Source organism: Rattus rattus, chromosome 10 (assembly GCF_011064425.1).
Source record: "Rattus rattus isolate New Zealand chromosome 10, Rrattus_CSIRO_v1, whole genome shotgun sequence".
Lineage (NCBI taxonomy): Eukaryota > Metazoa > Chordata > Mammalia > Rodentia > Muridae > Rattus > Rattus rattus.
In genome coordinates, this window is record NC_046163.1 from 46,161,829 (window position 1) to 46,306,007 (window position 144,179).

Consider the following 144,179-nt stretch of genomic DNA (forward strand, 5'->3'; position numbering starts at 1 on the left):
TCCTGAGGGAAAAGGGGGAAGAAGAGCATTGTCTGGGCTCCATGCTTCCTGTTGGTTATTTCAGTAAATTCTTGCTTTTCAGATCAGAACAATGCCATGAGAAAATCTGCCCCTGGGATTAATTTACCCAGAACTGCAAACCACGGGTTACCATATGCCTCACACGGGAGCTCCACAAATGCTAGGGGTTATAGTGTTAATGAACATGAAAGTGAAGAAGCTATTATACACATGAAGCTAATTGTCAAATGTTTTAGAAGTCACCATTCAACCCTCTGTCAGCCAGCTTCTAAAACCCATACTGTACGCTGATGATTCTCCTCCGGGGACGTTCACTTAGGTCAGTTCAGTTTGACAATGTTTATCAACCATCTGCTCTAAAAACAACTTGAATATTATCTCCCATTTCTGAAGTTACACTGGGGAAGGCTTAATAATTTTTAAATAATAAAAAGACGATCATGTTCCGTGAGCACCAGAGGTGTGAAGGACACGTCAACTGATGTGACAGATTCCAGAAAGGCATAGAGTGAGGCCGGCTTCAGGAGCCTTACTCAGTGCTGTAACGGCTGTTGGGCTCAATCCTCTCCTCGGTGTCCTCTCTCTTCCAGTCACTGGCTCTCTCCTCCTCCTCTCCTCCCCATGACTCTATACTTGAAGTTCTCAGGCTGACTGTTATGGGAGCCCAGGCTCACATGGTAGCTCCAGGATTACCCACCTCACCCGGGTTCTCAACGAGGAATTTCTGATGGGCCATGCATCAGCCTTTCTCAGCACGGTAGCCAAAGGATGGAGGGGCTAATAATATTATTATTATATTATGATAAATTGGAGCCCTCACCCAGCCCGGTGCCTGTCACCTAATCACATGGTTGAAGCAGAGGAAGAGCAATGGTTCATTTAAGAGTTGAGTGCGAATCCTAAGAGTAATGCTGGGGACCAAGAAGCAGGCATGGCAGTGTAAAAAGTAAATCGGAACCCAGCCCCTCTCTGGGCGAACATGCAGACACTTTATAATGCCTTTTAATATTAATATAATATACTAACATGGGGAGGGGTGAGGAGGTGGTTGTTCCTCTAGAGGACTCAGGATGGATTCTCGGCACCCACCTGATTGTTTATAACCACCCGTAACTCCAATTCCAGGGTGTCTGCTCTCCTCTGCTAACCTCTGAGGGCACCAAGCATTCACATGTGCAAGAAGAACACCCAACGCATAAAATAAAATAAAAATTATAAACAAATAACATGAGAATTTTTGTTTATATTTTTAAGATTTTTATTTATTTTATATATCATACACACTATTAGCTGTCTTCAGACACACACAGAGCAAGGTATCAGATTTCTTTTACAGATGGTTGGACCTGTTGTGATTTGCTAGGATTTTGAACTCAGGACCTCTGAAGAGCAGTCCTCGCTCTTAACCACCTGAGCCCTCTCTCCAGCCCCCAGAAGATGTTATCTCCTGGTAATATTAAAAATATACAGGGCCAATTGTGTGCCTTTCAGCTGTGTAAAAGCTAGGTGTAAAATCCGGATAGCAAACTAAACTAAACTAAACTTTAAAACCTGCAAAATGTGAATGCTATTCTTAGGGTGAGGTAATTTCTGATTTTTCTCCTGTCTTCTTCCTTTGCATTATTATTGCTTTTGTTGTGGCATTTGTTTCTACCTCCCCCTCTGCTGTCTCTTCCAGAAGTCTTTTTTTAAAAGTGTTTATTTTGCAGACTTGAGAGATGATTCAGTGGTTAAGAGTACATACTGCAGAAGAACAGAATTTCCTTCCCAGCACCCACAGGGGACAGCTCATAAGTGCCTGTAATTCTAGATCCAAGAGGTCTGGTGCCCTCTTCTGGCCTCTGTGAGAGCAAAATGCACTCTACACACATATCTTGCATACACATATTTCTTATTTTTTTAATTCTAGGAGTTCATTACTTTTCTGGGGGGGTTGTTTTGTTTTTATCACAGTATACTGTACTTGACTAATGTTTTTTCTTGTGTTTGTGGTAATATAGTGTGGTTTTGATAACTTTTTCTGTTCTCTGAAGAACTATCAGTTTTCTCTAGAATTCTGTTTCTTTGTTGTTTCCCAGTACTGACTTTTTTTTTAACCTTTCCTCAAATAAAATCCAATAGTTCATCTTGTGTCCAATACTTCATCTTCTGTCCTCTAAATTCTTGACAGAAATGAACCTCAACTCTTGAGCTTCACCATAAATGCAGGTGGGGCAGACTCTTTATTGAGAACTCCCTGAATGTCAGTGTGTATTCAGGGAAGAATCCCTTGTTGTCCTTCCTGAAAGAAACAGAATGAGAAAGTTCAGAGGAGGGAGACATGATGATGGCTCCATGGGTACTCAGCTTGGTCAGTGAACTCTCTCTCTCTTTCTCTCTCTCTCTTTTCTCTCTCTCTCTCTCTCTCTCTCTCTCTCTCTCCTCACACCTTCTTTTGATTTATGAAAATTAATTAATTTCATTTTGTGCTTCCAAGTTACCACATTTAAAAATCTTAGTCACGGACTGGTAAGGTGGCTCAGTGGGTAAAGGTGCTTACCACCGTGCCTGAGTGCTTGCCACTGTGCCTGAGTTTGACCCCTGAGATCCCTGAGAAAAAGCCAATTCTTTGACTCTTACATATGTATGGCATGCACACACATTCACACACACAATTAATTAACTAATTAGCCAATTAATCGATATCTCAGTCATTTCATTTTCAAGGGCTGAAGGGAATATAAATAAGACTCAGTCGACTCACCATTCCCAATTTAAAATCTCACTTCAAATCTTTGTTTTAAGCTTCGCAAAATAAATAACGTACTGTGTTTACAATTGGGGAATACAAATTTTAAATGATTAATTAAATATTTATAAAGGAAAAACCCTTCAAATGAGATTACAAATAGTGAAAAATTAATATACTATTCACATATATACATATATAAATTTACAAGTGTCCTTAATCATGAAAATGTTAAAATTTACATATAGTAGAACTGCAGTTAAGAGTATACCTGAGCAACATTTTTCATATTTTTATTATCATATATATTTTACTAATCTATAGTTGAAGAAAAGAAGGGAGGGGGTGAGAGAGGAAGGAGAGAGCTGTTGGGTTTAGCATTATAAAAAATAAAAAATTCAACCATAAAATTCTCACTTGTAGATATTAAATTTCTGAATATTTGAGGGAAAGTATTGAATAGCAAGAAAACATCATGAAAGTAACCAACAGCTTTCTGTTCCTATTTACGTCACGCTTCACAGGATGAAACCATTATCTGGCACCATTACATGTTAAAAACATGTAGCTAGGAAGGCCATAGGACCTTGTGGAGAACTAACACTATTATTTTGCTAGGTTGACATGTATCAAACCTACCCCTAATAACTTATAGTTATACCCATGAAATAATGAGAGCTCTCCTCCCTCATCAACAGATAGTAATTAACACAGATACCTACATTGGTCAAGGCACAGAAAATAAGACTGTAGAATACTCAGCCCTAAATGGAACACATATACTGTTCCCTTTACTGTAATCTATGCGCCTTCTCCTAAGGCTCAGGGATCATTGCAGATGAGGTGCCAAAAAGAGTGTAAAAGCCAAGGAAACCCTATCTTCTAGGCACGACAGTGCAGCTGCACATAGGAACCTCCAGAAGTCACAACAGTGTGCACATCGCTTGTGCAAACTTAAGACAGACTGAATCCAAGCTGGGGAAGGGGAGTTGGGCATAAGATACCACCATTAGCCATGGAGGGACTGACAGTGTTAGCTGCTGGGAGATGGAGAATCAGTTTCCCCAGAAAGTTCAATCCTTGGTAAGGTGACCGTGCTCCCAGAGAAGGCTACCCATTCAAGAATAGTCAGGTAGCACACACTGGTCTTGATTGGTTTAAAAGAAAAGAAAAGGACACAGAGTTGGAAGGAGGAGGCGTGGATATGGAAAGAGTTGGGGTGGGGCGAGTATAATCAAGCATGAATGGAGCTCTCGAAGAACTAATGATATTTTTAGAAAAGAAAGAAAACACTAAAAGCAAAGCAAGAACGTGCAAGTTCTAAAGTTTCAGAGATGGGAGATGCTTGGATAGTGCTTTGATCTGGACCTGGGGATTATTTAAAATGAAGTATAATACAAAGCAGTGTTTAGTTAGACCATAGGAAATTGCTAGCTCAGGGGAAGTCAGTCTCAGGCAATAGCAAACCTGTCGGATGGCTGTGATGGCGAATGAAACTCTGGCTAGTGCCAGAGGCACCATTTTTGCTCATCACAGTGAAACTCCTAGGAAACCAAACAGAAGTTTAGAACTGATTATTAAAAAGCTAGATATGTTAAAGGCATTGTGTCATCTGACCTAACTCAACTTCTACCTATTTCTAGTTTGGGGAAAGGTTTCGAGGAAATAATAAGCTAATTTACCTTGACATATTATAGCTGAGTAAATCGTTTAGAAAACGAGCAGGAAAAAATCTGGAAAAGAAAAATAAAGGCCCTGCAGAGAGCCAGGAAAGTGGTCGGTGTCAGAAGAAACCATTGCCACCAATGCCGTGCGTGGCATACACTGCTGTGCCTGTTCTAATTAGGAACAGCGCCACCATACATCTTCTCTGTCCCATCAAAATAGGAACATTTACTTTTTTAATTATCAAACCCACCTAACAGTGTCGATAGCTAAGAGTGTGTTGGCTCTGGAGAGAGTTGAGCAGTTAAGAGCACTGGCTGCTCTTGCAGAGGACCTGGACTCAGTTCCTAACACCATAGAGTGGCTCATAACAATCTGGAACTCCAGTTCCAGGGGGATTGGTGCCTTCTTTTGAGCCCCATGGGCTCCAAACACATGTATGGTACACATACATATGTGCGAATAAAACACTAACACGCATTAAGAAACAAACAACTGGTCTGAGGATGAGGTTCCCATGCAAACCCCTCACTGGTTGGTTGCCTATAAGCCCAGATCCGGATTTCCTGGTTTCTTCACCTATAACATAAGTAAACCATCACAGGGATGGGGATGGCTGGGAAATGAAATAAAACAGCAAGGCAGGAGACAAGTTCACACACAGTGAGAGGTCAATAATGTAAACTTTGATGTCTCCTAAAATAAAATGTTAATAATGCTCATTACAGATTCCTCACTATGATGTGACAGGCACCCTAGTAAACACTTGGTGTTTTGTCTTCCTAACAGTTCACTAAGCTAAGTGTAATGCCCACTTGTAGACAAGAAAAACGAGGATCGAAGGAGTGAAGTCATTTGTCCTAGCTTATAAAGAAAGTAGACAAACGAGCTCTCAACCCGGCACTGTCTTATGCCTAGTCGCGAGCATACATTTTAAAGATGGAATTACCGATGCAACTGACCACAGCTGATCTCACAGAAACTTAGCATGTGACTGTGATCCAGTAATGTGTGATGGTTTGTGGAGTCGTTTTATAACGAAAGCATCGGAAGATACAGTGATGACGGCCATGAACCCGTGACCTTGATTCTGAAGCATGCAAGAGGGTTGCGGAAACAGAAACGTAAGCAGTTTTTCTTTGGATGAAGCAATATAAAAAAAAAAGTGCTAAGCAGAAGAATGAGGTGGGATGCATGAGCGCGGAGGAGGAAGCAATTAATTCTGGCAGAGTGATGGGGAAAGGCTTCGGGTAGGAGCTGTAAATGAGCTGGGCCTTGAAGGTTGCATAGATTTTGATTAGTGAGACAGGTAATGGGCATTCCGTGGTGAGCGCAGGTGAGGAGGTGGGAGCGTGCTGCATGCACAGGTGAGGAGGTGGGAACGTGCCGCCTGCCTGGGGACAGCACAAGTGATCACCGGAGAAGACTGCAGCACGCGCTAATGGCTGCAATGGAAACCGAGACTGTTAAAAAGTGGTAGGGGGTAAACGCAGATCATGAGGTCCCTGAACACTTGTTTAAAAGACTGAGCTGTATTAAGAAGTCAGCAGGGAGCCATTGGGGATTTTATGAAGACAACTCTAGCAGCTGCCTCAGAGACCACTGGGGAAGGTAGATTGACAGAGACGGGAGGTGGTAGGGGGATCGGCAGTGAAGTTCAAACAGAGAGTCCGCTTTGTCCTTCAGCGTAGCTCTGTTCTAAATATTCTAAACGCAAACCTGTGTACATTTACAAAAACGTGATCTTGTGGGATCCTGGAGTCCCAAGAATCCATGAATCCTTCAAAGCAAGATGAATCCATGGGGATTAAGGATGGTATCGGCACCCGAATCTTCTCTTCATTCTAGAGGGCATTCATCTCCTCGGACTTTGCAGGGCGTTGGCATTGTGGGGTGATTAGGGACAGGAAAGGAAACTGAACAGGGGCATTTTATTCCTGCAACCAGAGTAGATCCTAGACTAGAATCCAAGGGTGGGGTTTTAGCTGCTGTTGTTCAACAGTATTTCCTCAGCTTAGCATAGTCTCCAGCACAGTGATTGTTCTGCATTTACAGAACGAATGGATGGGAGGACAGAATTACTGCCCAGAGTTTATATGGAAAGAAAAGATTCGGCAGCAGCTCTCTGCTCCCAGAACCCGTGGGAGAGAGACCTCACCGCCTGGTCAGGTGGGCACGCCTGAGGCTGCAGAGCGGAAGAGACCACCAACACTGCCCACCCCTGCCCACATCCCTGGCCCAAGAGGAAACTGTATAAGGCCTCTGGGTGCCCGTGGGGGAGGGCCCAGGAGCGGCAGGACCCCTGCGCCTGAGACACCGCCGGAACCTGAAAGAAACAGAACGGATAAACAGTTCTCTGCACCCAAATCCCGTGGGAGGGAAAGCTAAACCTTCAGAGAGGCAGACACGCCTGGGAAACCAGAAGAGACTGCTCTCTGCACACACATCTCGGACGCCAGAGGAAAACACCAGAGGCCATCTGGAACCCTGGTGCACGGAGGCTCCCGGAAGGAACCTGACCTGCCTGGTGCACTCAAGACACAGGCCCACAGGAACAGCTGAAGACCTGTGAGGGGAAAAACTACACACGAAAGCAGAACACTCTGTCCCCATAACTGGCTGAAAGAAAACAGTAAAACAGGTCTACAGCACTCCTGACACACAGGCTTATAGGACAGTCTAGCCACTGTCAGAAATAGCAGAACAAAGTAACACTAGAGATAATCTGATGGCGAGAGGCAAGCGCAGGAACCCAAGCAACAGAAACCAAGACTACATGACATCATCGGAGCCCAATTCTCCCACCAAAACAAACATGGAGCATCCAAACACACCAGAAAAGCAAGATCTAGATTCAAAATCATATTTGATCATGATGCTGGAGGACTTCAAGAAAGACGTGAAGAACTCCCTTAGAGAAACACAGGAAAACATTAATAAACAAGTAGAAGCCTACAGAGAGGAATCACAAAAATCCCTGAAAGAATTCCAGGAAAACACAATCAAACAGTTGAAGGAATTAAAAATGGAAATAGAAGCAATCAAGAAAGAACACATGGAAATAACCCTGGATATAGAAAACCAAAAGAAGAGACAAGGAGCTGTAGATACAAGCTTCACCAACAGAATACAAGAGATGGAAGAGAGAATCTCAGAAGCAGAAGATTCCATAGAAGTCATTGACTCAACTGTCAAAGATAATGTAAAGCGGAAAAAGCTACTGGTCCAAAACATACAGGAAATCCAGGACTCAATGAGAAGATCAAACCTAAGGATAATAGGTATAGAAGAGAGTGAAGACTCCCAGCTCAAAGGACCAGTAAATATCTTCAACAAAATCATAGAAGAAAACTTCCCTAACCAAAAAAAGAGATACCCATAGGGATACAAGAAGCCTACAGAACTCCAAATAGATTGGACCAGAAAAGAAACACCTCCCGTCACATAATAGTCAAAACACAAAACGCACAAAATAAAGAAAGAATATTAAAAGCAGTAAAGGAAAAAAAGGTCAAGTAACATATAAAGGCAGACCTATCAGAATCACACCAGACTTTTACCAGAAACTATGAAGGCCAGAAGATCCTGGACTGATGTCATACTGAACCCTAAGAGAACACAAATGCCAGCCCAGGCTACTGTATCCTGCAAAACTCTCAATAAACATAGATGGAGAAACCAAGATATTCCATGACAAAACCAAATTTACACAATATCTTTCTACAAATCCAGCACTACAAAAAGGATAATAAATGGTAAAGCCCAACATAGGGAGGCAAGCTATACCCTAGAAGAGGCAAGAAACTAATCATCTTGGCAACAAAACAAAAGAAGAATAGCACACAAACATAACCTCACATCCAAATATGAATATAACAGGAAGCAATAATCACTATTCCTTAATATCTCTCAACATCAATGGCCTCAACTCCCCAATAAAAGACATAGATTAACAAACTGGATACATAACGAGGACCCTGCATTCTGCTGCCTACAGGAAACACACCTCAGAGACAAAGACAGACACTACCTCAGAGTGAAAAGGCTGGAAAAAACTTTCCAAGCAAATGGTCAGAAGAAGCAAGCTGGAGTAGCCATTCTAATATCAAATAAAATCAATTTTCAACTAAAAGTCATCAAAAAAGATAAGGAAGGACACTTCATATTCATCAAAGGAAAACTCCACCAAGATGAACTCTCAATCCTCAATATCTATGCCCCAAATACAAGGGCACCTACATACATAAAAAAAAAAACCTTACTAAAGCTCAAAACACATTGCACCTCACACAATAATAGTAGGAGATTTCAACACCCCACTCTCATCAATGGACAGATCATGGAAACAGAAATTAAACAGAGACGTAGACAGACTAAGAGAAGTCATGAGGCCAAATGGACTTAACGGATATTTATAGAACGTTCTACCCTAAAGCAAAAGGATATACCTTCTTCTCAGCTCCTCATGGTACTTTCTCCAAAATTGACCATATAATTGGTCAAAAAACAGGCCTCAACAGGTACAGAAAGATAGAAATAATCCCATGCGTGCTATCGGACCACCACGGCCTAAAAGCTGGTCTTCAATAACAATAAGGGAAGAATGCCCACATATACGTGGAAATTGAACAATGCTCTACTCAATGATAACCTGGTCAAGGAAGAAATAAAGAAAAGAAATTAAAAACTTTTTAGAATTTAATGAAAATGAAGGTACAACATACCCAAACTTATGGGACACAATGAAAGCTGTGCTAAGAGGAAAACTCATAGCGCTGAGTGCCTGCAGAAAGAAACAGGAAAGAGCATATGTCAGCAGCTTGACAGCACACCTAAAAGCTCTAGAACAAAAAGAAGCAAATACACCCAGGAGGAGTAGAAGGCAGGAAATAATCAAACTCAGAGCTGAAATCAACCAAGTAGAAACAAAAAGGACCATAGAAAGAATCAACAGAACCAAAAGTTGGTTCTTTGAGAAAATCAACAAGATAGATAAACCCCTAGCCAGACTAATGAGAGGACACAGAGAATGTGTCCAAATTAACAAAATCAGAAATGAAAAGGGAGACATAACTACAGATTCAGAAGAAATTCAAAAAATCATCAGATCTTACTATAAAAGCCTATATTCAACAAAACTTGAAAATCTACAGGAAATGGACAATTTCTAGACAGATACCAGGTACCGAAGTTAAATCAGGAACAGATAAACCAGTTAAACAACCCCATAACTCCTAAGGAAATAGAAGCAGTCATTAAAGGTCTCCCAACCAAAAAAGAGCCCAGGTCCAGACGGGTTTAGTGCAGAATTCTATCAGACCTTCATAGAAGACCTCATACCAATATTATCCAAACTATTCCACAAAATTGAAACAGATGGAGCACTACGAATTCCTTCTATGAAGCCACAATTACTCTTATACCTAAACCACACAAAAGACCCAACAAAGAAAAGAGAACTTCAGACCAATTTCCCTTATGAACATCGGCATGCAAAAATACTCAACAAAATTCTGGCAAACCGAATCCAAGAGCACATCAAAACAATCATCCACCATGATCAAGTAAGCTTCATCCCAGGCATGCAGGGATGGTTTAATATCTGGAAAACCATCAACGTGATCCATTATATAAACAAACTGAAAGAACAAAACCACATGATCATTTCATTAGATGCTGAAAGCATTTGACAAAATTCAACACCCCTTCATGATAAAAGTCCTGGAAAGAATAGAATTCAAGGACCATACCTAAACATAGTAAAAGCCATATACAGCAAACCAGTTGCTAACATTAAACTAAATGGAGAGAAACTTGAAGCAATCCCACTAAAATCAGGGACTAACAAGGCTGCCCCTCTCTCCCTACTTATTCAATATAGTTCTTGAAGTTCTAGCCAGAGCAATCAGACAACAAAAAAGGAGGTCAAGGGATACAGATTGGAAAAGAAAGAAGTCAAAATATCACTATTTGCAGATGATATGATAGTATATTTAAGTGATCCCAAAAGTTCCACCAGAGAACTACTAAAGCTGATAAACAACTTCAGCAAAGTGGCTGGGTATAAAATTAACTCAAATAAATCAGTAGCCTTCCTCTACACAAAAGAGAAACAAGCCGAGAAAGAAATTAGGGAAATGACACCCTTCATAATAGACCCAAAATAATAAAAGTACCTCGGTGTGACTTTAACCAAGCAAGTAAAAAAAAGATCTGTACAATAAGAACTTCAAGACACTGAAGAAAAGAAATTGAAGAAGACCTCAGAAGATGGAAAGATCTCCCATGCTCATGGATTGGCAGGATTAATATAGTAAAAATGGCCATTTTACCAAAAGCGATCTACAGATTCAATGCAATCCCCATCAAAATACCAATCAATTCTTCAAAAGAGTTAGACAGAACAATTTGCAAATTCATCTGGAATAACAAAAACCCAGGATAGCTAAAACTATCCTCAACAATAAAAAAAGGACTTCAGGGGAATCACTATCCCTGAACTCAAGCAGTATTACAGAGCAATAGTGATAAAAACTGCATGGTATTGGTACAGAGACAGACAGATAGACCAATGGAACAGAATTGAAGACCCAGAAATGAACCCACACACCTATGGTCTTGATTTTTGACAAAGGGCCAAATCCATCCAATGGAAAAAAGATAGCATTTTCAGCAAATGGTGCTGGTTCAACTGGAGGTCAACATGTAGAAGAATGCAGATCGATCCATGCTTATCACCCTGTACAAAGCTTAAGTCCAAGTGGATCAAGGACCTCCACATCAAACCAGACACACTCAAACTAATAGAAGAAAAACTAGGAAGCATCTGGAACACATGGGCACTGGAAAAAATTTCCTGAACAAAACACCAATGGCTTATGCTCTAAGATCAAGAATGGAAACAAATGGGATCTCATAAAACTGCAAAGCTTCTGTAAGGCAAAGGACACTGTGGTTAGGACAAAGCGGCAACCAACAGATTGGGAAAGATCTTTACCAATCCTACAACAGATAAGGCCTTATATCCAAAATATACAAAGAACTCAAAAAAGTTAGACGCAGGGAGACAAATAACCCTATTAAAAAAATGGGGTTCAGAGCTAAACAAAAGAATTCACAGCTGAGGAATGCCGAATGGCTGAGAAACACCTAAAAGAAATGTTCAACATCTTTAGTCATCAGGAAATGCAAATCAAAACAACCCTGAGATTTCACCTCACACCAGTGAGAATGGCTAAGATCAAAAACTCAGGTGACAGCAAATGCTGGCGAGGATGTGGAGAAAGGAGAACACTCCTCCATTGTTGGTGGGGTTGCAGACTGCTACAACCATTCTGGAAATCAGTCTGGAGGTTCCTCAGAAAATTGGACATTGAACTGCCTGAGGATCAGCTATACCTCTCTTGGGCATATACCCAAAGATGCCCCAACATATAAAAAAGACACGTGCTCCACTATGTTCATGTAGCCTTATTTATAATAGCCAGAAGCTGGAAAGAACCCAGATGCCCTTCAACGGAGGAATGGATACAGAAAATGTGGTACATCTACACAATGGAATATTACTCAGCTATCAAAAACAACGACTTTATGAAATTCTTAGGCAAATGGTTGGAACTGGAAAATATCATCCTGAGTGAGCTAACCCAATCACAGAAAGACATACATGGTATGCACTCATTGATAAGTGGCTATTAGCCCAAATGCTTGAATTACCCTAGATGCCTAGAACAAATGAAACTCAAGGCGGATGATCAAAATGTGAATGCTTCCTCCTTCTTTAAAAGGGAACAAGAATACCCTTGGCAGGGAAGAGAGGCAAAAGATTAAAACAGAGATGAAGGGACACCCATTCAGAGCCTGCCCCACATGTGGCCCATATACATACAGCCACCCAATTAGACAAGATGGATGAAGCAAAGAAGTGCAGACCGACAGGAGCCGGATGTAGATCGCTCCTGAGAGACACAGCCAGAATACAGCAAACACAGGCGAATGCCAGCAGCAAACCACTGAACTGAGAATAGGACCCCGTTGAAGGAATCAGAGAAAGAACTGGAAGAGCTTGAAGGGCTCTGAGACCCCATATGTACAACAATGCCAAGCAACCAGAGCTTCAGGGACTAAGCCACTACCTAAAAGACTATACATGGATGACCCTGGACTCTGACCTCATAGGTAGCAATGAATATCTAGTAAGAACACGAGTGGAAGGGGAAGCCCTGGGTCCTGCTAAGACTGAACCCCCAGTGAACTAGACTGTTGGGGGGAGGGCGGCAATGGGGGGAGGGTGGGGAGGGGAACACTCATAAGGAAGGGGAGGGGGGAGGGGGATGTTTGCCCGGAAACCGGGAAAGGGAATAACACTCGAAATGTATATAAAAAATATTCAAGTTAATAAAAAAAAAAAAAAAAAAGAAAAGATTCCATGTGAACTGAAAGAGGAAGGAGAAAAGGAGGATGTTTTAAATGATGTCTCTGAGTAGCAGTGGTTGGTAACTTTCTAGGGAGCCCATGATAGTATCTAACTGAAGAATATATATATATATATACACATATATACATATATGTATATGTATATGTGTATGTGTATGTATATGTATGTATGAATATATATGTATATATATATATATATATCCCTAAATATTTTAGCCAGTTGTGCATGCAATTCACTTTTCTCTCTCTTGCATTACCAAAGAGGATACAAACTCACTGCCGTAACTATTTACTTTTGAATCCAAATAACAAAGCAGGTCTGTGGCTCTCTTCTGTTTTTGCCCTTATCAACACAATCTTTCATAGCACACAACGCATGCCATGAGTGAAATAATGTCTCCATGCGGAGATGCCGAGAGGCTGGTAGAACGAAACAAACTCAGTGAGATAGCTCAGAGCGCAGCCTGGAGAGCTGGAGTAATCAATCTATTCGTGAGCTGCCTGCCTTAGTTTGCTAAACCTCTGTTTCCTCCACAATTAAATGAGACTGTTAAGTCCACACTCCATGTGAGTGTGCTGGAAATAAAGCTAAGGTGTGTCAAACAGCTCATATGGTGCGTAACACACAGCACGCTAATTGTCACTTTAATGGACAATGACACAATGCGATTATAACTTTTCCTATCAAAGTTAATGTAAGGTATTGGAAAAATATTAAAAGATAAGTGATTTAAAACTAAGTCAATTGCTTTCTGAGAAAGGGAGAGAGACAGAGACAGAAACAGAGAGACAGGGAGAGACTTATAGTCAAAATTTAGAAGAAATACAGACTGTATTAGAGTACTTACGAGCAATCCAAATTTTAAAAGTCTACGTCAATCAGCCAAGAGTTCTCAAGGGAAGAACCACAAATGGCCAGTGAACACTAAAAAGTGTTCACTATCCATAGCCATCAGGAAGACGCAGAGTAAAACTACTTTAAGATTCCATCTCACTCCAGTCAGAATGGCCGCCATCCAGGATACAAATAACAAATGTCGGTGCACACGTGGGGAAGGGGCTGTTGGTGGGAGTATAGACTAGTGTAGCCACTTTGGGAACAAGTCTAGATGTTTCTCACAAAGCTAGAAACCATATGATTCTGCCATATCACTCCTGGGCGTGCACCCAAAGGATTCTGTATCCTACTGCAGAGGTCTTTGTATGGCTGTGTTCATTGCTGCTCTACTCGCACTAGCTAGGAAATGGAGGCAGTCTAAATGTCTATCAGCTAATGATGGATAATGAAAATATGTTACGTAAATACAATGGAATTTTATTCAGCTATAAAGACAATAAGATTGCAAAATTTACAGGTAGATACACAGAACTGAAAAAAATATGCTGCGTGAGGCAACCCAGACCTAGAAAGGCAAACACCATGTGTTCTCTCTCATTTGTGGATCTTAGCTTTGCTTTTAGTTCTGTATGTTTAATTGGAGTACCTGCGGAAGCCAGCACACTAGAAAGAAACCATGAAAAGTGTGGTGGTTTTAATAAGTAGGGCCCCATAAGACGCATGTGTTTGAATGCTCGGCCATAGGGAGTGACGCTATTAGGAGGTGTGGCCTATTGGAGGAGGTGTGGCCTTGTTCCAGTAAATGTGTCACTGTGGAGATGGGGCTTTGGGGTCTTAGAAGCTCCAGCTACACCCAATGTGACATACGGTCAATTCTGCTGCCTGTAGACCAACCTGTGTAATTCTCCAGCACCATGTGTGCCTAGATGCTGTCATGCGTCCCGCCATGATGATGATGATGGACTAAAACTCTGAAACTGTAAACCAGCCCCAGTTAAATGTTTTCTTTTGTAAGAGTTGCCTTGGTCACGTTGTCTCTTCATAGAAATGAAACACAAACTAAGACAAGGGGTTAGAGGTGGCTGTAAGATCATGGTGGGGATAGAACATTGGTAAAATAAAAATATAGAAGGGAATACTAAGGGCACTAAGGTATAAACAGAGGTGGCATGGGAGGATGGGAAGAATGACAGGTCAGGGAAGTTAATCAAAACAACTGTGAAAAGCCACCCAGCTACCTATGGTAACACGACTTTAGAATATGATAACGTGAAAGAAACAGTTTGAAGGGAGATAGTCTGCTTGGCTGGCTAACACTGCTTCTAGGCACTATGGATTACTGAATCAAACTCCCAGAGTGGGGTGTGGGATACTGCAGAGGAGTTGGTGAGAGAGGCCTCAGAGGCCCCTGAAACAACCCAAACTCCTGTCATTCCTCTTGGTTTCCCACCAGAATGGGATGAGTGAGTCTACGGATGAAGGTGTACACACAACCACGAGATAAAAACAGATCGTACGATTCAGAACAAACTGAAACTGAGCAGGGAGCGTCCTCCCTTCTGGTTAGCTTTCATGGGGTTAAAAAGTTCTTTGCCAGCTTCTCAGAGGAGAAAAGGCATCTACGGCTGAAACCAGCCTGCGGGTCTTGTTCACTACAATACTAACCTTCCAGGCAATAGGGCCGTGACTGTTCTGAGGGTAACCAACTACTTCATGCTTGGCTTTGAGGACCCAAATCCAGAAACGTGCCACCAAATAACTTGCCTGCTTCCTTAAAAATGTTTAAAGAGATTAAAGTGAAGGCGGCCAAAGGACTGTTCTTGTCAAAACACTCAATCCAAGGCAACCAAAAGCCTTGGGAATTCTGAAGCTGATCCTTTTACTACACGTTGAGCAACTGGGGAAGAAAATCAGAGGGTAACGCATCGATGTTAATTTATTTTGATAACAGGTGATATTTTTTTGGAAGAGAACTCTCCTGTCTGAAAACACCCAGAGGCTGTGTGGATGAAGGGAGACTTGCAACCTCCTTTCTTAGGGTCCTGGTGGGACATGCTCTTTATGTTAGTTATTATCTGCAATTGTTTGGAAATAAGGAACACTAAAACGGAACGTCACATAGCTCAGAGACTTCCCATTCCATCCCGTGGGAGGTAAGAAGAGGAATAACTGTGCTAACACAGGTAAGCTTCACGAGCCCTACACATTGCTTTTGTTAAGAACTGATCGGGCTTTCTGCTTTCTGTCCTTCCACATTCACTGAAGTGTTAACAACCCCCCCACACACACACACACACCCCGCTTGCCCTCCCTTTATTATGGAGATAGATATCACCCAAGAGAGCAGCTTCATTTCTTAAGTACTTATGTCAACACGGTTATTTTCCTCTCTAGCCTTCTCAGTAAATACAAGTGTGATGTTAAGCTCCGTTTCCCTTTGATCCGAGACCGAGTTGAGTTCCTTGAGGCTTATAATTTTGTTACACGGTGTGCATCTTGTAAAAGGATCCATAGTAGAGGGTTCTGGGACTGAATTCCACCTCTCGGGTATCCTGTGGGATTATTTATAGAGGTGGATGTTTTGACAAAGGCCATGTCATTCCTGAGATGACAAGAGGGTCTTGACATGGTGGGCAAAGACTGATGAGGAACCAAGTAGCTACCCTGGACCCTGGAGGCACAGGACCGAGGTCAGGAGACGGACTCAAGGGCTCTGACACCTATCAGAAGATGTTTGATTTGTCTCCCCTTAGTCTGCCATTAGATGCAAGGAGCCGAACGGGACTGACATGTGCCTTGAGTTGAAAATGTTTTTCTTTCTCAACAAACAGGCCCCATGATGCAGCCCAATTTGATCATAGTATCTGGGTAGCCTGGACTTAGTAATGTAGCCATCAATCCACCTATTAGCTGTCCACACCCTTCTTCACAAAGAAGACAGCGTCTCAGAATGCCCCTCAGATTCCCTTCGGCCCTCTTTCCTTACCAGATTTTTTTGTTTTTCTGCATAGCCCTTCCTTTTCTCCTGTCCTATTGTCATGTGTACTGTAACCTCTCTCCACATTTTCCGCATCTTTGATCATGGTCTCTAGGGGCCCCAGCTCTGCTACATTTAAAACTCTCTTTGCGTTGCGTAGAATGGTCTTTAAAAAGAAAGAAAAAACTTTACCTTTCATACCCTTTCTACAGATTTTATGGTGTTACCATCTTCTCAAATGCTCTCCCTTAACTGGTCTGTGCACTACTGGGTGGTCTCTCCTCACGCCATCCTCCCAGCATCTTTCTCCATTGTGTCTCTCCCCAGGTTATTCTCATTTCTTTCTCTCCGGCCACATACTTCGATCTCCCAAATTACCTCCAGAGCGGGCTCCAAGTGATCCGTGTATCTCCCTGAGGGACAGATGGATGGAATAACCTTCCTCCTACCCTTTACGGGGATCCATGAAAACCCTGGGTGAGCATCCCCTGAAGGTGCTGACATTCCACAACTATGTATTCAGGTCAGATTTCTGCCTGAACTCCAGATCTTTATTCCCAGCACTGTTCCGTGGATGACTCAGAGCAGCATGTCCCAAATGCACCCATCCTTTTCTTCTCTAAACCTTTTTGGCTTTCCTGCAAACCTGTGAACAGCACCACTATTAACTCAGACATCCCAGTAAGACAGCCTACAGTCAGTCATCCTGGGCTCCTCTCTTACATGAATGTCTACTCAGCATCCAGCCGTGTTGCCTGTCATTTCTCCATGCTCAAGTCTCCATCACACCCCTCATCTCAGTCTCTTAGGCATAAGCCTGGAAAGATACTGTAGCCACTTAGTGTAGCCACATTAGTGTAGACACTAATGCCATTGGCCCTGCCACTAGGTTTGCCTCCCTTCTCTTTGTCTTTCTTAAAGCCCTCCGATGGTCATACTTTCTCGTAGGATGCAGCTTAAACTTTATAATTAAGGAACAGACTAATGTCACTTCAACCAAAACCTCACTCCATCTGATATCCTTTGGCTACCCTCATCACCTTTTCCATTTTGCTCTGTATCTTCCAATGGTATTAACTGTAGAATTCAAGCTCAGAATAGACACCTGCATCTATGCACCTCATCTTCTGGGGTCCATTTCAGCTGGATGTGCTTGGCATGCAAATTCCCTTGTAAACTCTGACTTTGTGTATCCACATCAGAAGTCTGTGACAACTGATTAATAACTTTCTTAGAACATCCGAATTTTTCTCTCAGGCCTTTACTTCCTCATGTTTTTTATATGTATATTCCAATTATATTATTATTATTATTATTATTATTATTATTATTATTATTCCAATGTGTTCCTAATTCCCTAATAGCTGTGGTTCTCTGCTTCCTAACTGAACCCCTCAGTGGTGGAAGGTGCCTATATACACCCTTCAGAAAGTTCCCTCTGAGGAAAGCCTCTTGTGTCCTAGAGCTGCAGCGTTGAGAGATGAATTCAGAGGTCCCTCATGGATGCTTACTGTAGCTCTGAGCCAGTGTTCATCCTGATGCATACATACAGATCCACCCATGCAAGGGAAGCCTGGCTCTCCTTCTTGAGGTGCTGTTCCCAATGATAAATGCTTGCGTGGACACACAGACTCCATACACTACCCTCTGACTGCCCTGTAGGAAGCTGGTCACTCACTGGGAGTTTCCCCATACCTTATATCTACAAGCTAAAGAGAGAAGAGCCATGGGCACCCCAGGGTGGCTCATACACATTTTCTGTTGCACCACTGCAGTCCTGGATGGGAACTTTGGAGATTGTGAGCTTCTGAAGGACTCAGGTTATGCCTAAAGCCTTTTTGTTTCTTCTTGCTTCTGGGGAAATGCCAATCCTGGAGGAGACAAGAAAGTAGGGGAGAGCACCAGGGAATTAGAGCAGACAGCCTGTATATTACCTGGCTGTCAACTGAGATGTTTAAATAGGAATATAATAGATGAAGCAACAGGGAATCCTTAAGCCATCAAGTGGCATCTGGAGAGCAGTGTGTCACCTCCTGCAATAAAGCAGATGGCCTAAAAGATCTGGATGCCGGAGGGTGTTTTTTTTTTTTTTTTTTTTTTAGAACAAATAACTTTTAGAAGGAATGGATGTATAGGCAGAAGAGAGGAAAAAAGAAGAGGAAATTGTGAGGCAAAGTAGTTCAGGTTAATGAAAAATAGAGCCATATCTATACTTCATTCCTATACTGTGCCAGGTCTTTATGTACCCCTTTCCTCAAAAATCCTACCAGATATGGTGACTTGTCAGGGGAGGGATACAATGCTGAGAGTTCAGGGTGTAGAGCCAACATGGAGCATTTGGAAAACTCCTAGAGCCCTGCTTCGCTTCAGGAGTATCAGGCTTTTGATGCATCTGACACTAAACAGTGTTGTAGAGACAGGACAGTGAGAGACACATTTGATGATGCTCCAATCCCGTCAGTCTCCTTTAGAGAGACATTTTCACACCACTGTGCAGAAGAGTCACCTACGGCTTAGATAGACTTGCGATTGGACCTTAAAGTGAGCAAAACATGGGGATGTTGGAACCCTTCTTCATAAACATGGCAAGTTAGCCCTTGTATTAGTTACAGTTCTGTTACAGTGAAAAGCGAATGCCCTGACAGAAGCCACTTAAGGGAGAAAGCCTTGATGTTGGTTTACAGTTCCAGAGGAACATGGTCCATCATGTCAGGGAGAATAGCAGAAGTTAGAGCAGACAAGATGACTGGCTGGTCATTTTGTATATAGACTTAGGAAGCATTGTGAACAGGAAATACTAATATAGACATGCTAACATAGACAGGGGAAATCTCATGGGATCCCACCCCTAGACAAAGAACTACAAACAACTAATGATGAGAGAGAGAGAGAGAGAGAGAGAGAGAGAGAGAGAGAGAGAGAGTTTCTCCCGGGGATGGGTTCCCTAATTGGTTATTCAATCAAATGTGGTCAGCTCTGAAATCATATACACACAAGCCACACTAAATGCACTCAACAGGATAGATTTATATATTTGTGCACATGTGTGGCAATGATATTAAAAAAGAAGCCATGAGTTTGAAAAGGAGTGAGGGAGAGATATGGAAGAGGTTGAAGGGGGTGGGATGTGGGAATCATTGGAAGGAGAGAACATGGGAGAGGTTAGAGGAAAGACAGAAAGAGTAAGTAATGCAATTAGGATTTCATTTTAAAACTATTTAATAAAACTAAAAAAGGAGGACACGACTGGGAGATGGATCTAGGAGAAGTAGTAGGAGTCTGTGGGGATTATGATCAAAATATACTCTGTATAAATTTCTTGAAGAACAAGTAAAATGGGAAAAAAACTAAATACTAAAATATTCAAAAGTAAAGTGACAGCAAAGGCTATTGTTATAGCATTTTTTCAGCTAACCAGTAAAAACCGGTTCAGATTTAGCTGTCTAAAAGAGAATGGTTTGAACTGAGCAGTGGTAGTGCACACGGGAGGCAGAGGCAGGTGGAGCTCTGAGTTTGAGGCCAACCTGGTCTATAGAGTGAGTTCCACGACAGTCAGAGCTGCACAGAGAAACCCTGTTTGGAAAAAGCTAACAGGAAAGAGAGAGAGAAAAGAGAGAGAGAGAGAGAGAGAGAGAGAGAGAGAGAGAGAGAGAGAGAGACAGAGAGAGACAGAGAGACAGAGAGAGACAGAGAGAGACAGAGAGAGAGAGAGAGAGAGACAGAGAGACAGAGAGGCAGAGAGGCAGAGAGAGACAGAGAGAGAGACAGAGAGACAAAGAGAGAGACAGAGACAGAGAGAAACAGAGAGAGACAGATAGATGGAGACAAAGAGAATGGTTAATTATAACCATTGGCCCAAAAGTTGTACTTCTTAGGATAGTCTATAAAAATAATCCTATAAAGCAGTCCATGTATATGTGCAGAAGAACCTTCCTGAAGAATTAGCTTCAATAGAAAAATATAACAACCTAGAGCTATGTCTGAAAATTGGTAATTAGCATGAGAGAATATTCATTGTATTTGTAAACTGAGGAAAATATAAATAAGTGAAAGAATTGAAAACAAATTGGGCTTAAGTCTAAGTGGATCAAGGACCTCCACATAAAACCAGATACACTCAAACTAGTAGAAGAAAAAGTGGGGGAGAGCCTCAAACACATGGGCACTGGGGAAAATTTTCTGAATTTTCTAATGGCTTATGCTCAAAGATCAAGAATTGACAAATGGGTCCCCATAAAACTGCAAAACTTCTGTAAGGCAAAGGACACTGTCAGTAGGACAAAATGGCAACCAACAGACTGGGAAAAGATCTTTACCAATCCCACATCCAATATAGGGCTAATATCCAATATATACAAAGAACTCAAGAAGTTAGACTCCAAAGAGCCAAATAACCCTATTAAAAATGGGGTACAGAGCTAAACAAAGAATTCTCAGTTGAGGAATATCGAATGGCCAAAAGCACCTAAAGAAATGTTCAACATCCTTAGTCATCAGGGAAATGCAAATCAAACAACCACCAGATTCTACCTTACACCAGACAGAATGGTTAAGATAAAAACCTCAGGTGACAACAGATGCTGGCAAGGATGTGGAGAAAGAGAAACACTCCTCCACTGTTGGTGGGATTGCAAGCTGTTATAACCACTCTGGAAATCAGTCTGGAGGTTCCTCAGAAAATTGGACATTGCACTACCTGAGGACCCAGCTATACTACTCCTGGGCATATACCCAAATGATTTTCCAACATACAACAAAGACACATGCTCCACTATGTTCATAGCAGCCTTATTTGTAATAGCCAGAAGCTGGAAAGAACCAGATGCCCTTCAACAGAGGAATGGATACATAAAATGTGGTACATCTACACAATGGAATATTACTCACTATCAAAAACAATGACTTCATGAAATTCATAGGCAAATGGATTGAACTAGAAAATATCATCCTGAGTGAGGTAAGCCAATCACAGAAAAACACACATGGTTTGCACTCATTGATAAGTGGATATTAGCCCCAAAGTTCGAATTACCCAAGATGCAATCCCCAGACCACATGAAGCTCAAGAAAGAAGGATGACCAAAGTGCAGATGCTTCAGTCCTTAAAAGGAGGAACAAAAATATTCATAGGAGGAAAAATGGAGACAAAGTTTGCAGCAGAGACTGAAGGAGCAGCCAGCCATTCAGAGCCTGCCTCACCTGGTATCCAGCCCATATACATACAGCCACCAAACCCAGACAATATTGCTGATGCCAAGAAGTGCATGCTGACAGGAGCCTGATATAGCTGTCCCTGAGAGGCTCTGCCAGAGCATGACAAATACAGAGGAGAAATCTTGCAGCTGAGAGTGGGGTCCCCATTAGAGGAGTTAGAGAAAGGATTGAAGGGGTTTGTTACACCATAAGAACAACAACACCAACCAACCAGAGCTACCAGGAACTAAACCACTACCCAAAGACTACACATGGACAGACCCATGGCTCCAGCTGCATGTGTAGCAGAAGATGGCCTTGTTGGGCACCAATGGGAGGAGAAGCCCTTGGTCCTGCCAAGGCTGGACCCCCAGTGCAGGGGAATGTCAGGGTAGTGAGGCAGGAAGGGGGGTGGTTGGGGGAGGGAGAACACCCTCGTAGAAGAAGGGGAGTGAGATAGGATAGGGAGCTTATGACCGGGAAACCAGGAAAGGGAATAACATTTGAAATGTAAATAAAAAAATTCAATAAAAAATGAAACAATATATGTTATATATGTATGTAGGAGCCAAAACAGTCGGCTGTGGGCTCAAACCTATGTTGAGAAGAGGTACACTAGTATTATTGATAATCTGACCTCTCTTATGCTTTTTCACTTCTGCGCAGTTATATTTCCATGGGGTTGTAAAAAAGAAAAGAAAAGAAAAAAAGATTGGAGCACAGTGAGATTCACCTTTGGAAGGGTAAGAAAGACAAATAGAATGCCTTCTACAGTGCTTAAGTGCTTCATTTGAAAAGGTAGAGAGATGGGAAGGTGGCAAGTCTTCGCTTCATGTAATTTTGCAGGCTTTGAAGCTGGTAAGATGTATGTATAATTTTGTATTCATGTTCTAAAATATAGAATGAAATATATTTATATTTCATTAAAAACGAAAACAATAAAGTGTTGGGAAAGAGTTATGCGGATAAGTGAAAACCATAATATGTCACGAGCGGGAGAGCTCAGAAAAGATAAAGGCCTATTATTGTATGTGAGAGCCAAAAAGCTTTCACCAGGGAGAACGACTTAGAGCTGATGACAGCCCCACAGAAATAACCATAGACCAAGGCCTGGCTTCCTGGGTTCAGTAATACAATTCAGAAATGTGTCTGGAGTGCCTGCCGCATGCTGGGACCTGGGCTAAGTACCCTTCATTGAATCACTTTGGTGAGCCTATGAGGTGTGAACTGCAGTTGTATCTATTACAGATGAAAAGGCTTAAAGTCAGGTGTGGCCAATCGGCATTGGACTCAGGAATAAAACCCATATCATTTCAAATATTGAGCCCAAGCTCTCACCCACAGATTCTGGTGTTTCTATTACTCCTTCTGTCAGTTTATGTAGACTCATGAGGAACGTTTCTAACTGAGCAGGTTAGTAGAGGATGAATATCTAAGCTATTTATGATAATCAATCCCAATATCAAAATACCTTCCTTCCCTATATGGAGGTTCTGGGGAAAATAGTATCATGGCATTGATGACCAGCATTTGGATAATGTAGAACATACTTTATTTCAGCTAAGGAAAACTGGAAGGCAGAATCAAGATGCTGGGAAATAGAGTGGCCAATACCATTGCCCTGGAGACAGACAGGCTTAGAAAACTCCATCGTCAACAATTTCCTCATCAAAACCTACAGATAATGATACTCTTGTGTCATATTATTCTTACAAAGATTTTTATGACATGGCCTTTGTACTCTGAAATTCTGTGATTATCTATACAAGATCCGTACAGAACTGGGCCTATCAATATCCTAGCTCATGGAGTGGGGGAAGGGTTCAAGATACCCTGAGAATTTTTATACAGGTAATGATTAGTAATGAGAGGTGTTTTCTTCTGTGTTTTAGAAACTGGTGAGGTATTCATGCTTCTGTAAAAATCCTCCGCTGTGTAAGCAACTCCAATGAGACTCACTGGGTCATGCAAAAAAAGAAAAAAATGAAAATTAAATGGAGACTAATTGGGAAGAGTAAAGGGATCAGCTGAAGTGGGAAGGCAAGGTAGGGTAAAAGGAGAGAACATGATTAAAATAGATTATATATATATACACATACATATATGTGTATGTATATACACACATGCATATATATATATATGTAATTGTTGTGATGAAATCCACTGCCATGTATAGCTAAAAATATTCAGTAAATGGAGCTGCAGACACATACTTTATATTTTAACATTTTTTTTCACTCTGACTCTGTTCCTGATGCAGGTCTTTATGAGACACCGCCTCTCAGTCTGACTGACAGACTTTCCACCTTGCTGAGTAAGTGAATAAGCCCCTACTGCCTGACTCATTACCATGTGCCACACAGTCCACACCCTTCACTCGGCCTGGTCACTACTCTGTTGATTTGATTGTAGGTCTCCGTGGAAACCCGCTGCCCATGAAAATCCTTGGTCACTTCAATTGGATACCTGCCAAGCCTTCATCAGGAACGCACTCCTGGATCACCAGTAAGTTCATTTCTGACAAAGCAGGCTTTCTTTTCTATTGATTCGAACGGGGTTGTGCTTTCTAAGTGTGCCCTGTGTCAGCAGAGCTCCCCTTGGAAAAGCAACAGATCAGACTAGAGCAATGAACCACATTTTACAAACTCAAGATTATTTTTCTTTGATCATTTCTCTCTTTTTTACTTCTTCTGTTTTTTCCCAGGAGGATCCAGACAGGACATCAGCTGCCTGGTCTTCCTCACCTGGCCTGACCTTTACTCCCCTGGAGGGCTGGGAGAGGGCTGTGCTCATCATGAAGTGCTGGACTGCACGATTCACATACAAAGATGCTTCCGAAGCCTCATCTGTGGTCGATTTTCACCCTAGCATTTCCAGCTCTGTATCACCCTGGGCTCTGTCCTTTCTATAGTCTTCTAGCCACACAGCGAGATGTTTGGCTCTTGAGTCTGGTCCTACATGGAAATATGAGTAAGTACCAGAAAAGAAGCTGTAAATTCTGCACAAAGACAGTGTGTTATTCTGCAGAGTACCTCCATTGCTCAGCAATCTGCCAGTGTCGGTGATGAGTGACCTACAAAGATTGCATTTTCCATTTAGCCTGCTGGTACCAAAAGAGTCACCAAATAAGAAACTGACAGGCATGTGGAAGAGGGGACCAAGAGGGTTCTGAGTACAGGCTGGTCACTGGATCTTGTATCTGTAGAATCAAAAGCCAGGAGGGCAGAGCAACTGGGACGTTGTTCTCAATGCTAGAGAGAGGCCTTGCATACATGTAAACCATCAAAATGGTTTCCTATGACTCTCAGTAGCATTGGGTGGGGTCTCTGAAACCTTTACTTATGACTTGTTTGTTTGTTTGTTTGTTTGAGCTGATCTAATGCCCATCCCATCTTGGAAACACTAATCTACTCTAAGTCACTTGCGTTATAAGAAACTGAAGCTGAGCACGAAATGCTTGTGACTTAGAGTGACTTACAGCAGAAGTAGCTGGGGTTTTGGGGGCTTGGGGGGTGTTAACCAGAATAATACCCCATCGTCAAGGCATTAGCACAAATATTGTCTCACATCACTAGAAAAGAATGCTCATATCAAGAATAAATAGGGAAACCGATGACTCAGAGAAGACAGCCACCCTGACCCCAGTGCCTGCCGCAGCGCAAGGCTCGAGGTACCGAGGCAGAGAGGAGCAATCTTGTCAATTTGCAAAGGAAGATGTTACTCCTGCCATTACCTTCAAACGTCCCCTGGTGCCAACAGGCAGACTGTTGCTGCTTGCTCTCCAAACATCTCTCCCTCCTACATTCATACTTGGTACAAATGGCAGAAACCCTCCATTTGTTGCCATGGTACCCCTAACAATAAGCTGTTTTGAAGTGTTAGCTATTCTGAAATGGCAGGCTCTGTTTCAAGAAATGAGAGTGCCTCAGGGGTCAGTGAAAATTGCTGACCTTCTCTGCATCCTGGTAATCATGAATCAGTTGGTCCACTCTACCAGGGATTTATCCCAAGAGCACAGATCCTGGGTTACACCAACCGACCCCAACCTGAGGACTGTGTGTGTGTATGGAGACAGCTCATTTCTACCGGGTGCTTCGTTAAAAAGCCTCAGTCACCCAGTGAACAGCCAAGCCACGGGGCTGTATCTGCCTACCCTAGAGTGGAAGGCCGAAGTACGTGGATCTGAATTGTGGGAGGAGTGTTGTTCTGATGGATACACAGTGTGTTCTCTGTCCCTTCGTTTTTGCTTAGCTGCATTTTCCTCATCACAAAAATATAAAGATGAATTGACTGAAAGCTTATCTATGAAGAGTGCTTACATTGACACCTATGCTTTAAGCACAGCCCGCAAGCAGCCATGGTTTATTCAAGGCCTTGTCCTTTGTCTGTGGGATGTACACTCGACTCCCTCTCAGCATTGCTGAAGGCCCTAGAAGAGTCACAGTTCACTCATCTCTCTAACTACAAGTGCCTGGCTCATATTTAAGCACTCATTAATGTCTGTCAAGTATTCAAAACTAAAAAACAAAAACAAAAACCACAAAACAAAGCAAAAAATAAACCATTATACAACAGAATTAGACAGACCCCAAGTCTAGACAGCTCAGTGGACTTCTATAAAGTTAGAATAGGCATCATGGAGCTTCACAGAAAACTTTACACTTTTAGTACTGAATCTATTTTATGCATTTGTCCACTTTACAGAATTTATCAAATTAAAACCTTAAAGTATTCAAAACTTTAAAAACCAAGAAAATTACGTGTATATGCACATGCTACGTGTGTGTTTGAGTGACGTGGATATAGGCCTGGCTTAGCGAGAAAATGGTAAGAACATCAAGGAAGAGAAGAATGAAAGCTAGCTTACCAGAGATCCCTGTTTCACAGTATGGTGGCCTGTGCCCCAGGAGTTCACTTTGGTCCAGATCCCTAAGTCCTGCAATGTGGGATTCATCCAGCTGAGAAAGAGGGCCAGAATCTTTTGAACACAGGTCCCCAGGGTGTTCCTCTATGCACTAAGAACTTACTGGTAGATTAAGACAGAGGGGGTGAAAAATACCTAACCCTCGAGAGCTTTACGCTTATGTGATATACAGCATTTCCTCACGGTTGTAACTCGCACATACTAAACATTTTGGCGTGAAACCAAACACGCTGGATGCAAACACACGGGGAAGACACAAAATGACCTGCTGTGGTGCCAAAATCTGTGTAGCGAGCGCCAAGTGCATCGGAAAGACTCCAGAGAGAGATGAGACTTAAATCGAAACATGGTCTTTTAAGGAAAAGTAGACTTTTTTTTGATGGAAATCTGGGAGAGATTTCAAAATAACTCAGGTCCTAAACTCCATCACGTACTGAAGTCCTAGCAGTTTCTGAGCGGTCTGATATCTGGTGAGGAACGGGTGAGATGACCAGCTGCCATTCCTGTCTCCACTTAAGGAGAGGACTCTGCTACAGGATCTGAGTGTACGCCCTTTAATCCCAATGTTGTGAACACTCACCATGCCCAGGCTGCTCCCAGGCTGCCATGTTCAATATCAACCAACGTTTTAGAGCTATAGATATAAATAAAGCCACACTTGTTCTAACAGATAAGGAATAGGTCACAGAGGGGAAGAAGAAACATCAAATACCAGGGGAAGCAACCTCTGTGCCCTTGACTTGCTTGCCTTCCCAGCTCTACTCTAAGGCATTCTTCACTGGGAATGAAAAGGAATTCTTTTAAAGTTAGTGTCAGATAAAGGGAAACACAAACCTGAAAAGAATAGGGAAAGGCTTCATAAATAAACACCTGACACCAAGGGGTTAAAGCAACCGTGTCTGTACTTTGGGGAGAAAAAAAAAATCAAAGGAAGCGAGTTAAGAATCTGCTGTGTCAGTAAAAGCTTAGCGAGAGGAAGAGAAAGAGAAGGGGGAGGGGGAGCCACGGGAGAGATTAGGAGAACAATAAGGACCTTTTTCTTATACACCTGCCCCAGTGTAAAAGAAAAGACTGGGGCAGATAAAGCCCACTGACAAATGGAAGGCACATTAGCTAACCGATTAGCAGAAAATGATCTACGTGCTGAGCCTTACTCACAGAGAAAGAGAAGGATGAGAAGCCAGGGACAATTAGGAGCTGAGGAGACGACGATGGATCAGAAAGCCATAGGGGAGCAAGTGTCAGAAGCAGGGGAGGGCTCTGGCAGCTGGAACGCAGCAAATTAGCAGGGCCCCTGCTTCCTAGAGCCTAGGGAGTTGGTAATAAACCTGGTCTTGCCAAGATTGTCTTGTCAGACGGAGCCACAATGTGGGGTTTCCGGGGGGAGGGGGGCTGCAAAAGTGTGTTTCCAAATTTCTCCAGAGGCCCGGGGAAACAGTGAGACCATCCAAGCGCATCTGTGTAAACGCATGGTGCAAAGAAATAATATGTGAGCACACACTGTCGACGAGGAAGACAAGGCTTGCCCATTGCGTAGGGCAAAGTACACTGCCCTTAAAATCCATGTCTCCACGCACTGAGACTACTTCCACGGCAAATCAGCCTTGCTCCAGAAGTCGCACAGAGCAAGTACTGTTGTGTGTCCCTAACGCCATTGTTGAAAACATTTACCTTTAATAATCAAGGGCCACATGTCACGTGCCACACTGTGGTTAAGCATGCCGCGTGATTTCATCTCAATCGCCTCTCAGAACAACCTTAGGCTTATTCTCATTTTAAAGTTCAAAGACTGTGAATGATCTTTAAACTGCTACCACTTACCTATGGACGGCAGAGGAGGAAGGTCTGCCCGGATCAGTCTGCCTTTGAGTAAACTTCAGTCTTAGCATTTGTTCACAGTAGGAACCAAAAACTGTCCCTTTACTTCCCATAGCATAACTCACATTCCTGATGTGGGGTTGAGTGGAATGCCACTGTGAGTCACCTAATGCCACACGGGTTGCCCCTCTGTTACAAAGAACAGAAGCTTAGGACTTTCAGGCTGAGTTTAAATCTTTCTACAGCCGAGATGCTTTGACAATCCATCTGGACCTCAGCTTCCTCAAGTACGAACAAGGAAATCATACACGGCACACATGATTCTTGTAAACTTCAATAAGCCAGCTCCATAGATAGCTAGCAACGTTACAAGTTTAAGATCTCGTCATAGTTGTAAACTAATCTCACTATAGCTACATGCACTGGAAAGATAGCCCAGTGGCCACTGCACAAGCATAAGACCTGAGTTCAGATTCCTAGCACCCCACTGGTGTAAAGCTGGGGGTAGTAAATGTACATTTGTAACCTCAGCACTGAGAGACAGAGACGTGGGGATCCTGGGGTCTCGGCCACCAGCTAGACTAGCAGAAACACTCAGATCCAGGTTCAGCAAAAGACTCTCATCAGAAACTAAGGTGGACACAAAGTTGACATGAGTGGGGGCAAGGCTTATGGAGGTGGGGGTGGATCTGGGACGATGAAGAGAGGGGATTGCAGGCGGGCATGCTCAAAATGCATTGCATGAAATTCTCAGCGAAGTTGTTAATTTTTCATAAGGTTAAAGTGCAGAGCAACTGAGGGTTGACCTCCGGCCTCTGCATGTATGCTTCTGAGTGCATGCACACATACACGAGAGCACAAACTTCCAATCCCAATGGTCAGCCTCAAAACCAAGAGGAAGCTGTTCTCGATGAAGGGAAGTGTCACATGCTCACTTATCACTTTCAATAAAGAGGCTGCGTTCATGTACTAGAAATACTTGGGGGAATCTGTGGCTCTTTGTTTTAAGACAATGCGTATTTCTATTTGTAGACTCAGAAATTCTTTATTCACTTCACCATCCACTTCAAGGGTGCAGACTAAATTAAGTGTCAGTATTTCATTGGGTCAGAACCATTCCTCCCTGAATCCATTCTTATGCAGTTCATTCATATAGGTGAGGAACACCAGAGGTGCTGGATGACTGAGTTGGATCAAAGACTGATAAGAACATAATGTAAAAAAAAATGGAATAATGGAAATGGAATAATGAAGAAACTGTCGTATCCCAGCCAGCCTTTATGAAACACTGTTAAAGGGTTTTCTAAGTTTTAAATTTGGAGTGTTATGGTTTCCATATGCTTGGCCCAGGGTGTAGCACTATTAGAAGGTGTGGCCCTATTGGAGTAGGTATGTCACTGTGGGCGTGGGCTTTAAGACCCTCGTCCTAGCTGCCTGGAAGCCAGTATTCTGCTAGCAGCCTTCAGATGAAGATGTAGAACTCTCGGCTCCTCTTGCACCATGCCTGCCTGGATGCTACCATGTTCCCACCTTGATGAACCTCTGAAGCTGGAAGCCAGCCCCAATTAAATGTTGTCCTTATAAGAGTTGCCTTGGTCACAGTGTCTGTTCACAGCAGTCAAACCCTAACTAAGACAGAGCCTTTAGTGTTCATCATACTCAAAACTACCCTATGAATGAAGTGGCAGATTAACCTCATGGTACAGCTAAGGAGATTGGAACATCCCTAGGCAAGTAACTTCCCAGTCCCCACAATCAATGGGTAAAAGCATTATCTTCATCCAGCCCTATTCTGAGCCTGAGCTTCTAACCTGTAGTCCTTATAAATAGTCAAAGCTTTTCCTGTCCTCTCTGGGTCTTGGATCCCATGGGTGTTCATTGTAAAGGCACTCCACTAAGATTTTAACTACCCTCTTACAATGAGGTCTTTTCATAAGCAATAGTGGTGTTCACACCTGTGTGGCCTAACGCTGGCTACAAGTCATGTGATATGCATCTATTCTTGACCTTTAGAGCACAGGTAGGCACAGACACTATTCGTATCTACTGCAGAGTCTGAAAGGCGTGGTGCCTTGTCATTCAGCTCATCAATGTCACACACAAAGAGGATTCAAACCCAGTACTTAGGATTCTGCTGGGAGTTTTACAGGCCCTACGAGCTCGAACTTCACAGAACTCCCTGGACAGCAAGACTGATAATCATTGTGCATTTCTTCTGCCAAGTGCTATGTAAAACATTTTATTGATCTTGCTCGAGCCATTCATACCCCCCAGAATGTGAGTTGTTCAGTTACATGCATTTTAGAGAGGAAGATTTTGAAGGTTGGATAAATTAAGTAGCTCACCCCAGGCCATACGGCTGCACACTGACCTGAGAACCATCTACCCCAAGCTGGGTCTGATATGCGAACATCCACTTATTGGATTACAAAATCAATGTAGTGAGAGCATATTGCTTAATGTTGAAGGACATTGATTTTTGTGAGATATATGTGACCATGAACCACTATATAAACGAAAGTTCATAAATTAAAGATCTCACAAGAACCCCAGCAGCTGAGAAGAGGTACTTGGGGCTTTAGAACCGACGCGAAGCTGGACTTCACAAAACACGAGTGTATCCTACAGGGCAGAACCAGAGTCCGGAAGGAGTCTTCATTGGTACTCTTTGGTACAAAGCCTCGATAAATCAGGGAGGGCGAGCCGGATGAGGAATCATACAAGCAAGCTGTTTGCAAGAGGCAATCTGTCAGAATGGTAGGAGGAAGGAAGGGGAGACTCACACGCTCTGCAGACAGCATCCTGTCATAAGAAGGATCTCCTCATGCTTGGACAAATCTCAGCGCCCCCCTCCCCACCACCCATACACAGATCTCTGGAATGTCGCTCACCCAGAAGGGACAGACTATTTCACAACGAGAATCAAGTTTAAGGAATCTGTGGATACAAACCCAAAAGAAATGGAAAGGGCAACTGCTTGAGAGAACACGCACAAGAAAACGGTTGGAAGTTTTGAACAACTATTACAATTTTAAAAACCAAAATCATCACCGTTAGCAAATTCTTGGAGAAGAGATTTAAAGGCTCAGAGGAGACGGAATGATAAGGCAAGATGATGGAAATTCAAATGTAAGGTAGAAAAAAAAAAACCACTCCAATCACAAGTTAAAAAAAATTAAAAGCACCAGGAGAGCAAAGAGATCTTATTGAAAACGTAGCAAAGAACAGGAGCATCGGGACGAAGAAAAGGTAAATGAAAGGAAATGAAAAAATGTAAAATCATGAAATCAGAATGAACAAGTAATTTCCAGGACCAACACAGCAGAAGAAAGGACACAGAACATTTGCACTTCACTCCCTAATGGTGACCCAAACAAAGGAAAAATAATGGCACTTCAACTCTTGTGATGGTCTGTATATGCTTGGCCCAGGGAGTGGCACTGCTAGGACATGTGGCCTTGTTGGAGTAGGAGTGTCACTGTACATGAGGATCTTTTTTTTTTTTTTTTTGCATTTTAAAAATACTTTTTTTTTTATTATTATTAACTTGAGTATTTCTTATATACATTTGAGTGTTATTCCCTTTCCCGGTTTCGGGCAAACATCCCCTCCCCCTCCCTTCCTTATGGGTGTTCCCCTCCCAACCCTCCCCCCATTGTTGCCCTCTCTCCAACAGTATAGTTCACTGGGGGTTCAGTCTTAGCAGGACCCAGGGCCTCCCCTTCCACTGGTGCTCCCACTAGGATATTCATTGCTACCTATGAGGTCAGAGTCCAGGGTCAGTCCATGTATAGTCCTTGGGTAGTGGCTTAGTCCCTGGAAGCTCTGGTTGCTTGGCATTGCTGTACATATGGGGTCTTGAGCTCCTTCAAGCTCTTCCAGTTCTTTCTCTGATTCCTTCAACAGGGGTCCTGTTCTCAGTTCAGTGGTTTCCTGCTGGCATACGCCTCTGTATTTGCTGTATTCTGGCTGTGTCTCTCAGGGGCGATCTGCATTCACATTTTGATCATCCGTCTTGAGTTTCATTTGTTCTAGGCATCTAGGGTAATTCAAGCATTTGGGCTAATAGCCACTTATCAATGAGTACATACCATGTATGTCTTTCTGTGATTGGGTTAGCTCACTCAGGATGATAGTTTCAAGGACCCATCTCCTGGCTGCCTGGAAGTCAGACTTCTCCTAGCAACCTTCAGATGAAGACGTAAAATTCTCAGCTCCTCCTGCACCATGCCGGCCTGGACACTGCCATGTTCCTGCCTTGATGATAATGGACTGAACCTCAAGATCTATAAACCAGCCCCCCCTCCCCAATTAAATGTTGTCCTTGTAGGAGTTGCCTTGGTCAGGGTGTCTGCTCACAACAGTAAAGAGATACATGGCGAGTCTCTCTCTCTGTCTCTCTGTCTCTGTCTCTGTCTCTCTCTCTCTTTCTCTCTCTTTCAGCCCTTGCAGATTCTGATCCCAGTTAGGGAAGCTGCTGTGTTTCCACATTGCTGTACCCACATACAGAGAAGAGTCAAACCAATGCACACCATTCTCTGACAGCTACTTCCCAAATCCTACCCTCCAATATGAGGCTCAGCCTCCTAGAGCCCCACACAATATCCAAGCAGCTCACATCGTATGGTTGCTTCTTCTTACAGAGGCCCCAAGAAAATATCCGGATAGTTTCCCGATCATCCCACCACCCTGTAAGCATCCACACAATTGCACTGATGTCCAGTCAGCAGCCAAGTGACCCGACATAAATATTGTCAGCCTTGGGAAGCAGCCAGGCAATCAGCCTTGACAGCCTTAGGCCAAAGAAGCTCCCAGAGGCTCTCAGAAACCGAAGAATCCATGCTCGTCCACATACAGACTTGTGAAATATCCCTGCCTTTTCAGAATGGCTTGATTCACTCAGACACTTAGGAAGTCTGTCCTCTGAGGTCCTAGGAAGCAATGGGACTGGGAATGCCTTGCCACAATCACATGACTCCATCACAATGACCTTTACTGGACATATACAAATTTGTGTCTCATCTACCCCCACAACAAGGAACACTGTGCTCAGAGCTGCTATACAAGCGAGCAATATAATCCCATAATTCCTAGACCCTAGACCACTGAGACACTCACCGATGTTGCCAATGTTGACTACAGCTAAAGAAACTGCATGGACATCAAGGCCCACTTGAACCAAATCCAAGGAATATATCAAACGATACCCTGGGGCACAAGCAAACAGAGAGACTTTTGCTATTAAGGTCAAATTGGTCTAGGCAACCTCAGATGTCCGTACAAATGCTGACACAGGGACCCAAATAAAAATAGTAAGGTAGCATGATGCTTGCAAAGAAACGTACAAGGAGCTGATTTTTGAAAAGGAAATTAACAAAATACCTAATTCAGAAGGACAGTGTCAAGGAAAAAGATTCAAAAACAGAGTCAGTTCAACAAAACTAGTTAGAAAATGCATAGTGTGAGTGAGAAATTCAACAAGATACGATTTACAAGAGAGAATCAAGAAGACATCCCAGAGCTAAAGAACTCAGCAAGTTAGATGAAAAGTATGGCTAAAAGCTGCAGCAGCAGCTGCAGTAAACAATAAAATGTAATAACTAATAAAGAATGAGAAACTATAAAAGCAGACAAGGTCACTATAGCATGACAAATGGGAGAATAATAAAGGATCAACAAGAAGAAATAACACTTGTAAATACTCCACGTCAGATGCTGCACTGTCCAAATATAGAACATAAATATTAGACCTCAAGGAGAAGCACATAGAAAAACAATTGAGGGCCTCATGGTCTGCTTCTGTCAATGGATGGATCATTGAGTAGATGGATCATTGAGATGGAAATGTCAGTGCTGTACAGGTCTTTCCATCTCAATCAATGTAATAAAATCAAATCTTGCACACAATGCTCACAGACCAGACCAACCTAATCCAGACAATCCCTCACCAAAACTTCATCCCTATGATTGTAGACTGACAAGCTGACAATTGGAACTAAAGCAACATATAAGCTGTTCTACTGTTATCAACTACGTAATAGAATGGTATAACATTGGGAATACATTATGTTGGCAATGATGTAGCTAGACACATTCCCCTCACATAGCTGATGGTCACATAATCTATTAAAACACTGTCTCTCTGTCTCTGTTTCTCTCTCTCTCTCCCACTCCCCCTGCCAGAGTGTGGGTGTATATGTGTACATGTGTTGGTGTGTCTGTGTGTACAAATACATCTTAGCAAATGTAATTTTAGGATTTTACATATATGAGCAGTACACACGTGAAGAGCATGCCTGTTGTAAGTCTTTGCCTGAAGCCTTGTTTGTAGATGCATTCTATTAGAAGTGAAGTGTCAGTAGGGAACTTAACAAACTGAGGTTAGTATAATCGAACAGTATGTAGCTATTAAGACATAACGGGCCAGCTGAATATGAATTGACATGGTCTAATCACCAAGGACACTCTGTATCGTCAAGTGGAAATGTTCAGACTATAAAAGCCAACATTCATTTTTTTTGAAGGAATAAGAAACACAGACATGTTTGGTGTAGGTCTAGAACGTGACTTGCAGGATGTGTAAGAATCTGCTAGAAGCAACTGCTTTGCAGAAAGGAAGCTACATGGTGAGGCAATCCTGCCATTTACCGTCAGCTTTCCTGAACATTTTTACTTCAAACCATGCTCACATATTATTTACTTAAAAGTAAGATAGTATTTGCATAAAAGCGAAAAATCATATTAGCACTTAATGTAAATTTGAGTTATAAACTGACTCAGTTATTCGACACCCCCCCACCCTCGCTCCCTTTCCTACAAAGTTCCATCTCCCTGAGTCTTGAAGATTCAAAAACCAGTCATTCTGAATGTTACGCCGACTGCTCGTGATTGTAACTGTTTAACGTACACCCCTCCAGTTCTAAGTTGGCTAAAATCTCACTGCAGAAGTAAAGGACTTACAGGCACAAGAAGATACAATGGAAGAGCTCAGTCAGCAATTCTGAGGGCCTCAAAGGGGTCCCAAATCCTTGCCTTTTCTTATGTTTGTTTTGGTTGTTATTTGGGGTTTTCTGTTTTGTTTTGCTTTTTTATTTTGTTTTTGGTTGGTTTGTTTGTTTTTAAGACAGTCTCATCCTGATTCCCTACCCTTACAGAAGAAAACCTGTAATGTACCTTATGAGATGTGTCATAACAATTCTTTGGGGAATTTTTTGGAAACTTTAGGTGAGGTCTAGCTAGAAGAGGAAGATAAGATCATTGGTGCATGTCTTAGGAGTAGGTACCTTATTCCTAGCCCGTATTAGTCCCTCTTAGCTTCTTGCCTAGTATGGTGTGAATAGCTTTCTTTCTGCCGATCACTCCTACTGCTATGGTTTTCCTACCAAGTACACAAGGTCAAGAAACCACAGGCTGAACCTTATGAACCCTGGAGCCAAAATAACCCTTTTCACTCCAACTTCCACATGAAGGAACCAGAAGACTCTCTAGATGTTGTGGTACACAGCTGTAATCCCACCGAGACAAGAGAACCACCAGTTTGAGGTCAGTGTGGCCTAACTAGCAAGATAGCATTTTATGTAAGCAGAAAATGAAAATAAATGTCTCTGTCAGGTATTTGGTCATACTAATAAGAAAAGTACCAAGTATTGGTATCTCGAGTAAGTTCTTAGACCTTCACAACTAGTTCAGAAGTAGTTTGTTTGAAAGAGTTTGGAGATGAGGGCCAGAGGCTGTTGTTAACAGAGTGTACTTAACGATGCAGGTTAGAGTTGGAAAGAGTAGACTGCTAGCAGGAATGTGGACCATAAAGATGCAGCCATGAAGTTTCAGACAGGAACAAGAACTCTGATGAGAGTTAACTTGGAAGCCGTTTACGTTATATGCTGGCCAATCATTTCCCTCCATCTCGTCCTTGCAGGAGGCAGAGTTTAAGGTGATCCTGTCACATGATTTTGACCGGCTTCCTTTAGCCAGATTCACAGGGATCATCTGAAGTAAAAAGCAAGAGGGAGGATTTGGAAAACATGCTACATAACCATAAGAGGAGTAAGCTACAAGCTGTGGACAAGAACTGTATGGCTGTTAAAGAGATTGATGTCATTAAAAGCAATGCCAGCACTGTGTACCAGGACAATAGAAATATGGTCCCAAGGCATTTCAGGATTAGCCAGACTGCCCACCTCAGGTACTGAGCTCTATACATTTTTAAACTCATTGAGAAGAGAGAGCTACTGAAGCACCTTGTTTGTTTGTTTGTTTGTTTGTTTGTTTGTTTGTTTAACAAGGGTACCTACAGAAGCGATTTCTTGGACTCAGCTGCCAAAGCATTTAAAGGTCCAGAACCTATGGTCCAAGGAGTCATAGCTACTGCTTGAGGTGATAGGGGACCTTAGTGTTATCTGTGCACTGTGATTCTGTGGGTACACAAAGAAGGAGAGTTATGGGATCATGAAGTTCCCACCAAAAGTCTTAAGAAAAAGCCATCTGTGGAGGGCATACATTATGTAGAAGAGTCGTGTTCCCTACCAGAGCTCCTTGAGAGGACAGTTGGGCAGCCTGTAAGGGTAAGGCTTCGGTTGGGAATGCAGACTCAACGATAATACTGACATCAGGAATATGGACTATCTCCTGAGGAAAGGAGCAGGTAATGACTAAACTAGTATAGGAGAGAGGTCATATGGGTGAAGCTGCCCAAGCCCCTTGGAACTCATGGTGTACACCCAGAGTGCTCTATCTGTAAGACATTGAGCCATAAAATCTACTGTTTGTCCTGCTGACATTAGATCTGGCTTTGAGCGGATCCTTCCTGGCTATTCTCTAGTTCTTTCTCTTGAGATGGGAACATTCATTATGCACCATTGAGTCTTAGGAGAACATTCTTTTGAATCTTACAGGTGTTCACAGATAAAGGAGTGCCTTGACTTATAGGCTCTAAACTTTGAATTTTGAACAAATGTTAGAATCGTTAAAACTTTGGGGATGCTCAGAGCAGGACTGAATAAATGTATTTGCATATGAGATGGCTATGAGCCTTTGGTGGCAGGGGAACATTATGTTTGAATATGACATGTCTTTCACGGGGTCATGGGTTTTATTTAGTCTCTAGCTAGTAGCACAAATTTGGAAAGTGTCAGCACCTGTTAAGAGGTGAGGGATCACTGAGGGAAGATCACAGGACACATGTTTTCAAGTGAACCTTGTCCCTTGCCACTGTCCCTATCCACTTCCTGCTCACAGTGTGTGAATGGCGGTCCTTCACCATATTTCTCTCCACCGTGATGTTCTGCTTTAAGTGGCCACCAAACCATCAACTGAACCTTCTGAACCCATGAGCCAAAACAAAAGTTCTTTCTTAAACATTTGCCCACAGATCAGGAAAAATTAGTGAATCCAGTGCTTCATGCCATCTCTCACCTCTGTTCCTGAAGCCACACTTATGTAGGCTGGAAGGGAAAAAGGATCCCCACACAATGACCACAGCAGTGTCCTTTATCTAGAACAGTAAACATCATTTATTTGGATTTTGCTGGTGCCAAGATGCCCTGACTCCTGGAATTTAATTTACAGTGTGCCTTCAGCTTATTTGGGGCTCCACGGAACAGAAATTACTGTGGGGTAGCAAGAGTCTCCAAGAGGGGGAGCCCAGTCAATCTTAATGACCTAGCGTTAAGACGAGGGTGGAAGTTAAAAGTGATAAAAGGGAGCAGCCTGCTTAGAAATGGCTGGAAACTCTCTTATGCTGTCCCCTGCTTCCCTTCCGTCTTTATTAGCACCTAAAGCACTTTTAGTACATAAAATTCAATCTCCAGGAGTGTTAACCATATTGGGTTTTTGTTTTTCTTTAGGGGTCCCCATCAACTCCGATAACAGGGAGCAACATGGCCACAGAACACGCATGGAGAAGAGGGTTGATCTGGGGAGGCTCCAGGGGACAGTTGAAGGGCCATACTCCTCAGCCATCCCCTTCTAATCTCTCGATTAGAACAATGAGGTAAGCTCCAGTAGAGCAGGCTGTATTATATCAACTGGTTTTTCTCTCCTCGGTTGCAAGAGAAAATCACGGTACTAAGTTTATGTTGCAGAAATATAAAAATAAGCAGACCCCTTCTTCCATTGCATAGCGAGCGGCTGAGCACACACTGAGCATTGGTCTACTGAAGAGGAAACTGACCCGTGGTACCAGAGAAGTAGAAAGTCTGTACCGTACCCACCAGGAAGTGCAGTCTAGTTGGTACGATGTGGTAACCCATGTGGAAAGAAATAGAAGATGAGTTTAAAACCATGCATCATCCTAAGCTAGCAGGGGTTACTCACATTCAATATCTGACAGGTATTCTCACATCCTGGTTTTGTTGAAAGGGTCTCTAGTAATGCAGGGCACCAAGAGGCTGTGAAAGGTGGGACTTTAAACAGGGCCTCCGTGGTGTTCTTGATACCTAGGGAGAAAAGAGGAAAGTTGATCTCTGAAAGCCCTTGCATTGTTTCTGAGCGTGCTCAGTATGCTAGCTGACAGATATCCATAGACAAGCTTCAGGGATAGAAAGCTGACTCAAGACCGGCGGGAGAAAGATGGGGAAGAGTTTAGACCTCTCTTTGCTATTTAGATCACTCAAATCTGAGAGCTGAAAGTGAGGAGAACAGAGTTTAATTATTTTTCCCTCTCAGCTACTTCCAGAAATATAATAGAGATGTGACGAGAAAAGGCAGAGTGGAGTGGAGTCTTCATAAAAAAAAAAACTGCCTGTAAATAATGAGACCCAAGCTGGATCCAGGAACCAAAGAGACACAGGAAGTGCATGTCAAGCAAACAAACCATATATAACCCAACCATTGGAGGCTGGGATGGCCTTTGCCTGGGGCGAGTTGGATGGGGCCTGTGACACACATTTGTAGAGTGGAGAGCTTTGGGAGGCCTCTTATTGAAGGGCCAGCATGTAGGACAGGAGGTCCCCATAGTTAACGATAGCAATTTTAAAAAATCAGAATTGTTAAACATGCGGGCTTTTCTGTTCAGTGGATGGACTATGCATACCTGTTTCTCATACAGAAGGCCAGACCTCACCGGAACCACTCGTTCTTATGAAAGCGGTTCCGTGTACTCTGCAAACCAGCTTTATCGGTGTGCTTATTACAAATCTTCCCTCCCTAGGCCCTTATCCTGACCATTTCTCGCCACTAGATCCCCTTCTTACAAAAAAGGTCATAGGTGCTTTGCAAAAGAGAGGTACTTTGTAAAGGAGTTTTGACATAGTCGTGCCTTAACCTTTATCGCGATAACTGTGATGAGGAAACCTTTTTCCAGAGTTGTACTGTCTTCAAATATGTAATAAACAAACAAATTGCTTGGAGTCAGACTCCAGAAGTTTTGAACCAGCCCAGCTAAGTTTTGCTGAGACAGATTTCCTTCTTGTCTCTCTCGGTTTGGCTCCCAGTAGGCCTTAGCATTTGTGGGACCTCCACACCAGCAGGAGAGCCACCTATCTAGAACTAGCCCTTCCATACCTGGAAATGTCACTGACATGCTGAATTCAGAATGTTCCAGTAATCTGAAGTGACCTAAGTATCTAAGACCAAGACCTTTCTAGTCAGTCTGAAGGGAGACTGCCGCAACACTCCTTGGTCTAAGTGGTTGAAGAACACCCAACATCACAATTGCGGGGACGTGTTAAATGTGTTCCCTCAAAAGGTAAAAAGAAGACCATCCATACAGTACCTGTATTGAATAAACGGTGAAGGAAAACTGACACCAACTGCTGCTTGGAGCTTGGAGCTTTTGGGGCTCCTGAGTGACAAGGATTCAAGTGTGAGATTGCTGAAGAGGGAGACTGTGGTATTTTCTCATTTTATGATTAGAATAAAGGCCATAAATAATTTCCATTTAAATTTGTGAAAATATAGGAAGCAATCCTATTTCAGATTGTGCGCCTTGATTTTTTGCCTTTTAAAAGAAATAGATTAATCAGAAGTGTCCTCCCTGTGTTCAAAGTGAGTCCCCACGGCCCATAGAAAGTTGCAATTTCCACAACCTAAGAGCCCGCGTGTGGAGTCACGGAGCCAGGACTCAAGTTTCCATGGGTTCAGTGCTCTTCAGCAAAGCAGAGTCCGCAACCCAGATGCTGAGGCCTGAGAAGGTGGCCTCGGGGCTTTTGGGATTTTCTGCATCTCTAAGAAATTAAGAGAACACAAGTTTTCATATTCTGCCATTTAAGTTGCTCCCAGTTAAACATGATGGGAAAATATTACATGGAAAATCACAGAAACAACTTGTAAATGTATTCGTTACTTTTATTATTGCTATGATCAAATACCTGACAAAAACAAATTACAGGGAGATTAATTTTGCTGTTCCGTTTAAGAGGCAACAGTCTGTTTCAGCAGGGAAGGCACAGAGGAGGGAGGGGACGCAGGAGCTGAAGGCAGTCGGTTACATTGTATCCACACTCAGCCAGCAAAAGGTGAACAGTTCATAGGGCTAGGCTATAAAACCACAACGTCCACCTCCAGTGACTCATTTCCTCCAAACCACAAGTTTTATTACATGCCATTCTGAGAAGTATGGTAAAGTTTCTGAATCCACCCTTTAGCCTTCCTGGGAAATGGCTAGGGACTCCATAATGTATATGCTACCCTCCCGCTAAACAACTGTTTCAGTTACCAAGTCCACTGCTAGAGTACTGTGCTATTTGCTTTCCAGTATCACTTACTTCACTTAGTTACGGCCCCAGACACATGCTAGTGACGTGGGTGCATCAGACGGTGCTTCCCTGAAGTAGAAAGGCAGTAAGACATTTGATGAGAGTGCAGGTTTCCATAACTGTTTTCACAGTATGCTGCCGTGAGTGTTCTGTGTTACTAGTTATTATTTTAAATGTTCTTTCTCTTCCTATTCTATTGGATCATTTGATGAAAGTGGGCATTTTTTAAAATTTGGTTCCAGTAGAGTGCAGCAACAAATTTGAAGGAATAGTCTCAGTATTATTTCTTTGTTCTGTAACCGTGACACTTTAATCATGGCGTGATGTGCAGTGATTCTGACCTGGTCATGTATACTTGACCATGTAAATATCTCCTGTACTTGGATGCCCATTCATTTCCCTAGATATGGCAAATTCTCTGCTATAATTTCACTGATTGAAAAGGTTTTAATCCCTTAGTTACGCTCCAAAGACCTCAATTCCCTTTATTGTCACTTGAATATAAATTTCTCAATCTCACCTTAAATTCCAGATATTCCCTTGCTGGAGACACCTTACATTGCATTTTTTATGTAATTTACTAAGGTTTTCATTCCCAATATTTACCAACCCTGGCCACAGCATCTTTGTGGTTTTTTGCATGTCTCTAATACTTGGAGATCTTCCAAGTTTTGAATTGAATTATTTAACCCATTCATCTATTTTTGAGTCTTCTTTGAGGTCACATGTTATTTTTAATATCAGATTTCTAAGTTCTGTGTTTACTCTCTCAACCATTTCAATATTGTTGGACTCAGTAATTAAAGTTTAATGAACTTATTAAAAATAAAATAGTCTTACTATACCTACATTATAAAGATTATCACATATAACATATATCATGAAAATCAAATATATATATATATATATGGAGAGAGAGAGAGAGAGAGAGAGAGAGAGAGAGAGAGAGAGAGAGAGAGAGAAAATCCAGGATATGCCAGAGAGGATTTGGTACTGTCCAAGCTGTCCGATCCCTTCCAGGGCTTTGACACAGCCCTTGGGAAGAAAACTAAACTCACAAACACAGCTGGTTCAATCCAACACATGATTTGCTTCATGAATGCCCATCTCCATAGCCATATGTGAATTCGTGCTTTATGCATATGTATAAAATAGTTAATAGCGTGTATTTTAAACATCATGATGGAGTTAATTTTTTATTATGATTGGAGAAAATTAAAGCATTTCGGTGGTCTCTAAATGTATTGTGGGACCGAGACGCTGTGTCTACTGTACTTACTTGCCCCAGATAAGGGTCAGGATTAGATTAAAATGTGATGATAGTGTGAAATACATTAAAAATGTGAAAAATCCCCAAGCATCACTGAGGGGACAGGATGGTGGGTTTAAGAGAACTGTAAATGCATCTTTACCACGGTCCCCAAACACAGTCGGTACCTGAAAAGTTCTGGAAAGTTGCTTTCCTAGAGTTTGGAGACTTCGCCCATATTCTATTCAGGCTGATTACAGCCTAATGCAAAGCACTGGGACGACCGCCCTCCAGGAGCCCGTGTTTTGTGATTGCTTTGCAATTGTCTCTCTGCAGCTGCTTTTCTCTACATGTGCGCTGCATCAATTCCAGCTTCCGATTGAATTACCAAGCAGTGACTTCATTTGATTACTCGTAAACCACCATGTAACGCACATAGTTGCTTTAGCTCCTCTTTCCAGTAATTTCTATATGGTAACCAGAGGACGGTCCTTGCCAGCTAGTTTGGCCAAGCGCCAAACAGCCTGGAGAATTATAAACAACCTCGTATCGATTCATTAGAACATTCCCTCTGAACCTGTGATGACGACACCTGACTTGAGTTCTGGCAACAACCAGTCTGGCACTCTCGCCTGCCAGGCAGTTACTAGGGCTTCCTTAGAACCGCAGAGTAAGTCTAGAATGTGAGTCCTCATCCACGTCCACCAGGTAAGAGAGTGTCCACCATTTGCGATGTTCTTTGCCTTTGTGTCGTAAAGGTGAAATATTTTTAGGCAATCTGAGTGTCTATATGAAACAGGCTTCTACAAACTGAAATGGACAAGGTATCTGCTTCTGGGAAGGAAGGGATGGAAGAAAGGAAGGAAGAAAGGGAGGGAGGGAGGGAGGAAGAAGAGAGGAAGGAAGGAAGGAAGAAGGAAGGAAGGAAGGAAGGAAGGAAGGAAGGAAGGAAGGAAGGAAGGAAGGAAGGAAGGAAGGAAGGAAGAAAGGAAGAATATTTCTCTCATAGATTAGTGACTGTCCCATACAGAAACTGGTGCTTCTGCCCTGTGCGGTTCACTCCAGCTGCGCATGCGCACTGGACTTCTTTCCCTTCTCTGAGGGGCATTTCCTCATTGATTCTCCCGCTTTAAACCAGTTCCCACTCTTACTGCCTACTACATTAGGAGGACTTTATCTAAGAGGGATAACTAATGTCAGTGGAGCACTTACTGGTCCTCGGGCTCTCTCGGCATTATCTGACTTAATCCTCACACCACTTAGAAGTGGAGGTAATAATCCTCAGATGATAAGGAAATGAGGCTCAGAGAAGAAAGAAGTTGAAAGGATTCCACCACAGAAATGAGGAGTATAAAAGGTATAGGAGACAAAACCGTATCCTGAAAGCTAAGGAAATGTTATTGCAAAAAGGAAACTGTTCCTCAGTGAGGAACACCCCCATGCCCCACAAAAAAAAGGGGGGGAGGACAGACAGACAGCTGGAGTTTTACATAATACACAAGTTAACATGGGAGCTATTTATCCATGAGTCTGATTGGAGTCCTACAGAAGGACGGTGGTGACTGTACCTTGGGACATGCAACCACACAGTGTAGCCTCCGTGTTTAGGAGATCCTGGGTCACAGAATAATAACAGAAGAGTTCTCAATAGTTGGAATTCCCAGGTAGCACGTTGCTGAGCAAAAATTCAAAATTGTCAGTTTTGTTCAAGACAAATCTCATTAATCCCTGGATAGCTCAGGAGAGCTGACCACCCTCCTGAGCGGGAAGGGAAGCCCATAACGCACCCTTCTACATGCTCCTGTTAGCGATGTTTATGTACAACTGGCTGAAGCATGTGAGGAGAGTGGTTGTTAGCAAAGGTCAGTTGGTCTGGAGTTCAGACATCTTCAAAACAGATGAGTAAGGCAAGAACTGGTGTGAAGGGTTATACTGGAGAAAGGGCTGGCAGTTGGCCGCGCTCTTCGACTTTCTTTTAAGGCTCTTTGACTTGGGTGTTGGCTCTGGGAGGAGGGTTAGCCACTGTCTCGGTTACCTGAACTAAGCATGATCTCAGCATCTTCCTAGACTTCCTCAATTTAGACATGACCCTTCATGGCTTAGATCAAGCTGTCTGGCATCAGATTTCAGGGTAAAGGACCGGCTATGAGATAGCCTTGAGTTTGGATAGGGATCCAGACAGACAGCTTTTAACTCAAGGGAGAATCACATTCAACAAATTAGAGGAGAAAGGTAATGTTGAGGATGGTAGCCAGAGACTGGAGATTGAAATTTTGGTATATACTGACAACTTGGTCAGAGTCCAGTTTTAATCAGGCATGGGGTGCCAATCATTAAAGTCGCTATCAGACAAGACAGTTTTCTTATGTTTCATTCACCTAGAATTTTAAAAATGGATAATCTGATAAAAAGTTGCCCACAAAGAAACTGTGTCTGGAGGGACCGGGGATAAACCTCGATGGGTAAAATGCTCACTATGTGAGCATGAGACCCTGAGTTTAGATTCCCAGTACCAATGTGAAATGCCAGTGTGTACCTTTAATACTGCCACTAGGAAGGAGAGACAGGACGCCGGAGGCTGGGTGGGCATCCGGTCTAGAAACTGGTGAGTACCAGCTTCCCTGGGAGGCTGAATAAATGTAAACTCTCCAAAAATTTAGACAAAGTGCCTATAAATATAGTGATTAACACTATTTTCAAAGAATAATAGTTGTTACACTTAATTTTAAAAATTAGGGTAGTCTTTTTTTTTTTTTTTTTTTTTCTTTTTTTTTTTTCATCGCTGGGGACCCAACCCAGGGCCTTTTCCTAAAAAGCGCTCTACCACTGAGCTAAATCCCCAACCGGTAAACAGTCTTTTATGTCTCCAAGTTTATGACTCCAAGTTTAATATATTATAAACCTATATATATAGCATATCTGATATTACATATATTACACATGATTCTCTGATATAATATAACAAATCAGACAGATAATATATCACAAAGATGCCAACCATGTTATTAAATACCAAAGCCATATCAGAAACGTAAAGTAAACGTAAGCAAGGGGATTCAATAATCTAGGGATGGGCCCTAAATACTCAACATGTTAAATAAAATTCCATAGGCTGAAAAAAAACTACTTGAAAAAAATCCCAAGCCTAGAAGATGCTAGATTGAAACCAAATAAACGCATCTTAGGGCTAGAGCTGTTAAGGGCGCATGATGCTCTTGCAGTGAAACAGAATTTGGTTTCCAGCACCCACGTCAGACGGTTAACACTACCAGGGACTTCAGCTCCAGGGAACCCTATTCTGGCCTGACCAGACCCTCACACACATGTATACACACATGTGGACATGGGGATGAGCACATCTACATATAAATACAATTTAAAAAGAAAAAAATTGCAGCAAATACTATTTTTAAAACATCCGGAATTGTCCTGTGCACTATTGCTGTATTAACCTACTTTGAATCTGAAGTTTAGAGCCTAAACTGTCCTCCAGAAGCTTATGTGTTAAAGACAGTCTCTAGCCTGTTCCCCTCTAAGGAGATGCGGAAGATTTAGGGGAAAGATCTAATGGGGAAAGTTAGGACTTTGAAAGCTATGATATTAAAAGGAATGTAACCCCATCCCCTTCTCTTCTCGCCTTTTGCTTCCTGCCACCACAGAGGAGTGAGCCTCCTTGCCAAGTGTGCTTGCCAGGTTATACTCTGCAGTCATTGGCCTCAAAGTATCTGGACCATGTAACCAGGGACTGAAAGCTCCGACACTGTGAGCCAATTTAACCTTTCTTCCTTATAAGTTGTTAATCACGGGTGTTATACCATAGTAGCAGGAAGTAGACTGACATGTTTTAAATCAGGCAAAACACTACCAAGACTCTAATGAAGGAAAGTGGTATAGATAGGAAGGGAATCCCAACCAGTGTATGATTGTCAGGCATTCGTGTTGCTAAGGTCAGCCATGGAAACCTGGTGCAGGGCTTTGACTAGGAATGCCCCTCCCCCCACCGGTAGACTCGTATGCTTGAGTTGCACTATTAGGAGGCATTGCCTTGTTGGAGGAAGTGTGTCATTATGGGGGCAGGCTTTGAGGTCTTATACACTCAAGCAACACCCAGTCTGACATACAATCTCCTTCTGCTGCCTGTGGATCAAGGTGTTAGAACTCTCATGTTCTCCAGCGCCATGGCTGCCTGCACACGGCCATGTGTCCCACCACGCTGATAGTGGACTAAACCTCTGAAACCGTAAGCCAGCCCCAATTAAATGCTTTCCTCTGTAAGAGTTGCTGTGCTCATGGCGTCTGTTTACAGCAATAAAACCCTGAGACACCTGGCTTCAGAAGGTTAAGCCTCCATCTGCTTGACAGCTCTGCAATGCATCAAACCCAACACCTATAACGACCTTCTCTTTCTCTAACAACTCTCCTTCACGGCGAACAAATCTGCTGTGCTCTTCAAGGGCCTCCGAAAGAACCACAAATACAGTTCTAGCTGCAAAAGATAGCGTTCATGATTTGATTTCAGAAAGGCGAAAATCAAAGGTTGTTAGGAGATTTGAACACCTAAGAGGAAAAAAAAATGGATTTTGAGGTGCCTGAGGAATGGAATCTTACTATTGAAGAAATAAGCATAGAAGACATTTTTGCATAGATTTTTTTTACCCCTTTCCTAAGTGAGAAAACATATTTGCTTAAATCATCAGAAATACCATAAAACTGACATAACCCATTGGTTATTCTGTTCAGATGCAAAGTCTTTGATATCTAAGCAGATTACATGAGGGTAAAGAAAATTGTTTTATAACTTTGTATCAAAAGGAGACTGATAATCCAAAAAAAGAATTGTTGTTTTAGTAGAAGTGGGAACTAAGGTTTTATTTGCATCTGATTAATATTTGATATTAAAGCTCTTCCTGAAATCTTAAGTAAGCCCATCACATCCTAGTTTTGTCAACAGTAAATAATACAATATGTACTTATAATATTCCCCAAATCGTCACACGTTTCTGTGTATTCAGCCTTGATCCTGCTCTGCTCCCTCGTTCTACAGCATCCAGTCGTTTTAGTTCGGGGTAAAACTGCTCTCTGTTTTCATTAAAGAAAACCCACTCTGCCTACTTTGCATAAAACATTGTTCCTCTGCCAATATTGCTCCTACTGGAAGCTCATTCACATGTATTGATTGTAACTTTTAACCACAGTAATCTCTATTCCTTAGAGAAATTTGGGAATCAGATAACTGAGAATTGTCTATCACACATCAGCGTTTTTCAGATCAGCCAAGCTCCCAGCTTTCTACATCCACATGTCTCTAACGACACAGTGCTTCAAGCTGGCAAGAGAATGAACCTATTCCTCACCACAGTCAAAGTCCACAGCCACTCTGCAGAATGGGCAAGTAATGGGCAAACTTAAAATTATTACTACTGATGAATATTTCTGTACTCTGCCTTCTATAGAAATACCGCAAATATATAACAGATATCTCTGAATTAGTTTAACCTAGCAGCAATGTCAGGCCTTGAGCTATTCAGAGGCCTTTAAAACTACCTTCAAGTTCTCATAGTATAAAACCTAGTGAGTAAATTTTTTTTCAGATTAACGATTCAATCTGGTTAAATACAAATATGTTTTAATGATCTTGAACATTAATTAGAAATCATGCCAGTTTGTCTGGACAGTAAGCCTATAGAAACTTCCAGAAAGACCAGATGCAAGTAAAGTAAAAAGGCAAATTTCTAATGTGATGTTAGTAAGTTAAATGTTTATCAATCCAAAACTATTTTTTGATTATTCATTCCATTTGTTTGCCTCTCAAATGATATCCCACTTCCCAGTTACCACTTCCCATCCCACATCTGCCCTCTTCCCATTTGCCTCTACTAAGGCGCTCCTCCACTCACCCACCCACCCACTCCTGCCCCACTGCTCCAGCATCCCCCTACACTGAGGCATCAAACCTCCACAGGACCAAGGGCCTCCCCTCCCACTGATGTCAGTCAAGGCTGTCCTCTGTTACACATTATCTGGAGCCATGGATTCTTCCCTGTACCTTCCTTGGTTGGTGGTCTGGTCCCTGGGAGCACAGGGTGGGCTGGCCAGCCTACATTGTTCTTCCTATGGGGTTGCAATCCCTCTCTGCTCTTCCCGTCCTTTCACCAGCTCCCCAACCAGGTTCCCCAAGTTCAGTCGGGCTAATCCAAAATTATTTAAACTAGTCTTATTTGCCGAAGACCTCCTTGAACTCTTGATATATCTCTGAGTTGGCTAACACAGCAGTATTTTTCCTCATACTGAGGCTATTTAAAGTTGAAGTCCTTGATTCCCAGAAATTTTAATTTATGTAATCACTAAGTTGTTCTGACTAGAGATCTATCAGGAAAATTCAGAATCTAATATGGCAATACCAACATGAAGTAGGAAAATATTACACACTAAAACAATAAGAGGTAAAGGTCTCCCCAAAATATAGACAGTAAGCGTGTGCGCACACGCACACATGCACACCCTACAATTTAAAAGTGTTCACCAGGAGTCAAGCACAATACAAAATACAAATCTAAACTTTGCATGAAAGATCTGTTCTGTTCATAGTGGGTACAAATTCCTGACTGTTTTGACTTCAAACTGGGCACACACACAACCTGAAAAGACTAATACACCAGCTTATTTCTCACCTTTCTTCCAACAAGGACAATATCTGCTTATATCATTTTTTATTATATCAAATGTCTTTTACATTTTTATTCATCTACTCACTGACGAAACTGATTTGCTAGCCACAAACCCAAGGAAAGCCAGTACCGGATATGAAGTGCATACTCAAAAAGGGGTAAAATCGAATATTCACTATGCCACCAATAGACAGGAGCCCAGGCAGAGTGCAGGACCAGGAACTGGGGCCACCATTGCCTCCGTGAGACCTAAGTGAGGAAGGGACCACACATTGTTCCGAGAATTCATGCTACCCTCCAGGGAGTGCATGAGGACTCTAAGGGAGGGCCCTGATGGGTTATACAATGCCAAGAGGTCAGTCCTGAAATCATGTACACATGATCAACACTTAGCAGACTGAGCAGGTTATATTTGTATGTTTGGGTATAATATCTATGTGTAGATAATTAACAATAATAACTAAAGGAAAAAAGGCCATGATTTTGAGATGAAGCAAGGGGAAGCAGGAATTGGAAAAATGAAAGAGGAGCGAGTTACTGTAATTATACTTTATTTTTAATACTTTTATTTATACATTTATATCTACATGAATATATTTATAAAATTTATATGTTAAATGTATTAAGTACATTAATAATTATTAACGTAACTATTATTATTTTAATATTCTTTAAAGTGAGGTGTAATCCTGCTTGAGTCAGCACGGAACACGCCAAAGATAGAAAACATGAGGGAACAAAGAGATGGTTCTGCTTAGGATGCTCCAACCGAGAGGATGTTCGTTTTTGTCAAGACGGGGTAGAGGGAACAGGATGGAAAGTTCTAACAGCTGCAGGTCAATAAATAACCCTCCACAAGCCTCATGGGCGTCATGAAAAAGAACGGAGACAGGTTTGCTCCTAGAACAGAAGAACAGGATGGTGTTTTCTGATTGGCCACCACAAAACACCGGAGAGTAGAAAGATTTCTGCGCCCTGTCACTGAAGGCCTTGTTTCTTTTAAAGGTCAGTTCATTTCCCTCGTCCCTCCAGCTTCCCTCGTCCCGGTTCTGCTTCTAAGCAGACAGACAGAAGCGGCTTAATAAGCGCCCATGGATCTTGAACTGTGCTGATGGGAGCTACCTGGCAGCGAGCGAGGAAGGAACCGGCTGGCTGTGCTCCAGAGAGAGGACACGCGGGTCAGTCTCCGAATGAGAACCGTGAATAAATCCATTACTGGAGTGGATACTTTTCAAAGTTCAAAGTTAGCTATGCCCCTGAGAAAGTTAAATAATTTTTCAGAGACTTGGTTATTTTCTTTCATTTCTAAAATTGAAATATAGCATTTCACAGGGTTTCTCTGCACCTTCAGAGGCGTAATAACACTGAAGCCCTGTGTGTGTTACAGTGTCCACCCTTATCCTACTCTCAAAACCTTGTCTTTGTAACTTGGCTGCAGGCCCGTTTCTCTGCTCTGGGAACTTCCTGTTGTCCCACTTCAAGCTCTGTCTGGAAGGGAGCGTGTGTAAACCATACATCTGACGAAGGACCCATATCTAGGAGCTCACAAAAATTTTAAAAATTTTACCTCCAGAACAAGCAATTTAATTAGAAAATGTGTAAATGTGTGTGTACATGCATACAGGTATGTGTGTGGTGTGTGTGTGTGTGTGTGTGTGTGTGTGTGTGTGTGTGTGTGTGTACTACTACAGAAAATCACAACTAATCATGATGCAGAGTTGTGGAGCTCAGTCCCAGTGGCTACATCTATGAAACCCTCCTGTTCCTAAGCCTCAAGGAGCATTGTGGAAGACGGGCAGAGAGACTGTAAGAGGCAGAGGAGCAGGGACTTTGCTGGGAGATTGTGATTTCTAGTAACAGTAACATCGGGTGCTTCACCCATAAGGTCTCATCAACATGTCTGTCCAGACACGAGCTGAACCAAGGTGATATCAATGAGCATGACAAATGGGTCGGGGAAAAATCCCATGAGGCCTTGGTCCTACACCCACACACAAAAATGATAGGCAACTAAAGAAAGCTGGGAGCCAGAGAGGTGGTTTTCCCCAAGGTTGAGCAGATCAATTGGTTTTCCAATGCCAAATGGTCAGTCCTGAAAGCCTACCTACAAGTAGCATTATACAAACCCAACAAGTCATATTTAGGAGTATATGTGTGTATATACAAATGCATATGTGCATGCAAAAACAATTACTGAAAAAAAAAACAGACCATGAATTTCAAGGGGAGTAGGAGGGGTATATGTGATGGTTTAAAGGAGGGCAATGGAAGGGAGAAATGTCATAATTAAATTATAATCACAAAATCCTGAGTGAGGTAACTCAATCACAGAAAACACACATGGTATGCACTCATTGATAAGTGGCTATTAGCCCAAAGGCTTGAATTACCCTAGATGCCTAGAACAAATGAAACTCAAGACGGATGATCAAAATGTGAATGCTTCACTCCTTCTTTAAAAGGGGAACAAGAATACCCTTGGCAGGGAAGAGAGAGGCAAAGATTAAAACAGAACAGAAGCAACACCCATTCAGAGCCTGCCCCACATGTGGCCCATACATATACAGCCATCCAATTAGACAAGATGGATGAAGCAAAAAAGTGCAGACCAACAGGAGCCGGATGTAGATCGCTCCTGAGACACAGCCAGAATACAGCAAATACAGAGGCGAATGCCAGCAGCAAACCACTGAACTGAGAATGGGACCCCGTTGAAGGAATCAGAGAAAAAGAACTGGAAGAGCTCAAGGGGCTCAAGACCCTTATGAACAACAATGCCAAGCAACCAGAGCTTCCAGGGACTAAGCCACTACCTAAAGACTATACATGGACTGACCCTGGACTCTGACCTCATAGGTAGCAATGAATATCCTAGTAAGGCACCAGTGGAAGGGGAAGCCCTGGTCTTGCTAAGACTGAACCCCAGTGAACTAGATTGTTGGGGGAGGACAGCAATGGGGGAGGATGGGGGGGAACAGCCTTAAAGAAGGGGAGGGGGAGGATTAGGGGGATGATTGCCTGAAACCAGGAAAGGAATAACACTTGAAATGTAAATAAGAAATACTCAAGTTAATAAAAAAAAAATGTAAAAAAAAAAAAAAATTATATATATGCGTATAGCTAGACGTTTTACTGAAAAGCATGTACGGATGTCAGATACACACGTAAAAAGAAGCTCCATGTCATTCGTCATCGGAAAACATCAATTAAAGCACCAAGTGTCAGTACGTGGTTGCTGGATGACTTTCAAAAGGGACGGGTCTGGGGAGATGGCTTAGTCAGTAAAACACTTGTGATGTAACCATGGTGGGTGAACGATAGATCCCCAGCAACCACATAAAAAGCCATGCCCAACAGGGGACCCCATAATCCCAGTGCTGGGAAAGCAAAGGCACAAAGATCCCTGTGGTTTGTTGGCCGCCAGTTAAACATCAACCTCTGGTCTTTGCTTGTATGTGTGCTTGCACATGTGCGCTCTCTCTCTCTCTGTCTCTCTGTCTCTGTCTCTCTGTCTCTCTGTCTCTCTGTCTCTCTCTCTCTCTCTCTCTCTCTCACACACACACACACACACACACAAAATAGTTGTCAGCACAAAGTTGTATGAGGATGTAAAGAAACTGAATCACGCGTGTACTCCTAGAGAGGACACAAAGCGGCAGAAGTATTCTGGAAAATGATTTGATGAGCTCTTACGGAACTAAAAACACATCTGTCATTCAACCCAGAAGTTGTTCCATTCTTTCCTCCAAAATGGATGCGCACGTCCCTCAAGAACCTGTAGTCCATGTTTGGAAACAATCAGATCTTCTTTAGTAAGTAAACTGGGCCTACCCTTACAATGAAACCCTAATCAAATTATGTCGCAACTTGGATGAATCGCTGATTTTTAAGACAATCCTAGAACACTCCATACTGTACGGTTCCCTTCGTGTAAAATCCTTGAAATGTCAAAACCACAGAAAAATGAAAGAGACCTGAAGTTCGCAGGGCTCAGGAACAGTAGGGAAGTGGGTGGGGTAGAGAGTGTCTTGAGGGATTTTTGTGGTGGTGGAATTGCTCTGCATGTAAACAGAAGCACGCCACCGAGAGCAGGCAAAACAAGGGCTGTATAGCAACAGGGAGTTAAAGAAGCTAGGATGTCACAGTGTCTGTGCCACCTATGAGCCCTGTTCTTCTGCAGTAATAAGAGGAGGCTGCCCTGACCTTACCTCATCTGTCTTCTCCTATCTGCCTCGTGACATAAGAAAATTAGCATATGGCAGCAGATATCCCCCCCGACCCACCCTAAAGGGAGAAGCAAGGAAAAGAGCAGCTGTTTCTTTGCTGGTTAAATACGGAATTTTTATTATCCCATAAGAATTCCCCAATGGAAAAGATTAGAGAATTAGAGATAAACTCGTTTTTATCAGATAACAAAATAAGAAGCCGAGCTCTTGAGAGCTTGGACAGAGCAAACAACAATGAGGTTATTTTCTTCTTTAAGCCCGGGTGTATGAATCATTTAAATAGCAAGAGGGATTCTTGGAAACAGCAAACATAAACTGTTTTAATTATCTGCGCTTTCTGAGGTAACAAGAACTGCATAATAGTACATGGTACAGAAGGGACTGAGGTCTGGTTGACCAGACCTAGAAGCGCCTTGTACCCTCGGAATTAGGCGGCTTTCACTGCCCTGGAAGTCCTTAAATCACCCGCATGTTGATGTGGGCTTCCCTGCTGATTGTTTCTCTTTAATGTCCACATTCCTTTAGGAGTACAGAAGTTTCTGTCCTAGGCTCTCTTCAAGAGACAGGCAATTCTTTTACCTAGGCTAGCAGAAGCGCTAGGTCCAACCAGAAGACTCAACACAGCTGCCAAGCAGAAGGCAGACGAGGAAGAACTGGGCTCATGAATGGCACTTTGTTTTGCTCTGTGGTTCCTTTTCTCATGCCAAGGCACTCCCCACTTGCTCACCATAGTTCTACTGCTTCAGAACAAGGTTTCTAACTAGAGAAGATTTCTCCTTTCTCTTTAGTGAGGGTAGATTTATCCGGGAGCACCTGGGGGAAAAGATTGCAACGAAGGACCCAAACAAGGGACATGATCTTTGGTCCCAATTTTTGATACGACCTTATTTATTGAACAACAATTAGTGGCAGCTTCATCCCAGAACGACTCTGACACTTTCTGACCTTATAGTATCTGACCTTGAAGTCGGTGTGGGATCTGTGATAGCCTAAGGACGGCTCATCACAGCATTGCTGACATTGTGAGCAGGTGTGAGCTTTACATGTGACCTGCATCCTTGTCATCGCGTCCTTTTTTAAAAAGATGGCTTCCCTCAGCAAATTCTGCTCTCTGCTATTTGTATAACCAGTGATGATTTGTCTGTGTCAGTGGTTTCAGAGTTATTGTGCAGCAGAATCATCTGGAAGGCTGTTTAGAACACAGTTTCTGAGTTGGTACTTCTGGGATGGGGCCCAAGAGTTCACATTTCTAAAAAGTTCCCAGATGTCGATGCTGCTGCTGCTGCTGCTGCTGCTGCTGCTGCTGCTGCTGCTGCTGCTGCTGCTGCTGCTGCCTGGGGACACATTCTGCAAACAATGTGTAATGATCTCCACTGTCTTCCCCAGAGTTTCTCCTCCTGCTCCCTATCTCACTCTTAGCCATGCATGAATCAACAGATTCATTATCAAATTACAGAAGTGCTGTCCTGTCTTATTTGTGGATTCTACCCTTACTCAAGAGTGAAGGATAATAAAAGCATCAAACTGAGCTTGGAGATCTGGGAGGATAATCAGGGAAAGCAAAGTTTGAGGACCAACAGATCTCGCCTAACGCCCACCTGCCATTCACTCCCAAACACAATGAAATGTTTGCCAGGGCAAAACCCAGCTCCTTCCTTACATAGCATATCAGCATTGCTTCTGTGATGATGACTTCAGCAAGTTCTTTTGGCACAAGATTTTATTAAAGAGCAACTTCTTCTAGAACGATCACTTTTGTTTATGTAACTCTAAACCAGAAGGTATTCAGTAGATGATAACAACTTCGAGGCTTGATGTCCTCTCTGGTCCTCTTGGTGACCAGAGCTGAGGCAAGGATGGGTTTGGATAAGGATCTTAGAGGTCTATTGGTGGGAAGAGACAGTGACAATTATTTATAATAGTTCTCTATTGTCAGTAAACAAAATGTCCAAAATTTAGCCCCCTCAAGTAGTATCTACTGATTGTTTATTCAAGACTGAAAGTCCAGACATAAATGAGTGAGGTTTCCTACTCTGCCTAGAAATCAATGAAAACATTGGGGGGGGGGCATTTATTCCCCTGGAGTTCCAGATTCTCTTTCAAGTTCCTGCCTTGGTAAGTAGGATTCAATTTTGTAAGACTCTATGATTAATGTCTTTATTCCCTTGCAGGATGGCTGCCAGGGGCTGCCCTCAGCTTCTAGGAATTGCTTGCATACCCTTTCTCCCTCCCAGAGATTCTCACATCCAGAATCCTTTCTTTGTGAAGACTAGAAAAGAAGTGTCTCAATTGTTTTAAATGCACCTTTGATGACGTCAGGCCCATCTAATAAAACTGTAATTCATTCAACTGATTCATTACCAATTTATGGAAGTAATGTCCCATCTCATTCATGGCTTCCACCTGCACTTAAGGGTGAAGGGTAATAAAAGGATCAAGCTGAGCTTGGAGGACAGGGAGGATAAATAGAGGAAGTAAAGTTTGAAGACCAACAGATCTTGTATAGCATCTCACCCCCATTACTCTCATACTAAAAATTACTGAATCATATTGGATGATGTGGTTGAGGTAAAACTAACAAGCCAGGGGATCTATGAGGTACTTCAAAGGGGATAAAAAGATGGCAGAGGTGACCTGGGCTTCTATAAACGTATAAAGACTTCTGGGAAAGGAAACATTTATGGCTCAGTAATTGGCTGAGCTATGATGATTTCACTGGAAACGATGACCAAGTAAAATGTAAGAGTGAGACCAAAGAAGGGATCACACTCTGAATGGAAGAGGCCATGGGCATCCTGAAGGGAGTCTTTCACAGCTATGCAGACAATGGCCCGGCTAGCCTTGTTTTAGAGATGCAAGCTAAGAGTGATGTCAGGAAAACTAGAGGTTTCAAGAAGCTTAGTCATTATCCAACTAAGTTCAGAGAAATTGGGCCAGCTAGAGGTTATGAACATACCACATGGGTCGGTCCCCTAACATCAACAGCTCTTCATCACTGATGAATGCCAGTGTCTCTACTAACATTGAGACCTTACCATCCCTCCACTGGACCAAATCATCAGTCTGCTGCATTCTTATGAAATGAGGGGTTTTCTAATAAAAGATTCAAACTTCTTGGTCTAAAATACAGGACTCTTTGTGGCCTGGCCTGGCTTGCCCTATCCAGCTTCAATTCTGCCTTTATCCAGAACACAATTCCTAAGTCTTACTAATCCTATAACAGAAGGCGCCATTGAACATATCCTCTCAGCAGAAAAAATTGCCAGAACAATCCTTCCTCATCCCTCAAGACCCTCAAATCAAGTGCCTTTACCTTTATTCTATAACTCTGTAGTAGGCTGAATAACTATTCCCATAGAGTTCCTAAAAACTGTGACTGTTGCTAAAGGGATTGCTAAGCTCCCTTGACTGGGTTACAGACCTATTTGAATGATGACAATGTAAGAAAGTAACTATTAGTTATTTGAGGAAACAGGTTTGTGTGTAGACATAGGCAAAGCCAGGACTGAGCTGTAACTCTAGCTTACAGCTCTGAGTCCATTTTTCACTTTGCCAAGATTAATGAGAATTATGTGCATGCCAACAGCTTGCACATAACATTTTGTTTTCTTCTTTTGAACTGTGCCATTCTAAATAATTTGGTTGACACTGATAATATGGAATATGACAAGCACATCTTACTCTTTGCTCTCTTTCCCTCCCCTAAAGAATGGGTTACAAAGGAATTAGGTGAAAATTTACTTAGTGACCAAGACTGAGTCTCCCTACTCAACCTACTCATTGAGAAAGCTAGGTCAAAACACTTTTATCTTTAATTTAAAGAGCTTCAAATTATGTACTGGTACACATTTTACCAAATCAACCAGAAGCCAGGGATAGCTACACTGAAGGGGGAGGGTCTGTTGGTGTGGTAGCATCCTTGGGGCTACCAGATGAATTTGCTCTCATTTCTCCCATTCCCAAACCAAATGACCTTGGACAAGTTCCTTGCCTGCCATGGCCTACTTTCTTATTTTGTTAAAAATCCCTAACAGCATTCACCTTAAGGACTGTGGTGAGAATTACATAAGTAATGGGTTCTTTGGGTTTCTGGCCTGACACAGAAGGGCTTTGGAAATCACCACTCAATATTAACAACAAGGAAAAAAACTGAACGAGCTTTAAAAACTGATGATTCTTAGGTTCATCAGAGAAATGAGCTCACGAGGCTAATGACTGCTCTTAAAATTGGAAAGACAAGCAAATTCAGAAAAGTGCAATTGAGGAGACCAAACACACACACACACACACACACACACACACACACACACACACACACACACACACACACACACGCAGAAACCTCCCTGGGAACAGTTGTAGGGGAGGAGAGCCAGAATTACAACTCACCTTCCGGGGGACCGGAGTATAGGAAAGTCTCAAAAACAAACCTCCAAGGGTGAAGGGGTATATTCATAAAAGATCCTGCCTCTAGTGAACTTTCTCTAAGAGGTTGACCAGATGGACATGCTGAAGACCAGAGAGGGGAAAAACACAAATTCCTTTGCATTAATGTCACACAGAGTGAAAATGTAGTCAATTTGAAGTGTTCCAGAACATTCTCTCTTAAAGGAGCCTGGTCTCAAAAGAAGCTCTCCCAGGGCCTAACCCATTAGGATTTGAGTAGAGATCCTGGACTAGAGAGATAGGAGTGCCCAGCATTATCCCAGCGCAGTCCCCGTGAACCATGTAAGGAGAAGGACACTTGATAAGCAAGTATGTGATTCATAGTGCAAGAGCACAGGGTCACTAAAAGAGTGAGGCCATCCTAGTTCATAGAATCTTTCCTTTCCTCCATACCTTAATACTCAATACTGAAGGCTTATTGTGGGAGTCAAAAGGTATGTGTGTGTGTATGATGAGCGTGTATGTGTATGTCTGTGGTGAGTGTGTGTGTGTATGTGTGTGTTTGTGTGTGTGTGTGTGCATGTGTGTATGTGTGTTTGTATGGACACATTTCTGGTGTGTATACAGAGGTCAGATAGAAACCTCAGATGTTGGTCTTCATCTTGCACCTTGTTTGAGACTGTGCATTCTGCTGTTCACCGCATTTACCAGGCTAGCTGACCTGTGAGTCTCTAAGGATTCTTCTGTCTCCCCTCCTGCCTCATAGAAAGAGCATTGGGATTACAGACACAAGTGACTAGGTCCAGATTTGCATGCCTTATGCACAAATGTTCTACACACTGAGTCATTTCCCTAGCACCAAAAGCTTACTAATCACAGTTTCTCTTACACAGATCATCTTGTCCTGACACTATAGAAAAATTATTAGGTATATCAAAATGGAAAAAAAAGCTCAGAGAATATTAAAAGACTTAACAAGTATCAGAGCTAGAGCCAAATATGGCAGGAATATTGAAATATCAGAAGTAATTATAACCTTTAAATTGTGATAGATATGCTATGAGTTATAATTGGTATATTATAATGAATATAATAATAAATGGGTAATTTAAGCAGAGGTGGAAATTCTAAGACTTAAAAAAAGTGTGTTAGAGATCAATGGCTTTGTCATGAAAGTTAAAGGCGCATTTGAAGGGCTTATTATTACGCTGGACACAACTGGAAAATGTATCTCAGCTTGCAAATATGCCAGTAGAAATGCCTTCAACAGAAAAGTAAAGGGAGAGCAAAGAAAGGGAGAGCAGAGCATTCCAGAATGGTCAGATAGCTATAGTATGAGTAACACCCACATAACAGAAATGTCAGAAGGAACAGATGCAAGATTTGAAGCAAAATGACCCAACCCCTCCCCCATATCATTATCAGATACAAAATCACAGATCCAGGAAGTTCAGAGAACACCCAGTGAGACAAAACTCCACCGCTCATACCACCATTGTCAACTTACAGAAAACCAAAGACAACAAGGTGTCTCAAAGAAAGTTATAGGTGAAAATATTTCTAGATAAGAATTATATCTAGCCAATAAGAAATGTTAAACGATACTTTTCAAAGAGAATACAAATTAAATAGATTAGAAATCTATTTGAATTATATTAGAAATCTGAATCTATTAGAAATCTGGTTCTATTTGAAGAAAAAGAAAGCACTGGAGAAGAACTAAATGAAAAAGAAAAATGTACTTTCCTGATTTTAATTAATCCAACATGTTTGTACAAAATAATATCAACAACAATATATTTGATGAGTATAGCACACACACACGTTGAAGTTGCCTTGGAGACCCCAAGATGTTCCAGATGCCAAAGTGGTGGGTTATCTGCTGAGGAAAGCTGCTAGTAGGAAGTGGAACCAGTCCAGGAGAAAGAAGTTAGTTGCAGTGAACAAAGATGAAAAAGGAGTTAAAGATATGAAGACTGCTTTCACATCAGTCGTGGAGACGCAGAGTTTGGAGTTTTCCCAACTGATTTCCTGTCTTACATTAAGAATTACAATTAAGTGATTGGATGACTCTTAGAAGAGGCTTTGTGCTTTAGACTTTTAACATTGTTGAGACTGCTATAGACTATGGAGACTTTGGAACTTGGAGTAAATGTATTTTGTATTATCCTATGTTTAGGTATGGCCCCCATAACTCATGTGTTTGAACAAGCCTATGGGGGCCAGGGAGTGGAATGTCATGGTTTGAATATGCTTGGCCCAGGAAGTGGCACTTTTTGGAGGTGTGGCCTTGTTGGAATAGGTGTGTCACTGTGAGCTTGGGCTTTAAGACCCTCATTCTAGCTGCCTAGAAGTCAGTATTCTGCTAGCAGCCTCCAGTTATAGATATAGAACTCCCAGCAGCTCCTGCATCCCTTCCTGCCTGGATACTACCATGCTCCTCCTTTGATGATAATTGACTGAACCGCTAAACCTGTAAGCCAGTCCCAATTAAACGTTTTTTAAAAAATTATTTTATTTATTTACATCCCAAAAGTTTCCCCACTTCCTGGTCCCTCCTCCCTGAGTTCTTCACCTCCTTGCCTCAAAGAGGGTGCTCCCCAACCAGCCCACTTACCCTCTCCTCACCCACATCAGTATCCTTTCTCCATGGGGCATCAAGCTTTCTCCATGGGGCATCACGCTTCCACAGGATTAAGGGTATCCTCTCCCACTGAGACTAGACAAGACAGTCCTCAGCTTTGGGGCCATGGATCAGCCCACGAATGCTCCTCAGTGTTTGGCTTTGTCTCTGGGAGCTCTGAGAGTTCCCAGACAGTTGACACTGTTGTTCTTCCTATGGTGCTGCAATCCCTTTCAGCTCCTTCCGCTCTTCCTCCAGCTCCTCCATATGGGTTCCCAACCACAATGGTTGGCTTCAAGTATCTGCACTTGTCTCAGTCAGATGCTGGTAGAGCCTCCCTGAAGACAGCCATACCAGGCTTCTGTCTTCAAGCACAACATGGCCTCAGCAATAGTGTCAGGATTTGGGGTACGCATGTGGGATGGATCCCAAGTTAGACCAGTCACTGGGTGGCCTTTCTTTCAGTCTGCTCCATTTTTGTCCCTGCATTTCCTTTAGACAGAAACAATTTTGGGTGTAGGATTTTGAAGGTAGGTAGGTGGCCCCCTGCCTCAGCTAGGGTTTCTTCAGGCTCCATCTCCCCTCCGTTGGGCATTTTTTAAAAAGAAAAAAGTCTGTAGAGTAGTAACACCATAGTCATCACTGCTGAAGGCTTTTCATTTCCTTTGTTCCTAGCTTTCCTTTCCTTTCCAAGTTATAAAAGCACTGGATACTCAAAACACGTGATAAAATTTATGTATGTTTGTAAATCTTTTAATAGTTTGCTGGCACACTATAATAGTCATTAATGATGTTCTTAAAAATGCTCAACTCTAGCATTCAGAAACCTGTGCGTGCATGTGTGTGCATGTGTGTGTGTACGTGTGGGGTCGGGGGAATAATGGGAATTGAACTTGGGTTTGTGAACCCAAGTAATTGCTCTGTTACTGTGCTATATGTTAATATTTTGTGATTGAGCACTTGTAACATTTGCTTTTTGAAATAAAATAATAATATTAGGTGCCCATTAATAAATGTTTTTCCCAAAAGTTGCTCTAAATCACAGCAGTAAAATCCTAAGACAATAACTATGACAATGACAATTTTAAAGATCAGTTTTTTGTGGATGAACATTTTGTTTGCATGTATGTAAGAAGGTATACCACTGGGTGCAGTGATGCCCACAGAGGCCAGAATGGGCCATCAAATCCCCTGGAACTGGAGTTACAGAAAGTTGAGAGCTACCCTGTGGGTGCTGGGAACCGAATCCAGATCTTCTGAAAAAGCAGTAAATGACTCTACTACTAAGCTATCTCTCCAACTCCCATCAAGGATCATTTACACATCTATGTCCTAAACACACCATTGAATAGACACAGATTGTCATCATAAATTTGAAAATAAAATGCCCAATAGTATGTTATATAAGGAAACCACTTTATTTTTTTTTAAAAGAATGTATTTGGGATCATAATTAGAATAAAAAGTTGTGAAATCTTTAGAAGATAAAATGAAAGAGAAAACTAGATGATCTTAGGTATGATAAGAAAAACTTTTAAAAATATACCACTAAAGGCACAGTTCATAAAAGAAATAGTTAACAATCTGCCCTTTGTTAGAAGTTTAAACTCTTTATCTGCAAAAGGCATTATGAGAGAATGAAAAGACAAGTCAGAGACTTGGGGAAATACTTGTGTAAGGTATATGTGATGTACTACTCTGGCAAAGGGGTGCTGACTCTGGGAGAGGCGTGCACATACAGAAGTAGGGGTGTATAAACTTTGTGTCTTCCACTCAATTTTGTAGCAAACCCAAAGCTGCAATAATAAAAATAAAATAATATTTAAAATAATAATAACAATATGATAATGCCAATACTCAACATGCATGAAGGAGTTTCCTTGTATAAGCATTTTCCTCAGGAACTTAATTAGAATCATGACCAACATTTATTGAATCATTACTAAATTACAGACTATTCTAAATATGTATATTCCAATTTTCTGAGTAAGTCTTCCTTGTGTGTGTATGTCTAGGGATTGAACCCAGGACATTGCACATGCAAGGTAAGTACTCTACCACTGAGCTATAACTGCAGCCCCTTCTGCTTTGAGACAGGCCCTCTCAATAAATTGCCTAGACTGAGTTTGAATTCATTTGATAGTCCAACTAAATCTTGAACTTGTGATCCTTCTGCTTCAATCTCCCTAGCAGCTAGGTTTGTAGGCCTGTGATACACTGGCTTTGTTTACTTTTCCAATTAAAAGCACACTTGAAGAGGTTAAGCGATTTGTCCGAGGTCACAATGCTAATAAGTGCCTGGGCTGAGATTCAAACCCATGCTTTTAACCTCGACCTGGAATGCTTGCAGAAGCTCAATTCATGGCAAGAAGCCAGTACACAACAAAATAAAACTTAGTTTTCTCCCTCCTTCCTTACTTTCTCCTTCCTTCTTTTCGTAGTAGCAAGTTGAAGCAGGTGACTTCTCCATCATAGCTCTTAGAACACCCAAGGTCTTTGAGCTACATAGATATTTGGAAGTTCAGAGACAATAAATCGTCAGTACAGGTTCAGAGCCTAACAAAACCATCAAAGCAAAGACGAACCATGCAGCCCTGGTGGAGATCACTTCTCTGTTGGGAGAACAAGTAAGCCTTCAAACAGGAATGGGTTTCGGTGATAAGAGGTAGAGAATGGGACATACCTAATGATGACAGTCAAAAACACTTCAATGCTCGGGTTCACTGTCATCAACTTGATACTAACCTGGTCAAAGCTGCCACCTGTCTCCTCCATTCCCAGCAGCATTGGGTGTGGCTTCTCCCAAGAAATGCTCACCTCAGAATTATTGTTTCTCTAGAACACATTAAGTCAGTTACTTAGTCAATTATTGTAATAATAATCAAATTCTTGACAGGAACCTGAGCACATAAAAAATATCACACTCGTGCACACACACACACACACACACACACACACACACACACACACAGGTGAAGGGGCAGGAGAAGTTGCTAATCACATTACACACTGAGGGAAAGATGATGTAACCCAACAGAAGTCTGTCTTGTATTAGGAAAGGAAATGGTATGTACAATAGCTAGTACCCAGGAAATACCTACCTTGGTCATCTGAAGATTCCTTGGACCTCTCTGTCAGCTGGGTCACCTAGAAAAAAGGATCACAGATGTGCTGGGGATATGTGCATGTCAATTAAGGTGGTGAGGGACATCTCATTTCATTCTCTACAACCTTGTAAATTGAGTTTAATTTCACCATTCAGTAGGCAACATAAGGCCAGAGGGTTTAAGCAACTACTCAAATTTATTGAGCCAGTAGGTTATGAAGCTTGGGTCTGAAGCCAAGGCTATCTGCCTCCAAAGTTCTCTCTCATTTTATTGTGCACACAACACAATAAATTATCTCTTGGTCTCCAGGTCTTAGCAGTTAGTGAACACAATGGAGGATCCAATTCTAAGACATGAAACGCTGTGAAGCAGGGAGAAATAAGAATGCAAAGCAGATAAGTAGAGTAACAGTACAGATGCTCTCCTGATGTGTAATCTCCTATTAGCATATTCTAGGGGATCCAACCCAGAATTGTGCCATCCAAAATAAATCCTCATCATTTGAAGTAAAATGATGTCACACGATTTCACAATGAGATCTAGGCAGAAACGCATACCTACAGGAAGCTTTCGGAAACCTTCCAAAGCACACCTGACAAGTACCCTTTCCCCTTCCTCATGACTTCAAACCTCTTTCTTGTAGAATGGCCAGAGGATGTGTTAGTTACTTGCCTCGTTGTTACATCAAGACACTGGAGAAGAGCGGCTTAAGGAGAGAAGACTTTATTTCAGCACTTGGTTTCAAGGGTACAGTCCATCATGACAGAGGTTTGTTCTCAGCTCTTTCTCCTTCTCATGAGGTCCAGGACTCTCGACCATAGAATGGTACTGCCTACATTTATAGTGGGTCTTTACACCTCAATAAAACTGATCTAAATAATCCCTCTTAGACATGCACAGAGACTTATTCCCACAGTGATTCTAAATCCACTCAAGTTGACAGTCAAAACTAAACACAACAGTGCTACTTTCTTGCCAACCTGACACCCAGCACATCACTTTGAAACCATAACTTTCTATTCATGGTCCTCATAGACTCATGGTCATCTTGTAATGTCAGATGCACTAATTTCAACTTCAAAGGTCCCCACCGTCTTAAAAGTTGTAAGGCTTTAATAATAGCCCCCAGAATCCAAATTTCTTCTGAGACTTGAGGCAAGATCTTAACCAAAGCTCCTATAAAATAAAACCTAACCCTGTTTTATGTACCTATCACAGAATAAACATTTCCACTTTACATCCATTAACCAAAACGGATGAATGAGGAAAACACCAAATCCTGCAGCTTTGTGTCTCTCATGGAAATAAATGCCCATTCTTTCTCTTGCTTATCTGTATCTCCTTCTCATCTTTTTCACTATCATTAGCACATGAACACACTATCTGTTCACCCACACTCACATTTCCTTCCAGGTATTTCATCCCTTCTTTGTTCCTCTTCAAAATTCCTGAATGTTCTATATTACTGCAGTCTTCACATCCTTCCTCCCTGTTCTCTGTGGTTCTAATCACATAGAAACTAAAGGTCTTTAATTGTTGAGTCTGGGGCTCAATTAATATGCTCTCACCTTAATTGGTCCATCAGTAATATTTGGCACTCTACTCGGAACAAGTCCTCTACTCAAAAACACTGTCAGATACACTTAAACTTCTCTCCTGACAGCTGGTCACCTTTCCTTTCCCTGGCTGATGCCTCCCTTCCTTGACTTCCAGCTGTATAGTTGCTCAAGATTTATTCCTAAACTCTTTTCTATTTTAGGGGTAAGGACTCTCACAATGCAGCCCAAGATGGTCTCAAACTAACTGTAAATCCCAGGCCCAACTTGAAGTCTGCCTTCCTTAGCCTCCTTGGTGCTGTGCTTTGCACACAGGTACCACCACATCAAGCTTCTGAGCTCTTTCTACTCTACACCTAAATGTGTTCCCACTGGGAATTCATCCAAACTCATGGCCAAGAAACCTATCAGAAACCGGCTATGCATGGTGAACTTCTATAGCTACAAATAACATCTACATTAACTCCCTTTCAAGGTTCTACTGCTGACCTGTCACCTTCCCAGTGAGGCTTTGACAAACCATATTTCTGAGGCAATCTATGGACAGTGAAATTGCTCAGTTAGTAAAGTCCTTTGCTGCCAACCTGAGAACTTGTGTTGAATCCCCAGGACCAACACTGTAGGCAAGAACTCTCTCCCACAGGTTGTCTCCTGATAACTTCTCACATATGGGCACACACACACACACACACACACACACACACACACACACACACTCACAATGTAATAAAAAAGATGCATTCAACGTCCACTCCATCAGAACATTCCCTTTCATCTCCCCTACTTTATTCTCCTTCATAATACTTTCTATTTGCTATTATGTTCTATATTTATTTATGTTTCCAAGTCCTGGACTGTGGCTATATGAGAACACGGACTTTTGTCAACACTATATGGTTATAATCTTAGAATTTGGAATAGTGTCACACATAGAAAGCACTTAATAAATATTGTAAAAGGAAATGAATGGGTAGATGTTCTTATAAGTGATACCATAATACTAACAAAATTATAGTTGGAAGCATCCATTCTCATACAAAATTGGTGGCTCTAACAACAACATCTGTATTATTACCTCTAAAATCTTTCTTTCCTTGAACCTCCCATCTATATTATACTTTTAGCTTTCAAAGTGCCCACAGTGATGCTCCTTACAGAATCCTGAAAGATACAAATATGAGAGACAGATGTCTACTCTCAAAGAGTTTGATTTCCCAAACACCAGAACCTACAACTGTCAATTATACAGCAAAAGTAACTTTACAAACTTCTCGTTATCAAGCATAGAACGGGGCAGGGAGACAGCTCATTATACCTGTGGACCCAAACTGATTACATGAGCCCTCTAGGAGAACTAGGCATTAGGAAGAGCAATGAGAGTCCAGTACTAGCCTTGGAGGAAACCACTAAGTCAGGGAGTGGAAACATCTCATGGTTTGGAAGGAAACTGTCGAGTTCAAGGGAGTAAATTCTGCCAACCACCTGAGCAAGCCTAGGAACAAGCTCTGCCCGAGAACACCCAAAGGATAGTTCTGCCTGGCCAGCATCTCAGCTTGGCATTTTAAACATCTTAACAGAGAATCCAGCTGAACTATCCTGGACTTGTGCCTAACTACAAGGACAAAGAATCAGTGTGTTTTAAGCTACTAATGAGTGCAACTGGGACAAATAGACACTAGTCTACCAAATGGCTATCAGTGAGTGACTGGGAATTCTGAAAACCTGTAACCTGAGAATATTCTCTATTCTCTAAAGAGTCCAGCCTACTCTACCAGAGTTGGCTTCCATTAGATTCCTAGGATGTCAGACTGATATATTAACCTACTGTCAAAGGCCACTTTCTTTTGATTTTCTTCGTGTCAGAACTTTAAAGAAGCTAAAATATAGAAAGTCATTCTATATCTGCTCCCAGGTTGTAGGGAAAATACTCTCAAGCCTTCAGCCTCTGCATCTGCTGAGCTAGGCTTAACGAATGGTCTGCTTTTCCTATTAAGCTTCAGGGAAGTTAAGAAATGGCTGCTTTCATAGAATTAGCAAATGCCACCAAAACTAAAGGTCAGACCAAGTTGACATTAAATACAGTATTTCCAGTGGGGCAATGCAGGGTACTTTAAAGAGCAGTCCCCACACACCCCAGCATGCCCATTGGGCTATTCATTGAGCACAATGTTTTGAGTGCTAATGGAATCCAGTTCAACTCTTTGTCAGTCCCTGACCTTTGCCACCTGTGACCCATATTAGCCACAATACATCTATTTTCATCAACAAAGCCCCCACCCCCCACCAAGTGCCCAAGGAGGAGAAGGGCCTTGTGGCTAGATCCACATTTAAGATAACACAGCCAGCATTTAGCGCCAGCACCACTGGAAGCTGGACACTTGTGTATCCTCTCAAGTGGCTTTGGCTGTTAAGGACAGAGAAACTAAAGAGGATGGGCAAAGGGAAGACTCTAGCTGAGCTGAGTCTGTGCAGGAAACTCCAGCAGTCGAGTGAAGGAGTCAGGTGTGTAAAGCACAAGGAATGCATGAATGTGGAACCAAGCTCTTGAAGATGCACATCTCAATTCTGCCTCTTATAAAGTCTGTATTCTTGGACATACTTTTAGCCTCTGCTTTGCTCATCCATTCAGTGAAGATAGTAATGAAAACACGAATTAATATGCATTACTATTTCAATGTATTTTATCAGTTTTCTCTCTCTTTTCTTTTTTCTACCCAATGGCACTTATTAACATCTGACATCCGCACGTTCTGTAGAGTGATGAATATTTGTCCCTATCTCCTCTATCCTAGATGTGATTGAAGGCTCATGGCAGTAGGGGTATTCTCTGCTCCCTGCCATCTCCATTGTGATGACTACACCCAGCGTGTCAGCTAAAACAAAACCTTCTTTCCTTCAACCGTGTGTGTCGCACCAACTTTAAAAGTAGTTGATACAGAAAATTGGTTCTGAGAAGTAGGGCGGTTGCCGTGATAAATCTGACCATGTGGTTATAAGGCCTTAGAGCTGTTTTGCAGGAGGCTTGTGGAAGAGCTTGAAGCTATAGGGAGAGATGTTCTAGAACAGTGTTAACAGAGTGCAAACACCATTCCAATGGGTGTGCGAATGGCCAGGATGACAAGAGAGATGAAGACAGTGAAACTATTGAGGTTTCAGAGGAGAATAAGAATTTGGTTACAGGACATTTGTAATATTCTGACCAAAAAAAGGGAAAAAACTAGCTGCTTTCTACCCGAGTCCTAAATTAACCTGATGAGGTTTAATGCAAAAATAACACACTCTTTCTTTCTTTCTTTCTTTCTTTCTTTCTTTCTTCCTTTCTTTCTTTCTTTCTTTCTTTCTTTCTTTCTTTCCTTCTATTATTTCAAGATAGGGTTTCTCTTTATAACAGCCCTAGCTATGATCCCGGAACTTGTTTTGTTGCCCAGGCTGACCTAGAACTCATAGAGCTCTATCTGCCTCTACCTCCCTAGTTCTGGGATTAAATGCATGTGCCACCATTTATCATCTGGTTTTTTTCGTTTTGTTTGTTTTTTTGTTGGGTTTGAGTTTTGGGGTTTTGGGGACCTCTTTGCTTTTTTGTTTTTCACTTTTTATTTTTCTGTTTTTTTTTTTTTTTTTCTGTAACAACAGAAGAAATTTTTTAAGACAACATAGCAGCAGGCCCCCAACCTTAGTACAACTAACGCCATTCTGGGAATGCCATTCGGGCCATGGGATCCAGGACGTGGCAATACCATCCGTCAAAACAAAATCCAAAGCCTAATCCATCAAAGTGCACAGTTCTGGGAAAGTCCCTAGGTGTGCAATTCTTACCTTTAGCTTCTTTAGTTCCATTTCTGGCTAATTGTTCTTGCTAATTGAGGTGTGTCAACCCAGGATATGTATTAGTAATTAAAAGCTCACCCTGAGAAAGGTTCAGGGCTAGACTTGGATCCCAAACACTCAGTGTAGTTGCTGGCCAGCTAATGAAGGTTTCTATTGGCTCAAGTTCACAGCTGAGTAGACATCTCTGGTGGCTCGCTACCTCTCAACAACAGCAGCATTCAACTGTTGGCATGGTTATTACATACTGACCTTACTCAAAGTTTCAGTGAGATAAAAAGTAAGAAAAATAGAAGAAAATGTGCAATTTAGTGCACAAAGCTGAAGACAAGGGCACAGGCAGTAGGGGAAACGGGCATAATCCTTAAAGACTCAGCATCATTAAATAGAGATCTCACAGCAGACAGCAGAAAGGGTGCCCTGAAGTCAAGATCCTACTCACTGAAAGCCCCGTCTTATAGGAACCCAAAGTATTTGAAAGTAGAGAGCCTGACTTGGAGTGCCACTAATAGGGTTCTCCACCTAGAAAACTCTTTCACTGAGTTGAGCTACCAAGGCACATCAAGGCCACTATCACTGGTAGGGCGACAGATTACATCCTGAGCTAGCAATAAAACTGACTGGCCCTGCCTGCATGGTTTTTTATTCAGAATGCAAATGTAAAATGCCAGAGGGACAGGGTCATAGAAGCTTGCACCAGGACTCCAGAAAGTCACAGAAGCCGGGTGAGTTGTAGGGGGATCAGATTCCCTCCAGAGAAACTCTAAGACATCATCGTAGGAAGCTGTGACGGTGAAGCATAATTTGGGACAGAATGTTAGAAAGGCTAGAACTATGAACCGCCCCATAAAGAAAGCTACAGATACAGAATGGAGCTGGCACTAGAGTGGCCACAGTTCACACGTGCTGTAGGCAGCAGAGCCGGAGAAATAGGGTTATCTGAGGACACTGGAGTCAAAAGTGATTCTTTCGTCTCCAGCTCTAGATGTTAGAAATAACGCTACAAGATTTGGTGTTTGTCCTACCGGATTTCAGCCATGCTTTGGCTCAATCTTGTCTTACTTACCTGTTCTTACCTTCTGGAATTGGGATGTTTATTACATATTTTTAAATATTGGAAAAACATGACATTTTAACAAGTGCTCACAGATATCAGACTACATGAATCCTCTTAGACCATCCGCATTTAGGCTTATGAAACCATTTAAACTAGAAAGAACATTCGAAGTTAGAATGACTTTCATTGTGAGATGGTTATGAGCCTTTGAGGCTCATGGGTCAAATGTTGTAGTTTAACAACGATGTTCTGGGTCTCGAGTTCACAGAGGATAGAGGGCATGCATGTCTTTGAGATGTTCCTGGGGATGTTTCACAAAGGAGAGAAGGCTAGCCCTAAATGTGGGAAGTACCTCCACAGACCAGAATGCTGCATGAAATAAGAAGAATAAAGTGAGTCAAGCACTAAGACTCACCACCTTCATCTGCTTCCTGACACGTGGGTGCCTCACGTTCCTGCCACAAAGCTGGAGCCAGGCCTCTTGCCACACCCCTCTGCCATGGCAGGCTCTATCTAAACTTTGAACCAAACTAAAGCACTTTTCACTAAGTAGCTTTGGTCAGATAGCTTGTCATAGCAGCAGGGAAAGCAGCGTGTTCACTTTTCTCATTTGGGAGTTGAGAATAAGAACAGAATCTACCTGAAAGATAAGTCAAAGATTAAGCAGTGAAATGTATGAAGTACCTTTCAGAAGGTCACAATGACTGCTGGCTAATATTAGAAATACCAGCACTATTGATAAGGAGGTAGTGTTAGTTGTGCAAATGAAACGAGAACTTGTGAACCTCTTTATCGTGTGTCTAGTGCACAGTGGTTCTTCAATAAGGAATTTCGTAGTGGTATTCTGGACATATTCAACACCAGGATCTTGAGTAGAGGTACACAGTAACATCCCATTACAAAATATGTCTAGTATACAGATTGCTATCATTTCTTGTCCCTTTAAGCTGCGTTCAGTTAAAGGCTATGTTTTCAGAACAGGAGTATTGGGAGGTAGAATGAAAACTTTTATGAAAGGATGCCTCACGGAAGGCCCTTGGAGTTCTACAATTAGAAGGTAGTTTCCTACACTCCTTTGAACATCTGTAAGACATGAATTGTACAAGAAACACCCTTGGTCCCACCCAGTTCCCTCTGACCCTAGCTCAGTGTGGATTACTTGTTCTCATACAAGACTCCATTACTGCTATCCACACTATGAGATGGTGCAGCTAGGAGTTGGCCTTCACTGAGCCTAGACAACTTTATACTTAGAATATTTAGAACTTGAGGCTGGAGAGATGGCTCAGTAGTTACAAGTATGAGCTGCTCTTCCAGAAGAGTTTGAGTCCCAATACCTCAAGGTGGCCTATACCCATCTTTAACGGTAGTTCCAGAGGATCCGATACCCTCTTCTGGTCCCTTAAGGCACTGTACACATGTGGAACACATGAATAAAATGAAGGCATATAAAATAAAAATAAATCTGTCTTTAAAAGAATTATCTACAACTGTGAACTAAATCTTTTCTTTTTTTCATGAGAGTCTAAATGAGTTTTTTTTTTTATCTTTATTAACTTGAGTATTTCTTATTTACATTTCGATTGTTATTCCCCTTCCCGGTTTCCGGGCCAACATCCCCCTAACCCCTCCCTCTCCCCTTCTATATGGCTTCCCCTCCCCATCCTCCCCCCATTGCCACCCTTCCCCCAACGTGAGGACAGCAGCTAAAGGGAGGGAGAAATTGTTCTGGCTCACAGAGGGCAGGCCTTTGCACCTCAACCTGTGTAACTAATACCTCACAGGCATTCCTCGACCCTTGTCTCCTAGGTGATTCTAGATCCCAACAAGTTGCCAATGATGATGATTCATCATAAAAGCACTTGTTAGATTATTAATTATAGTGATGAAGAGCTGACACGGGAACAATGACTATGTGTAACTGAGATCATAGCTAGTAGCAAAATGATTTTGAAGTAATAAGTATTGTTTATTACCTTTTAAAATATAATTTAATTATAAGTTTATATGTTACATATCTTAATAACTACTTAACTTGAGTTTTAATAACAAGCTCTCAATTTTTCCTGGAAATTTAACCATTGTCTCTTGTGTACCAGTACAATCTTTCTTTAGCACACTACTGTTTGTATAAATGTTATATTTTTCCCTATCACTAGCAAATGTCTTTTACTTGCTCCAGACAAATAAATAAAGGATGAAATGGTCATGCCAAAAACTAGTGCAGACCTCTTTCTAGGCACTACGTGGGAGTCAGGCCCTAAAGGGGAAACTGATATAATCCTCTCCCAAGCACTCAGACAATGATGATGACGTGGGGCAAGGCCTAAGCTGCTCGCCTCCAAAGCCTGGCCTAGAATCTGTGACTATGCTGGCTTCTTACTGGGTCAAGGACTGACAGAAATAAATAGGCAATTCATTAAGGTGTCAATCACTCTGTATACATGGTTATTAAGAAGCTAAAATGTAGGGATTTGTCTAGACTGTAGAGGAATGAATACAAAGAGCCACATATTGAGAGGGTTACAGCTGTGGGGAAATCACTGCCCCAGCTATGATATGTACAGGCTCAGGCTAATCAGCTTTTGTACTCTCAACTCCACGTTCAGGAAAAGAAAACAACATGGTACTCAGAGAAATTTCAGTAAAACTACTAATATTCCTTTTCTCCAGTGACCACAATCTAAACCAAGCACCTCTGTTACCTGAGCCATTTCTTGGAGCAGATGCATTGTGATCCAGCACATAAGCTCTCAGGAGGCTGATTTTCTTGTTAGCACTCTGGATTTAGCATAGAGAATTCAAAGTTCCAGAAAATTCGTCAGTAGTTATTCATCATATCTTTGGCTCTTGAGGCCAGTAATCTGTAGGTTTTGTCTTCCAAGAGAGGCTCAGAAAATGGATTCAATTGTCATCTTTAGACCATAAGCATAAAGAAGCAAAACAGAGAATCAGGGGGGGAAGGATTTGACATGAGCAGTCATCACAAATATTTCAACAGGATGTCCTAAAGGGGTCCACAAATGCTTACAGAGACATCTAGCAGCAGCAGAAAAGGGCATTTCTCTTGTGTTTGGTCTCTCTCTCTCTCTCTCTCTCTCTCTCTCTCTCTCTCTCTCTCTCTCTCTCTCTCTCGTGTGTGTGTGTGTTAGAGGATAACTTAGAAATCAGATTGCTCCTTCCACCTTGTGAGCCCACAGGATCAAAATCAGATCCAAGGTTTCACACAATTTCTTCAATGCCAGATACGAACATCTAAAGAGCTCTGAAGGGCATCCCCGCCCTCTCTGTGCCACTTGCACCTTTCTTTCCCCTCTTGTTAGCCCCGCCTGAAGGAATGACAGCCCCCACTAGATAACATTTTCAACAGTAGTGCTGGTTCAACTGGAGGTCAGCATGTACGAGAATGCAAATCAATCCACTCTTACTGTCCTGAACAAAACTCAGTCCAAGGGGATCAAGACCTCCACATAAAACCAGATACACTCAAACTAGTAGAAGAAAAGTGGGGAAAGAGTCTTGAACACATGGGGCACTGGGGAAATTTTCCTGAACAGAACACGCATGGCTTATGCTCCACAATCAAGAATCAACAAATGGGATCTCATAAAACTGCAAAGCTTCTGTAAAGCAAAGGACACAGTCATTAGGACAAAACGGCAGCCAACAGATTTGGAAAAAATCTTTATCAATCCTATATTCAGTAGAGGATTAATATCCAATATATATAAAGAAGTCAAGAAGTTAGACTCCAGAGAGCCAAATAACCCTATTAAAAAATGGGGTACAGAGCTAAACAAAGAATTCTCAACTGAGGAATATCAAATGACTGAGAAGCACCTAAAGAAATGTTCAACATCCTTAGTCATCAGGGAAATGCAAATCAAAACAACCCTGAGATGCCACCTCACACCAGTCAGAATGGCTAAAATAAACACTTCAAGTGACAACAGATATTGGCGAGGATGTAGAGAAAGAGCAACATTCCTCCATTGTTGGTGGGATTGCAAGCTGGTACAACCACTCTGAAAATCAGTCTGGAGGTTCCTCAGAAAATTGGACATAGTACTACCTGAGGACCCAGCCATAATACTCCTGGGCATATACCCAAAAGATGCTCCAACATACAACAAAGACACATGCTCCACTATGTTTATCGCAGCCTTATTTATAATTACCAGAAGCTGGAAAGAACCCAGATGTCCCTCAACAGAGGAATGGATATAGAAAATGTGGTACATCTACACAATGGCATACTACTCAGCTATTAAAAATAACGACTTCATGAAATTCATAGGCAAATGGTTGGAACTAGAAAATATCATCCTGAGTGAGGTAACCCAATCACAAAAACAAACAAACAAACAAACAAACAAAAGCCCCCACACATAGTATGTATTTACTGATAAGTGGATGAGCCCAGAAGTTCAGATTATCCAAGAAACAATCCATAGACCATAGAGGCTCAAGAAGGACAACCAAAGTGCAGATGCTTTAGTCCTTCTTAGAAGGGGGAACAAAAATATTCATAGGAGAGAATAGGGAAACAAAGTTTGGAGCAGAGATTGAAGGAAAGGCCATCCAGAGACTGCCCCACCTGGGGATCCAGCCTATATACATACAGCCACCAAACCCAGAAAATTTTGCTGTTGCCAAGAAGTGCATGATGACAGGACCCTGATACAGCTGTCTCCTGAGTGGCTCTGCCAGAGCATGACAAATACAGAGGCGGATGCTTGTAGCAAACCACTGAACTAAGAATGGAGTCCCCAATGGAGGAGTTAGAGAAAGGATTGAAAGAGCTAAAGGGGCTTGCAACCCCGTAAGAACAACAATACCAACCAACCAGAGCTCCCCAGGGACTAAACCACCATCCAAAGAGTACACATGGTCAGATCCATGGCTCCAGCTGCATATGCAGCAGAGGATGGCCTTGTTGAGCATCGATGGGAGAAGAAGCCCTTGATCCTGCCAAGGCTGGACTCCCTAGAGTAGAGGAATGTCAGGGTAGTGGGGCAGGAAGGGGGGTAGTGATTTGGGAGGGGGGAGAGTGGGAACACGAGTATAGAAGAAGGGGAAGGGGGTTAGAGAGTTTATGAACAAGAAACTGGGAAAGGGGATAACATTTGAAATGTAAATAAAAATATTTAATTAAAAAAACAAAAGAAATGCTTTTGTGATGCCCAGAGGCTCCTCTCTGGACTCTCCTACCCAGACCATCAAGAGTAAGGAGAAGCACTCATCAGAGACTCTCTGCTGCCCACCAAGTGGAATGAAACTACCCCTCCACACAGACCAAAAAGATACCTCCACAGCCGCCTCCTTTCCAGAAAGATCTGAATCAGAATATCCCTGATGCTCCCTCTCTACCCTACAGGGGTGCCACTATTCTTCCCAGAGGCTTATTGCAAGAGCCACCAAACTCTTTCCTTTTGTCCCTGACTCACAGAACTCACTGAGAACCCAAGGCCTCAGGGGCAAACTTCCAGAAGTCTTCAGTATGACAATTTGTCACCACAGCTTTCATTTCTAAAAACTCAACTTGGTTCTTTTTAAAGCCCATCTCTTCTTTGTCACTCTGACCCACTTCTGTCCTACGTTTCCTCTGATCAGCAGTATTTATGGTATGTATTCAGAGTGTGGTACAGATTATGGCCTCCTGCCATGCAATTGATTACCAGCTAACCCAATCGGCTTCCAAGGAGCACTGGAGCTGTAACAGACCACACAGCGAGACTGAAGTTTAAAGTCGGTGGAAAGGTGTTTCTCTTCAAGCAACATCCAGAAGTAGATGGTGAAGGTTAATGGATGGTTTGAATTCATGCCATTATTGTAAGACATTGTCCTCGCGCATTCGTTTGAAGTCATTGCTACTGCAGCTGGAGTGCAGCTAACTTGGAAAAGAATGAATTCTTAGGAGAGAAACACCATTTCTAGTTACGTGCAGCAAGTGTCATCTCATTCATCAGGGAGAAGTAGGTCATGTGGCCCTACCTAATGGCAACAGAGGCTGCGAAAGGTAGAATAGTCAGGTAGCCATCTGCTCCTGTGTCAGTCCATCTGTATGAAAAAAGAGAAACGAACAAAGGAGGCCTCTTGAACAGCAGTTAAGAGGCAAATCACGCGAGAGCCAGCTGTTCAAATCTAGCTTCATCATTTGCTGACTGGGGCTACATTTGACAAGATCCACCTTAGTTTTCTCACTTGCCTCTCCGAAATGCTCCTCCTAAGTTCTGAAGTTTGAATACATTAGTACCAGTTGGTGGCACCGTTTTGGAGGTGTGGCCTTACTGGAGGGATTCATCGCTGGGGGGTGGGCTTTGAAGACAAAGTCATGCGTTGTTCCTAGATTGTTTTCTCCACCTTGTGCTTGAGGTTCGGGATATGAGCTCAGCTGTTGCTGTGGTGGCCACGCCTTAACTCCTCCATCAGCGATTTGCATCCCTCTGGAGCTGTAAGTACACACAAACCTCGTCTTTGGTAAGCTGTTGGTGCTTTATTACAGCAACAGAAAAATCAACTAATACGTAAAAGTAATGCCTGGAAAATGCTCTCCTGGAGCAGTGAGCAGCATGGTAAAGACTATCACTCTTACAGGTACGTATTTCATTGCCCTTTTTAGGACCTTTGGATTTATACAATTCATAAAAAAACTCTCTCTTGTTTCCTTCCTTGAACACCTTTTCCTTGCGGAACACTCCCTAGGCTAACCTATGATTTTTTTTTTTTTTATGTTAAGCTTTTCAAGAGCAGGAGTTCCCATGGCTTCATCGCTAGAGAAGTTCCATAGCAGCCTTCACCACAACCCCAGGACTTTTACTGGCATTGTTTTCCCCTTCTGATTGTCAAACTGCCATTCTGCAGAATAAAGGCAAGGTAGAATTTTGACCTTTTTTGAATATCCAAACATGATTCATATTTAGAGTTTTGATTTTTCTGAGGAGACATTATTTCTATGCAAGATCTCAAACAGATGGCAAACTCCCCAGACCAGTAGCGAATCTCTAGTCTTCTCTCCAAGGAAAATCCAGCCCTGTGGCTCAATGCAGGTGGCTCCCTTTTAACTCCCTGTCTTGTAGAGACTTGAGGACTCAGCTCCTCTTTTTTAGCTGGGCATAAAAGCACTCCACCTCCAACGCCCTTTATCTGACCCACTTGAGTATCCTAAGATCAGCACCTATGTGCCAATCAAGTCTTGGACTCCTTTTCCATTCTATTACCTGAGATCTTTTTTCCTCACTGTCTTCCCATCTCAGCCATGGATCTAACTTAAAATCTTTTAAGTGTTTTACTGACATTCTTCTGTGCCAAATGTGCGGGAGGGGTTTCCACATCTGTTCCGTCTGCCAAGTTCTTCACAAGTTTGTTTTATGCCTAATGAGACACGGAATGGATTTCTCTAGGGGAAAGAACAAGGAATCTGCATTTTTTTTTAAAGGAATGTGTTAGTAAGCTTCATAGGATGACAATGAAGAAGGGTAATGCACTGGTGGGCCGGCACTGAGATTCCGTGATCTGTACCTTCAACCCACAGAGCAAACAGACACTGTCATCTTTCCATAGTCTGAGTCCCCAGTATGGAAAATGGGAGCTTAATAAACTTATCTGTATTCAGAACTCTAAAATCGGTGAATTAGGATCAGAAGAGAAACAAAGAAAGTCATAGAAGGGACCTTCATGTCTAATGGTCAGATGTTGGACCAGACCCTGAGTTAGACGATGACCCAGGAAATGTCAGAGCAAAGAGACAGAAGTTCACTGTGTTGTCCATCCTGGTACTGCTAATCACACAGCAAAGAGTAGGAAAATTCCTGGCCCAGCTTCCTTTCCGAGGCTTTGCTTCCTCATCTGCCACACCCACCTCTGCCACCTCATCCTGGGCTTTAGGAGACCCCTGGATGATATGTGAAGTCTCTGTCAGGGGGACAGATAAGACTCGCTAGACTTGCTTGTTAGAAACATTTTTTTTTTTTTTGCAAACCACAAAACATTTTGTCTACGAGTGTCTGTACGGATAGGTACTCTCAACTGCACTAAGCGCTCCAAATATTACATGAAAACACTTTCATAAGATTATATTGGAGCTGAAAAATTCCTATGCCCAAAGTGACAAGATAGCTATCATAGAATAGGTAGGGTTGGTCAGACCAACTTGCTACACTGCCTATTACAAAAGAGTCTACTTCATCCAATTAAGCTTAGCGTTTGATACTTGATAATGACAGCAACCCACTTGGCCATTGGCTTCTTTATATACTATACTATATACTATAATTTTATCATTATTTTATCTTTCCTCATTAACAAGGTTACTTGAAACTACAGGCATGTTAAACTAATGGTAGCCTCACATATCTTGTGTTTATTGTGTCTCTTGATTGTATCAGGGTCCCATGAAGTGATTGGCAAACACTGTTCAACATAAGTATGTACACTTAGTGGCGCTCACACAGTTATGAAATCACCTAAAATACGTTTTCAGGAAGCGCCCTCTCATTGAAAGATATGCACAGTATAGGTTATTTTTAAACTTGTATTCTTTCTCTGTAGCTATGAGCAAAAATATTAAACCTCAAAGTAAAATTTTTGCATTTGTATTCACAAATGTCAGAATAAGTCTTTGCAAAAATAATAGTTACTTAGCTTATATCCACCTAAGATAAAGAGAATCCACTGGAGTTTGCTGCTTGTCTTCAAAGCTTCCTATTCCATTAGAGAAAAACAATAGCTGCATGGGAGCATTTAACAAAGCAAGATAGAGATGGAAAAATCCAGAAGACTGCAGGGAGGGGGATGGTGGCAGTTGTTGAGCCAGTCAAGGATGCTAAACAGGGTGGAAACCATGCCAGAAAGGCTACTTCTGAGCGTGACTATTTGCTGTAATTTTGCTCTGCTGAACAGAGCCAGCAATGAGCCAACCCAAAGAGTCCTTGTTGGTGAGCAAATTATACATGAAAATATGATGTTCTGAAAACTATTGCCAAACTAGACACCAAACAGATCTTGAATGAAAGGTCTAGGTTTTCGATTGATGGGTCAGCTGGCTGGTAGGTAATTTGTTCCCCAGAAACAGTCTTAACTCTCTTGATTACAGGAAACTAAGATTGAACACTTTATTAAGAGCACTAACTCTTCCCAGAACTAAATTCTGAGCTTCGACTTAGAAAATAATTCTGTTCTAGTATATATTTAAGACCTTTTTGCTTTAACCGTAGAGACACCCGTGCCTTCCATAAACTTGTTTGCACCACTACAAGGCAACACAGGCTACAAAAACTCATCGCTTTGTACAAACTTTTGATCAAAGGTCATGTCTCAACTCCCATATTCATTCTCGAAGGAGGACTGTAGTTGATGTCTATATGCAGGTGAGGGCTGGTGCAAGATAAGGCAAGGCCTGTGATTGGGCATGAAAAAGTAAGGCGGGAGAGAGGAAAAGAAAGGGAAGAACCAAGATGAAGGAGGAAAAGGACGACCCAGATCTGTGTGGCCTTTAAGGGCCACGGGTAGTTATGAATATTTCATAAGGGATGGATTTCTATAGGTCAATTTATCTTATCTAGGTGGGTGGTTTGTATCATTATCAATTGGTTGTGGGTTTGTTGTGTGGATGTTTTGTGGAATGAGAATTTAAGATATAAATCTGATTGCTAAATTATAAGCTTATTGAGTTTTGATTTTAACGGGTTATTGGGAGTTGTGACTATAACCACAGGGGGCGGATGCTGGGAATGTGACCAGAGTCCAAAGCAAGAGAGTTGCAAGAGGGCGGCTGCTGCTGGGCTCCGAGAGTGGCCGGTGGCAGCGTGGGATGGAGATTGGGAGCTTAGCGGTTGAGATGCTTCGCTGATTGAGATGAAAATAGCCCACAGATGCCATGTGGCCCTATGGTGCCAGCACTAGCGTGGGATGTGGATCATTTTATTATTATTTTCCGCTACAGAGGACAGCTCTGCATAACAGACATATCGTGATCAGGAGCAGATACAGGTACCATTGAGTCTATAGCTTGTGCAGGAAAAAAATACAAAATGTGGGGGCTGGACAGATGGCTCAGTGGTCAGGAGAACTGGCAGCTCTTCCAAAGGACTCAGATTCAGTTCCCAAAACTCAGTGTCTCACAGTCATCTCTAACTCCAGTTCTAGAGGATCCGATGGCGTTTTCTGACCTCTGCAAATACCAGGCATGCCCATGGTGCACAGACATACATGTAGGCAAATCATTCATACAAATAAAGCATTAAAACAATATTTTAAATACAAATTTTTAATTAAAGATAGGTGTGACATAGCTATTTATGTAAGATGGGGAAATTATCAGAGGAAACCCCTGGATCCTAGGTGTTAAGGAACTTTTTCTTCCTAATTGAAATATCCTCTCTGGGAAGGAGGAGAAAGGATCCTAAGACTCATTAAGCTAAGAAAACTTTTAAGACTCAGAGAGCTACAAGTTTTTCAAGATGTCTCCCCTAAGGTTATGAGAGCAGCAAACACTGTCTTGGGAGAAAATTCTATTTGACCAACTGAGCCACCCGGAAGTCGCACCGGAAGCTTCAGGGATGCAGCTGTCGTAAGTTGTCATCTGCACTGGGGCAGGGCTTTCTGGTGATGTAGCTGCCCCGGAGGCACCCATTCTCCTCCAAGTTATCCTTTACCCATGCTCCTGAAAGTAGTCCCTGTGAACGGACTGGTTCATTAAGTTAGACTTGAATAGAGCCTTTCCTTTGGTCTGTTTCCAGTGCCCCCCACAGGGGAGAGGGTGAATAAATGTTTGCTCATCCCTCCCCCAGGAAAAGCCATACAACGCCTGTTCTTCAGAAACCTCTTACCTATCAATGGGCTTGGGGCAATGCTTACACCCTGTTTCCTGGCATGCCCTCCCCACCAACGACACAGTGGCTTTCCGCATCTCTGGCTACCCTGCTCAAACTCTGAACTCCACGTACTACCGGGCTCCTCCTGAAGACAGACAGGCTCGCTTCTTGGCCCTGAGTACCACTCCTACTCTGGGTAGTCAGTACCCAGCCACCATGCAGTCTGCTTTGTCTACAGATAGATTCAGCAATCATCTGTTGACCAATAGGTGCTAAGCACCACACTGCGATGGGTATGAACTTTCTAGTAAATGAAGATAATATCTACATATTTTGAGGAAGTGAGTTCTCATTCCTCCATTTATTTTCACGTTGCTTACTGTTAGAATTACCTATGCGCCAGGACTTGAAGGACACATCAACGAAACCAAACGAAATGAAACTGATACTTCCCTATTACACGTGAGGACCTGGGGCTCTCAAACCTGCTAAGCTTCTGCCAATAGCAGAGCCAGGGTAAGAGAGGTGAGCCTACATTTTTAGAGCCAGGGGTTTAACCATCTGGCTTAACCACCTAGCAAGAGCCTTCTCTTTATGATGCAGACACATTCACACAGACATGCTCACACAGATAATAGCATGCTTATGAGCTGCCATTCGCAGAGCATTTCTTTCGAAAGTATATCATCCATCTTCTAATAACCCTGTGAAGGCCAGTGGAGAAGGGAGAGAAACAAGCCAGGTCCTCACACTGTCAGCTGTAAACCTGGAGGAAACCCTTTCTGGCAGAATCGGGAGGGTTCTGATTAAATCATTTCTAAGGCGTTTTCATGGCTCTGGTGTCCTTTGATCATTCCTCTGCCAACTCCAACCATATATCCCTTCCCACGGGCCCCGTTGTCATGTAAGTAGAATCAGAGGAGGCAACTGAGTAGGAAGAAAAGGAGGGGAGAGATTGATGGCAGAGTTTGAATCTGTCCAGAGGCAGGAGCAAATGTGCAGCCACAAAGAAACTTAAAGCATTTTTGGCCAAAAGCCCTGAAGCTGAGGAGTTCACTAGACGAAAGGATTTGTGTCAACTCAGCCAGCTGCTAGTGAGCAAGCTTCCTGAGCTCTGTCCGAGCTAACTGGGGTCTGTGTAGTTACCCCTTCCCCACCTCCCCCAGTTCTTAGTTCTCCCTCCAGCCTTTCCTTTCTCTTTCCAGGACTAAGGACATACTGTACATGGTACTAAGCATCCCCATGAGTACCAGATTCTAGACATTGCTCCTCAAGAGACTAAGGGATGTTGAGCTGAGAGAACCTACAGGCAAAGACCAGGCTGCCCCGACAACTCAACGGACTCAGAAGCGCTGTAATTTAAAGCATAGGGGAAAGCGATTCCTAAAATATTCGGTAATTCTCTTTAGGGAATTTGATTTTTTATTGTTGTACAGTTAAGGCTACACCTTGTTTCTTTTTGAGGAAATAATTTCTGTTCAATTTCTATTTGTCAACCCTTCAGTTTTCTGATCTGGGCTAATAATGAACTCCGAGAAACGTGCAGACCCCTAAAATTAAAAGCAGATTGTCAAAGGGAATTGTGGTCCCACAGAAGCATGCGCAATGCCAGCCCTTGGCCCCAGTGTTCTTGAGTTAAAAGCAAAGAGCTTTGAAAGCGCGGGCTGAGTGCTGTGGATAAGTGGCAGGTGTGTGAGCATCCAGAGAAAGGTCTCCTTCAGCGATCAGAAGCGACCACCTCAATTAAAAGCTGTACTCTTACAAACATGGGCTTGTACCACTGTGGGGGTCAAAGGAGGCGGTACTTGTTTAAATTAATTAGACTGGGAAAAGGAATATAAGTAAATTAATTAGTTGCAAATTGCCTATGCACGAAACCCCCAAACAAAAATAGTCTGTGGCTGATTCAGACTCTGTCCGTGATTGGAAACAATGTGGCTCCATCCATTCCGCCCAGTTACGTCATAGGCTCATCTTTAATTCACCTTGGGGTTGGGGGGGTGGGGGTGGGGGTGGGGGAATTGGTGAGCTATGATTCTGAGTATCTCTGTGCCCTGGAGTTTGCAACGTTCCCCTAGCTGGTTCCCAGGGGCCTCACCTAGCCTTTATTGACACACGGTTCCCAGAACACTCCTGAAATAATGTATCACCTAATACTGGAATGTTCCAATACTCTTTCTTATTTCCAACAACCTACCTAACGGAATGAAAATTCTTACGCCTTCCTTCCTTGGCCCTTCACATTCCTAAATCCAAAATTCTTCCCCACATCCCACCTTGGACTTTTCTTCGGTTGATCTGATCTGCTTACTGTTAACCAACACGAGCGTCAGCACAGCCGCCTCCCTTCCTGGATCACCCAGGCATTTGCGTGGATTCAGCCCACCTGGGCCAATCATCTCTCTTCCCTGGGGCTCTTCAGAACCATCTAGTTTCCCAGCTCTCCTCTCTGCAGCTTCCTACTCACAGTCTACTGTTTCACCTCCCAACTTTCTGTATCTTGTTCTAATTTCATTTGGTTCCCCTCTCTCTCAACTATGCATTTTTGAGGACACAACATTGTGTGCAGTTCACACATCCCTGCTGTGTGAACACGGTGCTTTCTTTGAATATGGTAAGAGTTCTATTTAAAAGGCAGCACAGGCCTTGCCTCATCCTCCTGGATCAACATTTTGTCCAGTGTCTACAGGCCTATGTCCTTCAGGTGTTCACTGTTATAAAGCTTCCTTTTCTTCACTTGTAAGTGGAAATGGTTGTTGAGGCTATGTTTTTTTGGTGTTATTGTAACTCTAAGTGCTGGGCCCTCAAGATCTGGAGTCTGCATGTAGCTTCTGGGAACCTGCCCCCAGTTGATTCTGATTGGTAAATAAAGATGCCAGCAGCCAATAGCTGGGGAGAAGAGAGAGAGAGGTGGGATTTAGGCTTCCCGGGCTTGGGACTACTAGGAGGAGACAGGGAGAGACATGGAAGGATAAGGACGTTCAGGAAGAGCCCCCATGCCTTAGGAGGTGTGCAGGAGGCAGAACCAAAGCACTACGTAAAAGGGCCAAGAGGACGCAACCCAGAAGGCTGCTCAGTTGGGTCAAGAGCAGCCAAGATGGAACATAGAAATTAGTAAGTAGTAACTCAGAGTTATCGGTAGAAAGTAGATTCTAACAGCATGGAGATTAGGCGTTTGCCCAGCAATTGTGCTGACTAAGGCATATTAAAAAAACCGAAGGCTGTGTGTGTGTTTCATTCAGGAATATAAACCATTGAAGTGGGTAGTAACCCATGCCAGGATTTATTTTCAAAAATAATACTACAATGGTTGCACTACCCATTTCAAAAAGGCATTGAAAAGGTGGAGGTGAGGCATATCCAGTGTTCGGAAAAGTCTGGCATGTGGTATTCAACACTGGTGAGATGTTGTTATCGACACAGCTATTACTATAATCTAAAATATGTGGACTGAGCTGGATAAATGCTTAACCAGTAAAGGCACTTCCATGCAAACCTGGTGACGCGAGTTTGATCCTCAGAACACACATAAATGTGGAAGAAGAGAAAAGTTGTCTTCTGATCTCCACATGAGTATGTCTACACACACACACACACACACACACACATATGCTGGCATATAATAAAGCTTTTTAAAATAATAAAATAAGCTTAGTCAAACTGAGAAGAGGGTCAAGCCTTAAATAACGATGGTCCTTTAAGTGAAAACAGACACGACAGTGAGGTAGCCCTTCCTAACAAATGTACAGAAGAATGTCAGCTATAACAAAACTAGATAAACAAGAACTGGAAGAAAGCTGCTTTACACAGTGTTGGCCAACCAGGCAAACTCTCACCTCTAAGTGGACAAGCGCTCCCTGACCAGAGCTCTCTATCTCAAGGAACCTTCCCACTGAGTGTTTTCTATATCCCTCCTGTCTGCCCTTGACTCACTCCTCAGTCTCCACACAACCCATACTGCCCAGTCACCTGCCTGGAACCACCATTCCAGATGGTAAAATAGAAAACAACACTGAGAAAAGGAAAGCCACCTCTCACTCTGTGTTAGCCTCAGAGCCCAGAGCTGGTGCCTTGTGGCCTACAGTCAGCAACTTTCTATTCCCAGGGAATGCTCTCAGCTTTGGTTATGGCTGCAGAAGTAGTATGTGGCCACACCACTCTTAGCACTGTGATTAAGTTTCCCTGTGGAATCTGCCCATATTCTGACCCTGCAGGATCCCATTGAACAGTTTGACTCTAGCACTCAACGTTCAATATATTGTCAATGCTCCTTTCTCTGTACCAGGAAAGAGGCAGTATGAAGATAGACATTGTATTTGTTAAAAAAAAATAGTAATGCAAGAGTAATTACCCTCCACAGGCAGACAGTGTTACTCCCAGAAGGTGCAAGTTATTAAATAAAGATCATAGTACAAGTCATGAGCTATCTCTCTATGAGTTATTTGTCAAAGAGGCCCCAGAAGTCTCCAAAGCAACATAGGCTATTGCACTGACCTTGGTTACCCACCATAACTGCACAGTAAGATCTTATTGCTAAAAGCATCACACACTTTAGCTAGAGGACACAGGGAAATCAATTTCAAACTAACCAGAATGTGTCTTCCCTTCTGGCTAGTTTCCATAGTTCCGGAAGGTGCTAGGCAGGCTGCAGAAGAGAAAATATCCCATGGTCATATCCAGTGCTGGACCCTGCATGCCACAACAGTAACATGTCCAGTAAGATGTGCTTATGGTGCAATAAGGGCATGACCTACTCTACAGGAAGGAGTTTCATGACTACTGCTGTAATTTGGGTCAAAAGTCATGGCTGCCAAAGTAATAAATCTTATGATAGAATGTTCTATTATTCTGTCAAACGATCAGCTTGTTGAATTGCCCTCTAAATGTTTGTACCCAGGACGTTCTCAACTTTGGTTGGAGAGGCTTCTTCGTTGTGGTTGGAAGCAGTCAACGGAGAGATGTATAAGTGCTCAAAGTGCTGAGAAAGACAGAGAGACTTCTCAGGACATAGGACAATGTTGACCACCCAACCACCAAGGCCCAGGAACATGACGGAAGACGGGGTGGCATGGAGAAGAGTCCTGTGAAAGGCTGACTTCTGGAAGTAACATGGCTACCACAATCATGACCTCTCAGGAGCTGAGGTTACCTGCATAAGACCTACCCCAGATCAAGCCAACAAAACTCCCCACATGGTAGGTAGATGATCTCCAAGCCCACCCTCTACTCGGGAGCTATTGGAAATAGATTTGCTAAAGACAGGAGGAATTCTTTTTCTTGAGAATGTGGCCAGTGGTGGTTTCCCATGCTCCAGTGGCCCATATACCCATGCACATATGGGTAGCACTGACTAGAGGAGGCATATTGGGGAGGACATAAAGGGGGGAAATGGGAAGTAGACGTGATCATCTTTCATTGTATACCTGTATGAAACTCTCAAAAATAAAGACTAAAACCAGAAATTAGTAATGCAAATCCCTGCCTGGTACTATCCTATGTAGTAGAAGAGACTGATTAAATAAGATTTTTTTTTCTGTCCACTATTATCCATTTTCAATCACATAGTGTGGCCTGTTGTTGTTCTTGTTGTTGTTCTTGTTGTTGTTTTCTCTCTGAAATACAAATCAGTTCTCATCATTCCCCTCTTAAAGAACCACACGCACACACACACACACACACACACACACACACACACACACACACACAGAGCTAGCTCATCACTTTATTTTCCATACCTCTAGTGCGCATTTTAGAAGAATTGTCTTTCAGGGATGGGTATCTCAGTGGTAGAGCATTTTCCTCAAATGCATGAGGCTCTGGAGAGAAGAAAAAGGGATGGAAATGGGAAGGGAAGTGAAAGAGGGAAGGAAAGGGGAGGAGAGGGGAAGGGGAGGAGGGGAAAGCAGAAGAGAGGAGAGGAGGGAGAAGGTTGGCTTATGCAACTCTTAAAAGAGAACATTTTTAATTGCAATAAATGTTTGTTGTCATATGAAGATGTTGTTGAGGAGTCTGTGAGTGTGCACAGATAGGTTCTGGGCTAGAGAAAGTGAATGACCTGGGTTGATTCTTCCCACATTCTCTGCCAAATTGTTCCATGTACTTCTTGAAAGGTGATCTCTCCTAAAGATAATATTCTTTCTCTCAGATACTCACAAGCCAATAGGCAGTTTGGCTAACAGGTGCTAATCTCTTGTAGCACCCTGCAATGTTCTGTCTCATTTCCCCAAAATGTATCTTCTTCATTTATCTGATGTCAGCTCCCCTCACTACCCTGACTCAAAGCCTCATACTCCAATCTCAGGCATCTACCCATTATCCCTCTCTGGATATGTGCTATGTGTCCAATCCTGATAGCATCGGCTCTACTTGTTGATTTTCTGTGCTCATAAAAGATTCCTTATTCCCCGTACAAAATTTGTGGACTCAGACGAGTTTTGGAGTTCAGATCTTGCAAAGAAACAGACATTTGAAGTTGGCCACCATAGTCAAACACAAAATGCTTGTGCAGTGAAACTGAAGAGTATTCACACTGAGTGGGATTTCTGAGATTATAATTAGCTTTATTAATTCAGGCTAGGTTTCACCACAAGTGAGTGAGTGCGTGTGAGCGTCCCTGTCTGCTAGCCCTCTGCTATTGTATGCCTTATCTTATATAACTCTACAGCAGTGCTACATGAAGGAGATTTTCTTTTCTACACACTATAAATGGGGAAAGTAAGACTCAAGGAGGTTAAATGTGTTGCCAATGTGAAATCTAAAAACAAACAACAAAAACCCAAAACAAAGAAGAAAAAAAGAGGCTCCAGGTTTCTCATACTCTTGTTCAGTGATAGTACCATTTCCATATTGGATGGACAATGTCCCAGGCACAGAATGGGATATACAAATGCTTGCCAACTATGAAAATCAAACAGGAGAGCATTTCAGTTTTTAACTGTAATTTTCAAGTTATACCCGTCTTCTTCAAGAGGGCGTCACAGCACCTGAAGTAAGGGAGGCTTCTAAAAGGTAAGTGCCAGACTTCTGGTAACCAGGACACGAGTGCAACAGAAGCCATCAATAATGATACCAAGTGATAGGTCCCAGTCTAGTAGCATATAGGTTATGGTCACATGATCTCTTGGGGTCTTACAGAATCTATGACCGACATTCAAACCCCAGATTTCATTTGAACTAAATAATTTCTCTAAATATTAAGAAAAATTAGACAGCCTCCCAGTATTCTCAGACTGTCCTAGAGCCCCCTATGGAACCCAAACATGACCTGGACATTTACATAGCTTGGGTGGCTCATATTTTCAGTGACAGTAACTCTCTTCTTTTCAGCTCCCAGGTGCTTGGATTGACTGTGTAAACCATCACACTTGACTTTTTAAAATATTTTTATTGTTTCTTGTAGTTGTTGTTGTTGTTGCTAATTTCTCATCGCTGTGACACAATAATTGGCAAGAACAACTCAAGGAGGAAGATTTGTTCGATCTCATAGCCTCATCCCGTGTGTAAGCTCACTAAATAGCATCCTCATGGGCAAGACAGACGGTGCTGTCCATAATCTCAAGTGTTTACCACTTAGGCCCTCCCTTCTGGAAATGCCCACCCAGCACTTCAAGTGTTTCTCAATCTGGTTGAGTTGATAGTGAAGATTACCCCTCTTCTCAAGGCACTTTATGTGAGAACACCTGGATGTCCCCACCATTCCTTCGAGGTGATAAAAGGATGCTGCTGGAAGGTTAGTGTTCTCTACCCTGATGCAGTAGACTAGAAGACTGATCTAATCTCTAGGAAGGCTGGGAAGGCAGGTATAATAGGTGGAGGAGAACGGATGACTCTTTCTGTGGAAAGAGTGGTGTGTGGTGGGGTGGGTCGAGGACAGGCTGATTAGGAGCAAAGGACATTCCAAAAGCACAGGAAGAAAATTCATAGGCAAGAGAGCCTGCAACATTGGTAAAAAGAAGATAAACTCACTTCCTAACATGATTTATTGCTCAGGGAAAAAAATGGTAGAAGGACCAGATAACTAAGGGGGGAAAATACAACTAAGTAGGCATTTTAAATATTTTTGAATAATTTCCAAGAGGACAGAAATATCCCTAAATTTCAACAAGCAGCAATAATAGAAGATCATACAGACAGCAAGTGAGAAAATGAAGCCAGAGAAGGAATAAAACCATATATACTAAACTGAGAAAAACCATTTCCTGGGTTTTTCTGGTTTCTAAGGTGATCCAATCCCAAATCCAAGTTTATGAAGTTGGTGACCTTTCTCAAGGTCAGTAGGCGCCCCCCCCCCTTCTAGGGAAAGCTTAACCAAGTTTACATTATAATTGTACAGTTGTGGTGAAAGACGAGAGTTCCCTTCTCTCCTACTCTGGGAAGCCAGGCATTTGTCAGTTGTCCTCTGAAATCGAACAGGAAGCATCTGCTCTTGGGATATTGCTTCAAAGACATGAGCCTACTCACTAGGGGCTCCATCTTGCTAACAGAACTCTCAGGGAGACTCTCACAGTCAGGTCTGGACAAATAATCATGCCAAGGCTTGTCAAGGCAATCATGGGCATAAAGAGCCTTGAGCAGATCTGTTCTACAAGACTCATTTCTCTTGGAACCAGCCTGACTTCCTGTCAAGATCATCGGTGACTCTGAATTTGGAGTCCAAGCCAGTAGGCACAGCCATCAATGTCATAAAGTGAATAGCAGCAAGATTTTGTTAGTCTTTTAACAGTTTCCAAAATGTCCAGATCAGCTCAGTTTTCTGGGCTTGGGAGAGAAAGCTCACTGGGCTTCGAGTCCTGGTGTCCTGAGGGAGGAGGTACTTGCCAAGTTTCCTCTCTGGGAGCCAGAAATGTAAAGCAGATAAGGTAAATTGCATTGTTGTTTTGGTCTGGGCCTGAGAGGCAAACATCCAATTTGAGATCAAATAAATGGATTCTGGGCCTGAATAAGCTGATTAAACAGGGCTCGCTCTCTGGGGCAGCCAGAAAATTAGAAAGAAGAACCAGAGAAAGTCTGCCTGTACATCCCGAGTTAAAACCAAAACACCTTACGTGGAGGAGAGCTAGCTATGCCAGACTCTATGCCTTGCACTTAGAAAGGGGCAGCTACAGGCTTGGGGAATACACAACTCTGACTTAAATCAAGATAAACAAAACTTAAATTTACAGCACCCGTGTTTCCAAAATCCCAGAAGGTGGTGTTTGTTGAGGGCTTACTGTGTGCTTAGCACTGATTCGAGTAATTAATAATTACTATGCACATTGTGCTTCCTAACTCCTTGCAAAAAAACAAATATCCCCAAATATGACGGAAATACTATTATAATTTCTTTCTTACAGATAAGAAAATTGAAGAATAGATGGATAGATGAGGTCTTAGCTGGTGCCAAGACTCAAACTCAAACTGTCTAAAGTTTACTCACTTCACTATTGACCTGTCTGGAAAGTAAATAGGTTTTATTTTCAGTATACGTTGCAATATTTATTGGAAAGTACACTGCTTCAAGATGTTGATTCTCTGATGTGGCATCCGCTATACTCCCCTCCCAATAGGTGCTCTTGACTTTATCTACACAAAACTTCAAGTTGTTAAAGAACTAGCAACTAAGAAAGGGGGTTCTCCTTCAGACCTCGAAGATGAACTAGGATGTTTCTGAGCCATGAAGGCAATTCTTTGCTGGGGATTAATGAATACCTGACACAAGTCTTTCTGTAGCCAATGAGACCTGGGAGGAACTTGCTCCATCATAACTGTCTTAGTTAGGGCTTTACTGCTGAGAACAGACACCATGGCAGAAGTGACTCTTATAAGGACAAGATTTAATTGGGGCTGGCTTACAGGTTCAGAGGTTCAGTCCATTATTAGCAAGGCAGGAGCCTGGCAGCATCCAGGCAGGCATGGTGCAGGGGGAGCTGAGAGTTCTACACCTTCATCTGAATGCTGCTAGTGGAAGACTGGCTTCCGGGCAGCTAGGATGAGTGTCTTAAAGCCCACACCCACAGTGACACACCTACTCCAACAAGGACACACCTCCAAATAGTGCCACACCCTGAGCCAAGCATATTCAAACCGTGACAATAACTAAAGACACATTGAAATTGTTAATCCCAGTTTTTCTTTTCTTTCTTTTTCTTTCCATGCCCCCCCCAATTGGGATATCAGCATGTAAATACAGCACAATGCGTATGAACTGTAAAGCTTGGAATTGAGTACTTTGGCCATCTCAGCCTATGTATAGCTATGTGCAGTGGTTAGCACTAACAGTCAACCTGACAAGAACTAGAACCACTGAAGATAAACCTCTGGGCATATCCGCTAAGGAATTTCTAGGTTATGTTCCTTGAGGTGGGAAGACCCACCTAGGTTTGGGTGACATCATTCCATGTACTGGTCTTAGACTGAATGAAAAGGACGGAGCAGGCTAAGCGCCTGTATTTGCACCTCTCCACCCACGTCATGCTCCTGCCGTGAATCCATGATGATTGTTCCCTGCAACTGCACTGCACACTGAAATAAATCCTTTCAGTAAGTTGCTTTTATTAGATATTTTGTTACGATATAGTAACTAAGTTTATAAGATAGTTGGGTATTACAGGAAAGACATTTTTAAAAGTCTGGATCTCTAATAACAGACAAAAACTACTACACCACCTAATCCCATAATCCCTAGTCTTCACATTTCTTGCTACAGAAGCAGTGGTTCTCAAATTGTGGGTTCCCTTTGGCAAACTCCTATCTCCAAAACCTGATTGTGTTATAATTCGTAAACAGTAGCAAAATTACAGTTATGAAGTAGCCACAAAATTAATTTTAGGGTTGGGGGGTCACAGTGTTAGGAAGGTTGAAAACCACTGGCATTGAGGAGAATTACATGTCTGTTACTTCATTTTGGGGCAGTGTGACATTTTGTATCCTACTGCATTCTAACCTAGATCATTTGTCTACACATGACAGATGTCTGCTCACTGTTCACCTTCCTAAAGTCCAATTAACTTGTGGGTATTTGTTCAAATAAAACCAATTAATCACGAGAGGAAAGGACATATATTTAAGCAGGAATTGGTCAATATGTTCTGGAAAATGAAAAGGATGTTTAAGGCTGGTGTCCTGTTATTTTCCAACTCCTTCTCCCAAATGCTGCAGTTGTCTTTAAGCTATGAGTCAGCAGTAAGTAAAATAAAATGCACCTCCAGGTACCTCATTAGGAAATTCAGCAAATTGAGCCAGATGATGCTTACATAAACTTCAGCGCTAACATCTTAGGCTTGATCTACTGCAAAGTCTATGTTGTAATAATTCTTAGCAAACCCTATTAAATAATGAATACTTAGTAAAGCAGTAAGAATTTATCAGCAGCTCTAAGTCCTTCCTTTCTGCAGACCTCAGTCCTTCATCAGTAAAACTAAATCAGAAAATTAAATCAATCCCTTTTCAAGACCTTCTCCAGCTTGGACACTCTTGAATCTGGCTGGATTCTTAAACACATGGTTCTGATCTTAGTCTCGTTCTCTGCAAATTATAGGACCTGACAATTTTCAAGTTACGTACAAGTTTGTGTGCAGTAATAGACGTGTGCTTGTTGTTTGTTGGTTTGTTTGTTTGTGAGACAGTGTTGCATGTATCCAAGGTTAAACTCCAACTTGCTGTGTTGCTAAGGATGGACAGAGCCTTCTGATCCTCCTGCCTCTGCCTCCTGAGTTCTGGGATTACAGATGTGAACCCAATGCCCAGACTCTCACAAAATCTTTGGTGCTGAGTCACCGTATGCTTCAGACACCTTCTGTGTTCTCAAATGCCCAGGCCAGTGTGGTACATAGAAGGTTCAGTAATTATAGCAAAGCACAAAATGGCCATCTGTTCGGCAGCATCTCCCTTTACAGAGATACTTTATACCCAGGGTTCCCTAATTCCTCACAAAGTGTTGCAGGGGCATAAATGTTATATTTGTAATCAGAATAAAACTAGGCTTCCTTTTAGGCTGCCACATCAAAACTAATAGAAATGAGGCTGAGGAGAAGATGCACTGGGTTAAAGGGCTTACTCAAGCTGGAGGACCTGAGTTCACATCCCCAGCACTCACATAAAAAGCCAGGCCTAATGGCTCACATTTGGAATTTCAGCACCGGGACGCAGAGACAGGAAGACCCAGGGGAGTCAGTGGCCAGCCAGTCTACACAACCAGCACAATCTCAGTTCTTTCGCCTCTCTCCCTTCCCGATGTCTTTCTGTAGTTCCATTCCTCAGAGACCCTTGATTTCCTCCTATCCCAGATTCCTAACAGAATCCCTGCCAAGTCTCCATCCTACTTTACCCCAGTCTCTTCTTCCCCCTAAGGGTGCCTTGTGTAACATAATTAGTTGAAAAGTTCATCCTCTTCAAGAGGTTGGGCTCCAGTGCCCACCAACCAGCCTGGCTATACTCTACAGGTATTCACTGAGCCAAGATTGAAACATAGTCCTCAGGTCCAAAGCCAGCACGTTCCCATAACACCACATGCTCTGTTTACACAAAGCTATTCTTTTTGCATATTAACATCTGTTAACCACAGCTGCCTCACAAGAGTTTCTCAAAATCACAGATAATCCAATGCCCACTCCAGTCTCTCTGAATTGGAGAACCACAGGATAAGACCCAATAGTCGACATATTTAACAAACTTCAAATGTAACTCTGAGGCAGAGTCAGGTTTTGAGGCTCCCCTTTGTATCACAAAGACCTTAGAGCTGAGGTGTAGAGCAATCATGCTCACACAAGCCATCCATTCTTCTGTTGAGCATTTAGTCTTCCTGGCAACACCTTGATCTATGCACACAGACATGGGACTTCAATAGGAAAATATTAATGGCAGCACCTACCTAAGAAAGCAATACCCAGAGAAATAGAGAGAGACCACAGATTCCAGTAGGCTTGGCATGGAGGGCCTGAGTCTCATCTTCTTTCTAAGAACACTCGGTGCTGGAGCTTCTGAAATAGTCTCTCTGTGACCCTCTCTCTTCCCTTATCTTAGAAGCTAGTGATGGGAGGGGATCTCATGGCAATAAAGAGATATAGTGAAACTGGGGGTGAAGGCAGAAAAGTTGCGTTCCATAAAACCTCTAGGAAGTGATCCTAAGTAAGGAACATAATAATAAAAAAAAGGCAGGATTTTAATCAGAATGCCTTATAGTGACATCTGTTACAGAAATCAGATGCCCCAAAGGCACTTTCAATAAGAGGAGGAAAAGGATTTGAGGACACAGTGACTCCACTGTGACCACAATCTCTAACAGAACAAAGTAAAAAAGAAAAGACTCTCTATTTTGGCTCACGGTTTAAGTGGGTTTCAGCTCACTGTGGTGTGGAAGTCATGGAAGAGCAGCTCAGTGATGGGAACTGGGAACTGGACTGTGGGGCAGGTCGTTCACGTTAACGTAGATCTGGACGCAGAGAGAGAGAGAGAGAGCAGGGACCAGGAGAACAGGTATAACCTTCAAAGGGTCTGCTCTGCTGACCTACTCCTATCAACTGCGGCCCACTCCTAAGAGTCTCACAGCCTTCCAAAACAGTACCAGTTGCTGGGGAAGAGTGTCTAAAACAGGATTCTGGAGGCACACATGGGATAAAACTAAAGCCAGAACAACAGGCAGGAGAAACTCCCAGTGTCAGCAGCTAGGTGTCCAGTCCTTTGTCCTTCGTGCCAGGATTCTAATTAGGTTAAGAATAAAACCAGCTGAAATACTACATTTCCACCTGGTGGGTGGGTGTGATGCCACACACCTTTAATTTTAGCACTCAGGAAACAGAGGAAGGTGGAACGCTGAGTTCAAGGCCAATGTTGTCTTTTCCAAGACAGGCAGGGCTACACAGAAAGATATTGCCTTGCCTCAACCAACAAACAAAAAGCCTACACTTCCCAGCCTGACTTGCTGCTAAGTACAGCGAGGTCTGTGAGGAGATGTTGGCCAAAGAAGATATTAATGGAAGTGTTAAATGAGATTCGAGCCAGGTATATTGATGCATATCTGTAATCCCAGTGTTCAAAAGATGAAGGCAAGAGGGTCTGTAGTTCAAGGCCAGATAGGAGATACCTAGTGTCTTAGTTTTTTCTGCTGTGGACACCACAACTCTTATAAGGACAACATTTAATTGGGGCAGGCTTACAGGTTCTGAGGTTCAGTCCATTATCATCAAGATGGGAGCATGGTAGCATCCACAGGAAGAGCTGAGAGTTCTACATCTTCATCTGAAGGCTGATAGGAGAAGACTAGCTTCCAGGAAGCTAGGCTGAGGTTTTTAAACTCCACACCCACAGTGGCACACCTACTCCAACAAGGCCACACCTTCTAATAGTGCTCTCCCTGAACCATATACAAACCATCACACCTAGCAAGACTTTGTCTCCAAAAAAAGGCAAGTAGAATTCCTAGAAAGAGTCTTTAAAGCAGAAGTTGTGGGTCTTCTGCCTGCATTTTCTCCCTTTCTGCTGTCTACCATATGCTTTGGGGGCCATTTTGAATAATTATATTACCTTGAAGGTAGAGTCTATGTTCTAGAAGAGGTCAGGCAGACAAATTAGAGTCTGACCCTAAAACCACGACTCTGCATTGCCAGTTCTGTACTGTCTAACCCTGGACTTCTTTGAAGTAAGAGAGTAAACCCTGTATGTTAGATACTGTCCAGGGTTTTCTATAACATGCAATATCTATGCAATATATGCAGAATCTGTCTGCAGTTAAAGTTCCCAGAAAAAAAATCCACTGGGAACCTCTACGAATTACATTTTAGAAAGAATGACTTGTAGAAAACTAGGAAATGAACGTACAACTATGTCATGGTTTGTAAAATCATGGATCTAGGTTCTAGAAGAGCGTGCCTCTCCTACAGAACAATCTTTTTTTTAAGATTTATTTGTTTATGATATACAAGTATACTGTAGCTGTCTTCAGACACACCAGAAGAGGGCACCAGATCTCATTACAGATGGTTGTGAGCCACCACGTGGTTGCTGAGATTTAAACTCAGGACCTCTGGAAGAGCAGTCAGTGCTCTTAAACTCTCCAGTCCCCTCTAGAACAATCTTACCAGAGCAAGACCAAGAGACCAAAGGGGTCAATAAAAGGGATTTTGAATTACTGCTTAGTGAAGACAGTTTAAGTAAAGTGTAGCTTCCCCTGAGAATGTCTCAGTTGTCTCTTTGATGAGCTAACTTGAGGCAGAAAAGGCCCTGGAAGCGACTAATTTGGGAACAGAAACTCACTCTTCTACCTAGACCCAAGACCATGAGTAAATTCTCTAATTTCTCTGGTCCTTGGGATGCTTTGCACAGTGCAGTGTGGGTTTATAAAATAACCCAAATGGAGTATACCACACATTTCCTGTTTGGGGAATAAGCTCGTATCAATTTTGTGACACAGGGCAAAGTGAGATTAGAACAGTGATTCTCAAACTTTCTAACGCCTAATGCAATCTTGCTACTGTTATGAGTCGTTATGCAAATGGCTAATATTCAGAATATCCGATATGCAACCGCTGTGAAAAGTTCATTCCACAACCCCCCGAAGGGGTCAAGACCCACACACAGGTTGAGAGCCACTGAATTAGAGGACTGCTCTAAGGAACAATCTTCTTCTAAAAGTATTTGAAAATAGCTTTTGTGAGATATGGAGCCGAAGAACAAGGGGTTAATGATGTTTGCATGCATGCCAATTCTGTGAATCTAAGCAAGATGTCTTTTTAGTCCCCAGTTTGTTGTCTGAAAAGCAGAACAGAAGTATCTTATACAGGGTTGCTGGAAGAAAATCATTACTGGCAGAACAAGACACATGGCTAATTATTTTTAAGTCAGATCACCTCCATAACCCTTGCCGCTTAACTTTCCCAAGTGAAATGTCTGTTTCACGATTTTATTTTTCTTTGTGTTTAGATAGGTACATGAGTGCCTTTGTGTGTGTGTGTGTGTGTGTGTGTGTGTGTGTGTGTGTGTGTGTGTTTATGTGCTGCATGTGACACCTGCATGTGGAATCCAACCTAAGGTCTTCTTCAGAAGTATTCCACCTTGTTTCTTAGGATGAAATCACTCACTGGAGCCTGGGCGTCCCTGCTTAGGCTCGCTGCCTCCAACAAGCCTCAGGGAAATGCTACAGTTGCAAGATGCACCACCCACATGTGCCTTTTTTTTAAACTTGGACTCTGGGAATTGAACTCAGGCTTCATGCTTTTGAAATGAGCACTTTACTAACTGGGCTATTTCTCTGCCCTGTGCTTGCTTGTTTTCTTTCTTTCTTTCTTTCTTTCTTTCTTTCTTTCTTTCTTTCTTTCTTTCTTTTTTTTCTCTCTTTCTTCCTTTCTTCCTTCCTTCCTTCCTTCCTTCTTTCCTTTCTCTCTTGCTTGCTTGCTTGTTTGTTTTAAACGTTAAACTATAACCAGGTCCCACTCGGATTTTGAAAATCAATCACAACAATGATGTTTTAAAAATGCTAACACCAAGAAAAGTAAAAAAAAAACTCGATTTGTGTGGTTGAGAAAAAACAGGGAACATACAATAATGTTTCTTCAAAAGAAAGTGGTAATTTCTCAAATCATAAAGACCGCTGAGGAATTGTCAAAATGCAAGATGTCTGCACACCAACAGACATAATTAACAGATGAAAAAAGAAAACCTACAAACGGATGGAAATATTTCAAATCACGACTTCAGGAGTGGCTACCCAGACTGGAAATGACAAAGCCCAAGTAGCTCAATGTAGAAATGGGCGAAGGTACACAAATGACCAGCATGCATGTGTAGAGGTACCTGGCATTGCAGATCACGAGGGAAATGCAAATGAAAGCCACCAGGAGACATCGCCCCAAATGCACTGGGATGGCTGCCATCCAAAACGGAAAGCAAGAAGTGTTGGAGGGGACGCAGGGAAACCGAAACCTCTGAGCAGTGTCAGTGGGAGACTAAACGGGGCAGCTGCTGTGAAAAACATTATGGTAATTCCTCAAAGAGCGGAAAATGCAATTACCATGTGATCAATATTCCAATCCTGTGTACACGTTAAATAAATGAAGAGAATAGACGTTTAGATGCCCAGACTCCTAGCAGCATCATTCACACAAGTTAAAATACAAAAACCTCGCACAGGCTCAGCCATGGATGAATAAATAAGCAATGGCGTGTCCTAGACAGACAGCAGACTATCAACCTGTCTTCAACACCGAAGGGAAAGGATGATGCGGAATACAAAGACGGGCATGCTTATTGAAGTAAAGCCGGGGCAAATGTTGTAAGGTTCCTCATAGTTCAAGCTCCCACGAGATGGGCGTTTATATAGACAAAGGACGACGGAACAGTGGCTGTCAGATCAGAGGAGGAAAACACTCGTGGAGCCTGTGTGAAGAGGGTGTCACTTGGGTTTTGAAAGGTGAAAGCATCCTTCAGATTGGCCTGTATAAGAGCATGAACAGTGTCGTCCACTGAACTGTCTGTCCGTCTGGACGCGGTTAAAGACAGCAGCCTTTAGGCTGTGCGTAGTTAATTGCAACAACAACAAAAAAAAATAGACATGTTAAAAATCTGTCAGGAAAATAGCAATAGCAAGCAGGTAGAAAAGACAGAATCAGAGAGTGAGCGAGGGCTGGGGGGGGCATAATGACATTATGTGGGTGGCAGTGATGCATTTGATGACAACTTCTATAAAATCTGTGCTCAGAATTAAATCGGCCGGTGTTGGAGCACCGTCATCTGAATGGAATGCGGCGTGGTGGAAAGACTGTATAATCAGGAGTAAATGGGACCACGCTGCTTGGAAGCAAAAGGTCCTCTGGGGCACATCAGAGGCTGGTACTGGAACTGTCCTTGTTTAACAAACTCATTAATGACCTAGAAGAGGGCGGAAACAGCCACTGCTAATGAAATTTGCTAAGATATGTTGGCAATGCCCTGAACTTGACCATAACGGCATAAGCATCGCTGGGATGGAGAGAGATTTTCCACCAGGCATTTAATTAGATTAAAACAATGACTTCCTTGGATAAGGACATTTGCTCATTCCCAACTCTTCTTTCCAGCCAGAATGCAGATTCTGGAATGTGGTTCATGCAGTGAATAAGGCCATCCTTGTCAGAGGCCAGCAGGAGAGGTTCCCATGGCACAGTTCTGCTTTTGACCTTCGCGTATGTTTAAAAAAAAAAAAAAAGTATAATGTATACAGTCCTTTAACTATGAGGAAGAACCAAGGGGCATAAAGATATAGTGTATCTTCCACAGAGGAGTCTGGGGAGACTATCTAAATGCACAAAGCCCCTAAAGTTTTAAATAGAGTTTATCTTCCATGGTTCCTCAGGGCTCGTAGAATCTCAAAGCCTTTACAAGTTCCACAGCGATTTAGCCCTGCCTCGCCATCCACAAACAGCACCAAAATTCTCCTTGGCAGATTCACTTCCTCCTGACTCTGAGTCACTCACCATTCCATCCCTAGCCACTGTGCTTGGCAGACAGGGAATTCAAGTTGTTTAAGTCTTTATTCCAGGATTTTTAAAGCAACAAGCAGTGCCGGGATTCTCTTTTTGAAAAGGCTTGTCTTCAGTGCACTGAGCTTCTCAGATAAGGCTGCTGGTAGCCTCCTCGCTAGGATGTCATTGTCCCTGTTACTGTTGTTGAGAACTGCTCTACACACACCCTGCAAGCATTTGACACCCCTGCCTCTCTCCACTAAGTTCCAGATGTGATTGTGAGCCTCTGTGACAACAGCAATGATAAAATGACTGAGTCCCTGACATAGGAGAAACAAACCTGAGTATGAGGCACTTGGCCTGGGCAAACCCACCATCACTTAACCTCCATGTCACCATCACTTTCCTCCCTGAGGAAGCCTCCTCATATCTCGTCCACCTAGATTTTGCTCCTATTACAAAATCCTCTGGTTCTTTGGGCTTCGGTCTACACCATTTTACAAAAACATTTCATTGGTGGTTGGTTGTTTAATACGCATTTTCTCCCACTGGACTGTGAGTGTAACGAAGAAAGCAGAGGACCACCGTCTAGTTCTGTTTCCAGGGACCAGTGCTTAATAAATGTTTGCCGAAGAAGAAGAGCACTGTGATCTGAATGTTCAGGTCCCCGTTTCAAACGTGATGCTGAGACTCTGCCAGCCTTGTGTTACACAAAGGGATCTTTGGGAGGTGATTTGTGTCATGAGGGTGAAGCCATCATGAATAAAATTAGAGTCCTTATAAAAGAGGTCTCAGCATTTCCACCATGACATACATGAGGAAATGGGCCCCTGTAAGACACCAAATTAGCCAGTTATTGACCTTGGATTCCCCAGACTCCAGAATTGCATGATCTAGATTTAAGTGATGGATGAACCACTCACTAACTCTATGCTGCCCTGCTGTATCAGCCCCAACGAACAAAGACCAGAGGTAACATTGACTTGATGGCTAGAATCTCGGGCCATTCTGCAAAGCCCTATTTAATTTAGAAACCTAAACATACTGTCCATTCAATTTGTATGAGAGAGGGGAAGAACTAAAGTTAGTTTTAGGACTGCATGGCCCTTTTGCCTCTCTCTAAAGCCAATTCTGGGAATTCTCATGTCTCCCATTAGGATGGGTCCCACTCCCGAGACAAAGGTACTCTAGAAGGGTAAGATCGGCAGCAGGGTAAGATCGGCAGCCTGAGTCCTTCTAGCCCCAGAGGCCAGAGAGCTGGAAGACAGACTGAGCATGGGGAGGGAAACTGTTTTGCCACCTGCTTTCCTGCTCTCTCCTCTCTAAGTCTCAAGAGTAGCATTGGAGCTCCAACATAAAGGGTGCAGATGGAGATTGAGGAAAACATTGCTTATACCAGGCTAGAAACCAGAGACCTGGAGACCTGGAAGAGAGCTTGCTTAGTGGTTATCCCATACTTTTCTCCATTTCCTAGCACACTTATATTCTATGAGAGAAACTAATCTTCCTGCCAGGGGTGCCCAGAGTCACATGGGAAACCTAATGCTTGCCTCTACTTTGGAAACCAAAGGTTTGGGGACTCTCCACTATTGCTGCTATACAGAACATAACTGATGTATTCTCTACCAGGAATTTGAATCTTAAATAAACAATATAAGGACAAAAAATTCTGAATAGCATCCCACTAGTGACATGACCCTGACCAGTAGGCCCCTACTGCACAACCAGTCTTGACTGTTTGTCCCTGAGCCTCTGGACATGCTGGACCCTGCCCATTTCCAAGTCTTCCCTATGTTTTCCCGTATTCCTGGGCTCTCTCCATATTATTGCAGTCAAATGCCCTTCTGCAGCATTCGCAGAGCCAGAGGCTTTGTTTTTGATATAGGGATCCGATGCATTTCCAACCAAGTCACTCACTGCAGCTTTGTATTCGAAGTCATTCATTCCAAATACTGTTGTGAAACGCCATTGTGCCCTGTGCAGTGTGCCAGGAACTGGATGCATAAACACAAAGATGACTCAGACACAGGCCAAGAGGACTGTTTGGGGTGTCAGAGAGAAAGGAGGTCGGTTGAGGCACATCAAATAAAGATGGGAGGGTCACGATCCCTGGCGGTGAGGTTTGTGAAGGCAGCAACTTCGCGGTCGGGTTTAGGTTTTCATTTCTGACTTTGCTGAGCCTACTGGCCCTGGAGGCCTGAGCCCAGCCCACTCCGGTGAGTATCTAAGTGTCGCAGAATGCTCAAATTGACACTGCGATGGGCTGCGCGTGCAGATGGAGCAGGGTTGGAACTCTGCCGAGTAAAGTCACAAAGCGGGACATCACAGAGCTGCTGTCTCTACAGAAGTCGGCCTGAGGTCCCAAGGCAGGGACAATTGAGAACCTGAGGGAGCAAGAGAGCCTCTTCCAGTGCCTTGAAAATCTTTCAGCTCCCCTTTCTCTCTCTCTCTCTCTCTCTCTCTCTCTCTCTCTCTCTCTCTCTCTCTCTCTCTGTCTCTCTCTGTCTGTCTCTGTCTCTCTCTGTCTCTCTCTGTCTCTCTCTCTCTCTCTCTGTCTCTGTCTCTCTCTGTCTCTCTCTCTGTCTCTCTCTCTCTCTCTCTCTCTCTCTCTCTCTCTCTCTCTCTCTCTCTGCTGCACTGTAAAGAAGCAGCTGTGACCATAGTAAGGCAGGTCTAAGCCCGGGGAGATTTCCAATATCTTTCACCTGGCTTCCAGAAAGAAATGTCTATCAGAAGAAACCAAAAATTTGCATAGTGGACTAGGGATGTTGATGAGGAGTTTCTGTGTTTTACAAGATGTATATACCTGCATCTGCATGAGACTGAGGCCGGAAGATCACTTAAACTCCTGAGTTCAGTGGTAGTGATAGAGAAATCAGATGAGAGGAGAGAGGAAAGAGGAGAAAGGGGGAGGGAGGGAGGGAGAGAGAGAGAGGGAATATTTTGAATACAAAAATAATGAGTACTTGAGTTTCGGCTACAACATATGACAATAAGCAGAGCACAATAGTCTCCTGGGACCTTAAAACAACAAGAACATCCCGTAGACCGAGGATGTGGCTAATTGGTAGAGCAAATGCTTTGCATTTGAGATGGCTCAGGGTTGAGACTCTGCAAACAGGGTAGAAGGAGAAAAGGAAAGAACAGAGAGGGAGGGAGGGGAAACTTGAAGAAATCAGAGAGCGGCTATTATTAAAATCTGTGTTAGAGACCAGATGATCCAATATGAAATGAATGTTAAATACAAAGAGAACTTTAAATCCTGATAAGAGGCTTGGGACTATGTGAGCCACATGTGTGGATGGCAGGCATTCCAGGAGGGGAAGTTACAGCTCAGACTTCCTTTTGTTCTCACAAGACATTAAAGTAAAGGACCACACCAAGGAATATGCTAGTAACATTGTCCAAACTGGCCTAAAGGAAGTCTTGGCAAGCAAGACAAAAGGGGTTTAAGGTGTATGATGAAAAATAACCAAACCGATCATATTTCTTTACTGTGGCCTTGGAGGATGAAAAGAGTGTGCTGTCTGTACAGACTCTGCTAAGACCACAGCTGAGGCCCTGCACTCATGCAAAAGCACTCCCCCTGAATGAAAATGAGCAGGGTGTGTGCAGAAATCTGACCCCATCCTCTCTGTAGCCCATTTTAAGGGGGGAAAAAAAACTAAAATCAGATCAAAACAGGTTGGTCCTCTACAGAACAGCATGCAAAAACGTAACTCAAAATTGAGCCTAGACCTAAGAGTGAAAATCAAACATTTGAGAACTCCTAGACAAAAGCAAGGAGATACAGTGGTCTCCTTAGTGACACTGAAGTCATAAACAAGCAACAAGTAAGAACCCCCAAAGATTCATAATTCACAGGACACCATGAGGAAAAGGGCTGATGAAAGGGCTCTGTGGGCAGCCTTTCTGTCAGCTTGGCTACCTGATTTCAATCCTTGAGGACCAAATGGTGGAAGAGAACCAACTCCTGAAAGCTTTCCTCTAATCTACACACATGCATGAGCATGTGCACGCATACACACAGTTAATTAATTAAGAGAATGAAATATATTATACACAGCGTAAAAGAAGTTGTAAGTGTGCTTTATAAGGACACTAGAGCCAAACTATGTTTTAAATGTTTGTCAACTCAGATTTAGGTGATAGCCCAATCTAAAATGTGAAAAGGATTTCTCCAAAAGCAGATATACATGGAAATGGCCAATAAACACATGGCTATGAGTTCACTAGTGCTGATGCACCGTAAGTTGTTAAAGACTTGTGAATGAAATCCAAAGTTAAATCTCACATCATAGACACCAAGGTCTATGCAATAAAAAGAGAGACAACAGCAAATATGGGGGTAGGAAGAAGTCAATGTCTTCACACATCACTGAAAACAACACACATACACACACACACACACACACACACACACACAAACACACACACACACATACACACAGAGTATTGGGACTGCCCAGTAGTTAGGTGGTTTCTCAAAATGTTAAAGACAGTTCTTCTATATGTAGGTATACACCAAAGAAAAATGAAAACATTATTCATTCAAAATTTTGAACATAAGCATCATAGTAGCCCAAATCAGGAACAATTCAAATATGACAGTAGTATGATTGGCTATCCTACATGCAACTATGGAAGGTCACATGCCATTTGATTACATCATATGAAATGTCCAGAGTAAGCTAGTAGTTCCCTGGGATTGATAGAGAGGGACAGGGCGGGAAAGAGAAGTTACAGAAGTTACAGGTAATAGGAATAGAGTTTCTTCTGAGGTGTGACGAAAAAAATCTTCTGAAGTTTTATTGTACCAATAGTTGACAGAATGGTATACTTTAAGAGCATTATATCTTTTTTTTCCATCTTTATTAACTTGGATATTTCTTATTTACATTTCGATTGTTATTCCCTTTCCCGGTTTCCGGGCCAACATCTCCCTAGCCCCTCCCCCGATGGGTGTTCCCCCCCCATCCTCCCCCCCTTACCCTCCTCCCCCCAACACTCCCGTTCACTGGGAGTCCAGCCCTGGCCGGACCAAAGGCGTCCCCCTCCACTGGTGCCCTTACTAGGCTATAAAAGCATTATATCTTAACAAAGATGTTTTAAAAGTAAGTTCAACTGAGTGTGGTGGTGCATGTCTGTGGTGGTTTGGATGACAAAGGACCCTGTCCTGTTTATTGTTGCTGTCACTTTGAGTTTTGGGTTTGGGGGGCATTTTTTGTTAGTTTGTTTTGGCTTTTTGTCAACATAAGTCAAATATAGTCATATGGGAAGAGAAACCTCAATTCAGAAAACCATCAGATTGCCTGCAGGCAAGCATGTAGGGCATTATTTTGATTACTGACTGATAGAGAAGGGCCCAGCCCATGAGGAATAATGCCGCCCTTTGGGTAGGTTTAAGAAAGCAGAGACTGAGGGAATGGCCAACCGATGACTGGCTCAACTTGAGACACCATGGGAAAGAACCAATCCCTGACACTATTCATGATACTCCACTGTGCTTGCAGACAAAAGCCTAGCTTAACTGTCATCTGAGAGGTTTCATCTAGCAGTGGATGGAGACAGATGCAGAAACCCACAGCCAAACTTTAGGCAGAGCTCCAGAGTCTTGTGGAAAGGTGGGGAGAGGGGTTGAGTGAGCCAGAGGGGTCAAGGACTCCACAAGAAGACCTAGAGTCAACTAACCTGGGCCCATGAGGACTTACAGAGACTGACCACCAACCTAAGAGCATGCATGGGCCAGACCTAGGCTCCCTGCAAATGAATAGCAGCTTGGTCTTCCTGTGGGTCCCCTAAACCATTGGACCAAAGACTGTCTGTGACTCAGACTCTTTTACCTGCCTTTGGATCCCTCTCCCCTAGCTGGGCTGCCTTGACTGGTCTCAGGGAGAGGATGTGCTTAGTCCTACTGCAACTTGATGTGCCAGGTTGGGTTGGTATATGGCTGGAGAGGGAGGGAATAAAAGCAGGGAAAGGGTGGGACTAGGAGTAAAGGAGGCAGGGGGCTGTGATCAGAATGTAAAGTGAATAAACAAATTAATGAGGAAAAAAAGGAAAGAATGCAGGCTAAGCAAGCCATGGAGAGGAATCCATTATGCAGTACTCCTCCATGACTTCTGCTTCAGTTCCTGCCTCCAGCTTCCTGACCTGACTTCCCTCAGTGATGGGATAAGACCTAAGAGTCTTAAGATGAAATAACTCCTTTCCTCCTCCAAGGTGCTTTTGTTTGTTGTGCTTTGTCACAGCAAAGAAGGTAAATTAGACCAACAGGTCCCCAGTTGGTGGTGGTACTTGAAAAGGTTGTACAGCTTTTAGGAAGTGAAGTCTTGCTGAAGAAAGTATGGAGGTGGGACTTGGGCTTTTGTAGCCTTGCCTCTCTTCCTGCTCCCTTGTGCTTGCTCTGCTTCTGTGTGAATGAAAATGAGGTCAGCCAGTTTTGTGCTCCTGTCGCCATGCATCTCCTTCCGCATCACGATGGACTCTCTCTCTTTAGCACCATAGCTAAAGTAAATTGTCGTTCCTTCTTAAGTTGTTTCTGGTCGGGGAATTTTATCATAGTACAGGAAAGTAACTACTACAGGTTTGCAATCTCCTCACTCGAGAAGATGAGGCAAAAGTATCCAAATTCCAAGACCAACCTGGGCCAGGGAGAGTCTGTTGCAAATTCTAAAAGTCAAAATTAAATTTTAAATTAGTACCTTCAGGGCCGGGGATTTAGCTCAGTGACAGAGCAATTGCTTGCTTGTGGGTGAGGCCCAAAATTTAATTATCAATACCATAGAGATTAAGGAGACCAGAGAGAAAGAGGAAAAGAAAAGGAAAAGAAAGGAAAGGAAAGGAAAGGAAAGGAAAAGAAATAATTTGAATCACACTAATCATTTGTGCATGTGTCTTTGTGTGTATATGTATGTATGCATATGTGTGTGTGATTCTCTGCATGTCTGCATATATGTGTACATGTGCATAAGCATGTGTGTGTCTGTGTATACATATGTGTACATGTGACTCTCTGCATGTGTGCATGTGTGATGCATGTGTGTATATGTATGCATCTGTGTGCACGTGCATATGCATGTGCATGTATGTATGCATATGTGTGCGTGTGTGTGCATATGCATATGCATGTGCGTGTCTGTGTGTATACATGAATGTGGATTGTGAGGGAAAATATGAGGGTGGATGGGGATGCATGTACATACTTGGGGTTAGGCTGCTATGGATAAAACCCAGGGCCTTGTGCATTCTTGGGCTTTACCTCTGAGTTACCCTTTCAACATGCATAATAATGAAGTCCTTAACAATATGACATTCATTACTAGATACTTGTGTAGACCAAAAGCACTTGAAAACCTAGAATTAGCAAAACAGCAGTGAGATAGAAAGGGAAAAGTTAAAAAAAAAATCTTCCTAGAATTCTCTTCTTATAAACTTGGAGAGAAGTCGAAGATCACATGTTTATGGAGACAAATGTGCATCTTGGTGGAGGAGACGGATGACACGTCATCGCTGTCAAACAGTAGGAAGAGCATGTGTCTGCTTACTCGGGGCCAGAAGTGAAAGGGTGTTAATGCAAGGGAAGGCAAAGCAGAGCTATGGACAAGTCAGGACGTGGGAGAGCAGAACAAAGAGCAGCCAGCACACAGAACTGTGGCGTGTACCTCTCACCCGCAGTTCCTTTTCTAATCTTTTCTACATTAGTGTATATTAATATGTATTAGTGTGGTTATCCAAAAACATAAAAATCATAACATTTCATATTTGCAAATACGGTTTGGGGATGGGTTGTTTGTTTCATTTTTTTTTTTTAAAGTTGACACCCAAAGTGATGGGTTTCATAGTGGTGTTCTATGTGGGTGTATATCATAACATTTTGTTCTTATTCTGAGAGGATGGATTTATCCAAAGCCAGGCTGACTCCATGACAGGTTGCAAACTGGCAGTTTGGGAGGCTTGGTTTAAATTTCTGTTTCCCGGAAGTGAGAACCCAGATCCAGGAACCCGTGGTCAGCCAACCGCAGCTGTGAGCAGCCAATCTGAGGATGCCTTGCCACCCCGAAAAGTCCCCAGAGCCCTAACCAGTCACAAAGGCATCCATACCCCTGGAGATAGAGCCAACCAATCAAGGGAAAGAAAGGTAAAAGTCACCCAGGCCTACTGTAACTGGCTTTAAATTGACCCTGCAAAGCACACAGCTCTGTCTTCTGTCTCATTGTATGGTGGACCCCTGCATGCTGGTTCTCTGCAGAATAAACACTCTATGCTGTTGCACAGTACTTGAGTCTGGGGTGTCATTCTTCAGCGAATCATGGACCCTTACAATTCATGCCCCTTCTTGCTGCATGCCTCATGATCCTACCTCTCTCTCGCTAACCCTCTTCCTGCCCCTAAATATTCCTCCCACTGCTCTCCACATCCTGTGAGTTCCATTATTCCCCACCCCCACTTACAAGCTCTTCCTCCCAATACCTGGGATCTTCTGATATTTTGTCAAAATCCAGGAAAGCATGACCCAAACTCGAATGATCTCCTTGTCACATACAACAGGGCACCCACATACTGTCACTGATAATATTACCCTCCCTGAATTGGTATTTTCCATCTTTCTCCTCTAGAGTAACTGTTGTTCCCTTCTCCTCTTTCTAGGAGAACTATTGTTCTCCTTTCTCTCTTTTTCTTGAGAAGCCAGGGACTAAACCTAGCCAACTCTCAAGCAGGAAGTGAGACAAGAATTAAACTCCACCTCCTGCGTGGAGGGGAAATGGGAGATGCCTGACTATTGCATTTGGAATTACTGGTGATTTCTTTTCATAAACAACCCACAAGAATATAATCATGTCACCCCAATAAGTGTGAAGTAACTACATTAAAAAAGAAATAAAAAAGAAAAGAACTCAGGAGCTGGAGAGATGACTCAGCAGTTAAGAGAAGTTGCTGTTTGCCCAGAGGACCTGGGTTCAACTTCCATCACCCACATGGACACTCATAACCATCACTAAGTACAGTGACAGAGGATCCAGTGCCATTTTCTGTCTTCACTAGGCACTAGGCACACACATGGTGCACAGACATAGCACCCATACACATAAAATAAAAATAAAATTTAAATTAAAAAGATTTAGAGCCTATCTAAGAAGAACAGTCAAATGACCTTATGCTGCTGTTACAGTTTTCATATGCTCGGCCCAGGGAGTGGCACTATTAGGTGTGAACCTGTTGGAGTGGGTGTGTCACTGTGGCTATGGGCTATAAGACCCTCATCACAGCTGCCTGGAAATCAGTCTTCCACTAGCAGCCTCCAGATGAAGATGTAGAACCCTCAGCTCTGCCTACATCATGTCTGCTTGGATGCTGCCCTGATCCCACCTTGATGATGATGGACTGAACCTCTGAACCTGTAAGCCAGCCCAATTAAATGCCGTCCTTTATAAGATTTGCATTGGTCGTGTTGTCTGTTCACAGTGGTAAAACCCTAACTAAGAAAGTTGCTAACTGGAAACAGGTATAAAACAAGGAAAACATGTCAGTTATCAATTACTCAGAGAAGTGGGCACCAAGGAGCTTCTTGTTCAAGGAGGAGTTAATATCAGATAAGGTAAAATTTTAATTTAAAGGTATTAAACGGGAAATGTAATACTTTAAAGCATTAAATGGATGGCGCTCAGACATATTATGGTTCATTAACCTGTATTCTCGGTAGAGTTATATCTGCTAAATATTTAAGTAAAAGGCTGTTAGAAGCTGGAGGTAGTAGCACATGCCTCTAAACCCAACACTCAGGAGGAGGCAGAGGCAGAGGCAGAGGCAGAGGCAGAGGCAGAGGCAGAGGCAGAGGCAGAGGCAGAGGCAGAGGCAGAGGCAGAGGCAGAGGCAGAGGCAGAGGCAGAGGCAGAGGCAGGCAGGCAGAGGCAGAGAGAGGATCTCTGTGAGTTCAAGGCTAGACTGGTCTACAGAGTGAGTTCCAGGACAGCCAGGGCTACACAGAGAAACCCTGTCTCAAAAACAAAACAAACAAACAAATAAAACCAAGACAAAACAAAAGAAACTCGAATATGGTGAAACTTTATCATACACCTTTTGAAGAGTTGGCAGACAAAGGGGAACATCAAGAACAATGAGTAATAAAAGATTAAAAATGGTATTGTTGATATATTTATAACTAAAATTCATCAAGCAAAAAACTATGATATTTTCTTCACATTTCTGTGGTATTTATTAAAAATTGACCATATGCTTGGCCAGTAAAAATATCTTTTTTTTATAACTCTTCTTCTTGTTTTTATTTGAATATGAAAAAAAATATCAAAACTTGCCAGGTCATGGAAAGACCAGTCATGAGAGTAGAACACAAGATTGATCATCAGGGTCAGGTTCTAGTGTCCTTGGGAAAACCACTTGATGTTTCCGTGGTAGCTACCAGAACCTTAGCTATAAACCTAACAAATTATATTGATAACAGCTGCATGTTTACAAACCCACCCCAACCACAGAGCACAGAAAAACCCATAGGCTTTTATCACAGAAGACATCCCACCTTCAAAGAAGTAGCAAAAATAAACAGGAACTAGATTTAATGAAATTAATTCATAAGTCAGTGCAATGCTTTAGAATCATTGTGCTAGAGATTTGCTCACGGGAGCAAATTTTATAAAGACATCAACTCTTCATGAAGTATCTTAGCACTTCAAAGTGAGACTTCTGTGGGAGGAGGTAAGGCTACACAACATTGTGGCTTTTTAAAAATCCAATTGTAAATGTTTCTGTTGTTCTAGCATTGATAGGATTAGTCTATTTTACCCCAACTAGCAGAAAAAAAAGTTTTCATTTTTTTCACAAAGCCAAACATAAAGGTCAAAATAATTACATTCAAAGCCAAAAGCAGAACTGTCCGTCAAAGTTTCCCTCAGTAGCACACATGTGAGGTGATCAGGAAAAGGGGCAGTGAAGTCAGACTGCTTGTCCAGCCTGCCACGCCACCACACAGACACTGGGCTTGGTCTTGAGGGACTTTCTGAGCACTGTCAACTCATGGACTTCCAGTGCAAGGGAATGTAGTTCAGTAGTCAAGTTTTATTTTAAAATTTTTAACATGGGTTTGACAAAATTTGGAAGTCCATATTTTAGTCAAATTCAACAAAAGAGGAAATTACTCACAAACAATATAGTCAAGAGAAAAACAACAAAATAGAGAAATTACAAAATTTTCAAAGCTTGTCATTAGATAAAATAGAGGAAAAAAATAAATAAAATAAATAAATAAATAAATAAATAAATAAATAAATAAATAAATAAAAAAAAATAAAAGGAAGTCTTAAAGAAACCATTAGAAACCATGACGCTTAGGGCTGGTTCTGTGGTGCACAGTAGAGCACCACTGAACATGCATGAGGGATTAGGCTAATCCCTACTGCTTAGGGGGTGTGGGAGGAGATGAACAAGAAAGATACCATAAGATTGTATAATTTTACACTGAATTACTGATGTGGGGGAAATTAATCTAATTTTAGCAGTGAAAATTTTTAAAGTGAAAAAAAAACAATTCTTAATTCAAATATTTTAAAACAAGCAATGGCATCCATTCACCTGGCTTATTGTGAAAAGAAAAATAAAATTGGTGAATCTGAGCTCAGGGAAATTGTTTCGTTAGGTAAAGATCTTCGCTTGTACACTCAGGGCCTGAGTTCTGGTCCAGATCTGATGTAACAGTGCGTCTGTGTAATGCCTGCATCCTTAGGGTGAGAGGCAGGCAGAGACAGGAGACTCCCTAGAAACCTGCAGCGCGGGACCTGTCTCAAACGAGGTGAAAGGTGAGAACAGCCTACCACAGTGTCCTCTGATCTCATGTGTACATCATGCTTGCACATGCAAATGTGTACATATGTGTGCACACACATGCCATAAAGAGTGAAAAATAAACTTTTGTAACTCTGGCTAAGAGGGAAAGAGGAGAAAGAAGGAAAGCAAAAACAGAGGTAGGAATGAAAAAAATGACAATAAAAGAAAAATAACCTTTTTCCTCTGTAGAAAACTAGAGAGACAAGTGATATTCTAGCCAAATACAATAACAAACAAATCTGTGCAAGAATAACACAAATTTTTAATACATAAGACACCATGGAAAAGGTGAGAATAAATGATAAACTACTACCTTTAAAGTCCCCAGAATTAGAGAGACTTATAGCTGGGCTTCAACTTTTTTTTTTTTTTTAAAGATTTATTTATTTATTATATATAAGTACACTGCAGCTGTCTTCAGACGCACCAGAAGAGGGCATCTGATATCATTACAGATGGTTGTGAGCCACCATGTGGTTGCTGGGATTTGAACTCAGGACCTCAGGGAAGAGCAGTCAGCTTTTTTTTTTTTTTTTTTTTTTTTTTAAACTTAAACATGGGTGTGACTTTATTTTTGTTATTTTAAATTTTTTTTTTATTAACTTGAGTATTTCTTATGTACATTTCGAAAGTGTTATTCCTTTCCGGTTTCCGGGCAAACATCCCCTTCCCCCCCCTTCCTTATGGGTGTTCCCTCCCACCCTCCCCCCATTGCCGCCCTCCCCGACAGTCTAGTTCACTGGGGGTTCAGTCTTAGCAGGACCCAGGGCTTCCCCTTCCACTGGTGCTCTTACTAGGATATTCATTGCTACCTATGAGGTCAGAGTCCAGGGTCAGTCCATGTATAGTCTTTAGGTAGTGGCTTAGTCCCTGGAAGCTCTGGTTGCTTGGCATTGTTGTACATATGGGGTCTCAAGCCCCTTCAAGCTCTTCCAGTTCTTTCTCTGATTCCTTCAACGGGGGTCCCGTTTCTCAGTTCAGTGGTTTGCTGCTGGCATTCGCCTCTGTATTTGCTGTATTCTGGCTGTCTCTCTCAGGATCGATCCACATCCGGCTCCTGTCGGTCTGCACTTCTTTGCTTCATCCATCTTGTCTAATTGGGTGGCTCTATATGTATGGGCCACATGTGGAGCAGGCTCTGAATGGGTGTTCCTTCAGTCTCTGTTTTAATCTTTGCCTCTCTCTTCCCTGCCAAGGGTATTCTTGTTCCCCTTTTAAAGAAGGGGTGAAGCCTTCACATTTTGATCATCCGTCTTGAGTTTTATTTGTTCTAGGCAACTAGGGTAATTCAAGCATTTGGGCTAATAGCCACTTATCAGTGAGTGCATACCATGTATGTCTTTCTGTGATTGGGTTAGCTCACTCAGGATGATATTTTCCAGGTCCAACCATTTGCCTACGAATTTCATAAACTCGTTGTTTTTGATAGCTCAGTAATATTCCATTGTGTAGATGTACCACATTTTCTGTATCCATTCCTCTGTTGAAGGGCATCTGGGTTCTTTCCAGCTTCTGGCTATTATAAATAAGGCTGCGATGAACATAGTGGAGCACGTGTCTTTTTTATATGTTGGGGCATCTTTTGGGTATATGCCCAAGAGAGGTATAGCTGGATCCTCAGGCAGTTCAATGTCCAATTTTCTGAGGAACCTCCAGACTGATTTCCAGAATGGTTGTACCAGTCTGCAACCCCACCAACAATGGAGGAGTGTTCCTCTTTCTCCGCATCCTCGCCAGCATTTGCTGTCACCTGAGTTTTTGATCTTAGCCATTCTCACTGGTGTGAGGTGAAATCTCAGGGTTGTTTTGATTTGCATTTCCCTGATGACTAAAGATGTTGAACATTTCTTTAGGTGTTTCTCAGCCATTCGCATTCCTCAGCTGTGAATTCTTTGTTTAGCTCTGAACCCCATTTTTAATAGGTTATTTGTCTCCCTCAAGGGTCTAACTTTTGAGTTCTTTGTATATTTTGGATATAAGGCCTCTATCTGTTGTAGGATTGGTAAAGATCTTTTCCCAATCTGTTGGTTGCCGTTTTGTCCTGACCACAGTGTCCTTTGCCTTACAGAAGCTTTGTAGTTTTATGAGATCCCATTTGTCGATTCTTGATCTTAGAGCATAAGCCATTGGTGTTTTGTTCAGGAAATTTTTTCCAGTGCCCATGTGTTCCAGATGCTTCCCTAGTTTTTTCTTCTATTAGTTTGAGTGTGTCTGGTTTGATGTGGAGGTCCTTGATCCACTTGGACTTAAGCTTTGTACAGGGTGATAAGCATGGATCGATCTGCATTCTTCTACATGTTGACCTCCAGTTGAACCAGCACCATTTGCTGAAAATGCTATCTTTTTTCCATTGGATGGTTTGGGCTCCTTTGTCAAAAAAATCAAGTGACCATAGGTGTGTGGGTTCATTTCTGGTCTTCAATTCTATTCCATTGGTCTATCTGTCTGTCTCTGTACCAATACCATGCAGTTTTTATCACTATTGCTCTGTAATACTGCTTGAGTTCAGGATAGCGATTCCCCTGAAGTCCTTTTATTGTTGAGGATAGTTTTAGCTATCCTGGGTTTTTGTTATTCCAGATGAATTTGCAAATTGTTCTGTCTAACTCTTTGAAGAATTGGATTGGTATTTTGATGGGGATTGCATTGAATCTGTAGATCGCTTTTTGGTAAAATGGCCATTTTTACTATATTAATCCTGCCAATCCATGAGCATGGGAGATCTTTCCATCTTCTGAGGTCTTCTTCAATTTCTTTCTTCAGAGTCTTGAAGTTCTTGTTGTACAAATCTTTTACTTGCTTGGTTAAAGTCACACCGAGGTACTTTATATTATTTGGGTCTATTATGAAGGGTGTCGTTTCCCTAATTTCTTTCTCGGCTTGTTTCTCTTTTGTGTAGAGGAAGGCTACTGATTTATTTGAGTTAATTTTATACCCGGGCTTCAACTTTTAACATGAGGTAATTATCAATATTATATAACCTATGTAAGGACTTGAGTGAATATTGGAATGTTACGCAATTCGTGTTTGTAAAGATATGGCTTCAGTTTAAAAACTTACTTTTTAATGAAGTACTACAGAAATGTAAAAACCAGTCTCACATAAATATAATCAAAACATTTTAAATAAAAACAAACAGAATCAGCCCATCAAAATGGAGTGCGCTGTTCAATAAACAAGAATTATTTCATGAGGACAATGGAGTTTAGTAACAAAATCTATCAGCACAACAACTTTCATCAAAGAAAAATAAAATTCATATAATTACATACATAAAACGTTTACATGGCATTTGAAAGAACTCAGTATACAATCCCATTAAAATATTAAGAAAAACATATCCAGAAGGAACAGTACAGCTTCTTTAGAAAACATAAATTCTGTACATTTGACAAGAAGTTAATAGTCAGAATATATAAGGAGCTCTATTCGATAGGGGGGAAAGAACAATAGGTCTAAGTAGGTATTTTCCAAAGGAAGGCATATAAAGGACCAATTAGTATATTTCATAAAGGTTCCACTTCAGAGAAACACAAATCAAAGCCCCAGCAGCTAATAAGAAAAAATGTTAGGAAAACCATAAAGATAAAAATATATGAGCAAGTAGATGGAGGGACCGGACCCTTTCATGCTGTTGGCAGGTGTATTAGGGTGGCCACTGCAGATACCTATGGGGAAGCATCAAGATAAAACTAAGATGTCAGTAACCCCAAACCCATCCCTTCACAGCCTCTGGCTAAGATCAAGGGTGGTACAATCCAGCAATACCCCTCTCGGACATATATCCAAAAGAAATGGACTCAGTCTGTCGAGTCACTCTGCGTGCCCATGTTATTGCAGCAGCAGTCACAGTAGAAGCTGTGTGCCCACTAAGACAATGTGGCAAGCATGTGCAACAGAATGCTATTGGTGCACAAAGAGAGAAAATCCTGTTATTTGTAACGAAATTGAGAAAATTAGAGATTGTGTGTGAGTGTGTGTGTGTGTGTGTGTGTGTGTGTGTGTGTGTGTGTGCTCAATTATGTGCATACCACACCACTCATGTAGATCAGAGAGAATGACACTCATGAGTCGGTTCTCTTCTGGCATCATTTGGGATCCAGGGATTCAGTTCTGATCATCAGACTTTTGTGCAAAGGCCACTACCCACTGAGACAAGATGGAGGCCCAGGGTCCAGAGATCCTTGTGTTAAAACAAGTTGGGCACAGGCAGACAAATACTTCATAATCTCACTCCTATGCAGTAGTTGGGGCTTTGAGGGTCATTACAAAAATTGGACCAAACAGTAGAGAGGGAGGGTTTGGGTGAGGTTAACAAATATACCCAGTTACAGTTGCGAGTTCAAACGTGTATGTTCTACTGCATGATAGGGTGACCATTGATAGCAGTAATGGTCTGCATCATTAAAAAAGAAGAAGAAACTGTAAGCAAGGATTTTTTTTAAAGATTTATTTATTTATTTATTTACTTACTTATTTATTTATTATATATAAATACCCTGTACACAGCAGAAGAGGGCATCAGATCTCATTACAGATGGTTGTGAGCCACCATGTGGTTGCTGGGATTTGAACTCAAGACCTCTGGAAGAGCAGTCAGTGCTCTTAACCACTGAGCCATCTCTTTAGCCCATAAGCAAGGATTTTGAAGATGCTATGAGGAATGGGCTCTTGCAGACACTGAATATGCTGGCGTCCTGACCTTTGGACTGTCTAGCTTCCAGAAGTAACTATGAGCAATAAATTCCCATTGCTTATAAATTATCCAGTCTTGATATTTTTTTATAGTGGTCAAAATAGACTGTGACAGGATTGAACATAAAAGCTAAGACTATAAAATTCTTAGAAGACAGTGGAGTCTTGACCTAGGATTAAACACGTCCCTCTTAAATATGCCACCAAATTTGCACATAACACTGATAACTGAATTACACTACAATTTTATTAAGATTAAAACTTACACTTCAAAGAGCTACCATCAAAAAAAAAAAAGAGAGAGAGAGAAGGAAACCTTCAGAACGGGAGAACATATATGCAAATGACGTGGCCAACAAAAGTCATGCAGTGGAACCATAAAGACTTCATACACATCGGCAGTGAAAAGGCAAATGGTCCAATTTCTAAGAAGCAAACAGTTTGAGCAGGAACCACTGAAAGAAGGTGTACAAATGGCAATGAGTACATGACACACTCATTCAGTGACATGATCAGCCACGAGGGAGCTGCCAGTGAAACCACGGTGAGACAGTGCTTTATGCCCACAAGAGAGATCAGACTCAAAAAGAGGCTATGTCGGAGTTTCAGACGCTGCTGGCAGAAGAACGGCTTAGGGAAAGTCTGGTGTTGTCTAAAACAATTAAATGCTAGGTCTCCATATGACCCAGCAATTCACTTCTCAGGTTTAGACTCGGAAGAATTGAAAACCCAAAATTCAAACAGTGGTGTGACGTCAGGTTCACAGTAGCCATACACGTGATAGCTGAGGGCAGGAAATTGACAAATGTCTGTGAATGCATGAAGGCACAAAAGCTGCCATAGTCATGCAATTTATTGACGTTTTAATGCCATAGCTGTATAAAGGGATAAAGTACTAATGCATGCTGAATCGTGCATTGTGGTGGTTTGAATGAAAATGGCTCTCAAAAGCTCATAAAGTTAAATGCTTTGTTGCCAGGGGGTGGAATTATTTGAGAGAATTAGGAGGCGAAGCCTTGTTGGAGGAAGTGTGTCCTCTTCTTCCTTGCCCAATTCTCTTCTTCTTCCCTAGTAGTTTACCTTCTGGTTTATCTCCTCAACATCCACACCACAATCCCTGGCTCTACATAGGAGACAAAACATATGGCACCATCTTTCTTAGTCTGAATTATTTTGCTCAACTAATGTCCTCTAGCTCTCTCCATTTCTTGCAAATGATAGAATTTTGTTCTTCTATACAGCTGAATAATACTCCATTGTGTGCACAATACATTTTCCTTATTCATCTATCAGTCTATCACTATGCATTCAGCTAGCCCCATCTTGCTCTTTGAGACAAGGTCTCTCAATGGTTTCTCACTGGCTGGCCGTTGAGCCACTAGGATCTACCAGCGCTCACCCCCTCGCCAGCTCTGAGGTTACAAGCACATGCCACCAAGGTTTGCTTTTCACCTGTGTGCCAAAGATCCAAACCCAGATTGTCATGCTTAGACACCAAGCACTTTACCCACTGAGAAGTCCTGCCCTCAGTGTTTTAAGGAATCAGCAGGGTATCCGGTTCCTATCCCTGCACCCTTGCAAGCACTCTTGGCTTCTGTTTTCTTGACAACTACCATTCTGACTGGGATGAGATGGATTCTCAGTGAAGTTTGTATTTGTACTTTGGATAGAGGTCTTCTCTATGGTACCATAAATGTTCTAAAGGAATATTGTTTGTGCGACTCTGAATGTTTGATGACCATTGAACTATTTTCTTCAGAAATATAATCCTCACTTATAAAATACTATACATTCAAGAATGTTTATTGCATCATCGCTCATGCAACATAATGATTGTGATAATTCAACCTATGGTTAACATTATGGAAATAAAGGGATTACCTATAAAAGATTGTCTCTATTAATATAATAGCTTTATATAGTAAAGCATCATTTGGCCACTAAAAACAATGAATCCATGCACTAGCCATTGCCTAGAATAAATTTCTATAAATTATTATGAGTAAACAAATCAATTACATGACACATTTATAATGTGATTTCATCTTATGTATAAGTGACAAAACGTGTTTCGTGTGTGTGTGTGTGTGTGTGTGTGTGTGTGTGTGTATGTGTGTGTATTTACCTGTGTGTACAAAAACATTTTACATAATGACTTAAGCCTATGAAAGATACCCCAGAAATGGGTAAGTCATAAGAGTTGTGAAAGAAAATTATACTGGATGAGTTTTCTAAACATACTCAAGTTAGTTAAATGTCCACATCTCAGCTTAAGCAGAAAGCTTTTAAACTATTAAAATGTAAGCGGTCTAATAATTTACATGTAAACTGCGTAAGATCCATTCCCTGACACATATAAATGTGTTGTACTGGGCACGTTAACTACTTTCTGCCTTGATTTCCTCTTCCAAATGTGAGTTCATAATAATATTTACCCCATGGAGTGAGTTAAGGCTTGAGAGAGCGAACACACATAAAACTCAGAATTTTGCAATTTGTCATTTACTATTTGCTTGCCTGGTTCTTTGCTGAAACTTGTGCCCAAAACCATCCATCCTGGGAACCTGATTAGTAAGTAGAGAGTTTGCTTGTGAGCTTTTCTGATTAGCTTCTCCCACCCCATTTCTCCCCTTCTTTTTCTCCTCACTGGAAGGAAGTGTATCCCTTACTTGTCCTAGGAAGTTGTGGGAATAGTGAACAAGGAGTAGACCAGCCATCCAGGTCATGTGCTAACACCGAAGGATTAGCAGGCTAGAGGCCCAGTCAGCACATCATGAAGGGAGATTTATCTTGGGAGGAAAATGAAATTAGTCCAACTAGGAAGATGTAATTCAATATCTACTCCACTGGGAAGGGAGGACACACTTCAGATAAGTAGACCTTGGAGAGCAGGATGAGAAAAGGGTAGGAATGTGGCCAGTGTCCCTCTCCTCACATGGCCACAGGAGAGTTAGGTCCTAGGTGACGTGCACACTGCAAAGCATCTCCTCCTGCTGCAGACTAGTCATGCTTGCTCAATTTTGACTTTCAATTCTAATAGAGATCAGTGGTCAAGCAGTAGTTGCAATCCTGCACCAAAAGAATATTTTTTACCAGTTATGTTAATCATTGGTCAGTTTTAACAACCAAATTGGAGCAACTACGAGAAGTCTCAACTTCTCCTGGGTGCCGAGCCCTGGTGATAAATACCAACATTATATCTACTAAAAGGGAAAGTCTCATAATATTGTACAGATACCACCTTTGTCCCCAAGGCCTCTTCTCAGAACCATGCTGCGGTCCAGAGAGGGACCCTTGCCTATATCTGTGCGTCTAAACTTCCTGCAGCAGAGGCCTGCCTTTCTTCTTCTGATGAGTCAGGTCACCTCACGAGACTTTGTGTCTCTAAAGAGGAGTGACATGCTCCTCACAACTAAGAACTAAGGCTTTAGGACACAGCTGATCAATAAAGAAATGATCCTACCTGAAAGGGTACCATCCTAATTGGCTTAACACTAATATCATTGGAGAAAACAAAGAGAGCTGTTGCATAATTAGCTATTGACACAGGACTGTGGGGACCAGGAACAGTAGATCCAGAAGAGGCTGTCTATCTCCTCCCTGCACCTGGGCTTCTACCTGTATCACACCCCCTTGGGCATGCAGGATCTTCTGATGAAGATTTTTCAGCAGGGGAGTCCAGAGAGACTCACAAGGACTTAGAACGTGGCCTGCTGCTCCTTCAAAAGGCATCCTAAGGAACTCTGTTTTTCTTCATAGTACAGCATTAGGCTCTCTCACTCTCCCTTAGAAGCCTCCCTTGGATCTGGGTAGGTCCCTGAGCTGGCGTCTGTACTTCAAAGTCCCCCTACCTTCCATGCATCCCCCACTTCACTCCTATTTGTCCTGAAATTGACCCTTTAAAGACTGAATTTTATGTGCCCAAGTGATCTATTTAAAGCATCAATCTAACAGAGTCAGCTTCCGATCCTCTAATTAAAAACCCTCAGCCTGTGGCTGTGAGTCCACACAGCTCTCATGTATACAGAGCACTGTGAAACACTGAGAACACAACACAGCTCTGCCCTCAGAAAGCCCGGTGAGGCCAGACAGCTGACCAGTTCCACAGCACCCATGACTCAGCAACAGGAAGAAAGGGACCATGAGAACCTCCCCCAGGAGCCCCGAGGTCAAGAAGGGGCTCGCCTGCAGAAGGAACACGAGCAGAGATGTCAATGATGAGTGATGCACTGAGGACCGAAGGCCAGTATTTCTTGAAGCCTATTGATATATTGATATTAGGTGGAAGCAATTATTCAGTGTTGCAGCCACTGTCTTCTGAGGCTCAGGGTCATGGTAGAAGAAAGGCTAGAAAGACACTAGAAGTCAGAGGGAGTGGATGTCTGCAGCAAAACAGAATTTGCCTGATGTGACAGTGCACTTACAAACATGAGTTCATGAAGGTTGGGACTAAATGACAAGATCAAGTTCAGACCAAACCCCAGCCCTGAAGGAGGGGCTCGTGAAATCCCATCTCTATCTGAAGAGCTCTTGATAGTAGATGGCTGACGGGGAGGGAGAATCACTTCCTCAGAGATGCAGGTCCTGAGAGGCTGCCCATGCTGCAGTAGGTGGTAGCACGTGCATACAGGCAGCATCAAGTGGACTCAAGGTATTCTCTAAAGAGAGAGAGAGAGAGAGAGAGAGAGAGAGAGAGAGAGAGAGATCACATGAAATGTGGAGGGAAAAGGAAGGAAACATCAGGGAGGAGTTCGAGGGATGAGGGGAGGGGAGAGAAGGAAAGTTAGGGGGAAGGGAGGGGAGAAGGAGAGTTAGGGGGAAGGGAGGGGAGAAGGAGAGTTAGGGGGAAGGGAGGGAAGGGGAGGGGAATGGAAAAGACAAGCATGCATTGCAGGTTAGTGAGAAAGGATACTACTTCATGCAGTGCTCATAGAGTGCAGCCATATTAAGTAGTTTCCTCACTTTGTGCTGTGAAGGAAGTAGCGAAGAGGCTTGGAACAGCCAAGCACATCCCATGATGGGAATGGTTCAGTGGAATGAGAGGGAATACGAGGTATTTACTTTCAGAGAGGCAGGGAGGAGAAAGAGGGGAGGAGAGAGAGAGGAGAGAGAGAGAGAGAGAGAGAGAGAGAGAGAGAGAGAGAGAGCCCTCAGCATGCATTCAGTAACTACACTTTCAGTTCTCTGACCAAAGCAGCAGAGAAACCACAAAGATCCACGCATGACTTCCTGTACTGATACATTTACATATGTGTCATTTGGAGAAAACAACCACTAGAGCCAAACATGATTCCAAGGAAATTGCTTCGACCAGAGACCATCTCAGAGGGCTTCACGAGCGGAGGACTTTCCTTGAGCCCCAGAGGATGGAAAGGAATTCAGCAAATATGAATTCTGGGAATGAGAACGTAGGACAGGGCTCCAAACATTCTAGATAAGGAACCAGAGTGGGAGTCAAGTCCGTAGAGGATGCGTTTGGAACGTGGCACGTTGGTCTGAAAAGATTAAAGAAGTGAGACTTGGAGTGGCAGGTGGCACTCAGATCAAGCAAGGCATTGCCTTCCCAGATTAAAAAATAATTTTTTAATGAGATTTTCCCCAAAGGCAAAAGTACTCAGGAAAATTTACTAGCGGGGAAGAAACATACACATTGCTATAGCGATGAAGACAGGAAAAGTCAGTGACAGTGACTTAAACACAACTAAAAGAAGGCACCAAGATCTCTGAGCAGCAGGTCTCAGGCCCCATCGGGCTAGCAGAGACAGCAGCTTCCCCACAGGGCCAGCTAATGTCAGGATCTATCGTTTCCTCTCACTTGACAACATGCACAGGTCTCATAGCCTTCACTACCTCGGTGTTATTGTCTATGAATTGTGAATGCTGCAGAGACTGAAGAAATAAAGTATGTCCAAGCACATAGATGTTTACCACTCACTAGGGAAACATGCTACAAATCCAGTCTTAGCAGCCCCTCCCCGCCCCCACCTCATAAAAAGCTCTATATCTTAGAGCTGGCGCTTTTCAGTTCTTCAGACTTAGTGTCAACCTACCTCAGTTTCCTGTAGCTCAGCGGTTCTCAACCGTCCTAACACTTCCACCCAGTTCCTCATGTTGCATTGATTCCCCAACCATAAAATTATTTCATTGCTACTTCATAACTGTAATTTTGCTACTGTTATAAATCATAATGCAGATATCTGATATGCAGGATATCTGATAGGTGACCTAGTGGTATCGTGACCCACAGGTTGAGAACCATCGCCTTAACAGGTCGGAGATTAAAAATGCTGAGAGCAAAAACAGACTAGAGCAAGCCTCACTGTAGAATAGTTCTGTAACTAATGACAGAGTCAAGATTCGCCCGGGAATCAGAGAATCCAGCTAGCTATGACGGTGCTCGCCTGGGTGGTGGTGGCTGTGAATAAAGTTCAGCTGGTAAAGAGCTTGGCCTAACATGGGCAAGGCTGCCACTGTGGCTTTGCCCCTCAGAACTTAATAAGGCTGAGTGGGATATCTGCCCTCTTGATGTGAAGACAGAAGGATGTGAAATTAAATTCAAGGCCTGCCTCGAGCTATGTGAGAACCTGTCTCAAAAAAAAAAAAAAAAATGGGGCATATAGAAACAAAGAAACAGAAAGAAATGAAGAAGGAAGAAAGGAAGGAAAGTCAGTCAGTCAGTCAACCATAGGGCCTGTCCCCATGTGGTGTTGTATGTCTATACAGAACACTGACAGATCTGCTCATTTCCTGTTTGTCCAGGTCCCTAGTCTTGAGTCACTGTTAAGTCATCATCTCCATGAAAGGACCGAATGGACTTTCTCATCTGACGTAGCCTCAGCTCCTAACATAAGAGAGCTATGCCTGAGTGGGTGGATGATGATCAGAGTCTTCCGGTGAGCATACAAGTGTGTTCTCTACTAGCCCGGACGCCATGGGATGGGATCTCTCTCTCTCTCTCTCTCTCTCTCTCTCTCTCTCTCTCTCTCTCTCTCTCTCTCTCTGTGTGTGTGTGTGTGTGTGTGTGTGTTCTCTCTCTCAATCTGTGCTCTCTCTCAATCTGTGTGTGTGTGTGTTTCTCTCTCTCAACCTGTGATCTGTGTGTGTGTATGTTTCTTTCTGTTTGTCTGTGTGTGTGCCTCTCTCTCTCTCTCTCTCTCTCTCTCTCTCTCTCTCTCTCTCTCTCTCTCTCTCTCTGTACTTCTAAATTCCATGTTCTATCCTCTGCCTTCTTTCTGTTTTCCTAAGGCTCTTTACATACGTTACATGCACTGGAAAGTGTCAGTTAAAGTTTCAACATCAGGGTCAGGACTCTTGACTAAGTGACAGACTCCTATTCAGACTGTCTCATATAACACGGTAGTACATTTATGAACTTGTCTTCAGTCACTGCTGGAGTCCGCATATGCAAACCCTGATGACCAGAGCCTGTCTCTCTACCTCTAGCTTCTTCTATCCTCAGTGCTGACTTTACCCCTCAGATCCGAGTGGCAGCAAAGACACAGGGAGTCCAAGACCTAAAGGCTTAAAATCCCAGAAAGGAACAGGTTGTCCTTTTCAGATAGTTCTTGCCCTAGTCCTAGGTGTCTGTTCATTGGCTAAGCTTGGGTCACGTGCCCATCCAGAAACCAACCGCTGGGACGCCATTTGTCCAAATCCAGCCCCGGAGCAACAGGAATGAGATTGAACCACAGGGAATAATAAGAGAGGAAGCCTGAGAGATGAGTGCAATCCCAAAAGAAAATCAGGTGCTACCACCAGCAAGGGTAACAGATGCTCGGAGAGGCTAGTAGGCAGATGTTATCATCTCCAGCTATCTAAATCGAGAGTGAGTAAAGCCCCATCTGATAGACTGTCAGGAAGCAATTAAGCCTTTTGTCACTGTTGATGCTGCGCGTGCATTTAATGATAACAGATGTGCCGAGGCACCAGTGAGCAGCTGCAGAGAAGGAGCCAGCGGGGCTGGAAGGAAAAGCCAAGCAATCCATCTTCCAGCCCAAGAGTTTCCCCGCGTCGACTGTACCGCTCAGGATGACCAAACTGACTCCGGTACCTTCCGAGTTGCAAAACTCTGCTCTGGGATTCAGCAGCTAGATCTGAAACTGCTTTATGACCGACAGTTAAAGCGAGGTAAATTAAGGGAGAGAAACCAAGGATATGGTTCCGCGCATAAAACCCAGCCATATAATTAACAGAGCCCACATCAATCACGCATCAGTTAGGCCTCACTGGTTTCATAGGTATTCGATGGTGGAAATGAACCAGTCCTGATAGGCAAAAAGAATTGAAGCCAGTAAAATTGAAATACTTAAAAGTGAGGCCCCTGTTATTAATTAGTCAAGTTCCCACTCTCTTTGTGGTATTTGTGGGATATTTAGTAATTAGGTTTTTTTTTTTTTTAATGTTTCTTCCTCATTTAGTTTTGGCTTCTGTCGTTCCCAACCTGTGTTTGTCTAGGCATTCCATGCAGACGAGGTGTGTTTTCAATAATAATAAGCCCTTGTGCTGCAGATCACTTTGTCCTTTATAAAAATCACTCACTGGAGTTGCCCAGCAACGTTGGAGACAAGCAAGGCAAACTATCCTCCCAAGTAACTACTGGAGCATCTGGCACGGCACCACCAGCGGAGTCTGATTGTCTTGCAATGGGAGTAAAGTGTCTCTGCGTTGGAACGGTGAGGCATCAGAGCTCCGGTGCTCTGAGTTCTGGAGATCTGACAGATGGGTGGGTTGACCTAATCAGAGCAGAAGCACCCTCAGCTTTTTTGGTTCCTGGGGTTATAAGTCCATTCTACGTAACTACAGAAGCATTAATAACCTGAGCTTCATGAGTCAGCCGAGTGTACCAATGGTAATCCTCTGCGAAGGGGAAAACAAACGGTGGTACTTTCTAAAACAACACAAAGGTTGTTTGGTAAAGCCTCAAGGAACTTTGTGTGTGTGTGTGTGTGTGTGTGTGTGTGTGTGTGTGTGTGTGTGCGTGTGTGTGTGTGTACATATATAATATCTTAAACCTTTTATGGTACTCGGACTGACTGTTCCACACAAGAACCATAGACTAACAAAATCCCCAGGCACAAGAAACCTCCTTTGGATTGGATGGTCACCGTAGTCCAAATGACTCCCACGGCAATATGGACTATTGATGTAGCCCTTGGTTGCCACCCAGAGGTTGAAGACAAATCCTTATTACTGAAGACACCACACACTTAAGACAGAGGACTAACCTGAAACCTTCCTCCCTGTGGCCTTGCTCCCGTGGTATCTGATGATTCTGTGCACGCTTTGAAGAGAAGGAGTAATCAATAGTCCTCAGCTGTGATGCCTTTGAACCGCAACGATGACCAGCATGGCAGGAGTCTATAAAGGTGCAGTAAGTGGCACTCTCCTGGTGGTGTAACCAACAGCTGTCAAGTGAACTTAAGGTCCACTCAACAGGAAGGAAATCATTCATGGTACTAGAAACCAAGCCTACAACCTGGGACTAGTGGGGTCACGGATCCTAAAAGAGAATCCACTACTTCTACTTGCCAGACCAGCGTAATCCTAACTACATTCTAAGTCTTGTCTTTATACTGTAGATAAATGTAGCTCTCACCCTTCAACAATGAAGCGTCTCTTTACAGCAAATGGAGACTCTGAATCTCTCTCTCTCTCTCTCTCTCTCTCTCTCTCTCTCTCTCTCTCTCTCTCACACACACACACACACACACACACACACACACACACACACACAACTAAGCACAATGCAGACATCGACCAGTGGTGTGGAGCCCAGCCCCAGTGGATGTATTTACATCCCAGTTCCTGCAGTAATGGCTCAGGGAACATCCCAGAAGAGGGGACAGAAAGATTAAAACAGCCAGAACACCAGGATGTCTGCTATGAAACAGTCTGTTTAGAAATGGCTGTATAAACAAGACTGCACAACAACAGTTATCAACTGGCATGCTAATGAGGAAGGGGAAAATCTCGAGAGGTTACAGCCCTGGACAAGGAACTACAGGCAATGGCTGCTGAGGGAGAGTTAGCCTCTCCCAAGGCCTAGGCCCCCAATTGGCTATCCAAATAAAGTGGTCAGCCCTGAAACCATATACACACAAATAACAAAAGCGAACTCTGTAGGGTGTGGTTATATAGTTGTACATATATATATGTATACATGTACATTTAATAATAATAAAATAAAAATGTATCAATTTGAGAGTGAGGAGGCAGAAACACATAAGGAGTTAGAGGGGGGAGACCTGGGAAGGGCTGGAGGGAAGAAACAGAGTGGGGGAAGGATGTGGCTATTTTTTTAGCTTAAAAATGTATTAAAAGTAAAATAAAAAAATAAAGTAAAATAAAACTATACATACTATATAAAATATATAAATAAAACTATACTATACTTTATAGAGAAATATAAATAAGCAAAAAATACTTTGATAACACTACCCATTCAAATTGTGGTTTATAATTCTTGTCTTCTTATTGCTTTCAAGTGCATTTTTCCCCCTTAGATCCGAATCTTTGATGACTAGAAATGCCAACATCCTGGGACTTTGAAAAATGTTATAGAAAAGAATCAACTTTTGCATTGTTCCCACATTTGGCTCTGACTTAGACCTTAAAATCGGTAAATGTATTCAGGATTTTTTTTCTTGTAATTAGAAAAATAGTGGTTCATTGAATTAATTCCAGCCGGCTTTTTGCAGGGCCCTAAGATCCACTAGGTCTCAGAACTAGAATCCTTGAAGATGATTGTTCTAAAACCAAAGGTGGCTGAAATCACTTTCAATCACTGGATCACTTCCTCAGTTGTTAGTCTTCAAACATTTTCTCCGAAGGACACCAAGTTCTGCTGAAGACAAATGGTGGGAAGATGGAAAACTGCAGTCCCTAACCGCAGCGGATAGACATTCAGCCACCACTAACGCAGCCGTTCAGTTGCAATAGCAAACAATACCAGACCTCTCTGAGCTCCTACACAGGTACATAGGCCAGGTCCTATGCCGAAGGCTTTTCTTTCTTACACTATTTCTTGTGGTTTGACAATGAAATGGCTCCTATAGGCTAATGTACTTAACACTTGATCACCTGCTCATGGCACTGAGAATGCTGTGAAACTTTAAGAGGCAGAGCCTCCCTGAAGGAAATGGGCCATTGGAGGCAAGTATATTGGGGGGTTGTGTGCGTGCGTGCATGCATGCGTGCGTGCATGCGCGTGCGTGTGTACCAAGAACAGTGGGACTGCCTCTATATAAACACTGGGGGCCAAGAAGCCACAAAGCATCTCCTGCAAAAGGACCTAATTGAGGACTGCCTGAGAGACCAAGGATTGCTAGTCCAAACAATGCCAGCCAATCAGGAACTGCTGTTTAGAATAAATACTTTCTTGGGACCAATGGGGATGGGTGGAGGATATTAAAGGCGCTTACAGCAGTGCTCAGATGAGCTTGCTGCTCAGTGTTTCTCACCTGCCCCCGGAGTCTATGTCATTGACTTTGTGCCAACTCACCCCCAAACCCAAAGGGCAGGTAGGGTCAGGAAGGGAGATGTCCAGGGCACACCGTGTGTGTGTGTGTGTGTGTGTGTGTGTGTGTGTGTGTGTGTGTGTGTCAATGTGACACAATCTAGGATCATCTGGGAAAAGACCCATCTGATACCTCCATCAGATTGGCTTGTAGGCCAATCTGTAGAACATTTTCTTGATTAATGATTGATGTGAGACAGCCCATTGTAGATGTGCTACTCCTGGGTAGGTGGCTCTGTAGTGTATGAGAAAGCAGGTTAAGCAAGCCATGAGAAGCAAGCAGCACCCCTCCATGGCTCCAAATATCTTGCCTTAGAGTTCTTGCTCTTGACTTCCTTCAGTGATGGGCCATAAGCTATAAGCCTAACAGGCCCTTTCCTCCTTCTAAAAAGGTTGCTTTTGACCTTCATCACAACATAGAAAACAAATACATACAGCCGGCCTTGGGGCTTTATCCTCTATTCATTTCCTGCTCACTCTCTGCTCCCTGAGTGTGAGTGCAGTACAATCAGCCAGGCTCTATGCCTGCCTCCATGCCTTCCCTGCCTGGTCCCATGTCTTCTCCACCATGAAGGACTGTATCCACCCAGAACTGTAAGCCAAAATAAACACTGTCTTCACTGCAGTTTTCAAGGTATTTTAATCACAGCAATAAGAACGTAATTAAGAGATTATTTCTTTTAACTCTTCTTGTAACAATTAGATAGGCATGTATTAATTAATGCCTTTTTATGTATGAATAAACTGACAAAGTGGAGAAGTTACTTGCCCAAGTTCACATGGTCTTTTAGAGGTGAATGTGGGAGCCAAGCTAGGGTGCATTCATACCATAAGTCATGGTGGGGATCAACTCCAATAGCATCATAAAGAAAGAAGCATCAGATGTCTGCAAAGGAATTAGTTACACATTACAGAAACCAGAATATTTTTCAGCATGGCTGATGTGCAAAGATGGGAGGAATCTCAGGGGAGCCTCTAGCATTCACCAGACCAGGGTGGCCCTTGGGTATGAGGAGAGGATGGCAGGCGGACAGGAGACAAGGCGAGAGGGAAAAGCATCTCATGAAGCTTCAATCAATTGAGGTACTGATGCGGTTACCTGCAGATATGAAACACCTGTAATTTAATCCTCTCCTATTGTCTCATAATTAATAGCTTCCAGTGCCTGAGGTGCTCCAGCGTGAACTTGGCTTGCCGTTCTTGGGCCTTGTTTTCTTGATGGATGGGCTCGTGTCGCTGCCGCTTCTGTTTGTCAAGTCTCTGACAGAAAGACTTCAACACCAGGTTTGTTTGGGTCCTGATTTTTCAATCCTGAGGGAGATTTAAAACGATACAAATTATCTTCAGAACCTAAGCTAATTAGTTTAGACTGGTGAATCTGGATTCATCAAAACGAGTCCCTATTCCACCTCATCACAGCTGTGTGTTGAATACAATCAGTTTAAAAGACTGGCTAAAAACACACCAGTATTTTAAGAATTGTGGGGGGTTTTTTTTGACTGGTTTGACTTCTTTATTGTGCAAAGGGTCAAGTCCAGGGCCTTATAAATGATAGTAAGGAGCTCTATCTCTACCACCAAGCCCACAATTTATCTTCAACACTAGAAAGTGGTCTCATTTTTTTTAATTTCCATAAGGAGCCTTTGCTATTGGGAACGAAGAAGCAAGTTCTAGATTGGAGAGCGGACACCTCATCAAGTCAAAATGACAAAGGGACACAGTTCAGAGCCTTTGCCAAGGGACTGATTAAGAAATGATAGTTTGTGCCTGAGGATCCAGCTATACCTCTCTTGGGCATATACCCAAAAGATGCCCCAACATATAAAAAGACACGTGCTCCACTATGTTCATCGCAGCCTTATTTATAATAGCCAGAAGCTGGAAAGAACCCAGATGCCCTTCAACAGAGGAATGGATACAGAAAATGTGGTACATCTACACAATGGAATATTACTCAGCTATCAAAAACAATGACTTTATAAAATTAAAGGCAAATGGTGAACTGGAAAATATCATCCTGGGAGCTAACCCAATCACAGAAAAACACACATGGTATGCACTCATTGATAAGTGGCTATTAGCCCAAATGCTTGAATTACCCTAGATGCCTAGAACAAATGAAACTCAAGACGGATGATCAAAATGTGAATGCTTCACTCCTTCTTTAAAGGGGAACAAGAATACCCTTGGCAGGGAAGAGAGAGGCAAAAGATTAAAACAGAGACTGAAGGGACACCCATTCAGAGCCTGCCCCACATGTGGCCCATATATATACAGCCACCCAATTAGACAAGATGGATGAAGCAAAGAAGTGCAGAAGTGTAGATCGCTCCTGAGAGACACAGCCAGAATACAGCAAATACAGAGGCGAATGCCAGCAGCAAACCACTGAACTGAGAATAGGACCCCTGTTGAAGGAATCAGAGAAAGAACTGGAAGAGCTTGAAGGGGCTCGAGACCCCATATGTACAACAATGCCAAGCAACCAGAGCTTCCAGGGACTAAGCCACTACCTAAAAGACTATACATGGACTGACCCTGGACTCTGACCTCATAGGTAGCAATGAATATCCTAGTAAGAGCACCAGTGGAAGGGAAGCCCTGGGTCCTGCTAAGACTGAACCCCAGTGAACTAGACTGTTGGGGGAGGGCGGCAATGGGGGGAGGTGGGGAGGAACACCCATAAGGAAGGGAGGGGAAAAAAAAGTGAAACATGCAAGTTTTATTGGGCAGCCAGAGTGAAATAAAACAATGGTTTTGGTTTTTATGAAAATGAAAAAAAAAAAAAAAAAAGAAATGATAGTTTGCCTTTGACTTCCATTGTCACCGTCCTCCTCTAAAGTCACCCACTGACATTTCCGTATGTTCCTTTATAACTGCACAGGCACAGTGAGTTCTTCTGTAGTTCGATGGCGTCCATGAGTTGATAATAGATTACTCAGCTCATGCTCACATCTCCCACCACACTCATCTACTTTCTGATATATTCATGAGGTTCTGCTTACTTCCCCCATGTCTGACACTTATTTCTCGGTGTTCAGAGGCAAGTCTCTGGCAAAGGTCAATGGCTTCTTTACCTTTCCAATTTTTGGAAGCACACGCTTATTCCACTTACTGCAGATTATCTCTCCTAACATTCCATTGGTTACAAAGAGCTCACCGATGCTTCTAGATTAGCTCCCAACCCTAGGTTTACTGTGCAACATGCTTTCCCTGTCGGTTCATTCTGGAATCAGGAATGTCAGCGGTTTCTCCATTATTTAAATGATTATAAATGTCTGACCTGGCACATGTGTGAAGTAGAAACTTAAGGGTTCTCTGGAAAGTTAGTTATGTCAAGTGATGTTTTGCTGGGGCACACAGGTACAAGAACGTTTTGTTGGAGCAGACACAGGAAAGACTGTTTCCCTGAAGCAGACACAGTTGTAGAGATGTTTTGATACAGCAAAAAAAAAAAATGTGAAAGGAGGCTTGAAGGAGTATAAATATGACCTCGCAGACAATGGGAGAGGAGCCCTGAGCATTGCTTTAGTTTGCTCTGCCTGCTATTCTTCGCTAATGACGTACTTGTTTTGGTTTGTCTTACACAGAATTTTCGAGCTCAACTTGTGATAATGCTGCCGTCGAGGGAAACTCACCCAAGCACTGCTCGTGAGGTTCCTGCAGCCACTTGCCTCAGGCTGGTTGGTGAGCCTGATGGTTTCTTCAGGATTGAATGGCAGCTGCTGGTTCATTCTGGTGTCTGCTTGCCAAAAAGCCTGGGCTGAAGCTGCAAGTTTGTGTCTGCTGTCTCCCTGCCTAGAGGATCGGTTTACAGCTATTTGGTGTTTGAAACAGGACTCAGCTACTGCCCAAGAAGATGGAGCTCACCCCCAAAGAACTATTGATGAACAGGTCCACTCCCCCATCTCCTAATAACTTTTCTCTTCCACTTCCTCTGTTAGGTGGTGGGTTAGAGGAGAGGTCAAACCCTTATTAAAAGTAGGTTGCAAAAATATATGCCTACACCCATGTTTCTGTCACTTCCAATCATAACCCAATTCCTAAATTTTCCGTCATATCAGGTACCCTCCCAAGTCCTCCTTTTCCCTCAGGCCTTCCTCCCAGAGCCCCCTTCTTCCTGCTTCCCTCTCGACTGGCTGTTCTGTAGGCACAGTGGAAAATGTAGAGGCTCCCAGGTCCCCTTTGTAACAGATGAACAGAATGATGAAGAATTTAAATTCTCACTGAGGAATCTCTCTGCCCCTCTCCCCGCACTGCCTATTCCCTCTGCTGCACCAGCACTCCGTCACATACATCTTACCTACATGCTTGGTTTATTGTCTAATCTGAATGTAAGTTCTATAAAGGAAAGAGAGGGGCTTTGGGGGTGACTGTGCATGTGTGTGTCCACTAAAACTTGTTTTTCTTCTATAGTTTGCCTCATTTGTTTGTTCGCTCGCTTGCTTGAGACTGGGTCTCATACACGCCTTTTGAACTTTCTAAATGGACAAAACTGTCCTTAAACGTGTGATCTCCCTGCATCTTCGTCAGATGTGCTGTGATTACAGGCATGCGTCACACACCTGCCATGATGGAAGTTTTTCTCTTTTTTTTTTATCTTCTTCTGCTTTGTCTTCAGTGCCTAGGATGGTGCCTCGCACAGCATGGACACTGAGTGGAAGGGTCAAAACTACTGTACCTCCTTTACTAAAGGCTCTTCAAGGAGTGGGTAGCCCAAGGCCAAGTGGCCAATGAGATAGGATGAGAGTCTACCAAGAAGGAAATACAGTCAGTAGGTCTTTCCAGAAATCTGAGGAAAGAAGTGGTCACTCGGGTTACTTCTGTCAGTCGTCTTATGAGCAATAAAAGAGGCAGCCTTAGGACAAACCCAAAGCCAAGCATGAGAAGCTGAAGACATCGTAAGTTTGTAAACCATTTAGTCAGGGACCAAGCCCTATCTTTGGGCTGTATTTAGGCCAATTTGAATTGATTATTTTATTTGCCATTAAAAAGTCTTACCTGCTACCCCAACTCTGCCCAGCACAAGTATTTCCTGTCAGCGTTTTGTTCATTATTGTTGGTTGGTTGGTTGGTCGGTTTGTTTTGATTGCCGTTGTTGTTGTTTTGTTTAGTTTAACTGAGTTTTTCAAGATATGATCTTGCATATAGCCCAAGCTAGTCTCAAACTGTAACAGTCCTCCTGCCTCCGTCTCTGGAGTACTGGGGATTGGAAGCATACAGCGCCACACCCACATTATACCAATTGTTTTATGGACCTCTCCTCTGCTTTTTTTTTAATCCCAAATTGCCCTTTATGATCCCTCTGTCTCTTTTGAGTCACTCCATGCTTTAACTGGAACACATCCTGGCCAACTGTCTAAGAAAGCTATAAAGAGAATATTTTCTGAGTCCTTGAATGTCTTAAAATGCTTTCATCTTTCCCCTTGAACGTCTCTGAGGAATCGGGTAGATAGGGGACTGTGGGTGGGAAACCACAGCATCTTAGGATTTGAAAACACCCTCGAATTGCCTTTTACCATCCCCTTTGCTGATGGGATGTTTGGTGATCTAACTCTATTTTGAGAAATAGGATGGCTACATTTAGCAAATGAAAATACAGGACACTGATTAATTTTGTGTTTCAAATACCCTGTGAAATATCTGGGGCATACTCAAAAAACGTACCCAATATCTCTCTGGTTGTTAACTATCAGCCCTAGATGCAGTCACTGCTATATTCTTAATTTACTTGATGTATTTTTTTAGTATTATTTAACCTGGCTTTTCTTATTTTCCTAAACAATGCATGATATTAGAGCTAACTGAAGACCAGGAGAAAGAGTATGATTCTCGTTGGCATGTTCGGCTGGCAGATCACTTTGCCTGGCAGAGGCTACAGCCCCCTGTCAACTTGAGTTTGAGGAACCATGGAAGAAAAAATAGTATCATAGCATATTAATCTTAGTATCAGAATACCTCTAGAGAAATTCATTATTAGAGCAGAGGTCTGGGGAAACTAGCACACTCAGCATAGTACCCTGTAGCCTAGTTAAATTATCTGATTTCAACCCTGGCTACCCAGCTGACATTTCTCACAGGCATCCAGTAAACAACCTCTGAAGGGGGCCAAGGGTTCAAACTGAAGAAAGCTTGCCTTTGTAAGAGTGAATATTCTAGTCACATCTTGAACTTGCCAGGTAATTGCTCTGCAGTGACCTGGCAAGGAGATGAACTATCTCAGAAGGAGAAGGCGATTAGCTTTAGAGATACATATTTCTTGAAGTTATCTCAAAGTGAACCAGCCAGAAAGTAGGTGAAGACGTATGGAGATAAGAAGCAGTGTAGTGGGAAAACTGGGCAAGATCAAGTAAGTTTAAGAAGTTGAAAGATCTATAGTCAGGGGAAAGAGATTTTAAAAAGACAATTTTAGAATCACTACACTAAAGATAACCTTAGATATCACCTAATCCAGGCCTGGAAAGGATGCAGCCAGCTCAGTGTGGAAGAGTATCTATCTGCCTAACATATAATAGACTGTAGTTTTGATCCATAGCACAAGCAGGGAAGTGTGAAGAAAGGAAGAGTGAGGAAGAAAGGCTGAGGGAGGGAGGAACCTAATCTAGTCCTTCCTTTTACTCCTGACACTAACAAGAATGTCACTTGCCTCGAGTCACAAATCCCAGAAAAATCAATCTTCCTGATTCCCAAACAAGTGTTCACTCTGCACCATGGTTACTGCTGTCTGGGACCTAGTATACAACAGTCCCGTTGGATCCTTCTGACATCCTCTACAAGTGACAAGCCTCCACGATCCATCTCAGATCAGGGGAGCAAGCTTCACCCCAAATCCCATCACAAAGACAGTACAACTCCAATTGGGGTGGGCACCTAAGGGAAAATGTTCCCTTCACCAAAAACATTGCCTATGTCCTTGAGACTATGAGCATGTCTGTTGGAATGTAAATGGCTACCTTGGGCGTTTTGCTTGGGTCTTTGTAAAAGCTCCTAAACGAAGGCAGTTCTGGTGATACATAACACAGGACAAATGTGGTTTGATTGGGCATGGGTGGCAGGATTAGACAATGGTCCGGATTGTATCAGGACCCTTCAGGTGCCATGGCTACAGGTGTACACTTCACTGTCCCTTCACACGAGAACAAAGCAACAGATTGCTCTGTGCACTCATCCCTTTTCCTGTCATCAGACTTCGCTTCTTGGTTCCCGGTGTCACAGCAAGATATTTTAGTAGACCTAGTTTCCTTGATTACTTGAATAATTCACACTTTCTATCTGAATATGGGATGTTTTCAGCAGGACAAAACTTCTCTGAATGGTGATTTTGATTTTAGATCACTTTACCTGAACTCAAAGTTGAAAGAATTGTTTATCATTATCCGTGAAGGTCATTTGCCTTCTTCTCTCGGCAGCCAAACGTTATGGAAGAGATCTGAAAGGTCTCCATTTTTAAAGGAATGAGTGACTTTAATTTTAAACAGACAGTGTAATAGAGGGTAGACACCAGACAGTTCTTTCTCTGTTTTATTAAGTTTACACGTATGTGGGAAAGTATTGAAAATTAATGTTAACAACCTTCTTGAGGGATGATCTCATTGTGTAGCTCTGGTCTTACTGGAACAATCTTTGCAGACCAGGCTGGCCTCACATTTAGAGATCTGCCTGTCTCTGCTTGCCTAATACTGGGATTAAATGCATATACCATTGCACCAGGCTATATGAACAACTTTTAAGAAATTTGACTATGACCCAAAATACAAAAAAACTTTATTGTTTGGCTGGATAACTCATTGGTTAATTTTAAAGGTAGAGGAGACTTGAGAGTTTCTGTTAGCTTATGGGTGTGGATGGATCCTTTCACTTTGACATCTGTTTAGGAGGATCAATATCACAAGAGCCAACAAAGAGTTCATCCAAAGTCATCCATTAGTCAAGGGGCCAAAGTATCAGACGTAAATCCAGGAGAGAATCAACTCCAGCAAGATATCCTCTGATTCCCTCCCACACACATGTGTATGTGAGGCTGCTCTCAAGTGTTCGTGTGTGTGTGTGTGTGTGTGTGTGTGTGTGTGTGTGTGTGGTGTGGTATGGTGTGTAGGCATGTGCACGTGTGAGCAAGCATACATGAACACACCACAAAATATTTTTAAAAAATTCAGGTCCTAGCCAGGTGGTGGTGGTGCGCACCTTTAATCCCAGCACTTGGAAGGCAGAGGCAGCGGATCTCTTGAGTTTGAGGCCAGCCTGCTCTACAGAGTGAGTTCCCAGACAGCCAAGGCTACACAGAGAAACCGTGTCTCAAAACAAACAATTCAGGTTCTTCAATCCTTTGTATGCTTATACATGCTCTCCCTCCATTTGCTTCATATAGTTTTCAATGGGTCATACATGGGCACAGGTGTCATGACTGTATAACAAGATTGAAAGAGGCTGCAACAGGCCATGGAAGGAACGAGGAAGAAATCACCTGATCAGCGATCAGTGTATACTTTCTGTGTGCTAAACACTGTGCGAGCACTTTCACGACACTAAGCTATTTGCATCTTCAGAAGTTGTGTGAAATGGGCAATGTTATTAAATCTCTTCCATAAGTAAAGAAACTGAGATTCAAGGAGATTACCTAACTTGTTCAAGACCACAGAGTTAATAAGGAACCGATCTGAGCCTTCACCTCTTGAGTCTTACTATCTCATAAGACTGGTTTAATATTACTAATTAATAACATGTGAAAATATCATGACTTATATGCACAAGATGGCTTTATGGATAAAACACAAGGCTGACAACTTGAGTTTGATAGTTGGATTCCATGGTGGGAAGATAGCATTGACTCCTAGTACTTGGCCACACACACACACACACACACACTTATGGAAAGAGAGCCAAGGCCACCTTTGGTCATGTTTTCTGCAGAGCTACCAGGAGGCTTCAAGAGAGATTCAATCCTCTGCTGTTTTTAGCAAGTGCCACCTGGTGCCCAGGGAGAAGAAAATAAAGCCATTCCATCAAAATGCCAGAACATGGGCCCTGGAGCGGCCTTATCAGAGATCCAGTGACAGGATTCATAAGTAATAACCAAGAAAACTGTTTCCAACTGGAACAAATTCTTAATGATATAAAGCGGCTCGTGGCTGCAGTGCTAAACTTTCCTCCTCAAAGTGACCTACAGAGAGGCTCTTCAAGTCTATTAAGTAGGAATTTCAGGCCATTGTTTTGGGCCAGACTAGAAAGAAAGATGGAGTCACTAATGCTAAAGTTTTAAAACACAAGGATGAAATTGAGATTAGAGATTTAATAAAGTCCCCAAACAGGACAAATTTAGTTGATATACTAATGATCTTCCTTGTTTCTTAAACTTCATGTTCCCAAAAGTTGGCTTAAAAGAACCCAGTATAAACTACAATTTCTTCTCCATTTTTCCATATCTATGTCCTTTCCTTATACAACACATGGCTTTGAAATAACTAACCTGCTTTTGGGTTTTTTCTATTTTCTTTAAACCATGCTCCATCCCATCTGAACTCTCATTCTATTTTATATGTTAAATGGCTTCCTGATTCCAGAATAACAATATAGGCAATTTTAACAGTTATTTAGCAGTAGTTGTCAACTTCATAGTCTCTAGCATGCTTAGGAAAGGTTGGCTTAATTGGGTTAATTAGGGAAGACTCACCCCAAAAGTGGGTGGCACCATTCTCTTGGATGACATCCTGGTCTCTGTGAGGAGGAAAGTGTGACAGGCAGTTGTTGCTCTCTTCTTTGTGGCTGGCAACGTGATATGACCAGCTGCTTCAAGGTCGTGATGCCTTGATTTCTCCACTACAATGAACAGAACTGTGAACTTTAGTCAAAATCCAGCCTTGCTTCCTTGAGTAGCTTTTGTGTTCTCACACAGCAAAAAAAGTAAGTAAGACTCTTAAGACTTGGTCGTTTTGACAAATCACTGTCTGATGAGATAATGATTTGCAAAAATACCACCCCCTCCCCAACACACACGCACACACACACACACACACACACACACACACACACACTCCAGTTTTTTTAAGTGTCTATCAGTTATGAAAACAAAAACCCACTAGTTTGAAGTAGAATGATTTAAAATAGAAAAAAAGGCATTGTTTATCTTAGCATCCCTATTTCCCAGCACAATATCTGGCATATGGTAAGGGCCCAGTAAATTTTGTTTGATTGATGAACAGTATACAGTATAGAATGATGGTTGTGTCCACCACCTGTGTTTCAGTCTTCAAAACACCCAGATACCCTTACAAAATCCACTTAATTGGAGAATACTGATCTACAGGCCTCAAGGAATTGCCTCAGGTTTTACCTTTTGGACATTTAACTCTAACACATTTTGAGCCTTCTGACTTTAAGAAGTAATCTTGTTAGCATAGATAAGTTTCTAGACCAAGTGCTAAAATCCTTTTATCTGGTATTGAAGAATGATACTAGCCAGTGCCATTTATGTGATGGTTTTTCTTGGATGTCAATTTGACTGCATCTGGAATGAACTAAAACCCCAGTGGCTGGATACACCTATGAGGCATTTTTCTTAATTAAATAATTTGAAGAGGGGAGATTCACCTTTAATCTGGTCTATACTTTCTTCTGGCAGCCTGTATAAAGGACATGGAAGAAGGAAGCTTGTTCCCTTTGCCTGCTTGCCCTCAATCTCACTGGCAAGTCTGTTCCTTTACTGCCATTAGAGCTGACTTCTTCAGGATTCTGGCATATACTAAAGACCAACTAAGATATCCAGACTCACCGACCACACAACTGCTAGATTCTTGAACTTTCTGTTGGTATACAACCATTGTTGGACTAGCTGGACCACAGCCTATAAACCACTGTAATAAATTCCATATATATTTATTCTTCATTTCTGTCTCTCTAGAAAACCTGACAAAATAAATTTAGGACCTCCTTCTCACTGTAATCATGTCAAATCGGGAACTTTTATTTGGAATTCAAATCTCAAGCATCACTAAGAGGAATTCCTCTGCTATAATCCATCTTTGAATACAAAAAATTCCTAGTCCTCTTCTCACTGCATTCCCAACTATCTTTCTCTGCATCCACATGCTACCCACTTCTCGTCTGGTTTCCTGATTCTCAGGACATGGTATCATCTGCCCAGTTAGACTGATATTTTGAAATCATCATCACCTTGAACACTTCACTCCTCGAATCTATATAACAGCCACTGAAGTTCAGCTCATTTTTCTCTGACTACTACTGCAAAAACATCCCTGAGTTCCAGAAAGGAAAAGAAACTACAAATGAGTGTTTTCTTCTATACATACTAAGTTTTTGTAAGGAAATTGTAAGCTGCTGGACTCCGTTGAACACAGCTCTAAAGCTTTGGAATCCAGAAAGAGCTCCAAGAGGAGGCTATCGTTTTCAGCACCTTGGAGAGAGCAATCCGCACCCCCAGGTTTAGAGGCACAAAGATCAGGCATTCAGTGCTGAAGTTGTAAACACTGTGGAATGCTGGGAAACGGGCAGGCTAGACATTCCACTCAAACCAGTTTGCTCTCTGACCTAGGAACAGTCACACCCATTCCTGCCAAGAGGCGTTGGCCCCAGGGCTTTCCCCTGATCACATCCTTCTTCTCACATATTTCTGGCCATGAAGGTCTCCACCCCATGACTTTGCAGAAAAGGCTTCCCTCAGTCGTTATTGTTGTATTTTACTTTGCTCCTCATGTTGTCCACATTTGAAACTGAGTAGTTTATTCATTCTCCTGCTAAGCTGTTGTCTCTCTGGCCCCAACAGAAAGTGGATCCTATAAAAGAAGAGACCATCCTCTGTTGTTCACTGCTGTCTCTTTCGTTTCAAGCCTCTCTGACACCTAGAATACACTCTGAAAATATTTGACAATTAAGGAAATGAAGCAAGACAAGCAATAGAACCATGAAATTAGACCTGGAGTGTAGGAGACAAATGAAAACCCTGAACTGCACAGTTTGAGCATTCTTCTTATTGGTTATAAAAATATGACTATGACTCAAGATACTACATGTCTGTTCCTTAGCATGGCCCATGCAAGAACAAGTATCTAGCATACTCATTAAATGGCAAAGCCAATATTAAATTGAAATTTCTAGAGTAACTAATACTTTTTTTTTGTAGGTGGTGGGATCTTCTGTTTTATTTTTATCTTTTTTTTTTTTTATAGTGTCCCCCTATGCAGTCCAGGCTGGTTTCAAAGTCTAGATCCTCCTTCTTATTCCTCCTCAGCCTCCTGCAGACTGCAACTACATGCATGTAGGACAATCAATACATTTTGAGGCTTTTTTTAATGGTGTGAGTATTGGGTGCTTTGCCTGTATGTATGTCATATATGTGTACATGTGTGTAGTGCCCGCACAGGCTAAACAGGGCATCACATCCCCTAGAACTGGAGATACGGACAGTTGCTAGCTGCCATGAGTGTTCTGGGAACTGAACAGGAGACTTCTCAGAGCAGACAGTGCTCTTAATCATTGACCCATATCTCCAGCACCAATTGATACACTTTTTAACTAATACAAACCAAGCAAAGGCAACGAGGAAGGCAGATTTTCTCAAAGACATCAGTAAAGACTGTGAATAGTTGACAATTGTCGGAATAATTGACTATTGCCTGAGCCATGGCCCCTAAGTTGTTCACTACTCAAAAAGATGAGAGCATCTCGTGGGTGTTTGGGACCTACATCTCTGAACATGGAGAAGAGATATATGGCAAGTAGTAGACAAACTGCTTATGCATAAATGAGTCTTCTAAATCGTCACCAACATTTTGAGAATTAAAATAGAGATAGCTATCATTTTTTAAAAGTAAAGAAGTTCTGGAAATAATGGTCTTGGAATTCCCACAGAGCAATAGTCACTTGACATTGGTTAGCAACTGCTACTTTAAAGGAGATGTGTGGTCTATGGGAAGTCATGGGTCCTGGCACTTGATCCGTGCAACACTCAGCTTGATTTATTTGCCAAGATTAACTGCATGGACCTCGAATGCATTTGAGTTTGAGAACTTCTACTATGGAATAGGTTCTGGTCTAAGAATTGTGACCACAAGGCCAATTGTCAGGATAAGTTTCTATTTAAAAATAACATCACCATTTTCCCTCCAAAAATAATTAATCTATAATATGTTACAAGCACGGAACTTATAATTGAATGTATAATAAAGACATGCATAAGGGCATAACATAGTTGTAGAGAAAAATGTGTGTTGTGTGTGAATGTGTGTGTATTGCTGTCCCTTAAAAATGTTTATTGCATAAATTAGTAAGAAGCAAGAGAGCATTTACCACTATTCTAAATTCTAAAATATTAGGTTGGAGATTTGGCTCAGTGGTAGAGTGCTTGCCTAGCAAGCGCAAGGCCCTGGGTTCAGTCCCCAGCTCTGAAAAAAAAAAAAATCTAAAATATTGTGACTTGTTACTATGCATCTTACAGTTTCTGAATCTACTAGACTTTTCTCTTTTTTTCTCATATTTTCCTCCAGGTTTTATCTAGAGATTAAGAAAAGAACAGGTGCTTATTTAATTAAAACTTAATCAATTAATCAATGTATTAATCTTCAGTTGGTCAGTCACATTAGTGTGCTGCAATTCTGTAGTGCATCCATCAAAGTAATGAACTCAAGTGTTCTTGATCTGAAGATGTGGATCTGGTCCTGGTTGTGATTCTTTGAACAAGTCTCTTGGTTTTCTAGTCCAAAGTTTTCCCATCTGTCAAACTGTGTTCTCTCAGGGTGACTTCTATGAAGACAAGACACATGGGAAGTAAGCAACTGGAAACTCAGAGCTAGCAGAACTAGCTAGCAGGGAATGAGAAAAAGAGACACCCTTCCCCAATAATTAAGGCAAAGAGACTTCCAAATGCCTGGGCAGCAATCCATGGAGGACCAACAATGGAACATGAACTCATTAGCAGAATGTTGAGTAAAACTCAGAGAGGAAGAGAGGGCTGATGAGGAGGGAGTCCAACTGGAGACAGGGGATTCTAATGAAGGAATGGGGGAAGTATTGCTAATTGGGTCATTTAGAAACTGAACAGCTGAATGTAATTCCTCCTGAAGCAATAAGAAAACAGCCAGGGGAGGTATAATACTACAAGAATGTATGCTAATGGGCAAAAACAGGATCCCCAAGTAACTCAAGACAATAATGCCCATGCAAGCTAATAGACGTCAGATGGAAAACAGCTCCTGATCTCAAGCCAATCTCACTTGAGGACACAGACTTAAAAAAAATATGTAAAAAGGAAGCACATAGTAAGCACTCAAAAATATTTGTTAAATTGAATTATATTTGCAAAAGCTCAGGTGCACTTTAATATTTTAAAACCCAAACTTAAAAGAAATTAAAAAAAAAAGTTCAACCAATCTCAGTGATTATTCCTTTCACAAAAAGAGTCACCAAAAATACATTCCATGCAGAAACCTTTTATATTTAAAATATAAAATTTTAGCCTTCCAGTTTCCATCTATGCCCAGAGCTGACCCTGTGCAGAGCTCTCTGTACCAAAATTCTGCCTGGTGAGAGCTGGTCTCCCAGGAATACTGATGCACAAGCTTACATGAGGAATAAGCCGCAGTCAGAGACAGCAAGATCAGCTAACACTGGAGATAACCAGATGGCGAGAGGCAAGTACAAAAACATAAGCAACAGAAATCAAGCCTACTTGGCATCATCAGAACCCAGTTCTCCCACCACAGCAAGCCCTGGAAACCCCAACACACTGGAAAAACAAGATTCTGATTGAAAAATCACATCTCATGATGATGATAGGGGACTTTAAGAAGGACATAAATAGCTCCCTTAAAGAAATAAAGAACACAAGTAAACAAGTAGAAGCCCTTAAAGAGGAAACACAAAAATCCCTTAAAGAATTACAGGAAAACACAACCAAACAGGTGAAAGAATTGAACAAAACCATCCAAGATCTAAAAATGGAAATAGAAACAATAAAAAAATCACAAAGGGAGACAACCCTGGAGATAGAAAACCTAGGAGAGAGATCAGGAGTCATAGATGCAAGCATTACCAACATAATACAAGAGATAGAAGAGAGAATCTCAGGGGCAAAAGATACCTAGAAAACATTGACACAACTATCAAAGAAAATGTCAAAGGCAAAAAGGTCCTAACCCAAAACATCCAGGAAATCCAGGACACAATGAGAAGATCAAACCTAAGGATAATAGGTATAGAAGAGAGTGAAGATTCCCAACTTAAAGGGCCAGTAAATATCTCCAACAAAATCATAGAAGAAAACTTCCCTAACCTAAAGAAAGATGGCCATGAACACACAAAAAGCCTACAGAACTCTAAATAGATTGGACCAGAAAAGAAATTCCTCTCATCACATAATAGTCAAAACACCAAATGCACAAAACAAAGAAAGAATATTAAAAGCAGTAAGGGGAAAAGGTCAAGTAATATATAAGGGCAAACCTATCAGAATTACACCAGACTTCTCAACAGAGACTATGAAAGCCAGAAGATCCTGGGCAAGATGTCATACATAACCAAAAAGAATACATATGCCAGCCCAGGCTAGTATACCCAGCAAAATTTTCAATTACCATAGATGGAGAAACCAAGATATTCCAGGACAAAATCAAATTTACACAATATCTTTCCACAAATCCAGCCCTACAGAGGATAATAGATGGAAAACTCCAACACAAGGAGGGAAACTACACCCTAGAAAAAGCAAGAAAGTACTCTTCTTACAACTAGCTCAAAAGAAGAGTGACATACAAAAATAATTCCACCTCTAACAACAAAAATAATAGGAAGCAAAACAATCGCTGTTCCTTAATATCTCTTAACATCAATGGACACAATTCCCCAATAAAAAGACATAGACTAACAGACTGGATATGCAAAGAGGACCCAGCATTTTATTGCATTCAGAACCCACTTCAATGACAAAGAGAGAAACTATCTCAGAGTAAAAGACTGGAAAAAAATTCCAAGCAAATGGTCCCAAGAAACAAGCTGGAGTAACCATTCTGATATTGAATAAAATTGACTTTCAACCAAAAGTTATCAAAAAAGATAAGGAAGGACACTTCATACTCATCAAAGGAAAAATCTACCACGATGAACTCTCAATTTTGAACATCGATGCTTCAATTGTAAGGGCACCCACATTCATAAAAGAAAATTTACTAAAGCTCAAAGCAGACATTGCACCTCACACAATGATAGTGGGAAACTTCAACACCCCTAATCAATGGACATATCATGGAAATAGAAACTAAACAGAGACACAGTAAAACTAACAGAAGGTACAAACCAAATGGATTTGACAGATATCTATAGAGCATTCCATCCTAAAACAAAAGAATATACTTTCTTCTCAGCATTTCATGTATCTTCTTCAAAATTGATCATATAATCAGTCACAAAACAGGCCTCACAGATACAACAAGATTGAAATAATCCCATGCATCCTATCAAGTCACCATAGACTACGGCTGGTCTTCAATGACAACAAAAACAACAGAAAGCCCACATACACATGGAACTTGGACAATGCTCTATTCAATGATAACTTGATCAAGGAAAAAATAAAGACATAAATTAAAGGCTTTTTAGAATTTAATGAAAATTAAAGTACAACATACCCAAACTTAGGGGACACAATAAAAGCAGTGCTAAAAGGAAAACTCATAGCTCTGAGTGCCTCCAAAAAGAAACAGGAGAGAGCATACACTAGCAGCTTGACAGCACATCTGAAAGCTCTAGAACAAAAAGAAGTAAATACACTCAAGAGGAGTAGATGGCAGGAAATAATCAAACTCAGGGCTGAAATCAAGCAAGTAGAAACAAAAAGAACTATACAAAGAATCAACAAAACCAGGAGCTGGTTCTTTAAGAAAATCAACAAGGTAGATAAACCATTAGC